Here is a 144,179-nt window from a genome sequence, read left to right as displayed (position 1 = left end):
TCACTTGCCTGCCTTATCGTGGTGACCAGCTGGATATGAAAGTGCCGTATCCTAAGAAACCCTCAGCCCTGGGCAACTGGAATGGCTGGTCACCCTATTGCCTGGAGACAATGAGGTGTGTAATTGACCTTTGTGCTCCAGTGATTCTAGGGTTCAGACTCAGAGCAGAAACTGGGCATGTGAGTGGGATTGGGGCAGCTCAGTATGAGCAAATAGACAGCGGCACTCAAGTATTGGGCATGTACAAGAGCACAAGGTTCTTCAAGCCAGTGAGTGGATCTTTGGGGACTACCAACCCCCCTGCATGAACCTGCTACCTGATGACTAGGGTCAAGTGATCAATGTCATGAATCCTGTCCATCATCCTTTAGTACAGTGGTTCTCAATCTTGGCTGCACATTAGAATCACCTGGGAATCTTTTTAAAATCCTGATTTCTGGGCCTCATCCTCCGGAAATTCTTTCTTTGTTACTAATGATGAGGCCCAGAAATCAGGATTTTAAAAAGATTCCCAGGTGATTCTAATGTGCAGCCAAGGTTGAGAACCACTGCTCTAGTAGATGGAACCATGTGGAGAGCGACTACAGTGTTTGGACAGGTTATGGTCGGAACTGTCCAAACACGGAATGGTCCCACATGGCTAAGTGATAGAAGCTGCGGGAGGTGCAGCAAGTAAACAAAGCTTGATCAGGTGCATGTAATTGAGTAGACTGGAAACCCAGGAGAAGGTTGTAACCATCTTGACCACGCCCTTACTTTGCCTCGTGGAATCTGGCTATGAAATAATAACTCGGCTTGCAGGCCATGGCACTGTCTCTCTTCATCAGAGAGGGCAGCGTCCGACCCAGCTTTCTTCTCTTATCTGTCTTTTCTTAATCCTTCACTGCCCCCTCTCAGGCTCACCGAACCAGGCTGTGCTGGCGCGGCACATATGTCTGAGTATGGGGAACAGGGGCCTGAGTTCAGGTTCACCCATGGCCTTGCCGGCGTGGCACACATGGTGCCCAACGTGGGGCCTGAGTTCGGGGGAACTAAAATTGCAAGGTGAAAGGAGGCTCCCTTGAGGCATGTGCAGAAAGTAAAAGTAAAGTGAAAGTAGGGTAGGGAGCGAGGTTTGGTAGTCGCTGGGTATAAAACATGGGAAATTCAGGATCTCAGGAAGGGGATCCCTAAAACAATGAAGCAATTTTACGTAAGGTTTTTTAGGAACTGTAAAGCAAAGGATGGAAGTCCTGGTCAGCGGGATGTTTAGAGCCAGGCCAGGGCATTTTGTTAAGGACTGTCTGTGGTTGCCGACCTCAATATGAGTTTTGACTGTTGGATGACCTGATAGCTCCCTGGAACTTCGGGTCTGTGTGGGACGCCAGACTCGGAGTTGGAGGTCTCCAGCTCTGCAGGACCGAGGGCTGCTCGCTTGCGGGAGAGGACTCCATGCAGCAGCGGCTGCAGAAGCTGAGGAAGGGACCAGACTTCCACTGGCGCCGATGGGGCTGACTGGGACTGGTGCCGGCTCAGTCCCAAAGCCAACCATCCAAGCAGCCTGATCCTCAGAATCCAGGGGCGACGACATCTCTGAGAGGAGCCAGAGCAAGGTCAGCAGCCTGAATGCCGGGGCCATCCCGAGAGGCTCGCCGGCCTGCGGCGGCTGTGCGGCCTCCTCATGGAGGGGACGGAGAAGCGGCACCGGCAGCTGGAGGAGGTGCCGGGGACCCAGAGAAGCTCCTTGTTCCTCGGTTCAAAAGACTGAGAGTTGCCAGGCGGAAGATCTACGCAAGGGACTGAGGTACCAACATGGGGTCAGCTGAAGAAGTTAGCAGCAGATGGTAGAAAAGCAAGGAGTGGAAGCTACTCCCTCAACCATGTTTCTGGCTATGCTAGCGTTGGTAAGCTGCCAGTGTTCTGTAAAGTCTTTGTGCAGCCAAATCGGAGGACTCTGAGTAGATATCTACCAGCAGCAAAAGAAACTTGAACATGTCTGTAGTTTGATTTCTCTATTGCTGTGTTGCATTGGCATTGTTTTGTTACTGTTTTGTTAAGAGCCAGAGTTTTGTTCTCTCTCGTTGGTTGTTTCGTCAATAGCTAGAGTTTTGTTCTTGATGTTTTGGTTATGCTGCATATTTGCCTACAGCTTTTGATGATGTAAATGAAAGTGTTTAAAAACAGAAAGAAGAAAAAAGAGGGAGTTGTGGATAGTGGCTACAGTGTTTGCACAGGTTATGGCCCGAACCTATGGTCCCACGTGGCTAAGTGATACAAGCTGTGGGAGGTGCAGAAAGTAAACAAAACTTGATCGGGTGCATGTAATTGAGTAGATTCGAAACCCAGGAGGCCATTGTAACCATCTTGACCACGCCCTTACTTTGCCTCATGGAATCTGGCTATAAAATAAAGACTCGGCAGGCTGTGGCACTGTCTCTCTCCATCAGAGGGGGCAGTGTCCCACCCAGGCCCAGCTTTCTTCTCTTGTCTGTCTTTTCTTAGTCCTTCACCGCCCCCTCTCAGGCTCACTGAACCATGCTAGGCCCCGTATCCTAATCACCCTATTTTGTTTTATCCCTTCTTTATCTGTGCCCCAAATATTCACACATACAAACTGAGCTGCCAAGTTATGAGTGAACATCACCGTCTATTTTCCACCTGGCACTACTGTGAATGAGGCATAAATCAAGTACAATAGCCACAGGAATTTTGAGAAAGAAGAGCAAAGCTGGAGGCATCATGCTTCCTGATGTCAAACTATATTACAAGCTATAGTAATCCAAACAGTACGGTATTGGCTTAAAAACAGACACATAGGTCAGTAGGACAGAATAGAGAGCTCAGAAATAAACCCATGCATATATGGTCAACTAATTTACAACAACGGAGCCAAGAATATACAATGGGGAAAGAACAGTTTTTCAATAAATGGAGCTGGGAAAACTGGACAGGCACATGCAAAAAACAAAAACTGGGCCACTATCTTACACATAAATTAAAATTAACTCAAAATAGATTAAATATTTGAACGTAAGACTTAAAACCATAAAACTCCTAAAAGAAAACATGGGCAGTAGGTAAGCTCCTTTATCATGAGTCTTAGCAATGATATTTTTGGATTTGATACTAAAAGCAAAGGCAACAAAAGCAAAAATAAGTAAATGGGACTACATAAGACTAAAACGTTTCTGCACAGCAAAAGTAACAAAAAAAGACAACCTACCAAATGGGAGAAAATATTTGTAAACCATTTATCTGACAAGGATTAATATCCAAAATATATAAACTCATACATCTCAATAGCAAAAAGCAGACAATGTGATTAAAAACGAAACCGATGGTGGTGGCCTTGACTAAGGTAGTAGCCATTGGGATGGACGGAAGGGGACAAGAGTCCAGCTGCATTTATGAGGTCGAAGCAGCAAGGACTTTGTGATTGACAGGGTGCTTAGGGAAGGAAGAGGGAGAGGGCATGTCACCCCAGCTCTGGTTTAGACTGTTGGGTGGATATCGGTATCACATTCTTTACAGGAGACACAAGGGGAAGAGGAAATATTGGGGGAAGCAGAAGGTTATTTTTGGTCATTGTCTAAGGGACATCTAAGGTGGCATTCAAAACCCACTCACTTACCACCAACTGATGCACTAACACTTGTGTGCTTTCGTTCTTCTACTCGTCCATCCAAAAAAGATTTAGCAAGGACCTGCTAGGGCCCTTTTGGAGTGTGCAGTCTGGTGGGGACCGAGCCATCGGAGCAGCCTGTATGGTGCACCGCGAAAGTGCAATCATAAGGGCAGTCAGGGCATTTGAGAAGCTCATGTAAGCCTGACAACATGGGTGCTCAGACCACAGACTGGGTGAGTGTGTGTGCATATGCACACGTACAGGTTTATGTCCTTGTGTGTGTATGTGTGTTCTGCAGGGCTCCTGAAAAATAAGCAGGGAGAGTACTATGTGTCACAGTAGAAAACCAAGGGAACAAACAGACTAAAAAGTGTAGACTAAAAGGCAAGCAACTTTTCAGCCATGAATATAGGGGCGGATAGCCCCTCGTATCCAATTTAAAATATTCCCATTAAGGAGTGTGTAATCCATTTCACAGACATCCCCTCCCCCTTCCCCACAGCGACTAAATGAAAAAAGGTTTGAGTTCACAGGGATGAGCTTCAGTTATCTAGAAAATCCACTTACAAACACCTCATCCCCCCCCCCCCCCCCGCAATGACAGAAATGAGGCAGAGCTGCAGTGAGTCAGTTATCGACCCTGTTGAAGGTGAATAAAAACTATCATTAAAATTACAACAGAATTTTGCCTTCTTTCACAGATAATCACAAACTCTACCCAATTTGGCTTTGGAATGGTCCTCACACACTTTTTTCTTTTCTGTCACAGATGCTCCTTCCTAATTACACTTGGCTTTGGCTGATTTTTCAAGTGGATATATCTTCTCGGGCAGCTAGTGAGGGCTTGAGGGGCACCCAGGAGTGTGAGGCCCGGTTTGTTCTGTTCCTGGGAGCTGGCCACTCCCCCGCTCCCCAGCCAGTGGATCTCCCTGCTGACCTCTTCAGACTGTGGGGCCCAGGCCCAGTGTGCTCTGGGCTCCCCACGAGGGGGAGCGGCTTCACTCCCTCTCCACAGACAAGCTTTTACATTTGTACCCGCAGTGGAAACACACCAGGCCATGAGATAAAGGGGTCCAATATGTTTTCTCATTTAGTAATTCTCAGAACAACCCATTTGTAGGGGGCGCTATTATTCTCCCCATTTTGCAGATCAGGAAACTGAGGCCCAGTGAGGTTAAATAGCGTATCCAAGGTTACACAGTTAGGGAGTGACTGGGTGTCTGGGCTCCTAACCCCTGCTTCCTACTGGGTGTGGTCTGGTGTGGATGGAGAGGGAACTTGGGATGTTGGCCGCCAGCCGGGCTCAAACAGCCACCTTGGATAATCCGCAGAGAGATGAGAAGGCACGGAGACTCATCGGCCAGGGGGTGGTTTATGTGTGAATGGTGGTCATAGGCCCAGGTTTTCCATGACTGGCCCAATTTCACGTAATTTTATTCTCTTCAGTTAAAGTAATTTATCTATTTAGAATACTTTCCACGTGATGAAATATATCTAACACACATTTTGTCATTTTAATCATTTCTAAGTGTACGGTGAATTCAGTGGCATTCATTACATTCACAGTGCTGTGCAACGATCACCACTATTTCCAAAACTTCTCCATCACCCCAGGCAGGAACTCTGGAGCCATAAGCCATCACTCCCCATCCCTTCCTCCCTTCTGGTGACCTCTGTCTGCTTCTTGTCTCTATGAGTTTGCCTATTCTGGAGATTGCTGTAAGCGGAGTCATACAGTATTCGTCTTTTGTGTCTGGGATCTTTCACTAGCATAACGTTTTTAAGGGGCATCATGTTGTAGCATATGTTAGCACTTTATTCCTTTTTGTTGCTGCACAGTAATCTATCGTGTAAATACGCCACATTTTGTTTCTCTGTTCATCTCTTGATGGACACGTGAGTTGTTTCTACCTTTTTGGCTATTGCGAATGCTGCTGCTATGAACTTAGTGTACCAAATAACTATTTATTAAAGGCACAACTATGTTTCTATGCCTTTATTGAGGTTCTTGATTAGGAACAACTTGGCTGAACATTGTTTCTTTTGTCACCACTTCTATTCGGTGCCTGGTGTCAGAGCTCCTCCATTAATTAGCCTGCGGCTTCTGTGGGTTGCAGTGGGGGCTGGAGTGAGTTCTTGTTTGTACTGTCCCTGCCCCCCCACACGCACACACAGCCGCACACAGCGTCCCACCCAGAGCTGGGCACAGGCAGCGCGTGAGCAGGGCTGACAAGGGTGGTCCTTCTCCAGGGGCCCAGGAGCCCCTCCCAGCTGCTGAGGATGTGCTCCCGCAGGCAGTGGTTCTCAGCCTGGCTGCTCATTAGCATCACCCTGGAGGTTATAAACTACACTCGGCCTGAGCGTCACCCCTGGAACTTCTGATTTAATTATTCTGGGGCCCTGGAGCCCATTACAGGCCCTTAAAACATTCAGTCAGTGAGAACTACTGTCCTTCTGATAACCTGTGTTCTCACGGGTCCTCTCAGGGGGATGAGCAGGAAGACGTTGGCTGTGGGGGGTGGGGGTGGGGTGAGAGAGATGGATGGTTCCTCCCATTCCACAAATGGGAATCCTGAGTCTCAGTGAAGAGGAGGAGGAGGGGGAGAGGTGGGGGGTGAAGAAGAGAGGGAGGAGGAGCCGCTGAAGAGAAGGTCAAGGGTTAGGAAAGAAGCTGGAATCCACGGACACTGAGCTGCCCCAGCCAGTACTAGAGCCTGACCAACCCTGCACCGCCCCCTCCCCTGCCCCCTTTAGCAACAGAAAGGCTTAACACAGTCCCCTGAGTCTGTTCCCCGTGGTCCCCATGGCCCCTGTGCCCCCTCCATCCCAAGGAGAAGTAGGGGAGCGGACAGGCCATGGGGTTGCTCCCAAGTTTACAAAGCGGCAGGCATGGAGGCAGAGATGGAATAGCAGCCCCCAGGAGCCATTCCAGCTGATAAACACAGTGACTTTCCAGGGGGTGAAGCCATTTGTCAACTGACTGGCCCGACACAGCACAGGCAAATTCTCAGGGGCGGAGCCCCTTCAGGCTTTCCAGACCCAGCCTGCAATTCTGAGGGAGAATCAGAGGGTGGGTCACAGCCAGTGCTCTGCAACCCTGGCAGCCCCACCTCCTCTCGCTGGGGCTCTGCCTTCACATCTGTAAAATGGGGAGGGGTCATTAGCTTGCCATAGGCCAGCGGTTCTCAACCTTCCTAACGCCACGACCCTTTCATACAGTTCCTCATGTGGTGGTGACCCCCAACCATAAAATTATTTTCGTTGCTACTTCATAACTGTAATTTTGCTGCTGTTATGCATCATCATGTAAATATCTGATAGGCAGGATGTATTTTCATTGTTACAAACTGAACATAATGAAAGCACAGTGATTAATCACAAAAACAATATGTAATTATATGTGTGTTTTCCGATGGTCTTAGGCGACCCCTGTGAAAGGGTCGTTCAACCCCCAAAGGGGTCGCGACCCACAGGTTGAGAACCGCTGTCATAGGCGATCCCTACAGTAGCTCGCAATAAAGAACTATGCTCTCCACGTGTCAGTGGTGTCCTCATTAAGAAACACCAGTAAGGCTCTGGACGGAAGGCTCAATTGGTTGGAGTGTTGCCCTTACACCAGAAAGTTGAGGGTTTGATTCCCAGGCAGGGCACATACCTAGGTTGTGGGTTTGATCCCCAGACGGGGCACATACTGGAGGCAACCAATTGATGTTTCTCTCCCACATCGAAGTTTCTCTCTCCTCCCCCTTCCTCTCGCTCTAAAATCAAAAAAACATATCCTTGGGTGAGGATTAAAAAAGGAAGAGAAAACACCAGTAGGTAAATGCTGGGGTCGCTCCCCATTCTGACTGAGATTCTATGCTCCGTTGCTAAATGTCCCCACTTGAGAAACAGGCCAGAGGGGACGGGGTAGGAGATGTGCTTGTCCTTTTGTGGAGAAGAAAAATCTGAGGTGGTTACCCAGGCTCTGAATTGAGCCATGGCTCAGCTCCTATCTTTCCACCACTTAGATGGCTGGAATTAAATATTAATAGACCAAGGTGCTGTAGATTAAAACCCAAATCTCCTGACACAGTCCCTAAGCCTAGAAGATGCTGACAGCACAGGATTATAATGATGTATCATTAGCTCCCAGTGATCTATTTATTACACTTGTTACTTCCTCTGTGTTATTTAATCACACTCTCTATATCTCCTTTTGAGCTCTGCGGGGAGGCAGGATTCACAGGGGCTGCGTGGAGTTCGGACGGCCCCTCCTTGGTTCACGGTGCCCTAGGAGGACAGGGATGGAGGGTTATACACCCACATGCAGGAGGAGCCCCCAACCCTGTGAGCTGTGTTCTCAGCTGGGTTATATTACTTAATTCTCTTACTGACCCTGTGCCATTTATTCAGACCTTGCTTGGTTCCAAAAAGGATTTGAGGCAAACCATCTGAGGCGATGACGATCCCATTTTTCAACTGAGAAAACTGAGTCTCAGAGACATGGGATACCTACATAGACTTTCTCAGCCTTGGCACGACAGGCATTGTGGCTAGAAAATTCTTGGTTGTGGGGCTGTCCTGTGCATTGTATAATTTTAGCAGCATGCCTGGCCTCTGCTTCCTCGATGCCAGCAGCGCCTTCCCCTCCACAATTGTTACAGCCCAAAATGTCTCCAGATATTGACAAATGTCTCCTTTGGGACAAAATTGCTGCTGATTGCAAAAGTCAGAGTTGAGAGCCAGAGACTGGTTTTCTTAGTCCTAGGCTTTACAGGTCATCTCATGTACCCACCCAGCCCATACACACATTTTACAAGTCAAGAAACTGGCTCAGAGAGGCTGAGTGACTTGCCTGTGGCCACACAGCCAATGCACTGAAAAGCCAGATTTGAAACTAGCTGGCCATGCCAACCTAAGGCTCTTTCCAGTCCCCACACCAGCTTTGGGAGATGAGTTAGGCTCATTTACTTGCTTGCCAAGCAATTACTGAACACCTACTATGTTCTAGATCAGCGGTTCTCAACCTGTGGGTCGCGACCCCTTTGGCGGTCGAACGACCCTTTCACAGGGGTCGCCTAAGACCATCCTGCATATCAGATATTTACATTATGATTCATAACAGTAGCAACATTACAGTTATGAAGTAGCAACGAAAATAATTTTATGGTTGGGTCACAACATGAGGAACTGTATTTAAAGAGCCAGAAGGTTGAGAACCACTGTTCTAGATGCTGAGAAGCCCACAGTTGGTTTGAGAAACACACACAAAAAGGGAAATGTTGACCCATCAGAACCTGGGATGACTGGAGGGGTGCTGGGAAAGCTGCTGCTGGGGCAGCTACAACTAGGAAGAGTGCCCCACTGTCAGGCCAGGGGTCAGGAGGCCCGGGGAGCTGGCAAGGTCTCAGGGTAACAGGGCTGGAGGAGGGAACAAAGCCAGTGGGTACATCAAAATGCCCGGAACAAAGCCAGTCGCTTCAGCTCATCACCTTCCTCAACCCCATCTTCACAGCCTTGACTGTAGCTCCAGGCAACCAAGTCCATTTTAACCAGACATTACACCATCAAACTATCAGGAGGGAGCGAGGAGGCTCAGCAACTCCGTTTCATCAGAGCCCTGCATCTCTCTGTGGCTGGATGCATCTGAGTCTGCCTGCCAACCCATCCTCAGCACTGCATTCCTCAGGGTCTGCAGAGATCCCTTATTAGAATGGACGTGTGTGTGTGTGTGTGTGTGTGTGTGTGTGTGTGTGTGTGTGTTGGGCGGGGGGGGGTGTAATCAGTCACATTATGAAGCATTATCAGCCATTAACACCCCAGTTATCTGTTAATATCCGAGCAGCAATGAGCAAACCTGGGAGCCAGATTAGGAAGTGGGTGCGTGCATGTTCGTTAAGCTGCTTTTGGAGAGAGGAGAGGGGGCCTGTTCTGGATGTAGAATGCCACAGTATTGTGTGGACAGATAATGGGAAAGAAAATTGGGGTTAGTTCCTTTGCAGTACCCCACTTGTTCAATTCAAGCCACGACTCCTAGGGTAGCTGCAAACATCCCCACTTGACCGAGGAAGAAACCAAGGTTAGGGGTGGCAGGTGACTGACCCACGACCCCACAGCCAGTGTGAGCTCTGGCCTGTTTCTCAGCCAGGGATATTTAACAGCAGAGCCTCAACTCACAGCATCAGAGCAGCCCTGGGACACTGGGCTCTCCTTGTACAAGAGGATAGCGGGGCCCAGAGAGGGACGGGTGGTCCCAGTCATCAGTGAGAGGCAGGAAGGGTGACTGCCGGACCCCAGTGAGGTCTCTGGCCATGCGGAGCAGAGACGTTGGTGTGCACCCCACAGGTACCCTCCCTTCTAGAGCCCAAGCTGGAACTCACTGCTACCCCTCCAGCCTCAACACCTCCGCCCCTGCTGCTCCCGTCTCTGGGATAAAAGTACCTCAGTGACCCCAGCACTCCTGTCTCACACACATCAGCTATGGGGCCAGTGAGGCCGAGGGCGAGGGACAGGCGTGGGACCCAGGGGCCGGCCAGTGTTAGTCTATCCTCAGCTGCTCAACGCTCTCCCCCAACAGGCTTTTAATGAGGCCCAGCTCCCGGCTGCCCAGCTCCCTCGGATCTGTCTGCATCACTGCCTTTGAAGCTTTCCAGCCCCAAAGACCATTTATCTCCACAATTTGCCTAGAAAGCCTCATAAATCATGTCTGTGCACAGAGGAATTACCTCTTTGGAGAGCCTTTCAAAGGCAGGCGGCAAAGACAACACAGACCTGCCAGGGGCCCACCTCATCGGCCCTGCACGCTGCCCAGCAGGGCCCGTCCCTCACTTTGCTATGCAAGGGAAATGGGTGGAGCTCTGCAGTATGGGGGTGAGACCCCCACGTGTGGGCTCTGAGGGAAGTGAACTCACAGTCCAAGTGGAAAAGGACATGGGAAGGTCGTGGGGCCCAAGCCCATTTCCTGTGAGGAGTGAACTCCTTTGACAGCCTTGTCCACCAGTTTCCCACCGTTCCACGCCCCTCTGACTTTCTTCAAACGGTGAGGTCTGGTCTGGTGGAAAGAGCCTCTCTCTGGCTCTGGCACCGGCCTTGGGCAAGGCAGCACCCTTCCAGGCCTCAGCGTCCCCTTGGCAAAGAGACTGGATTAGCTCAGATGAGTGGACGTAAGTTGTGACTCACTGCGTCCAAAGAGGTCCTATACCTTGGTTGGGGGTTGGGGCCATGTAGAGGGGCCCACAGAGCATTTTTATTGTTGTTAATTCTCACTGGAGGATATTTTTTCCATTGAGTTTTAGAGAAAGTGGAAGGGATTGGGGGGTGGGGAGAGAGAGAGAGAGAGAAACATCAATGCAAAGAGACACATCCATTGGTTGCCTTCCAATTGATGCAACCCAGGTACATGTCCTTGACTGGGAATTAGACCCTCAACCTTTCCCAACGCTGGAACCACTGAGCCATACCTGCCAGATCCCGCAGGGCATTTTAGAGCTCAAGCTTGGCTCACCTGCTGCCCTGCTCCTGACGCAGCCGGGCCCTCACCAGGTGGGAGGGAGGAGAGGGGGAGGAAGGCGTTGTGTTGAAGCTGCTCCTGTAGCTCATTTAGCAGGTCACCAGCACTGGGTGTGTGTGGGGGGGGAGGGGGGGAGGGGGGGGGGTAAAGCAAGTTGTGATTTGGGCCAGGGCAGCCTGAAGAGTCATGTATAGAGTCAGCTAGGGCAAGGGGGTGAGCCAGGGGCAGGGGGACCCGGACCCTCCGCCCAGAGGCCTGGTGGAAGGCTGTTCTCACATCAGGTGCACCAGCAGCACCTCCGCTGTCCCAGCGAAAGGGATTCACACCTGAGTCACGTGTGCTTTCGGGACAGGCACCACCTGGAGCTGACGGGTGCTCCCAGTGCTTTGGATCAGCGCGGTGGCATTTACTGAGAACTGCTTGGTTGTGAGGTGCAGACTGAGTGGGGCTGAGAAAGGGTGGAGGGGCCTGGTAGGTCCCAGGGGCAGAGAGTGATTAAAGTCAGGTACATGCGTGGCCTCTGGGGGTCACGTGAGACACTGTGAGATGTGCTTGCTGGAGGTGGAAGTGTGCTGGGAAATTGGGTGCGGTGGGGAAGGGGTTCATCTGCCCAGGAGGGCCTTGTGCAAGAAATGGGGTTTGATTTAGGCTCTAAAAAGAGGGATAGGATTCAGCAAGTAGGAACGCAAGGGGAAGGCAATCTGACTGGACCAGAAGCAAAGGCAAGGGAGGGCGAATTCCGGATGGAAAGCCACCAGGAAGGAAGGTGTACAGAGCCCTGGCGGGGTGCCTGGGAAGCGGCTGAGGGCTTTGATTCCCTGAAGGGAGGCGAGGCCACTGCTTCTCAAACTGCCCGAGGGGAAGGACCAGGTTTTTTGTTTTGCTTGTTTTCCAGTCCAACACGGACAGATACGTGGTCTTGACGGAGCATGACTCCTACGCAGGTCACACTGTGTGACACTCACCATGGGGCTCTGACAACACCCACGCTAGGCTGTGCCCTGGTCAGCAGCTGAGTCCACCAACCGTGGGCGTGTCTGTCAGCAATGTCCAAGCTCAGAGGCACAGACTCAGGGATGTGGAGAACAGCAAACCCAGAGGAGGAAGCAAAGTGTTGAATCTCAGGGCACATGTGTGAGCTCTGAATTTCTGCTCACAGCCAGCCACTGAATTATAGGCATAAAAAGAATTTTTACAACAAAACAACAGATTTAGGTTTGCCTCATTTTATACAGTCATTCTTCCAAGTTCTTGTACAATTAAATTGCTATTTGGAATAACCCTGTTTATCTGTATACTTTTGAGCTTCCAAAGTAGTGGTTCTCAACCTTCCAAATGCCGCGACCCTTTAATACAGTTCCTCATTGCAATCTGACTGGATCAGAAGCAAAGGCAAGGGAGGGCGATATACAGTTGTGGTGATCCCCAATTTCATTGTTACAAATTAAATATAATTAAAGCATAGTGATTGATCACAAAAACAATATGTAATTATATATGTGTTTTCCGATGGTCTTAGGCGACCCCTGTGAAAGGGTCGTTCGACCCCCAAAGGGATCGCGACCCACAGGTTGAGAACCGCTGTTCCAAAGCATCTCTATGCTTATAGGTCATTAAAACAAAGATTGGCATTCCCATTGCTCAGATGGATAGACTGAGGCCCAGAGAAGTGAAGTGGCTTGTCCAAGGCCATTGGTAGTAGGAGAGTTGAGACTCTAGGTATTGAGGCTCTGATCCCACCCACCATTCTCCATGGCACTGTTTCCCCGGTGGGGTCAGTTAACACAGGGCCCGCCTCTCAGCAGGACACTGTATCTCTGGTATTTGGGTCCCATGCTCAACTCTGTCTAGCTAGTTGTGTCATTTGTGAAACGGTCCATTTATCTCTGTACAAGGAGGGACTCAGAGCAACTCCTAGCTGGACCTGCCAGTCAGAGGACACTCTATCCATCACTGCTGGGCGAGGACCTCTGATTGCCCTACAGAGAGGAGGCCTGAGGGTGAGTGACAAATAGCTTTCCCATCTATTGAGAATTATTATCAAAGGACAAGGACCTCCTGGGATCTGCTAAGGTTGAAGCCAAGGAAAGACACTCGTGCTGCAGCAGTAGGAGTCTGATTAGCTGTCCATTTGTTCATTGGCTCCATAAAGCTTTATTGAATATCTACTATGTGTCAGGTACTGGAGATCAAGTGGGAAATAAAGGTAACAGCCCAACAGCATAAATAAACAATAAGCAAATATAGACCTTTATTCTGGCCTCTGCCCAAACGACTCCTCCTCAGGTCGCGTTGGGCCACCCTTTCTAAGTTCTTTTTCCCTTTCCACTGGCTTTACCTTTTCTTTCTAGAATTCATTCTCTCTGATATCATATAATCACTGTATTATATATATTATTTTCATCCTTTTCTTTATTGTCTGGGATTCCCACTAGAATGCCAACTCCACGAGAGCAGGAGATTTATTTTATTCACTGCTGTACCCTCAGTGCCTAGAACAGTGTCTGGCATATGTACAGTAGATGCTCAATAAATGTTTGCTGAACAAGTGAATAAATTAACAGTAAATATGTCAGTGTATGAAGGTTCAAATAAGTGCTTGATAGAAAACAATGAGAGGGGCTTCCTTTCAATTGGGAAATCAAGGAAGGCCTCTCTGAGGTGGTGACATTTATGCTGAGAGTTGAAGGATGAGAAGGAGGCAGCCATGGGAAGAGCAGGAAGTAAGCGCCTTCCAGGTGAAACAGGGGTGTGGGCAAACATCCTGAGGTAGGTACAGGCGGGCAGAGTCAAGGCACTGAAGAGGGCAGAGAGCTGGGACACTGTGAGAGCAACGAGAGAGGGAAAGGGCTCTATATGAGGTAGACAGGGCCAGATCACATGTGGCCGTGGCAGGGAGCTGGGCTTTTCTGTTAAGAGCAATGGAAAGCTCTTAAGTGTTTACTGGGACTCGATGAGAGCTATGAAGCAGGACTTCCCTGTGAGCAGGACTGACAACCCTGGACGAGGAGGTGCGCAGTCCCTCTCTGCAGCCCATCATCATCCTGTGGACCAGGACGTCCAGGCTTAGAAGGAGCTAGAGTGAGGGGAGAGCGTGAGCATGAGACAGAGCCCTTCCACTGCTCAGGTTGGCGCGTAGCACTGCCTGGTGCCAGTGCGATGCCCTTCCCCTCCTCCTGTGCCAGGCAGGAGACACTGGGGGAGGGGGCATGAGGGGAAGGAGACTCGGACAGGGCAGCTGAGTGCACACAGCACCCAGGAGATTCAGGGGAAGGTGCTGACAGTTGTACACAAGCTGAGATCTCATAGACTACCTGCCCCCCAGGAGAGGTGGGGGCTTGCCAAATATAGTTCCCTTGTGATTTACATCTCTGGATGCCAAGAAGCAACTCCTGAAGCTGTCACACCCCATCCATCCCTAAATGTGGGTGCTGATTTGCCAGCCCTTGGAGAGGTGAGAGGGCCGGTCACAGCAGTGGGGGCTCCCGCTGTGCAGCTGAGAGCCCTGTGAAGGAGACTTGGGGTGTGGGGAAGGCCAGGGCCCCTCTGGGATGGATCACCAGTCAGTTACCCAGCTGAGACCACCAGCAGCACATGAGCAAACGGGGCAGGTTAACGACCCTTCGGATTTCTGACGACCACAGGGGTGGCCTGCAGTGGGCAGAGCAGGCAGCCTCGTGAGGCAGGACACCACATTTTATGCTCTGGGGCAGCGGTCGCCAACCTTTCGGACCTCGCGGACCACCGGTTGGCGAATGCTGCTCTGGAGCCCCCCTTGAGCTCTTAGGGGCCTGGGACTTCAGAGGGAATCTAACGAGCTCCACTCAGCAGAAGCGGCCCAGGCCTCGGCTGGGGGACACTTGGCCTCCTCCGGAGCTATCCTTGTCCTCCACGCCGGAGTCACTCCTAAGGTCCTGAAGCCCACAGCGCGGAGGGGCTTCTCTAGCTCCTGAGACCCCCCTGATCCACTGAGGCTCAGATTAAATGCCTCCTCCTTAGAGCAGTTTTCAGGATGCTTCCTGCTTCCCACTTCATTCTAAATTCAGTGTGCCCTCCCCCCCAAAAAATTAATAAAATAAATAAATTCAGTGTGCCCACTACTTTTTTTTTTTTGCCTTGTATTGAGGTGGATGCTCGCTCACCAGTCAGGACCCCGAGCTTTGAAATCAATGGTACCTGCTTCGAATCCATCTCTGCCCCTTGCTACCTGTGTGACCTTGGCCACATAAATCACCCCCTGAGGTCTAGCTTCCTCATCTCGCCTATCAAAGGGGGCTCCTGGGTGCCTTAGAACGTTGTCTGCAGGATACCATACAAACGTATCTGATTCAGCGACTCTCAGGTAAGAGGGACTCAGTACTATTCAACAAACTTGAAGAAAATGTAGAGAGAAATCAATGAATAAACGAAGCCATCGATCTAGGCATCATGCCATGTGCAAGGGTGAAGTCATCAGGTAGCTGAATTATCAGCTGGATTAGTAAGAGGTCATTACCCTCATCACCCGGCTATAAGCTTCTCCAGGGAGGGACTTGGTGTGAGCTTTCCCACGGGCAGAGCCTGCGGTGGCCCCACGGGTGAGGGAGGGGGGACACAGGGCAACTGGGGCTTCATGCCCCTGGACCTCTGAGGGACACGGAAGGCACTGCCTGGAGGTTCCCCAGCCCACTCGCCTCTCCCTGGCCCGGTTGAGGGCACCTGCATTCGCTCTCCCTCTGTGTACTGTGCCCCTGGCAGAGTCGCAGGCCTTTGTTGCAGGCAGCCTTTGGGGTGCAGGGGGGAGGCCTGAGCGGTCTGGGGAATCAATAGCGTTTGCTATAGGGACCAAGTCTGTTTTGTTCCCCGCTGTATACACAAGGCCGAACATGCTGTCTTTTATGTATTGGATGCTCAATATTAATGTTTGTTGATTCAATGAATAATTCACCAATGAACTCTATATGAGAAATAAACAGAGAGGCTGGGAATAAAAAGATGCCATGGCTTCTGCCCTCAAGTCTTCAAGACCTGGGGTGGGGATGAAGGGGACACAGTGACACCTGAAAAAGACAAAGGGAAAGTCACACTGGCAGTGAAGGCACTAACGCCCAGGGAGGAAGACCCTGTGAACTTGAAGTACTCAGAAGAGGGGTGGCCCCTGGGGTTGGGAAGGCTTTAAGGAGGAGGTGGGACTTGCCTGAAGGAAGGCTGGATGGAGGCATAAGGGAGAAGAGTCAGGGAGGCTTGAGAGAGCAGCACAAGCTCAGGCCTGGAGGCGGGAATGGCATCACAGGTGTGTAGGAGAGTCTCTGGCTAGAGTGTCTCTAATCTCTCTCACCCGCTCAGGGTTAGAGTTGGGGGTGGGGGACAGAGATTTAGCCCCAGAATGCTCACAAGAGAAGGGAACTCAGGGCACGTCTAGGGAAAGTCAGGATTGGGAACAGCTTGGGGCAGTGTGTGCAGGTGGCTGTGTGTGGAAAAGGTCCCTGTGGGGCCACTGGAGTCCCCACACCCATCCTCAACCCCCATAAAGCTTCCTCTATGTCTATCTGCACAGCACACAACATGAACTTCTGCACACAGAGTCCTGCCTCACGGCAACGTGTACCAGCCCTGTTTGCTGGTCTAAGAGAAGAGAGAGGTATAAAGACGTGCCTAGACACTGAGGAAGAAGGGACAATCCCGCAGGCTGCAGTGACATCAGACCTCACGCCCCAGCACTCCAGAGCCCAGCAGGGGATACTGTCACTTCCAAGAATCAGCTTCCCTGGAACCTGAAGTACTGCCAAGGCGGCTGCTTCCCCTGATGTCTCTGTTTCTCTACCTGCCTCCATTTCCATCTTTGCTGCCTCTCTCTCCGCTCTCACCCCCTTTTCCTCTGTCCTACCTTTCTTTCTCATCTCCCTCCCTCAATGGCTGGGACCCAAGGGCATTGGGTGGGAGGTCTTGGTGAGGCTGCCTTCCAGGATGTGCTGAAGATGTGTGGGAGGGTGGTCCGGGGGCCCTCTGAACTGGATGGGTGAGCCAAAAGGGGTCCCGGTGGACCTCCCCAGGGTGTAGAGTTTTCCTTTCTTTTCCTTTTAAAGCATTTCATTTCCAAAGGAAGCCAGGCCCGAGTGACGGGAGCAGGATAAACTCAGGAGCACAATCAAAATCCCTTTGAACCTGGGCTGGGCGCTCTGTGGTCCTCTCCTGTTCAGGGTCCGGAGCTGGGGAACCCTTGAAGCCTAATTGGCAGCTATTTGAATACTGGGAGGGGCCGTGCAAAGGGGGCTGAGAGCAAGTTGTTTGGGATTGGGCGCGCACAGCTCTTTTCAACTCAATGTAAAAAGCAGATCTATTAAGGGTTTTCTTGCCTGCATCTTAGTGGGGAGACAGGCTGCTGTTGCTTAATGAGCTCATGGCTCAAGCTGTCGCCAGCTGGGGAGCTCACGGAGGATTTCAAAGTAAAGTTAACACTGTAGTTAGTTCTCGCTAGCTACCTGTCATCACTAAGGCTCAGGGGAGAAAGAATGATCTTAATAATATGAGCAAACAGGAGGCAGGCGCCTCAGCAGAGATCTGCCTGTGAGGGTGAAGGTGGGGTCCGGTCACTCCCAAAGCCCAGGAGAGCCCCAGACAAGTTTTTCCCTTATGGGTCAATGTGGACCAAGGAGAACTTAGAAGGCATCACTATGGGGTCCTGGCTGGAGCCTGAGCCAGACATTAAGGAATAGGAATTCAGAGCATGACAACGGAGGCCTGGGTTCAAACCCTGATTCTGTAGCGTGATCTTGGGCAAGTTACTAAGACTGTTGGTGCCTCAGTTTCCCCAACTGTAAAATGAAAATGATAGCACCTTCCTGGGAGGTTAGTTATCGTCATGAAATGCTATTGCACAGTGCTTAGCACTGCGCCAAGCACGTGCCAGATGGACAATGAATCGTAGCAGTTATGATTGTGAAGGGCCAGGGCCGAGTAAACTATTTGTAGGGCTCAGAGTTAAGAATCCCATAGGTGACTCACAGGGAATGAAGAGGATGACATGATCGCCAAGTATTAGAGCTGCCGACACCTTAGCGCTCAGCTAGCCCCGTCCTCCCCTTCTGTGGGTGAAGAATCAGAGGGAAAGTGGGTTCAAGGTCACATGGCGAACTAGGGGAGACGCTGAGCCTGGAGCAGGTCTCTGGGAGCCCAGGGCAACTTCGACAACAGCACCTGTGCGAAACTGCAGATGCAAGCTGGAAATGAATAGTGCAGCCCAGCTGGCGTGGCTCACTGGTTAAGCTTCGACCTATGGACAAGGGGTTCGATTCCTGGTTGGGGAATATGCCCAGGTTGTGTGCTCGGTCCCCAGTGTAGGGAGTGCAGGAGGCAGCCAATCAATGATTCTCATCATTGATGTTTCTATCTCTTTCTCCCTCTCCCTTCTTCTCTAAAACCAATAAAAAAAATTTTTTTTAAGTAAATGAGTAGTCCAAACACTCCCCTTCGCTTGCATTTTCCCTGCCATGTGAGAGTTGGTGATGGTGGTTTCCCTTATTTTCCATATTTTCCTCATGTCTCATGAAAACAAATTTTCTATCCATAGGAGTGACTGATGGAGGGTGGGGAGATGGTGGCTCAGCATAAGCCTTCAGGGCCTGAGAGTTGTCTGTTATCTGCCAAATATCCCAATAGTACCCGGAGAAAGAGAAGCCATGAGTGGCTGTAGTTTGTTGTAATGAGTGTCCAAACCAGTGCCCCACTTCTCCTGTCTTTCCCCACCTCACCTCTGCCTAACTTCCAGAATGATCTTTCTAAATCACCAAGCTGATGGGGTCATTGCCCTGCGTAGAGCCCTTCCATGGCTCCACAGTGATTCGAGGTTCAAGTCCAGATGCATGGGGACTGGCATTCAGAGCCCTCCACACTCAGGCCCACTCTTCCCACTGCCCAGTCCCTCCAGGCACCCTTCATGCCCAGGTTCCCAAAAGACCCTGCCTTCGAGTGCCCCTGCTCCATCACCCAGAGGGCTGCTCCACTCAATTCCATTCTCAGCTCCCATAAGGAAGTCCATTTAATTTACTTTATTATTCAGTTATCTTTACCATGACTCAAATTTCTCATGTGGGAAATAAGGGGTAAGCCAAGGAGCTCTTCCAAATATGATTTACCTGATATTTCCACCCGCACCAGAGGGTGACCTGACTGAGTTGAGATGGAGAGCTAAAAAGGCAGTTGAACAACCCAAAAGGCCTATAAAAGGGATATACTAATCCATATCCCACTCCACATCAAAACCTTGGATAAAATTAAAGAGAAGATAATGGCCATGAAGAGGCTTAGGACAGCCACTGAGATCTTCAGTCAAGTCCTCCCTCCAGGTCTTGATTTCCTCATCTGCTAAACGGGAAAGGAAGTCTCCAGGAACCCTTTTTGGCTCTAGCATAACTTTCTGGGTTGCAAGATCTTAACAATCATACAGATGAGCTGTGGGGGGGTGGGGGGGGGAGTGGGGAGGAGAGGGAGCAGGAGGGAGAGGGAAAGAGGAAATTAAATCAGGGAGAGGCACAAAGAGGGCTTCAAATATTTTTGTAACATCTTCTTTCTTTAAAAAGTATCTAAGGATCTAGATCGGGGAAGATGGCGGCGATATAGGCAGACGCGTCCCAGGTCGTGTCCCGGAGCAAATGGAGTCAGCAGCTGAAACTAGTAACACCCACACCGAATTGGCGAAATTGCTCAGCTGGTGAGACGGTTTGCAGCCGAGAAGAGCAGAACTCCCCAGGAAAGGTAAAAAAAAAACCCAGTGATTTGGGCAGGAAAGTTTGCCAGACCTCTGAACCCAGAGAGTCGGAGGGAGACCGCGCGGCAGCCGCGTCCCTTGGGACAGGCACAGCCCCTGACGGGGGAAAGGAGAACCGCGGGATTCCTGGCGCCGCCGGGGGGAATTGAGAGCTCAGTGCTGTGATCACAGAGGACTGAGCCTAAAGGGGGCAGCCTGAAGAGCTGACCAGACCATGCAGTGCCGGTAAGAGAAGAAGCTTACAGAAACCAAGCCTTCCCCGTTTCCGCGGCCGGCGTTTGTTTGTTTGTTTTCACTGAATCCTGTTCATGGGACATTTCGGATACAGACACTCACCTGTGCTGAAGAGAGGGAGAGTGTGCGGAGGAGTGGAATCTGGGGAGAGACTGAGGAGAGAGGGGGAGCCGGGAGAGGTGGCAGCGAATTGAGTGCTGAGACACCCCTGAGCACAGGACTGGGGCAGCCATTCTCTCCGGAGAGTGAGACTCCTCCCCCCAGCCCCCAGGCAAGGAGCACAGCCACACCCAGATTCCACCCTGTACAAGATCAAGGATTAAAATAACCTGATCAATCCCTGGGAGTTAACAGGGTCTGGCCTATAGAGGGATTTTCAATCCCAGCAACAACACAGCGCTGGTAACTAACTATTACGCAGCCAGCTCTGGGCAGTGAACTTCCACTGGACAGAAAGGCCCTATAGCCTCAGAGGCCAACCCCAAAACACTGCCACCCAGAGGCTGACCCACAAACTGACTCTTTGCTAAACACAAAATAAGGCAGTCTGGGAAACAAAAGCGGTCTGCTTTAAAATAAGGACTGTGGTTTACAACACAGAGGAACAGTGTATCGCAGGGAAACTCAACACTCTCCTGAATACCTGGCAGGTCTAAGGCGAGCCACACTGAAGAATAGAAGAACCAAGGGACCTTCACTACTGCAATTTTTTTTTTCCACCTTTTAACTAAGAAACCAATTTTTTTTCTTTTTTTTTTTTCTTTTTTTTTTCTTTTCTTTTTTTTTTTTTTTTTTCTTCTTTTTCCATCACCTGATTTTACCCTTTTAATCACTACCTTCTTATTTTTAACCAGTATTACTACTGCTACCATTTTACCATTTTTTAAAGTGCCATTTTATTTTCTCTTTATTTTATTTTGGGATTAGTGTTCTCCATTCTATTTTCATCGTTATATTATTGGTTGTTTCTAGTTTGCATTCATCTCCAGGGAGCTGTTGCTGGAATTTGTTGGGATTAATGGCTGTTCTATAGGAGTATTCTCCTCATATAAAAAGTCTCTTCCCCTCTTCCACTTCATTCTCTTTTTCGCTCTTTTTTTTTTTTTTTCTTTTCTTTTCTCGCTTTTATTTTCCCCCCTTCTTTTTCCAAATTTCATTTTTGCATTCCTTTTTTTTTTGGTCCCTACTTTTCTTTTCATTTCTCTTTTATCTTTTTCTCTTTCTTCTTCCTTGTTCCCTAATTCTCTTAATTGGGGTGATCACCTTTATTTGGGGTTATTAATATCGTGAATATATTTGTGTATAGTGCCTGGTACGTGGTGCCTTGTTGTGTTGTATTTTTGCCTTTAAATCAACGCAGCAGGTCCAAGCAACAGCAACCTCCTGAGCAACACATCCTCTGCCGAGGAACAGCAGCTGTACGTGAAACCTCGCCCCACCAGCCAGAAGAGCCACCACAGCTGTGAACAGAATCCACCAGAGGAGCTGCTGCCAACTGAAGAGCAGCTGCTACCGCAACCGCCCGAAGAGCAACCACAGATCAAGGAGTCACTGCCACCAAGGGAGCAACCACTGAACGACTCAACGTCTAGATATGTCAGTGAGATCAAACATGGGTAGACAAAGAAACCCCCAAAGGAAAGAGAAGGAGGACTCTCCAGAAAAGCAGCTAAGTAATACAGAGGCATGCAACATGACAGAAAAAGAATTCAGAATAAGGGTCCTAGAGTGCATAAACCGGATGGAGGAAAAAATCGACAACCTCTGCAAGAAGCAAGACGAAACAGATGAAAAAATCGATAACATATGGAAGAAGCTAGAAGAAACAGATGAAAAAATCAACAACTTAAGTAAGACCCAAGAAGAAATGAAGAGTGATATAGCTGCAATGAAAAACTCCATTGAAAGTATCAACAGTAGACTAGGAGAAGCGGAGGACCGAATTAGTGAATTAGAAGACAAGGAAGCAAAACACACCCAAAATGTACTGCAATTGGAGAAAAAAATTAAAAGACAGGAGGAGAGCCTAAGGGAGCTTTGGGACAACATGAAACGAAACAACATACGAATAATAGGAGTACCAGAACAACAAAAGGATGAACAAGGATTAGAAAACCTATTAGAAGAAATAATATCAGAAAACTTCCCTGAGGTGGGGAAGAAAAAAGTCACACATGCCCAGAGAGTCCCAAACAAGGTGAACCCGAAAAGACCCACACCAAGACACATCATAATTACCATGGCAAATGTTCAGGACAAAGAGAGAATCTTACAGGCTGCAAGAGAGAGACGGAAAGTTACATACAAGGGCTCTCCCATTAGATTGTCAAATGATTTCTCAACAGTAACACATCAGGCCAGAAAAGAATGGACTGAAATTTACAAAGTGATGCAAAGCAAAGGACTGAATCCAAGAATACTCTATCCAGCAAGGCTATCATTCAAACTTGAAGGGGAAATAAGAAGCTTCACAGACAAAAAAAGGCTAAGGGAGTTTATCACCACCAAGCCAGCAATGCAAGGAATGCTAAAGGGACTGGTATAAAAATAAGAAATAAAAAGCTCAGAAAGAAAACAGCCACACAAAAACAGAAATGGCTACAAACAAGTACCTTTCAATAATAACTTTAAACGTAAACGGACTAAATGCTCCAAACAAAAGACATCGAGTGGCTGAATGGATAAAAAAACATGACCCATACATCTGCTGTCTACAAGAAACCCACCTCATTAGAAGGGACTCACACAGACTGAAAGTGAAAGGATGGAAAAATATCTTTCAGGCAAATGGAAAGGAAAAGAAAGCTGGGGTAGCAATACTTATATCGGACAAAATAGACCTCAAAGTGAAGGCCATAACAAGAGATAAGGAAGGCCACTTCATAATACTAAAGGGATCAATACAACAAGAAGATATAACTCTGGTAAACATATATGCACCCAATGCAGGAGCACCCAAATTCATAAAAAAACTCCTGGAAGATATCAAAGGAGAGATCGACAACAATACAATCATAGTAGGGGACTTTAATACACCACTGACAGCACTGGATAAGCCCTCTAGACAAACAATCAGCAAAGATACAGCAATCCTAAATGACTCACTAGATCAGATGGACTTAATAGACATCTTCAGAACACTCCACCCCAAAGCCAGGGAATATACATTCTACTCAAATGCTCATAAGACATATTCAAAAATAGACCATATATTGGGTCACAAGCAAAGTATCCCCAAATTCAAGAAGATTGAAATCATAAAAAGCATCTTCACAGACCACGATGGCATAATATTAGAAATAAACTACAATAAAAACAACCAAAAATACTCAAACACCTGGAAGCTGAATAGCATGCTATTAAATATTGATTGGGTTACCAATGAGATCAAAGAAGAAATTAAAAACATCCTGGAAACTAATGACAATGAAAACACAACAATCCAAAACCTATGGGACACAATGAAAGCAGTCTTGAGAGGGAAGTTTATAGCTCTACAGGCCTATCTCAAAAAACAAGAAAACATGGTAGTAAATCATCTAACTCTACAACTCAAAGAATTAGAAAGAGAGCAACAAGAAAACCCCAGAGTGAGCAGAAGGAAGGAAATAATAAAGATTAGAGCAGAAATAAATGACATAGAGACCAAAAAAACAATACAGAAAATCAATGAAACCAAGAGCTGGTTCTTTGAAAGGATAAACAAGATTGACAAACCTCTAGCCAGACTCACCAAGAAGCAAAGAGAGAGGACCCAAATAAACAAAATCAGAAACGATAGAGGCGAAATAACAACAGACCCCACAGAAATACAAATGATCATTAAAAAATACTATGGACAGCTCTACTCCAACAAACTAGACAACCTGGAGGAAATGGACAAATTCCTAGAAAAATACAACATTCCAAAACTCAATCAGGAAGAATCTAAAAATCTCAACAGGCCAATAACTATGGAAGAAATTGAAGCAGTCATCAAAAAGCTTCCATCAAACAAAAGCCCAGGACCAGACGGCTTCACAGGGGAGTTTTACCAAACATTCAAGGAAGAACTAAAACCTATCCTCCTCAGACTACTAAAAAAAATTCAAGAGGAAGGAACACTTCCAAGCTCATTCTATGAAGCCAGCATCACCCTAATACCAAAACCAGGTAAAGACAACACAATGAAAGAGAACTACAGGCCAATATCCCTCATGAACATAGATGCCAAAATCCTCAACAAAATCTTAGCAAATCGGATCCAGCAGTACATCAGAAAGATCATACACCATGACCAAGTAGGATTTATCCCAGGGATGCAAGGATGGTACAATATCCGCAAATCAATAAACGTGATACATCACATAAACAAACTGAAAGAAAAAAACCACATGGTCATATCAATTGATGCAGAAAAAGCATTTGACAAAATTCAACACCCATTTTTGATAAAAACTCTCAGCAAGGTGGGAGTAGAAGGATCATACCTCAACATAATAAAAGCCATATATGACAGGCCCACAGCCAACATCATACTCAATGGGCAAAAACTAACACCATTTCCCCTAAGAACAGGAACAAGACAGGGATGCCCCCTCTCACCACTCCTGTTCAACATAGTACTGGAAGTGTTAGCCATTGCAATTCGGCAAGAAGAAGAAATAAAAGGCATCCAAATTGGAAAAGAGGAAGTAAAACTGTCCTTATTTGCAGACGACATGATATTATACATACAAAACCCCAGAGACTCCATCCAAAAGCTACTAGACTTAATACATGAATTTGGCAATGTAGCAGGATACAAAATTAACCCCAAGAAATCTGAGGCATTTCTATACACCAGTAGTGAACTTTCAGAAAGAGAGATTATAAAAGCAATCCCATTTACCATTGCACCAAAAAAATTAAGCTACCTAGGAATCAACTTAACTAAAGAGGTAAAAGACCTCTACTCAGAAAACTACAGGACGTTGAAAAAAGATATAGAGGAAGACATAAACAGATGGAAGAACATACCGTGTTCCTGGATTGGTAGAATCAACATCATTAAAATGTCCATACTACCCAAAGCAATCTATAAATTCAACGCACTTCCCATTAAAATACCAACGGCATACTTCACAGATCTAGAACGAACTCTCCAAAAATTCATCTGGAATAAAAAAAGACCCCGAATAGCTGCAGCAATCCTGAAAAAGAACAAAGTAGGTGGGATCTCAATACCAGATATCAAGTTGTATTACAAAGCCACTGTTCTCAAAACTGCCTGGTACTGGCACAAGAATAGGCATATAGATCAATGGAATAGAATAGAGAGCCCAGAAATCGGCCCGAACCAATATGCTCAATTAATATTTGACAAAGGAGGCAAGAACATACAATGGAGCCAAGATAGTCTCTTCAATAAATGGTGTTGGGAAAATTGGACAGATATATGCAAGAAAATGAAACTAGACCACCAACTTACACCATACACAAAGATAAACTCAAAATGGATAAAGGACTTAAATGTACGACAGGAAACCATAAAAATTCTAGAAGAATCCAAAGGCAACAAAATCTCAGACATATGCCGAAGCAATTTCTTCACTGACACAGCTCCTAGGGCACTTGAAACTAAAGAGAAAATAAACAAATGGGACTTCATCAAAATAAAAAGCTTCTGCACAGCAAAAGAAACCATCAACAAAACAACAAGAAAACCCACTGTGTGGGAAAACATATTTGCCAATGTCATATCTGATAAGGGCCTAATCTCCAAAATTTATAGGGAACTCATACAACTCAACAAAAGGAAGATAAACAATCCAATCAAAAAGTGGGCAAAGGACCTAAATAGACACCTTTCAAAAGAGGACATTCAGAAAGCCAAGAGACATATGAAAACATGCTCAAAGTCACTAATCATCCGAGAGATGCAAATCAAAACAACAATGAGGTATCATCTCACACCTGTCAGACTGGCTATCATCAACAAATCAACAAACGACAAGTGCTGGAGAGGATGTGGAGAAAAAGGAACACTTGTGCACTGCTGGTGGGAATGCAGACTGGTGCAGCCACTATGGAAGACAGTATGGAGTTTCCTTAAAAAACTACAAATGGAACTCCCGTTTGACCCTGTGATCCCACTTCTAGGATTATATCCCAAGAAACCAGAAACACCAATCAGAAAGGATATATGCACCCCTATGTTCATAGCAGCACAATTCACCATAGCTAAGATCTGGAAACAGCCTAAGTGCCCATCAGTAGATGAATGGATTAGAAAACTGTGGTACATCTACACGATGGAATACTATTCTGCTCTAAAAAGGAAGGAACTCTTACCATTTGCAACAGCATGGATGGAACTGGAGAGCATTATGCTAAGTGAAATAAGCCAATCAATGAAGGAAAAATACCACATGATCTCACTCATTCATGGATAATAGAGACCATTATAAACTTTTGAACAATAATAGATACAGAGGCAGAGCTGCCTCAAACAGATTGTCAAACTGCAGCGGGAAGGCCGGGGAGGGTTGGGGGGCAGGAGGTAGGGGGGTAAGAGATCAACTAAAGGACTTGTATGCATGCATATAAGCATAACCAATGGACATAAGACACTGGGGATAGGGGAGGCTAGGGGACTGTCTAGGGCGGGGTGATAAAATGGACACATATGTAATACCCTTTGTAATACTTTAAGCAATAAAATAAAAAAAAAAAAAAAAAAAAAAAAAAAAAAAAAAAAAAAATAAAAAGTATCTAAGGCAGATACAATGAATATTAAGATTTTTTTCGGTCTGGGTGGTATGTATTTTTGATATGATTTTCTATAGGTCACAAATATTTAATAACTTAAAAAAGAATTTGGCCATCCTCTTCTCTGCAGTAACCATCTCCCTGACTTGTCCACTGCATCATCTCCAAGTACAAACCATACATCAATGGAAAGGACTGAATAGGGAGCAGTAAGACTCCCTACTGAAGGAGGTATTCAAGCAGAGGTCAGATGGGCTCTAAATATTGGAAGTGGTTTGGAGAGAGGGTGGAGGTTGGATTCTGTGACCTCAGAGCACCCTGCTAATTCGCAGGTCTTGTAATACCAGGGTTATGGGGCCAGTGGCGCTGTCCTTGGTGCTGAATGAACTTCTGCACACACCATGGAAGAGCGAACAGCAGAATAAGAATTCCTTCCATTCCTGTCACTCTTAGATAAAAATTAATGTTTCAACTTCCAGGAGATTCTGGTGATCAAAATGACAGCAAGAAGCCCTTCTTATAGCGATTTCTGGTATTTGCTCTCCTAAAACTTCTTCTTCCACCCACACCTCCTGCTAGTATCTGCTTCCTTCCCAACCCTATTGTAAATAAGCACAGAACTGGGGCCCAGAAAGTCTGGGACTGAGTTCCAGCTCAGCCAATGACAGGCTGCATGACCCAGAGAAAATCTCTTCACTACAGTGAGCCTCTGATTCTTCACCTGTCTAGTGGAGATAATTGCACCAGGTGATAAAACGCTTGAACACATGCTTGCAAAAACACTTAAGTGCAATATGATCCTTAATTGGTAATACTATTAGGATTCCTGCTCCAGTAGGTATGAAGTGGAACTATCTTTCAGGGTGGGAAGCAAAGAAGGCAGTGAGTGTGGGAGGTTGAGTTGAGCTAAGAGAACTCTCCAGAAAGTTTTGAGAAAAACTGTCCAATTGGCTTCCCTGAGGGTAAATTAAAACCTTTTCAGATGGTGCCCGGCGACATTTGCAAACATCACAGAGTTTCAGATGAAGGTGGGCAGTGAAGCGTCTAAAAGGATGGTGTGGTGTCATTCGCACCCACTGAGCTGAGGGGCAGTCTTACTGGGTAGGGAAATGAGGCCCTCCTGGGACAGGATAAAGGCTGCAGGGCCGAGTGTCAGGACCCGAGTTCTTGTCCTGGCTCTGCCACTAACCTGTTCACATAGTGGAGAACAGCTGGGCTCAAGTCCAACTTGCTGACTAGCTGTGTGACCTTGGGAGAGTCACCTCACTTCTCTGACCCTCAGTTCTCTCTGATGGAAAATGGGTATATGCACTAAAGTCTGTCCACCAGGATAGGGTGGTTACAAGAGTAAAACGAAATCGCTAACCTATAGCACTGTGTGGTGGTTGGGATTTAACTTTCCTGAGCCGCGGTATTCATCTGCAGACTGGAGACAGTAGGCCCGACCTTGTAAGTGGACTAAGGATAGGAGGAGAGTCACACACCCTCATATCCATTTTGCTATCATTTCGAGGAAAGAAAGGAGGTGCAATGGGTCAGAGGAGAGAGACTGGGGTTTTCTAGTCTCTGCTCTACCACTATTTAAATGCATGACCTCAGCTTCCACATCTTTAAAATGGGATTTGGTCCCTTCCAGCTGAAATGTCCTACAAACCCATGCGCTGGGCTTCTCCCTGGGTTCCCTGAGCCCACAGAGATAAAGCCATGCTGGCCTGGAGCTCTCTCTGAGGGAGATGAGGAAGGGCCAACCCAACTACTTTCATTTCTATTTCATTGCTGATTGGAAGGGACAAGCATCACAGACCAGAGTGAAGAGACTTCCCTTCCCCTCTCTCCTCCATGTGTGGCTGAGCGCCCCAGTGGGAATGGCTTGTACATGACGGCCCTGGACACTCCGGATAGAGGCTCTGACTGTGACAGTCTCCGTGTTCTGCTGAGCTCGCCGCCTCTGGCCTGGCTCTCCCTGCTGCTGGCATCCTCGACAGGAAAATTAATTGCTGTTGTCATTCTGCTTTTTGTTCCAGTCTATATCCCAGGAATAAGATATCTGAATGCCATTAAGTAACCTGTATATAAAAGCCCTTTCTAAAGGCCAGAGCAGGAAGCATGGAGAGGTGGGCTCCAGGGAAGAGAGCCCACGGGAGGCCTGTGCATGTGGACACACAACAGGAGAGGGACCTTCCTGCCTTCCCCGGGAAGCAGAGGAAGGAAGTAGAGCCTGGCCATCCAGCCTCACAAGCAAACACAAGCCCCTCAGCCTTCCCACCCCAGGCGTGCCCCTCTCCACATTCCTCCTGCTACCTACTCCTACAGGCATACCTCAGAGACACATTGAGGGTTTGGTTCCAGACCACTGCAATAAAGCAAGTTACCTTTTTGCTGGTGGGGGGTCTTGCCTTCAGTTCATAAAATACCTGTGAGGTGCAGCAAAGTGGAGCGCAATAAAACGAGGTGTGCTTGTATCTACCATTTTCCCCTCTTGGCTCAGTGGCTTGTCCGTAAGGCTAATTCAGGTTCTGATTCAGTGGCTGCACACCATGACCTGCGAAGGCTTAGGGGTCCACACTCAGCACTGAGTGAGTTAATGGAGGAGGCTCATGGGTCTGCAGCACATGTGCGTCACCAGGCATTTCTGCCAGCCCTGGCTGCCTCCTCACACTGATGGCAGAGTTAACGCACATCATTATCAGCATGAGGCTCATGCAGCGTTTTACTTGGGACAACTTTAGGAAAATAAAGTCACACACATTGACACGCGATCACTGCACACAGGGCTTACAGTCTGGTCTAACTCCCTTCTTTTATAGGTGAGGATGCTCTTGCCCAGGGAGGGACCGCGACTTGCCCAGGGTAACAGAGTTACAGGAGCTATAAACCAGGTCCCTAGACTCCCAGTCCAGTGCTCTCTCTGCCACGTCATCCTGCCTTTCTCTAACCTAACAGCATCCCATGTTCTAGAGCCCATGCAATAGCAAAACCTGAAATCCTGTCCCATCCTGGCCTGCCAGGTGGGCTGGGCAGCTGCAGGAAGGACAGCAGTGTATCCTGACGTTCACAGAGCTGTTCGCTCACATTCTGGGAGAAAACTCCTGGTTCTTTGGAGTCTGTCTACTTATGGTCTTAATTACTTGCATGCACAAGATCTTGCAATCTGTGCCTGGGGACTCTTTGAATTGCAGATTAATATTCAACTAGCTGGAACGATCTTCCGAAGGAGGCTTGTGGTAATTAAGTTGGTTAGAGAACACTTCAAACTAACTTTTTTATGGAACACAAGTGCCGTAAATTACCAGTAGAGAGAAGACCAGTCCCTTAACGGGCCCCTGTGGGAGTCACAGGAGGCCATGCACCTTATTCTGAGAAGAGGCAGTGTCCCTGGGGACCCCTTCCGAGGGGTTTCGGGACTGCAGACAGCAGGGATGGGAAGAGGCAGAGAAGGAAGTGAAGATGTGCACTGGGCTGAGAGGCTACCGGGCAGGTTCCCATCTGCGACTCGGGATTACCTTCCCCAAGGCCCAGTGACTGTCCTGGAAGGAAGGTGTCAGAGGGAAAGAAAGCGGCAGAGTGTGGGCATTTCAAAAGCAGAGGCTGGTGCTGCTGAGCAGGATCTAGCAAGTGAAAGTGCTGGCTCACATTTGGTCTTTTAAATAAAAGGGAAGGGAAAGGAGCCTTGAAGAACTGTCTAAAGCTGCAGGTATTTTAGAAAATATTTTTTGATAGCAGGGCAAGCTATGTATTATAGACTAGATGCTCTTCCTGCTGTGTCAGGCATGACACACCAACATAACACCATAGAGTGTGACATTTGTCACAAGTGATTTGCCACTAGTGTAGTACAAAGCTGGTGAATAATTTGTTTTTCATGCTAAATAACTGAAGTGTCAAGATTGTGAAGTGCATGATAACTTCCCTCTGTATCATTTGCATTTCTAGATGTTTTCTCAAATGAGGGAGGCAGGGCCAGGTTCCACCACCAGAAGCGACTGAGATTGCCCAGAACCCACAGCCAACCTTTCTTGACCCCAGTCCATGTGAATAGCGCAGGTCACCACATCTGGGTGGAATAAAGACTGAGAACACCACGCAGGAAGACATGGTCAGTGGGCCACTCCCATAGGTGGGGAGCCACTGGGTGTCAGTGGGGGTGGGGCCAAAGGTGGAGGAGAGGAATTCCCCAGCGAGAGTCCCCCATGGTTCTCTAAGTGGCATGATGTGTGTGTGTGTGTGTGTGTGTGGGGGGGGGGGCTGGTAGGAGCAGCACAGGTGGCCATTGTCCCAAAGCTGGAACAGAAATGCCCAGTTGCGGCAGGGGTTGCCCTGCCTGTCCCTCCAGCAGCTCCAGCCTCTGCAGTTGGTTGAGGACAGACGTCTCAGGGACTGCTCTGCCAACATTTGGCCACCACAAGATCTCAGAGGACCCTGAGGGAAGAATGGTGAGGGGGGCGGGGCAAGGAGAGAGGTGGCACGGGGCATAAGGAGTAATAGAATGGTGACCAGGGAGGCAGAAGGCCTGGCTCCCTTCTTGGATATGCCATTGCCCAGCTGTGGGTTTTGGACCAAATTTCTTCAGACTTCAGGTCCTTGTCTGTCAAAATGATAATTGCAGAAAAAAAAAGCAAGATGTGGGAAGCTGTGTGTGGCAACCTGTTTATGTGAATATAGAGAAACTAGAGACAGAATAGTGTTGTGTTAAAAAACTCTCCGTTTCTTACAAGTTCCGCCTCCGAAAAGCCTCATGTGACCTTAGGCAAATCACCTGGATGAGTCCCTTAACTCCTCAGAGTCCCAGTTTCACCATCTGTAAAATGGGGATGATGGCATTACCTGCGTCATAGGACTGTGGTGAGGATTAGACAAAGCAATGCATGTAAAGCCCCTAGTGCAAGCTGTGAGAATGGATGTCCCAATGGTTTTAGCTATTACTATTAAACGACTCAAATGACCCACAATAGGGAACTGGTTAGGCAAATGATGGTATATCTATGGAATATTATGCAGCCATTCAAAATTATGATTATGTGGCAAATGAAAGAGTGATTATGCCATGCCATTGAGAGGAGAGAACATACTATCACATGCCATATGTATACATTATGATAAAATAAGGTATGCATGTGAACAAAGAATACAAAATAATGAGCAAAAATAAGGATTTTTTTCCTCCCCAAATTCTGTTTTTTATGTTAAAAAATAAGGGTAACGGGTGAGATTCTCCTGCGGGGCCTCCAGTTCTGGTGTCTGGAGGCCTAGGAGCTCTGGACTCCCACAAGCCAAAGGATCTGGGGGTCAGCTGGGATGCCGGAACCCAGATCTAGAGCCACACATGAAATGTTCTCAAGCACCTGCTCAATCAGTGTCAAAGTGGCCCAACTGACTCCTCTTTTGCTTAATTTACATCAATTGATTTCCTATTTTTAATTAATAATTCTAATTATGATGCAGCAAATTTACCCAATGGCCTCAACTGAATTAATCAGGGTCTATTGATTGGGGCTGAAGAGTTATCCCACAGTTTCTGATATCATTGATTTCCTGTTGGGAACAAATAAGGAAAGCACACGTACAGCAGATGTGGCTGTCATCTCTAAATGAGACCCAGAAACACCTGCCCTCCCCCATCCCCCGGTAGCCACAGCCGCCAGGCAGCAGGGCTTCCCTTAGGAGCCCTGGGGAGGCCTTCTTAGCCCTTGTTCGCTTCCCTGAGGAAGCAGGGAAGGTGACTGATAACAGGCCTGCAGAGGCACCAGGGACTCTGCAGATAGGATCAGCACAGTGTCTGCGGGCCAGCGGGTCTGGGCTCTGCTTAGAATTTGTTTAGAATTCTGCTGCTTTATCAATGGGTAGAGAGTAACTCCATCTCACTGTCCCTTTTGTAGTAAGTGCCTTGGAGAGCCTCCTCTCTTGCCCAGGCATTTTATAGTTGAAGAAACCAAAGTCTATGGAAGACCAGGGTCTTGCCCGAGAGGGCCCACTGAGTCATTGCACAGCTGGGGCTGGAACTCAAGTCTTTGGCTTCCATGTCCTTTCCCACCCACATGGAGCAGCAAGTGTGCCCAGCTGAGCTGGGCAGACTGGTGGGCAGGGACAGGTTTTGTCTTGTGCCTCTGATTTTTACCACGGGGAAAGGCTGGTACTCAGGGTGGGCTTGGTGATCTTGACCTCACCCTCCCACCCTGGCTCTGGGCTTGGCTCCCATTATTAACCTCCTGGACCTTGAGAATTCAGCCTCCAACCCCGACCCCAAGCCTCCCGCCTCCACAACTGCTCTTGATATCCACATGGTGACTGATGTTACATGTCTGCAATCCCACGTCCTTGGCGAAGCAGATGAAGCCCTTGCCCTAAGTGCTTGCTCTGTGCGGGCGCCTTACACACGTGATCTGATGTAATCTCCACAACTCGCTGAAGAACAGATGTATGAGGAAACCGATGCCGAGAGAAAGTAATCTGCCATATTCCCTCAGCAAGTGAGGGGCAAAGATTTGAACCTGGGACTTCCTTACTCCAAGGCCACCACAACGCCTTTGCAGGAGAGAAAAAGGAAAGGCATCAGGAAAGGCAGATAACAGTGGAGACTATAAAACGTCCTCTGTGGTTCTCAGAACAACACAGAGAAGGGGTCCAGAGAGAACACCCAGTCAATAAACAGAATAGTGACATTTGACTCTGGCAAAGGTAGGAAAGTGTGAAGAATGAACAAGAGTAGTTGGATTTGGGTACATGAAGGCTTAGGGCAGGTGAAGGGTTGAGGCTAGAGCAGGGGTCGGCAAACTGCAGCTCAGCAAACCGCGGCTCGCGAGCCACGTGTGGCTCTTTGGCCCCTGGAGTGTGGCTCTTCCACAAAATACCGACTTCTGCGCATGGGCCACGAAGTTTCAATAGCACTGTAGTGCGCTCCCGCACATGGTATTTTGTGGAAGAGCCACACTCAAGGGGCCAAAGAGCCGCATGTGGCTCGTGAGCCGCGGTTTGCCGACCACGGGGCTAGAGGAATTGGTTGGGGCTAGATCATGGAGGACTTATGAATTCCAAGAGAAGACTCTGGACTTCCTCTTTGGGGCCAGTGAGAGCAGCTGCAGGCTTTGAACAGAGGAGATTCATGGTCAAGGTGCTGGTCCAGGAATCCTCATCTGATTAGGATGGGTGAGTGGTGACAGACCAGATGAAGCAGGAACCGTTAGCAAGTTACCTCAACAGTCCAGGCACAAGCCAGGGAGACCTGGAACCAAGGCAGTGTTGGCAGGGATGGGGAAAACAGCAACACCAAGACTCAAGTAGGGTTGTAGCACCTGCAATCAATTGATTTTGGGGACCCCTGGACTGTACTTGGGTGACTGGCATGTCAAGATAATCTCATCGTACCTTGATTACATCTACAAAGATCCTATTTTTAAGTTAGGTCACATTTACAAGCTCCAAGTGGACATGAATTTTGGGGGACACTGTTCATTCCAGTACACGGAGGAATAACACCTCTGCCTCACTGGGTGGTTCCTTCCTAGGGCTAGATGAGATACCGCTATGTGAAACAACTCCCTATATGAGACAGCACTGTGTGAAACCACCACCCGTCTTCCTTTACCCTCCTTCCAGCCACAGAGTTGCTCCAGAATCCCTAGCTAGGATGCCTTAGAAAGACTATTTAGAAGAACAAATTTAAGAGGGAGAGTGATAGTCACCAAAAACTGCCTTGAGACTCCCCAGGCACCTCAGGAGCGAGAACTGGGGTTGCCCATTATTCATGAAGTATCTGGGGAGCACCCCCAACATGGAGATAGCAAGCTCTGTAAGAGGCAAGAGAAGGAAGGGTCTCTTCTTTTATCTTCATGAACTTCCTGTCAGCATTACAGCACATGCAGCAACTATAGCAAGTGGCAGGAATTAACTATGAGGACTAATAGCCCTCCCCAGAGAAAATCCCCACACGGAGATGTGTACCTCATAGTCACAATTCACTCTAGCAGCTTCCTGATACCAGCTATAACCTAGTCAGTGGGGTGCTCATAAATGCTTAACAACCAGGTCTGCAAAGAAAAAACAGAAAAACCCTGATTTGTAGCATTTGCCAATTTCCATGGTGTAAATACGCCTACTATGGCCAACTACAAGCTACCAATCATCCTATCTAATAAAAGAGAAAAATGGTAATTGGCGTACGACCGCTACCCTTCCCATTGGCTAATCAGGGCGATATGCAAATTAACTGTCAGCCAAGATGGAGGCTGGCAGCCAGGCAGCTTGAAACTAACATGAGGCTTGCTTGCTTCAGTGACGGAGGAAACCAACGTTCCCCGCCTGCCTTGCAGGCCTCTGAGCCTGCAGTTTGAAACATTTTAACAAATATAGAAGCTAAACAAAACCCCAGAAACCAGCTTTCAGCGAGCTGGGATCTCAGAGCTGGAGTCAGAGCTGGAGTTATACATTGTTTCGAACCGAAACAAACCAGATACCTACTTTCAGCAGCGGAGGCCTAAGAGCTGGACCCTCAGAGCTAAAGCTGGCCCAGAATTAAAAAAAAAAAGAAAAGAAAAAAAGGAGCAGTTGGGAGCTTCAGTCACCCGCCAGCCTGAAAACAGCCCTCAGCCCCTCACCCAGACTGGCCAGGCACCCCAGTGGGGACCCCCACCCTGAAGGGTGTGTGACCAGCTGCAAACAGCCCTCAGCCCCTCACCCAGGCTGGCCAGGCACCCCAGTGGGGACCCCCACCCTGATCCAGGACACCTTTCAGGGCAAACCAGTCAGCCCCACCCATGCACCAGGCCTCTACCCTATATAGTAAAAGGGTTATATGCCTCCCAGCACCAGGATCAGCGGAGCTGAGAGGCCTCCCGGCACCGGGATCAGCGTGACAGGGGGCAGCGCCCAAACCCCCTGATCACCCTGCAGCTCTGTGTGTGACAGGGGCCGGGGCCACAACCTCCCTATCTGCCCTGATCTGTTTGTGACAGGGGAAGGCGCCCCAACCTCCTGATCAGCCCTGCTCTGTGCCTGATACGGAGGAGCTCCCCAACCTCTGTCACCCTGCGGCTCTGTGTATGACAGGGTGCGGCGCCCCAACCCCCTGATCGGCCCTGCTCTGTGTGTGACAGGGTGTGGCGCCCCAACCCGCCGCCCCCCCCCCCCCCCACGGGCCCTGCTCTGTGTGTGACAGGGTAGAGCCATGACCTCCCCATCGGCCCTGCCCTGAGTGTGAGAGTGGCTGGCGCCCCAACCCCCTGATCGGCCCTGCTCTGTGGGTGATAGAGGGCGGCGCCACAACCCCCGCCCCCATGGGCCCTGCTCTGTGCTCTGTGTGTGATGGGGTAGAGCCATAACCTCCCCATCGGCCCTGCCCTGAGTGTGACAGTGGCAGCATCCCAACCCCCTGATCCGCCCTGCTCTGTGTGTGACAGGGGGCGGTGCCCCAACTCCCCTATCAGCCCTACTCTCTGAGTGACAGGGGGGAGTTCCTCAACCCCCTGATGGGCCCTGCTCTGTGCGTGACAGGGGGAAGCTCCCCAACCCCCTGATCAACCCTGCTCTGTGCGTGACAGGGGGGAGCTCCCTAACCCCCCTGATGGGCCCTGCTCTGTGCGTGACAGGGTAAGGAGCCCCAACCCCCCTGATGGGCCCTGCTCTGTGTGTGACAGGGGGCAGCGCCCCAGCCCCTGGATTGGCCCTGCTCTGTGCGTGACAGGGGGTGGTGCCGCAACCTCCCCATCGACCCTGCCTTGAGTGTGACAAGGCGGTGCCTCAACCCCCCAATCGGCCCTACCCTGAGTGTGACTGGGGGTGGCATCGCAACCTCCCGATCCGCCCTGCTCCGTGCATGACAGGGGGCGGCGCCCCAACACCCCAATCAGCCCTGCTCTGAGCCCGACCAGGGGCTGCACCTAGGGATTGGGCCTGCCCTCTGCCACCTGGGAGCAGGCCTAAGCCAGCAGGTCGTTATCTCCCGAGGGGTCCCAGACTGCGAGAGGGCACAGGCCAGGCTGAGGGACCCCCTCCTCCCCCCTGAGTGCACAAATTTTTGTGCACCGGGCCTCTAGTCATATATAATACAAGGATAATATGCAAATTGACCCTAACAGAGGAATAACTGTGAATGACCGGTTGCTATGACGCGCACTAACCACCAGGGGGCAGATGCTCAACACAGGAGCTGCCCCCTAGTGGTCAGTGCGCTCCCACAGGGGAGCTCTGCTCAGCCACAAGCTGGGCTGATGGCTGTGAATGCAGCGGCAGTGGCGGGAGCCTCCCCTGCCTCCTCCGTAGTGCTAAGGATGTCAGTTGGACATCCCCCAAGGGGTCCTGGACTGCGAGAGGGCATAAGCCGGGCTGAGGGACCCCCTGAGTACACAAATTTTTGTGCACTGGGCCTCTAGTATGAAATAACAGAACACAGAGTTGGGAGGAGATAGATGCACACAATCAGCTCCTGTGAGCTAGTGTGAGCCAGCTCCAAAACACCATTGCACACAGTTACCTGGGGACCAGGGAGCATGAGGAGGGGTCTAACACACACAATTCCCCTCCCCACCAGCCAGCACCCTTTTGGATTAGTCACCACTGCAGTGGTCATCAGCCAATAGATATGAATTTAGAAGTTGTAAAACTTATTGAGGAAGTTGTGCATCATTTGGGAAGCCGTGGTGCTGCAAAAGGTGCTCTGGGCTATATCTGAATCTCGACTCTGCCACTTACTAGCTGTGTAACTGGGGTAAGTCATATGACCTCTTGTTAAATGATGAACCATTCATTTATTCATTCATTTATTCATTCACCCAACAATTATCGAATCTTCACTGTGATAGGATAATGGGAAAATAAAGATGAAAAAGCTCACAATTTGGTGGAGAAGAGCCACAAAAACAATAATATCACGGGTTAGGAAGTGACTTCCTCAACCAAGGGATCTACTCCAGAAAATGGAGGGGAACACCCATAGAAAGCTCCCTACATAGTACTTGGAAGAGAGTAAGAGCTCAGGAAATGCGTGTCAAATTTAGGAAAGCAAATATTCAGTGGAAAATAGTCAAATCGATGGCTCTAGTAAGGCGCCATGTTGGAAGTCCTTGGGATTGCGAAGATGACCGCTGGCCATAGCCTGGGAGGCTGGTGAGAGGGTCCCCTGACCCTGCATCTCTGTTCAGCAAGTGGTCCTCTTCTTTCCCTGTGCTGCTGAGGGAGTCAGAAGGGCGGGCGGGCGGCTGGGCAGAAGATCACTGTCTCTGTGCCAGGAGACAGATCCTTTGGCATTTCTAGGCCTCCAATCATAGGTTGAGATGGAGCAAATTGCTCCTTGTTTAGAGAATTATCTTTTCCTTCTATTTAGCTAACCAACAACACTTTTTCTCAGCTTCAGTGATCATCAGCATATGGCCTCTCTTATTTCATCTTATCAATTCTCCCTGATCTCTGCCCCTCCCCCTAGTTTTTTTTCTTTCAATGATCAATTAAAATCAGTTGAGTTTTGCTATAGGTCTGAAAAATATTCTCGAGTACTTTTCTTGCAATACTCCTATGCTGCCACCAGAGAGCAGCAGGCTGTCTCATTGATATGGTTCAAATAATTTTATCTGAGATCAGAATTATAACTCTGAATTTTCCAATATAAACAAACAATTTGTCATTCTATTCTTTTTTTTTTAAAGAATCTCCTTCCTATTCATCTATTTTTTTTTTTAATGGAAGCAAGGAGTTAAACGCAGTTTAAACACAGTGACTCCTCTTAGCAACGCCCTTGACAACCTGCAACATTGACAAATTGTCTCTGATCCAAACTGTCTTTTTTTAAGCAAAGCTTCCAGCTACAAATCCAAGTTGACAGCCGAATATCACCTTCAAAACGACAAGTTAAATGAGTTATTATTTGTAAAAGGCTTAGAAGAGTGTCTAGTACATAGGAAGTGCTATACAAGTATTTGAGGTTTTATTTATTTTCAAATTTTTAATTCTTTTTTCCTTTACACAGGAATGTAAATTTGTTTTGGCACTGCAGGAATTAGCAATGTTAGCAATGAATGAGTCTTCATTACTCTGGCTTAATTATCGAGCTCCCTGTGAATGGGGAAAGGGATGCCTATGGAGACAGGAAGTTGTCCCAAAGGTGGCCTAGCTGGGGCCCAGGCTGATTTCTCTCCTCCTCTGACACCTCCCACAGGGGAAACTGTGGCTCCCTCTGGTTCACTCACGGTCACCTGACTCAGGACTGAGCCAAATCCCTTCTAATAACAGGGATGTTGGACAGGGGTTATTTATTTTTTCTTTTCCTATCTGAGTTAAGCCAAGAAGAGCTGCTGGAGAAGCAGAGCTGGTGTGAGCAAGATCAATTAAATTATCATAAGCAGCAGGGGGATGGAGGAGGGGAGGCCCCACAAGCCAGGCCTGTTATTACCGCACTGGAGCTGTCATCTGCCAACAGACAGCACACGTCAGGCCTGGCAGAGATGGTCAGATTGACGGGAGGCCTCAGTGCCACCTCGGGGAATTGTTGGCACCCACAGGTCCTTGGGATGCTGCTGCTAATGATGGTGACAATAGCCACCGCCATTAACTGAACTCCTCCTATGCGCCAAGGTTTCCCCCTTTAGCACCTGAATGAGTGTAACAGTACCCATTTTGCAGAAGGGGAAACCAACACTCAGAAATGCTAGGTGACCTCCTCACGGTCACACAGCTAGTAAACGGAAGAAGCTGGAACAGGGCCAGGTCTGTCTGGCCCCCACATTCCTTCTCAGAAAAAGATGTGTGTGTTTTTCATCCTCGCCACTCTGGGTCCTGGCCCGGCTGGCTGGAGCCTCCTTTCTCCCTTTCTCAGAGTGTCTCCCCCAGGAGGTGCTTGCTTGTTCCCTGGTTCCTGCGGGTCACCCTTTTCCTCAGGACCCACAGGCTCCTTGCTAGGGGGCAGTCTGGGGAGCTGCAGCCCAGGGGGCTTTTTGCCGCTGTCTTTGTCCCAGGCACAGGATGATTCCGGGCTGGATTCTTCATCTTCCAAGGACTGCCGGTCAGGCCCACGCAGAGATGTGTCCCAAAGAGAGCAGTGGTGGTGCAGGGGGCGGGGGGGGGGGGGGGGGGGCGGGGACCTGACTTGCCAACCAGTGTGCAGAGTGTAGTAAGCCCTGGAACCTGACCCAGGGGTGACCAGACGTAAAGCCCAGGAAGAAAGAGAGATGAGGCAGGCCCTTGGAGACAAGACTTGAGAGGGTTTCTGGGAAGGAAAGGAGCCTGACTTTCAAACTTCCCTGGAAAGGAGCCTATTGGGGCTGAAACAAGAAACAGCTGAGTCAGCGGAGGTGGGAGGAAGGGCACTGCAGGATGTGTGGGATGGGGGAGGGCTGGACAAGGCCAAGGATAAAGAAGAAGCAGCCCCACAAGCTGCACCCAAACACAGTGCCCAGCAGGACCTCCAGACCTGAGTAGGGTCCCAGGCCTCAGAGCTGGGTGGGCTGCCTGCAGGACAAGGCTAAGTGGATCATGGGGGCAATGGTCAGGGATGGACAGGGGGGAAAGCCAGGCTCTGCTCACATCTGTCCATCCTGGTGGCTGACTGTCTAGTCTCAGTCACATGAAGCCCCCAGCACAGCTCAGGGTCTGCCCCTCCATCTCCATCCAGTGACCAAGCAGGGCGTAGGCCCCCCGGAGGCACTGCCAAGTCAGGAGTGACTTCCACCCCACCTAACCTTGCCCCTGCAGGGCAGGGAACATCTTCTTGGCTCTTACCTCTGACCCTGTGAATCAGAGGGTGGCCTACAAGTGGCCCAGGGCTGAGGTGGCCTCAGAGGCACCCTATAGGCTGGGTGCAAAGCAATGGGTGAACCCCTGATGCCCACCCAAAGGTAGGGAGTAGAGACAGGGACCCCGGTTCTATCCGCTGAGTCAGCCAGCAGCTGGGACTGGGTGTGACAGCGAGAGAGAGGGTGTGTGAAACGAAGAGTATGAGAGTGAGTGCTTGTGTGTGCGGGAGTGTGTACAGGATGTACAGTGGTGAGTACGTGAAACGTACAGTTGTTTACTAATTACTGTATTACTTTCCGTACAAACAACTGTAAACCTACTCTTGCCCCATCCTGATTACGTCTGCAATACTGTGGGTGTGAATGTTTCAGAGTGTGAGAGTCCGTGTGTGGTTGTGAAATACTTCTGAAAGTGAGATTAGAGAAACGGAGACCTTTACAGGGTTGGGCAGACACACAGAGCCAAAGAGAGGCCGAGATCAAGAGAAATATTTTGGAGAGAGAGAGGCTCCAGGGGGAGGCTAAGAACTTCAATGAAAAGGAGTGAAGATCTGTGGAGAGAAGAGGAGCTGACAGAAAAGTAAGTTGAGGAGGAAGAGCATTAAAAAGATATCGATTCTGCCCTGGCTGGTTTGGCTCAGTGGATAGAGTGTCGGCCTGCGGACTGAAGGGTCCCAGGTTGGATTCTTCAGGGGCATGTGCCCAGGTTGCGGGCTCAATCCCCAGAGGGGGGGTGGGGGGGTGGGAGGGGCGTGCAGGAGGCAGCAGATCAATGATTCTCTCTCCTCATTGCGGTTTCTATCTCTCTCTCCCTCTCCCTTCCTCTCAGATCAATAAAAATATATTTAAAAAAAAAAAAAAAAAAGCTAGCGATTCCACCGAGAAGGCAGAGTCAGTGATGCCTGTGTGTCCCCCTAGATGGCATCCCCCTAAGATGGAGTTGGCAGGTCAGCCTAACCGTGAGACCCACCACCCCACCCCAGGCCCGGGGGGCTCTGGTGTTCCAAATGTTGGCCTTGCTCCCTTATAATGACCGAGGGAAGAGAGGAGGCTGAGGAAGGGGAGAAAGCACGTGTGCTCGGGCATGTGTGGATAGTTTGGTTACAGGGCCTGTGAGTGTGAACCGGGAGCATGTCCTGCAAAGGGGCCCTGACCATTGCCTCCCCCCTACCCTGCCCCCGTACCCACATTCCCTCCCCCTCAGTAGTCCCGGAGGCCACCTTCAGCCCCAGCATGCTCCTCTCTTGCCAAGCGCCAATCCTGACATGACATGCTTATTCTGCTGACCTAAGTCTAATTTACTTGGGGAAAAAAACCTTCCCTGGCACCCAAATCAAATCAAATCACTCAGGGAAGGACGGGGGTTGAAAGGAACCGGGGGAAATAAATGTATTCAGCAAGTGTATTTTTATTCCAATAAAGCTTGATTCAATAACCACCATGAATATTTCATTTGCAAGAGGCTGCCCCCTCCTTCTGCAGCCTGCACCGGTCTCAGGCCAATTTTAGCCTCCCTCCCCGGAGGCAGCACAGGCCCCTGCTCAGTGCCCGGGACGGCTCCCAGAGTGGAGGAGGAATGGCAGGCCCCCTCTGTCTCCCACCACCACCAGATCAGCTCCCCAGGGGGCCTGGCCTGGATTCAGGAATAGGGCAATGCCAGGAGCTCCGGATGGCGCGAATACTCACACTGACACTGACTTGCTGTGCGACCTCTGTCCCATTCTACCACTCTCTGAGCTTCAGTTCCCTACCGTAACAACAGTCTTATGAGGATCAACAACCACCAATAAAGACAGAATAGATGTAAATGAACAACTTTATATACATCAGTTATTATATTTCCTGGAGCTTGAGAGCCAAAGTACGAGTTATCCACAAAATTTTATCCCCGCAAAAGCCAACCTCCTTCTGGCTGGACCTATGCTTTGAAGCCAGGGGCTGATTCCAGCCCTGGTCGCAGAAGGAGGACATGTGACCAAACTCTGGCCAATCAGAACATCCCACCCCCCTGGTCAGAGTTCTGAGATGGGCCAACCACGCCAATGGGACTCAATTCTGGGACTTTTGTGGGAACAATTGGGTTAAAGGTGCTCTCTTTTCATTGGAGATGTTAGGCTGAGCGACTGCGGACCTGAAGCTGCTGCTGTCCACTTCAGTTACTTGGGAATTCCTTGAGAAGAGAAGACTTGAGAATGAAGCCAACACAAAGGAAAACGGCCAAGGTGGAGACACATTACTGACATCATCTGAGCCCCATGATGCAGCTGTGCCTGCAGCAACCACCACTTGCTGTTCTTTCCAGTTACAAGAGGCAACATATCCCCCTCTCTGCCTAAGCCAACGTAGGTTGGGTTTCTGTCACTTACAATAAAAAGTACTAGTTAATGCCTGGGATCTGAAGCATGTCTTTTCATTGCACTAATTAGAGCCTTCTTTCTCCCCAGGAAAATGTCTGGGGAAAGTGGGACATTAGATTGAAAGAAATGGTGGGGCTTCAGCTGGCTGGTCCCCTCCTCTCACCCCTGAGGCACCTTTCAGAATTCAGCATTTTGACCTCTGGGGTCTGTTCACGGACTCACAGGCTTCAGCACACGGGCCGGTCTCGAGTAGGAGGAGGCGTTGGAGGCAGCAACCCCACTTTGCAGAGGTGTGCCTGAGGCTTAGTGAACCTCAATAAGCAGGGACTGAGGCCTCCGTGCCTCCCAGACTCCTCTCTGCTTACAGAGCTCGACTCAGCGTCACCCCATTTAACCCTCCAGCCTCGGGTGTGGGCGCCTCTCAGGTCCTGCAGCCCAGATTGCAGCATCCAGAACGGATATGAACTTTGAGGACGTGGCCATTGCCTTCTCTGAGAAGGAGTGGGGGCTCCTGGATGAGGCTCAGAGACTTCTGTACTGCGAGGCGATGCTGCAAGTTTTTGCATTTGTATTACCTGTAGGTTGTTGGCATAAAACGGGTGCTGAGGAGGCCTGTTCCGATCAGAGTGTACTGTACAAGAAGTCACAGGCCAGGGTTTCTAAGGCAGCTCCAGCAACCCAGAGGACCCCTCTGTGTGAGCAGTGTTTCTCAGTGTTAAAAGATACTCTACACCGGCCTGAGTCCCAAGCAGCATGCTTTGAACAGAAAGACTTCTTCAGTGACGCCTGTGTGAGAAACTTCGGTTTCACTGCAAACCCTCAGCAGCAGCAGGGGGTGGCCAGTGGAGAGAAGCTCTAGTCTCGTTTTCGAGCAGGTGCAGATTCTACTTATCTTGGGTGCCTTCAACCAGTGGGGAGGTTGGGAAATCCTCCCCAGACATCTCAGGGCTTCTCCAGCACCAGGCCCTCTTCACACCGAGGAGCCCCATAGTGGCAGTGAGATGTCACAGGAATTTCTCAGTGGGAAAAGTCATCACCAAGCCAATGAAGCTGAAAAAGCTGCCAGCCACAACCAGGAAGTTGCTCAACGTCAGGGTGTCTGCGCTGGAGAAGTAAATTATGAGTGTTGCAGACGTGGGAAAGTTTTTAGACATATCTTTAACTTCAATCGACGTAGGAGACTTCATACTGGAGTAAAGCCATATCAGTGCAGTGATTGTGGGACGTCCTTCAGGAAAGCTCTAAGCTCAGGGACCACCAGAGAAGTCACACTGGAGAAAGGCCTCATGAGTGTAGTAAAGGTGGGAAATGTTTTAGCTGCAAACCCAGCCATGGTAGACATCTGAGAGTTCACACTGGAGAAAAGCCTTACATGTGCAAGGAATGTTTTGTCTTTCTCACTCAACAACACTGAAGGAGATGCAGACCCATCTACCTGAATATAAATCCCTTTTATTGGGACAGACACTGTGCTAGATTCCTCTTAAGTTTAAGGTACAAGTGAGGCTTTAAGGAGCTGCATTGCACTTGCCTGTGTGCGGAGGCCTTCTACCTGATTGATGTCACTGTGTTTGTGGCTGAAGTGACCCCCGTGCTCACCTGACCAGTGTGTATCAGTCACAACCCCTGCGTGCTCAGGGAAAATAAATTCTGTGTTCTCCCTTTGGCGTGAGGAAATTATGAATACTCCAAGCTCTTGGCAGGATCTTCATTCCTTCCTCTCTGGCTAGGAAATGTAGCTGACCCATGGTTCATCCACAGCACCCATCCTCAGCTAAGAGCTGCCTCTGTCAGGGACACTGTGGTCCTCACATTATGCTGTGATGAATTTGTTCAGGCTCTAATTCACCATCCTGCAAACTGCTTGCTGCACACTGCTCTGGTTTATGATGATTTTGTAAAGGTGTTTTTGCTTTTGTACCTTTAAAAAAAAAGGAATTCAAATGCTGCCCTTTCTGGTGTTGGTCAGTGGTTAGAGCACTGACCTGCAGACCAAAGAGTCCCAGGTTTGATTCCCTGTCAAGGGCACATACCTGGGTTGCAGGATCGATCCCTGGCCCTGGTTGGGGCATGTGCGGGAGGCAACCAATCAATGTGTCTCTCTCACATCAATGTTTCTCTTTCTCTTTCTCTCTCTCCACACACACTGTCTAAAAATCAGTGGGAAATATATCCTCAGGTGACGATTAATAACAACAAAAAGAATTCAAATGCAATCAGAGGCTATAGTGCTGGCTCCCCTGAGAAATTCCCAGCATCCCTTAGGGAATTGATGTAGGGTCCTGCAGGGGCAATTCTTGGGGTCAACCCACCCCTGCCTCCCCTGCAGCTCTTGCTCCTCAATGTTGTCATCAATCAGTCAATCAATCAATCAACAAAGGTGTAGTAACAGGCTGGGCTCTGAATCATGAAGCCTTGGGCAGGTCAGATGTCCATCTGAGCCTCAGTTCCCCTGTCAGTGAGATGAGGGGGTGGACATGATGAACTCAAACCCAGCTCTAACATCGCTCATAGTTACGTCTTTAATATGTTTAGACACTTGGGGTAATAAAAACAAAGAAAGGATTCTGTCCTTCACCTCACAACTTCTTTGAGAATTTAAATTTTAAAAAAATCAATAATGCTGTCCTCAAGGCGAAATCTGAAGTAGAGAAGAACTGGCCGAGTGGTCTACAGGCTCCTTCCTGCCCGGTGATCTCTGAGACGGAGAGAGGCTGAGTCTCAGGGAGACGCTCAGCAGCCAGCTCCCAAGGTCTCAAGCCTGGATGCTTTTTTTCTAGGAGATCCTGGGCATCAGAGGAGTTTCCCAGGTGCCCCGGCCATTCCGAGCTGGCGTAGCCAAGTGTGGAACCAAGCCCCAGGTGAGCGAGTGTGAAAACTCAGGATGAAGAGGACAGGGAGAGCATAGGCACTGGTGAGGGACTCCTTTCTGCAATCTGTTCACTATTGCTTCCATTTGCAAGAGTTTGCACATTTCAAAGTGGCTTCTGGCAAGAGAGAAAAATATCTCCCCAGAGTTAGAGGGTGCCTTCAGGCTGGAGTGGGGGGAGGGGGCCTGGGACAGGGCTGGCGCTGGGGAAGACAGGCGTGGGAGGGCTCTTCCATCAGCTGGGGATCGAGGGCAGGGACAAATGAGGAGGCCAGGCAGGTGGGTGGGTCTGGAGGGTCCCTCAAGGTTCAGGATCAGGGACAAGCAACAGGTCAGATATTAAGACCCCTGCAACCAGAACAGAGTGCTACCCAATTTGCAAAATCTCTTCCTCTTCTCATCTCAGAACCACTAGGTAGCCCCTGAGTCCCAAATCCATTAGAAACCATTCTAGTTACTCTCCTCTTCCCTACTCTCTGGAACTAACCAGTCACCAAATTCTGTTGATACTACTTCCCTCAAACTCCTTGGTGTCCCACTTTGCATGCCCACTCGCCTTTGTCCAGGACCCGTCATTTCACAACGGACTCATTGCCTCTGCCCTCCCGGCGGTTCCCTGGACGTGGCCTCCAGCCCACTTGGTTCACCTGTAAAGTGAGAGGCTTGGCCCAGGTGACTTCTAAGCTCCCACCTAGAGCTGATGGTCATGACCACTGGTGTAAGGCAACTGTGCTTTGACCACAGTGCTAGGTCTCAGACCCTTGTAATAATGAAAGTCACAGACTCTCCCTATCAAAATGCACACACATACATGTGCTTTTGCACATACAGGCATTCCTCGCTTTGTGTTGTGTTTTATACAAATTGAAGTCAAGACCCTCCACCAGCAAGAGGATTAGGACTTGTTTTATTGTGACACTCGCTACATTACAGTGGCCTGGAACGAAACCCGCAATATCTCCAAGATATGCCTGTAAGTTCAAGGAGCTCACGGTCTTACTGGGGCCCAAGTTCACCAGACTTCAGGTTAAGAATCTTTATTTGAGCCCGGCCGGTGTTGCTCAGTGGTTGAGCCATCGACCTATGAACCAGGAGGTCAGGGTTTGATTCCTGGTCAGGGCATATGGCCAGGTTGTGAGCTCAGCCCCCAGGAGAGGGCATGCAGAAGCCAGACAATTGATAATGCTCTCATTGATGTTTCCATCTCGCTCTCTTCCTCTCTAAAATCAATTAAAAAATATTTTTAAAAACCTCATCTCTGTTTGAATTCCTAGGGCCCCTGGGCTCAGAGGAAAGCCCAGATGGGGATCCTATTCTTTCCTTGTCCTCTGGACAGACTCCAGGAGCAACTGCTTCTTGCCCTGAATGCCAGGTTGCAGTAAACTGCCCAGCAGCTCAGAGCCTGGGGCTGGAGCCTGCCTGGGAGAAGCAGGGTTGTATCCACAAGAGCCACTAGACGTGGCCCTGCAGGGTGACGGAGTTTGCAGGAGGCCCAGCTGGGGCTGGAGAATGTAACCGTGGGCCTCGGTCACATGCAGACCCAGTTAAAAGGCGGATGAATGGGCGGCCAGGTGTGAGGAAGTCGGCCAAGGCGCTGTGCAGCGAACACAAGGCACTTGTTGGGTCTGCAGAGCACTTTCTGACTCCCTGCTAGCTGGCCTTTCTGAATGGAGATGCCTCCCAAACACGCTGCGGCCCCCGTTGCGAAAAGGCCCCTCTGTCTTTGCTCCCTGCAGAATGCACAGACATCCAAGTGGGGTCGGAGTGCAGGGAGCGTGTGCAGAAGAGGAAAAGCGGCTGAATCAATGGGCTGGATTACAGACTCTGCTGCTGTGGGCAGATAATAGCGAAGTGCCAGTTGCTCAGACCAAATGTCCGTACCTAGCACTGTAAGAAAGTGCCAATCACAGGGGATTAAAGCCAGCTGGGGCCACCCCTCCCCCCAAAGGCCTGAGGCTGGGCTATCAGCCAATAACAGGCTGGGGATGTGGGGATGGTGGGATGGGCTGATGGGTGGGTGAAGGCCCAGCCTGGAGGCCTTGGGGGCAGCATTACAGGCTGCCCTTGGCCAGCTGAGGATCCTGTGTAGGCCCAGGGTGGGGGCTGAATTATTCTGGAGGGCTACGAGCAGAGTTGGCAGCCAGACTCGGAATCCTGCTAATCCAGCATTGTCTGTATCCTGGAGCCCAAGTCAAACGCTGGGAGAATTCTTATAAGATCCACAAAGTCCCCCAAAGCCCCAGATTTCCATTAGAACCCAGGTGCTTAGGAGCCCAAGGTTGCCCAGAACAAATCCCCCAGGAGGGCAGCCGCATGGTCTCCAGAATTCTGAACCCGCACCTCTGGGGCTCCTCAGCCTGCCCACACACGAGACCTCACAGGACCCTCCCAGCAAGCCCCGCCGGCGGGACTGTTACCACTGGGGCCTCACAAGGGAGGACAGCAAGGCTTGGAAAGAAGTAGCTTTCCCAGCGTCACACAGCTGGTCAGGGGGCCTCCCTGAGCCCCCGTTTCCTTGTTTGTGAAACAGGTATGACAATAGCTGCCTCACAGAAATGGTCATGAGTGCTGGCACTTACTACGCTAAGCACTTAATGTGCATTATGTCGTGGATTTGTTTCAAGAATGCTGTAGGCTGGTGGGATCACCCCATTTGGCAGGTATGGAAACTTGCTCAGAGAGGTGAGTGACTTGCCCAAGGCCACACAGTGTGCAAGTGGCCAAGCCAGGATTTGAACCTGGCGGGTGTGGCTTGGGATCTTGTGGAAATCAAATGTGAAGGGGTTTTGTAAAGAGAGGAAGCAGCCAGGATCTCCGTTCCTCTCAGCTTAGCTAAGTGAGGCCAGAGAGGAACTAGGACTTGCAGGAGGTGAACCGGGTGCCTATCTGGGTGGAATGGGGCTATGAGGTATATGTGTGCTGGTGGAGGTGGCGATGGTGGTGGTGTGTGTGTGTGTGTTGCCGGAAGGTGGGGGGGTAGCGGGGGAGGGGTTGTGGCAGGTGCCTCTCTGTAATTCAGCCTCCCATCGCTCCTGCGCATGGCCTTCAGGGAAATCATCTACAAGAGGGGATTGTCTGCTCCTCCGAGATCAAAGCCTGGTTGGGAGTGAGCCCCCTCACTGATAATGAAGATGAATCCCAGCCAGGTCTGCCCAGAAAGAACGTTAACTAAATGAAGACGGCAGTTCAGTGACTGTGGAGTTTGTATCAGGGCCAAATTGAGCTCTCTCTTCCAGCATGTAGATGCAAAACTTGGCCTGGTGCCCAAGAAAGGGGGAACGAACACACACACACACACACACACACACACACACACACACACTCACATTCTTTCCTCAATCCCCAGCTGCTGGCAGCCACCCCAGGGAGGGGCTGGTCCCACACTGACTCTGGGTGGGGGCCTCCTCCTGGCTCACTCCAGCTAGGCTCATTGACACTCCTGCTGGGCCCCTCATTCAGCCTAGAGGCAGGGAGGGGAGGGAAGAGGAGGAGCTGAGATGAAGACAGCTCAAATGGGAGGGGCTAGGTGCAACAGGACCTAGCCCCTCTAGGTCTCCTGTCTTTAACCTGAGGACAAGGGTAGCATGGTAGTCAGCCTGGGTTCAAGTCCATGTTTTACAAGCTTAAGTGACCTTGAAGTAAAATCTAAAAATCTCCAAGTCTCAAATTCTTAACCTCTAAAGTGGAATGATAATGAACCTGACACCCGGGTCCATGCTGGGCAGGCTGTGTGGATAGTGAAGTGATGGGCATCCTTTTGCCTGGGGCCTCTAAGAGCTTTCCCCTGTCCCTGACCCAGCCTGGGCTTGCAGACCTAAGCTTGTGCAAACTTCTGATGGAAGCACCTTCTTTCCAGGCTCCGGATCAACCTCTCTACACCACACAACGATGGGAAATTCCTGGCCCATGGATTCCCAGAGATAACTAACACTGACCAACACTGTAGTACATTACACTGAATACTTAGGAGAAAACTTGTGGGGGTGGGGGGAGCACTAGAGGGGAGGTGGAGGAGGGGCGCAGGAGAGAGGCCCGACCAGAATTGGTTAAGGCGTCCAGAACTAATTTCCTCACCTTGGTTGCACATTCGAGTCACCTAGGGGAACTTATAAAAGTCAGTGTCAAGATTCAGCCCCCAGATCTTAACTCAGATCTCTAGCCTGGGGTGTGGTCAAGGGGATTTTTTCTTTTTTCTCTAAAGCTCCCCAAGTGATGCTAATGGGCGGCCAGCATGCAGAACCTCTGCCTAGAAACCAGGTTTTTGAGCTTTAATGTGTGTGACAATCACCTAGGGACCTCGTTGGAATGCAGATTCTGATCAGGAGGTCTGGGTAGAGCCTGAGATCCTGTATTTCTAAAAGCTCTGGGGATCCTGACGCTGCAGGTCCAGGGTCCACATTTAGAGTAGCACCGCCCTGACAAAGGCACAGGTCTTCTCCATCTCTGTTCTTTGCCAGCCCTAGCAGGCTTCCGCACAGTGTACGCTCTCAGTAACCACTTGTGGAACTTAACGCGCCCACAATTGAGACAGCAGTAGATTTGGAGCCTGGTGGCCTGTATTTGAATCCTAGTTTTACTCTTCTAGCTCTGTGGATAAGGGCAAAACTCTTATCAACCATGGCCCTCAGTATTTGCATCTGTAAAAGAGGTATGCTGTTAGTGCCCCACAAACCTATAGGATGAGTGAGAAAAGAAAATGACATCATGTATATGAAACATAAACTGATATCAGTATTCTTGTTTCTTCTTCTTTCACCTGCTACCGAAGGACACACATTCCACCCTCGTGACTTCTTAGTGCCTCTATTCTGGCTGATTATCTCTGGCAACCCTCACGCACCTGCACACCCCTACACGTCTGAAGTGAGTGTGCACTAGACCAGCGGTCGCCAACCAGTGGTCTGCTGACCACTGTGGTCTGTGAGGTCCGAAAGGTCGGTGACCTCTGCGCTAGACATGCTGGCTATGCAGAGGCTTCTGAGCCACCCTCTCCAGCTCCAAAGCCCTTGTCAGGCCAGAAACCTCACTCAGAACCAAGCCTGCTTCCAGATTTATGCACACACAAGACTCAGAGGACCTGGGTTCAAATCCAGACTCTGCCCCTTCCAGCCACGGCCGAGCCCGTATTTGGGCTCCCAGCAACCCTCATAAACCACCAGCCTCCAAACCACCCCCTTCTGAGGCAGCCTGGGCTGTGGTGCCCGCACACCAGTGTCTCTTCAAGCTGACCTCCTGCAGGCAGGCAGGAAGACAGGGCAGGGGGAACGCATGGCAACGCAAGGCCGCTCTCTCTTCTCCATCTCTCTGAATTGCAACCATTTGCTGAGACAATGAGTGCCACTCCTTCTCCCCCATTCACAGTGGCAGAACTCCAGCCTCTCCCCCTCCCGTCACATCTGCTCTCAGTGGGCCACAGCTTCAGCACTGCCTCAGCGCCATGGTTCAGACTGAGCAGGTCTTGGGTGGGACTGAGAACCCTTGTCCTCCATACTGTCCTTTCCCCATGCTGATGCCCATTAGGAAGCACTGGGTTTAGAATCAGAAACCCCGGGTTCTTCAAGTTCTGGCTCTGCACCTTAGCTGTGACCTAAAGCTCACTCAACAGCTGGGACTCAATGTTCTCATCTGCACACTGGGGTGATGAAACCAATCATCCTGGAGGAATATTCGGGTTCAAAAAAGACCAAGACTGAGGAAACATGGATGTACCACACAAGGGCAAGGTGCTCTGAGCGCTGTGGCGCTAGGACACACAGCAGCGTCCTCCTGGAGTCCCTGCCACAAAACTGCCCCAGGCCCAGCCATCCAGGGCCACCAAGGTCCTTCCAAGGGTCCCTGGCCTGACAAGTGCAGGCTCCCCCTGCTGGCTGCACCTCACCTTTGCAGCTCACTCTCTTCCCACCCTCCATCCCAGTTCCCAGTACACACTCTATGCTTTCCCATCCCCATGTCTTTGCTCAAGTTGTAACCTCTGCATGGGTTGCTCTTCCTCCCTTCTCAGATTCGAAGTTCAGTCTTTCCAGAGCCTTCTCAATAGCATCTTCTCCAGGAAGACATCTCTTACTGTGCCCAGTCTCTTCTTCCTGACAGCCATCCTATATAATAAAAGGCTAATATGCAAATTGACTGAATGGCAGAATGACTGGTCACTATGATGCACACTGGCCACCAGGGGGCAGACACTCAACACAGGGTCTGGCCCCTGGTGGTCAGTGCTCTCCCACAGGGGGAGTGCCACTCAGCCAGAAGCCGGGCTCACAGCTGATGAGCTCAGCGGTGGTGGTGGGAGCCTCTCCTGCCACTGCGGCAGGCAGACATCCCCCGAGAGGTCCTGGACTGCGAGAGGGCACAGGCTGGGCTGAGGGAACCCCCCTCCAGTGCACGAATGTCGTGCGCCAGGCCTCTAGTTTATGTATAAGCATATATGGACTATGAGCTTCCTGAGGACAGGGAGTTTGTCATATAGCCCCTGCAGCACCTAGCACAGGTGCTGGCACATAACAAATATCCAGTAAGAGTCTTTTGTAACACAGAAAATGTGTATCCTGGCTAGAGAGCCAATAAATGCAAATTAATGCAACATAAAGGTCCTATTTCATACTTCCCAAATTAGCAATTTAGGGGGGGAAATGATAACATGCACCACTGGCAATGTTATGTTGAAATTGGTACACATATCACTGGTAATGTTGAAAATTGGAATGATCATTTTGGAAAGCAATATGGTAATATATAATCAAGGGTTATAAAAATGCTCATTCACTTTGACCCAGTTATCCCACTCTTAATGCTGCATCCAAAGGAAATCATTCAAGAGAATAACAAGTGTTACATATACATGAAGATATTCATTGCAACATTATCTATAATAGCCCCAAACGGAAAACAACCTAAATGTTCAACAATAGGGGAACTGTTAAGTAAATTATGGTATATAAACTCAACAAACTATTCCTCAGCCATTTAAAATATTTATGAAAACTATGTAACATGGAAAATGCTTATGGTAAAATGTGAAATAAAAAAACACAGAATGTAAAATTATATACACATTATAACTATGTAATAAAAATGTAGGCATGCTGACAAGGATCAGAAGGGACTAGGCAAAATGAAATTAATTATTGTGTTAAGGTGGTAGGACTGGAGGTAACTTATTTTTATTTTTTAAAACATTTCCTATAAGATTGTTATAATGCCATTTTCACAATGCAAAAGTTATGTAGCCGAATAATAAATGTTTGTCAAAGAATGCAAGAAGAGGGAGATGAGAGTGAGCAGTGCTTTGTGGGGGGCAGCTCTGGATCCGGCTTCATCTCTATTCCAGAGTTTCTTGGGCTAGATTCCCTGTGGTCTGAATAAACAGTGGGATTCTGGATGGGGCTGAGCCTTAGAAAAGCCTGGCCATGTGAACACAGAATTACCCTGCTTTTTTGGATGCTCCTAAATGATTTGGGGTGCCTTTGGGGGAAGGTTAGGTTTTCTCAGAGTCTCCCAGAATCCCTTGCTGCCCTACATGTACCTCTGGGGGCTGGGCCAGGGAAGGGTTCAGAGGATGTTCAAGCTCAAGGGGCTGATGGCGCGTGTGGTCTTCTTGCCAGGGCATCGCCCACAGGAGGCAGACTGAGCCTGATGAAGAAGGAGAAGCCGTTCTCTCCACACTCACCTCTCCTTACCTCCGAGCTTTGAGAAGCCACATCCCAAGTGACTGAGACAGTTCCAGTTTCCCCTGCTGTCCTGGCATAATTATTAATAGCTCCTTTTAGTCTCCAAAGTGTCCCAGTTGAGACATGGTCACATTACCCAAACTGCATCAGGGCAGGAAAATAGGAGAAGTTGGGTGTGTCTTTCTCCTGGGAAGCTCAGACTCAGAGATGTCAAGATAGGTTTTAGGTGGGTCCCAGTTCCCTGTTTCATAACTTCCAAGTGTTGTCTCTGTCCTAGGCACCTCATGGGGGGGCCCCGAGCCTTCATTCTCCCCTCCTGGAGCATCCTCTGTCTGCATCTCTCCACCAACATTAACACCCTTCTGCTTCCAATGGCTGTGTCTCCTCTCCTGCCTTCCTCTCGGCTGAGCAGTCCCTATCCCTCCTCTGAACCCCTTCCTCCAACTAAGAGACTTTCCGTTTTAATCAGGTATTCTTTCCCGTATCACCAGTACCAGCGCATCCTCTGCTGAGCCAGTTGAGTTCCTTTCTCTACTCCTGAAGACATTTTTCATCTGCCCTTTCTCCAACCAGTGTTATCTCAGCGCTAAACGGGATCATAATTCTGCCCAATGTCATGGGAAGTCTCAGCAATCTATTGCTTCTGACAGTGACAAAGGCCTTCAGGCTCAGATACCTGCGCACACACTCACCGACAGATTTGGGCACTACTTCTCACACCCAAGCCACATGTCTGCGATATGCCTACTATGTACGTGCCATATGCAAAACTGCGGGCATTCACACTGCATGACCAGCAGACAACACCTTCCCACACAACACGTACCTGACATATACATCAAGAATTTAGCATATAATGCCCACTCTCCAGAGACTCATGCTATCAAACACACATGACACATGTTGAGTACCTGCCTCAGACCACACATCCACGACACACTCACACATTACACACACACACACACACACACACACACACACACACCTCAGCGAACGCTTTGGGGCTCCTGCAGTGCCAAGATCCTGCTCAGGCAAAAATGCTCAATTCTCGCCACAGAGGCCACGTCCCACACGACCCTGCACAAGAACTGAGCGCGGAGCGTTCATTACTGCTAATGAGCATTACGTGCCTAATTAATTCCCAGGCTGGGTTTGAGGGTCTGACCCCAGACCTGATTTCCATTCTGAGAGAAAGAAATGGAGAGCTGGAGGGCTGACGTGCCAGGTCAGTAGGACTTAGGGGCCACTTACATTCGCCCATCCTTTCCCCAAACCCAAACCTCTGGGTGATCAGCCTGACAGAACAGCAGACTTCGTCCAAGTGGAGGAAAGCTGGGTCTTTTTTCTGCCTGCCTTTCCGAAGCACCAAGACCAAACCCTCCAAGTTGGAATGTCCTGCGAGCATCACTTGGTGGGTTCCATGCTCTACCCGAGTAAAGGTCCCTCCACTTCTTCATGGAGAAGAGCCCCTTCTTGGCACCGATGCACACCTGATGCTCCCCAGGACATGTCCCCATCTGTGCACACGCTGTGCTGCCCTCCCTCAGATACAGCAGAGGACGGGAGGCCTGGGCGCAGGGTTAGCAATCACAAGACTCTCTTGACAACCTGCTTTCTGATCACCACACTCTCCTCCCCCTCAACCCAGCACCCCACCACCACCAGATCAGACCTGGTGTGAAGGATGAGAACTGTGCCCCGCCAAGAGAAGGGCTGTCACCACTTCAGCAGTTTACTGGGGGGTGGAGAGACCATCCACAAGCAAATCATGGAAAGACCGTAAGGAAAGACGGGCAGAGAAACTGGGCTTTGGCACAAAGCCAACCTGGATTCAAATCCACCTTGTGCCACCCATTAAGCATGTGACTTTGGGCAACTGCTTATCTTCTCTGGGCCTCAGTTTCCAGATGTGTAAAATGGGATAACATTATATTCCTCATGGGATTGTTGTTGTGCAGTTTAAATGAACTGATGTGCATAGAGTGTGTAATGGAGTGCCTGACATGGAGTAAGAGCTTATTAAGCAGTAGTACGGAGTTACTGTATAATCAGTATACTATTATTATTGCTATTATTACTATTATTGTTAATATTATGTCTGCTGCTGCTGCCGAACACCCTCCACGATGTAGCCTCCCCCTGTATATTGCACCTTTAGCTCCCAACACAACTGTTTCCCTCCATCCAACTGGGCTGGTCTCCCATGCTCACGCCCACTTCCAGCCTTTGCTCACAAGGCCCGCTGGCTGGGAGGCCCTTCCTCCCTTGTCCAGGCAAATTTTACTGCTCCCTCAAAGCCAAAGCTCTTGCCCAACTTCCACCATGAACCACCTCTCTCATCACTCACATTGAGGTCCTTCTGTGTGCATTTCTATGGTGTTTGTTATTATGAAATATTTTAAGTAAACAGAAAGTAATGAAACAAACACCCATATGCCCCCCGCTTAGCTTGCAAAAGAGAAGACAAATCGCACATGCAACTGAAAGCTCCCAGTTCCCTCCAGATTGCGAATGTGATGTTTTCTTCCCAGGGTGACCAGCCTTCCGAATATTTATCTCTGTCAGGAGTGTCTGCAGGTTTTACTACACCTACATCCCTATCAATACAGGTTTGTAGTTTTGCGTGTTTTTAAGCTGGACACACAGGCATGGAATCTGTAGCAGGCTCCCTTGTTCTCTGTGCCACAAGCCCACGTGGGGCACTCCGCCAGCCTTAGCAATATTGAGAAAGAAGAACAAAGTTTGAGGTATCACACTACCTGATACCAAACTATATTACGAGGCCATGTAAAACAGCATGGCACTGGCATAAAAGCAGACATGTAGATCAATGGAACAGAATAGAGAGCCCAGAAATAAACCCACCTCTATATGGGTCAATTAATAATTGACAACGGAGGCAAAAACATACAAGGGGGTAAAGATCGTCTCGCTAATGAATGGTGCTGGGGAAATTGGACAGATACGTGCAAAAGAGTGAAACTAGACTACTTTCTCACACCATTTACAAGAATAAATTCAAAATGGATTAAAGGCTTAAATGTTAGACTTGGAGCCATAAAAATCCTAGAAGAAAACATAGGCAGTAAAATATCTGGCATTTTTCTTAACAAGATTTTTCTGCTCTATTTCCTTAGGCAAGGGAAACAAAAGAAAAAATAAACAAATGGGACTACCTCAGACTAAAAAGTTGAAAGGAAACCATCAACAAAATGAAAAGACAAACTACTAAATGGGAGAACATTCTCACCAATGATACATCTGATATAAAGAACTCACACTACTCAATAACAAAAAAACAAACAACCCGATTAAAAAATGAGCAGAGGACCTGAATAGACACTTCTCCAAAGAGGGCATACAGATGGCCAATAGACATAGAAAAAGATGCTCAACATCACAGATCATTAGATTAATCCCCTTTTATCTGGCTTTCCCTTTCCTGAGCCCTCCCCCTACTCCCTCCTGGCAAAGCTCCCAAAGCAACTCCCTGTATGCAGGTTCTGCTTTTGGGGAACCCAAGCTAAGAGAGGATAGTCAGCTCTCTGTATCTGCAGGTTTCAGATTCAACCAACAATGGAATAAAAATAATTTGGCAGGGGGGAGCAAAATTTGAATTTGTCATGCACCAAGCACAATGATGAATCCACACAAATAAAGAAATGTGCAGGGATATCTATAATAATAAAAGCACAATATGCCTATTAGACCAGATGTGCTTCCAGGCGTCCTTCGGACGACCTTCTGGACGAAGCTGTGGTGGCGGGGGCCGAGGCAGTCGAGGCAGAGGCAGCCACGGGGGCTGAGCCCCTTGCACGAATTTCGTGCATCGGGCCCCTAGTGCAAATATAAGTTACATGCAACTATAATGCAGTTTTATACAAGGAACTTGAGCAGCCACAGATTTTGATATCTGCAGGGTCCTGGAACCAATCCCCCGTGGATAGTGAGGGACTGTATTGCTTTTGCTCTCAACATGCGTCTAGAGAACTGCCTGTGCAGCTCTAGTTCATTCATTTCCACAGCTGCACAGCATTCCACAGAATGAACAGGTCTGAATATATAGCCTCTCTCTGGTCGATGGACACTTCCGTGGCCTTCAGTGTGTCGCTGTGACCACCAGGGCTGCACTGTGCCTCACTGCCCATGTTTCCAGACAGCCCTCATGGTTTCTATCACACTCTCTGACCCCCGGTCACATTCTGCCTCGCACATCAATTCAACTCTTTGGAGTCTGCATCTCCCTACCCCAAAGGCAACCCCAAAAGGCTGAGCAAGGAAGGGAGGAAAGGAAACGAATTCACCCAATACACTCAGGGAGGAGCTGGTGAACTTCAATACAAGCTGGATCCAGCTTGGTACCCAGTTTGATGTTGCCATCTACTCTTAAAATGGTCACTTATTCATTCATACTAGAGGCCCGGTGCACAAAATTTGTGCACTCGGGGACGGGGGGCTGTCCCTCAGCTTGGCCTGCACCCTCTCGCAGTCTGGAAACCCTAGAGGGCTGTCCATCTGACGGCACGGGGAGCAGGCCTAAGCCATCAGTGGGACATCCTTAGCACTGCCGCGGAGACAGGAGAGGCTCCTGCCACTGCCGCTGCGCTCGCCAGCTGTGAGCCTGGCTTCTGGCTGAGGAGCACTCCCCCTGTGGGAGCACACTGACCACCAGGGGGCAGATCCTGAGTTGAGCGTCTGCCCCCTGGTAGTCAGTGTGCATCAGAGCAACCGGTTGGTCCACCATTTGGTCAACTTGCATATTAGCCCTTTATGCCTGTGGGATTGGGCTGAAACCGGCTCTCCGACATCTCCCGAGGGGTCTCGGATTGTGAGAGGGTGCGGGCCAGGCCAAGGGACCCTACTGGTGCATGATTGGGGCTGGGGAGGGAAGTGGGAGGTTGGACAGCTGTGGAGGGACCACAGGAGGGCTCCAGGGCATGTCCAGCCCATCTTGCTCAGTTCCGATCGGTCGGACCCCAGCAACAAGCTAACCTACCAGTTGGAGCGTCTATCCCCTGGTGGCCAATGCACATCATAGAGAGCGGTTGAGAGGCCTTAGCATATTGTTAGCATATTATGCTTTGATTGGTTGAATGGACAACTGGATGACTGAACACTTAGCATATTAGGCTTTTATTATATAGGATAGTCTTTCTGTGCCAGGCTCATTAAATAAGAGGCCTCCATCAACTTCCCCTCCACTTTTCTCTAATTTCTCCCTACATTTCATCCTTCTCACTTCCTCTTCTACCTCTTTCTTTCTTTCTGGCCTCGCCAGGGTTCCCCCCCCAGCCCTGGGACCATCCTGTAGTAATATAGAGGCAAAGGCTGCCTGAGCCCCTCCCTGGCCAGCACTACCAGCAATAACCTGAGCTATTTCTTAGAACAACACGCTGGTAATGATGTTCATGGCCTGTTAACCTGTGTGCAGATGGCCTGCCAGCAGCAATCCCAAGTTCCCGCCTGAGTGACTCTGCTGGGTGGGTGAGCAAGACTCAGTCCCAGTAGCATCCAGCTCTCCAATCAAAACCCACATGTTCTGTCTGGGAAGGCTTTCCTGACTCTCCCAGATACCAAATCCTGTAGCACTTAGCATTTATATCTAATACTCACACCGGCCCATGACTCAATAAGCACTTATGGAGCACCTACTATAACCAGGAAATGAATGAACTCAATACCTGACAAAAGGAGCCTGCCAGTTTTCATATCTGAGCTTGGCTGGCTTCAGGCAGGTGACTTAACCTCTCCGTGCCTCCGTTTCCTCAGGGACAATCCTTTCCTCAGAGCTGTTGTGAGGACAAAATGAGTTCTCCTGTGTGAGTGCCTGGATCAGGGCCTGACATAGAGTCAGTGCTCCCCCAGGGTTGGCCCTTGTAGCCTAGACTTCTCCCATGACCATGACGGGGTGGGGGAGGGCGGGGAAGAGGGAGGCTCCCACACTCGGGAAAGAGAACCTCCCGTAGAGCAGTGGCTACGCTCCCCGGCTCCCCGCTCCTCGCAGGCCTCTCCCGTCAGGCTGGGAGCCCCTGAAGTCAGGGAGGGGTGTGGGGCAGGTATCAGGAACATGGACAGGAGGCGCCCTCAACCTGACACCCCTTGGCCACACCAGACCTGGAAGTTTAAGCGATTAATAGGCTGCAACATTAAAAAAAAATTCTTTTATTATCAGCTAATGGCAGTACTTACCAAAGCAGTTTTATATGTAATAAAACTTTTTTATTATCTTAGTCTTGGCTGAGAGAGGCAGAAAAAGAGACAAGCCCAGAACCAGGGAGAGAAAGAAAGGAGTAATTAACGAGATTAATAATGAAAACTTCCCAAGAGAGTTGGGGGTGATAAATTGAGGCACGCACCTGGTTTCTCCTCAAAATTGGGGTGACGGGGAGAGGTGAGACTTCTGAGCCCACGTTGGGGGGAATGTTTAAACTCTGGTATGGAGAAAAGCGCAGGGCTCAGGGGAAGGCTGGGTTCTTTTCCTGGTTTTGCTCTTTGACCATGGGTATGTCACTTCCTGGCTCTGAGTCTCAGTTCTCTCCTCTGTAAAATGGGGAGATATTAAAGGGACCGATTACCCAAAGTCCCTCCTGTAGCTAAGGCAGGGCATCTTTGTGCTAAAATTCATTTGTTACTCTTTCCTCTTCTTTCACACTGGGGACAAGATTATAGTTTGTTTGACACTTTCATTTAACCAAGCTCTTTCACGCACATCCTAACACTGCTGTCTCCATTTTACAGAAGGGAAACTGAGGACCAGATGAGCTAGGTCACCACTGCTTCAATTACAACTCCTAAGAGTTCAAGGTCATACCTACTATGGAGTAGGTGCCAGGCTGCACCAAGGCTCTGCTCCGAGGTGCTGCCTCCAAACCTATGTCCTTCCCACCATATGAGGCAATTTCTCGGAGCAGATGATGGGGGATCGAGCCAAGTTCACTAATCCAATCACCCGGGTCTCACTGGCACCTGTGCTGAGCAGCTCCTGGATCCAAAACAGGAGGGAAAAAATAGAAACGGGAGTAGCAAGGAAGGCTTCGTTTAACCCTTCAGCACCTAGGGGGCTTCACAGCTCACATACGCCATCGGTCTAGGGCAGCGGTTCTCAACCTGTGGGTCCCGACCCCTTTGGCGGTCGAATGACCCTTTCACAGGGGTCGCCTAAGACCATCCTGCATATCAGATATTTACATGACGATTCATAACAGTAGCAACATTACAGTTATGAAGTAGCAACGAAAATAATTTTATGGTTGGGTCACACCATGAGGAACTGTATTTAAAGGGCCAGAAGGTTGAGAACCACTGGTCTAGGGCAGTGGTTCTCAACCTTCCTAATACTGCGACCCTTTAATACAGTTCCTCATGCTGTGGTGACCCTCAATCATAAAATTATTTTCGTTGCTACTTCATAACTGTAATGTTGCTACTGTTATGAATCGTAATGTATGTTCATTGTTAAAAATTGAACATAATTAAAGCATAGTGATTAATCACAAAAACAATATGTAATTATATATGGGTTTTCCGATGGTCTTAGGCGACCCCTGTGAAAGGGTTGTTCCACCCCCAAAGGGGTCGCGACCTACAGGTTGAGAACCGCTGGTCTAGGGCCTGGTTCTCAGAGTGTGGTCCCCAGGCAGCAGTGCAGCGTGGGTCTCCCCTTGGAGCTAATTGGAAATGCAAAGTCTCAGGTCCTGCCCCAGACCTACTGAATCAGAAATGAATGATAAATGGCTCAATTTTATACGAGGTAATGAGGTGGCTACCTTTATGATACAATGTTAGGAATGAATTTTAGGAATGGATCTCATTCATTACGCCACTGAAAAATATCTGCCTGGGGCAGATGTGAGGAGAGGTGGGAGAGGGAGAGGAGCTTTCCTTCCACAGCGAGGAGGCCAGCAGGAGAAATGCCCAGGAGAGAGACTGCGGTGACACACCAGCTCCGAGAGGTGGTGGAGGTGCTTTGCCCAGAGCAGGTGTGGATGGCCGCAGGGAAGGGAAGGGGGTGCAGCGAGTTCAGTAGATTTTGTGCCACCCAACTCCACCCGTGAGCCAGCTCTGCTGGCCAGGGAAAGAGGGACGAGGATGGACATGTGTTGTGGCTTCCTGATGTGCTAAGCACTAGATATTTCATTTAGTTCTCACAAATGAAAGGCAGGTGACAACATCCCCATTTTATGGATGGGGGAAAGCGCGCAGGGAGCTTGCATAGACTGCCCAAGTGGTGGCGTAGGGTTTATGTTTACACCCAGGTGTCAATGATTTCAAAAGCCCCGTCCTGCTCTCTCTGCTGGACTTCAGTGTCTAGGATGCCAGCTCTGCCCCAAAGCCTGGCACCTGCAGAGAGGGCACAGCTGAGCCATCTGGCTGAGGGTTCGGAGCTGCATCAGGTGAACACGAGGTGAGGCCCAGCTCTCCCCAATCTCTACGTCTTAGCAGATCCTCCCAAGTTTCAGTGAAGGTGTTGGAGCTGCTGGTCTTTTAACGTTCACTAAGGCTTAGCAGAGGATAATGCCAAATGTGCGATCCGAGGGCTTAGAGTTCAATCGGGGAGACAAATGTAACTCAACTGAAACAGTTCCTAGTGCCAGAGAGAAAGTGGTTAAGAACCAACATGAATGGCTTAGCAATTCAGGGAGGGGAGAGATGAGTGGGACCAGGAGCAGTTTGGGGGGTGTTGGCTGCAGAAAGTTTGGCACATCAGACTGGCTCTCCATCAGGCCTCCAACACAATTCCAGATGTTCCACTGATGTCTCCCCGACCTCTTTCCCAGACCATAATTATCTTTTAATGGCACACATTAATGCAAATTGGGTACATCGGGAAGCACGTTCCACAGCGAACATGCACTCAGTCCTCCAGCAGCGTCCCTCCAAGCACTGCAAGGTGAGGCAGGTGCTCTTCGGTGGTGGTGGAGGGGTCTAGGCTGAGGGCTGGTTATGCGGGAGTTTGAAGCTGGTAGATGGAGAGGGAAGTTGAGGGCATCCCAGAGCATCCTACTCATCTCTCGTTTGGAGCACTCACACCACTGCTGTTAACACTTCCATGCCTCAACGCTCTTCAGACTGAAGACCCAGAGAACAAGGCAACGGGAACAGCATGCAAGGGGGGCGGGGGGAGGGTGTGGGGGGAGGGTGAGCTGTGCACGGCTCAAGGTTCCTGGCCAAGAGGAAAAGGAGCTGAAATCCAGGCTGCCTTCAACTTGTCATTGAGGCTGTGTCTACACAGAGGAAGGGCCGCCTTTTTGCAGTTTCACGAAGGGTCCACGTAGGCTGGTGGTGTCCCTGCTTGATCCTGTGCTTATTTGTTCCTAACTGTATCCCTGTCGCCCAGCAAATACTGGACGCGTATCTGCACCTCCATGTATGTTTGTTGCATCAATAACAGCATGAAAATGAGCAAAAATCCAAGAATGACTTCATGGAAGGAAGAACAACTCTGAGATGGGCAGGTCTGTTACTCCATTTCATAAGTAAGAAGCCAGCTTTCAGAAAATGGGGGCAGGAACTGTGGCTTATAGTTATCTCGAGTATTTTCCTACTTTCCCAGTTCCCCCTCTCTAAGCTCAACAGCTCTAAGCACATAGCAGAGCCTTGGTAAATCAATCCACTGGGATAGAGATAAACCTAGTCTGCTAAGACACACCGTGAGCTGGGTGAGTGAACAAGCACATGCTATCGAGCAGAAGACGCCAGCTCCCTACCTCGGGCTCCCTACCGCGCAGGATGATAGCTTCTCTGGGCCTCAGTTTCCTTGTCTGTAAAGTGGGAATTCCCACAACCCCTACCTCATAGGGTTTCTGTGAGAGCAAATGAAATGTATGAGAAAGGATTTTGTAACTTCTGAAGTACTACAAATAATAGTTCCCATGGAGAGAGGGCAGCTTTGTGTCACATGGTAGACTAAGTGCTTGTGACTATGGTCTGTGGGCCAAGCATGGCCCACCACCTGCTTTGTAAATAAAGTTTTATTGAACCACTAGAGGCCTGATGCATGAAGATTTGTGCAAGAATAGCCTTCCTTCCCCTAGCTGCCAGCACCGGCTTCCCTCTGGCACCTGGGACCCTGGCCTTTGCTCTGGCCGCCTCCCGCCTTCACTCTGAGCCAGAGCTGGTTCCCGCCTTTGCTCCGGGCCAGAGCCGGTTCCCGCCCGCTCTGGCCAGCTCCGTGACCACCGCCCAGAGGCCGGCCCTCGGTGGCCAGCGGGGCTTGCGGAAGGCTTGGCTTCCTTCATCACTGGGGCAATGAAGGAAGCCAAGCCTCCTGCCCACTCTGGCTGGCTCTGTGGCTCTGGCTTGCGCCGCCATCTTTGTTGTGGAGTGATGGTTAATTTGCATATTACCCTTTTATTAATATAGATAGCCATGTCATTCATCTGTATACTGTCTGTGGCTGCTTTTGCTCTACAATGGCAGAGTTGAGTATTTGTGACCAAAACCTGTGTGGCTCACAAAACCTAAAATATGTAATATCTGGCCCTTTGTAGAAAAAGTTTGCCAACCCCTGTATTAACACATTTAAGCCTTCTAATGACCCTGAGTTGTTAAGTACTAATATTATCACCTCCTTTTTACAGATGAGAAAACTGAAACACAGAGCAGTTAATTAACTTGCCCAGGGTCACACAGCAGGGAAATGGCAGAGTTGGGATTCAAACCAGTGTGGGCAGGGGCCTTGTCTGAATACAAACATGCTCTACAATACAAAATCATCTTCCCTCTTGACCCTAAAGCAGGGGTCCATTTACAAAGTCCTGGACCCCAAGTATAAAAGGGGCTTAAGGCAACACCTTAAAGCCAAATAGAAGAATGTTCTTGCTCATAAATAACAGAGACAGAATGCACAGGGGAGCGCTGGTCGGGGCTGATGTGGAAAATGAGACCAAAAAAGGTTCAGATAAACTTTGGGGAACAGACTTTTTCCCAGGAATGCTCAGAGCACTGAGGGAATTTACCAGTTTCCTCAGGCTGCAGGAACAAATGACCACAAACTGGGTGGCTTAGAACAACAGAAATATGTTCTCTCAGAGTTCTGGAGGTCAGTCATCTGAAATCAAAGCCCTGGCAAGGCCACGCTCCCTCTGAAGCCTGAAAGGATCCTTCCTTACCTTTTCCTGGCTTCCAGAGGTTTGTGGCAGCCTTTGGAGTTCCTTGGTTAGTAGCTACAGTGCTTCAAGCTCTACCCTCATCGTCACATGGCGTCCTCCTGTCTCTGTCTCCACATGGCCATTTTCTTATGAGGACACTAGTCAAGCTGGATTAGGGGCCCAACCTCCTCCATCAGGACCGAATCCTAATTTAAGTAATTACACAGACAATGACTATTTCCAAGTAAGATCGTATTCTGAAGTACTGGGGGTTAGGACTTTGACATCTTTTTTTTGGAGGGGAATACGATTCAGCCCATAATAAGGAATGTCTCAAACTCTGAGGGGGCTGTCCCAACTCTTCTCTGAGTCAGGGAGCCAGCCAGAGACAGAGAAAGAGCGAACAGAGGCCTTCAGGCCACCAGGGTGGGGTGAATTCATGGCGATTTCCAATGCAAATGTCCTCTTCCAGAGCCTGTCTTGTCCCCACAGACTGAGAGCTGCTTGAGGCTGGGGCTGGGTCTTATTCCCTCTGTCTCCACCCAGTAAGTGTTCAATAGCAGCTGGCAACCCAAAGATTAAATTGTCCCTGGTGACTGTTGGAAAAGTGGCTAGGCTACAGGGCCACAGGGTGGACTGGCTCTGTGGCTCCTGTTGGGCTGAAATCAGATGCAAATAAACCAGGCACTGCCAGCCACTTGGGAGGCTGGGGCCACCTGGGGTAGGAGGGCCCGGCACTGGCCCCATCTGCTGTCCTGGCAGGGCTGCCGAGGGATGTCTGGGCAGAGGCATCCAGATGACACACAGCCCAGTGGCCCTGTGCCCACATGTTTGCACAGCTAATGGAATTATGCACATGGGATGTTGACACAAACAGAGCCATATTTGAGAAGGTCTTATCAGCCACCCCCAAAGTCTCAGATTATTGCAACAGGAAGGTTCTCACACATGCACAATCTAAGGAGCATTCCATCTAGAAGTGCTGGCTGCAGGGCTGGCCCTGTTGAGAAACAGAGCTCTGCAGGAGCTGACATGGAGGCAGTAAGATACACCAGGCACCTACTCATGGTCCCACACAGGACTCAGGCATTTATTCACTCAACAAACACATCCTGAGCAGTTTCTAATCAGCAGTTTCTAAACACTGGGGATTTAAGGACGAAAAAGACCCTAATATCAGCCCAAGAGAGGAAAAGATATGCAGAAATAGGTAACCGTATGCTGAAACAGTTACAGATAAACTAACATGATACTAGACACGGGGAAAGTAGGTGGGGATGGAAGATGACTGGCCAGCCATTGATACTTGTTGAAGCTGGGGGATGGTTACATGAGATTCATTATGCTATTCTTCTACTTTTGTTTATATATCAAATACTCCATAAGAAAAGTTTTAAGAAATAAAAATTTAAAAGAAAAGATGCAAGGGGCACTTGGTGCCGTGGGGGTAGGGTGGAGAAAGAGTGTGTTGAGTATTTCCTAGAAGAGGCAGTGACCTGGGTCTAATCTGAGAAAGGACAGGAGCCATCTACCCTTGGAGAACTTATACACAGCTCTGTTATAGCAGGATGATGCAGAAGAAAAGTTGTTCCCAGCATCACCCAGACACGAGTTCAAATCCCACTCCCAAGTAATATCTACCTTCAGAGTAATTGTTGGCATTAAAAGAAAGTAATAGACAAGACAGGGCCTTGCACTAAATCAGTCATCATTTCATCCATCTCTCTATACATTGATGCATCCACTTTTTATCTTTATCCACTTTCCATCCACCCACTCATCCATCCATTATCCATCCATCTTCATCCATTCATCATTCATCCATCTCCATCCAAATACCATTCATTCATCATCCATCCATCATCCATCTAGCCATCCATCTATCCACCATCCATCTACTCATCTGTTTGTCCGTCACCCATCCACCCATGCATCCATCCACCCACCCATCATCCATCCATCCATCCATCCATCCATCCATCCATCCATCCATCATAACACTGTATTCTCTCTGTGCTGTACTCTACACTCTGAACTCCTTCGAGGCAGAAAGGGATAGTGTACATCTTCATATCACTGATGCCACACACAGGGCCCGTGTCTCATCAAGTGCCCATGGAAAGTTCTGTTAGGTCTGCATTGGGGGGCACTTGTTTTTAGAAATTTAACTGGAGGATGAAGAGAATGGAGTGGTGGTGTATTAACCAGGAGACTTGTGTCCATATAATGGGGAGCTAGAGTAAGTTTTTAACAGCAGTTATGAAGCCCAAACAGTACAAGATGAGAAAGCATATGCATCAGGATAGTCTGAGCAACGATGCCATAACAAAGAACTTCCAAATCTAAGAGGACCAACACTACAAAGATTTATATTTTGCTCAAATTCTACTTTGGGTCCAGGGAGCTTTCCAGGGTGGTTGGCCTTCATGCAGTCAGCAATCCAGGAAGCTCCAATTGTGTGGCTCTAATTCTGTGGCTCCACCATCTCATTATGAGGCCTCCATGTCTACTGCAGGGGGCAGCACCCCACCCCCAATACCTTCTCCCTCTCCTGTCCATGCCTAGAGTCCTGGGGCTGCAGAACCCAATAGGGTTTTTGTATTAGGGTCTTGTGCCAAGGACTCCAGGCCTGGCAGGAGAGAGTGGAGGAACAGGGAGCCTGCTGCTGCCTGCTTGCCACTCAAGGCACTTTCCCAGGGGTCACCTTCCTATCCGATGCCCTGAACCTCCCTCTGCATAAGCTTCCTCTGATTCAGGGCCTCCTGGCTGGGCTTCTCTGCTTGACCATTTGTAGCAGGGACATTAATGCCCACCCAACATCCATGTGCTCCGCCATAGTTTCCAGAAGCCCGGAGGGGCCATGAGACGAGTCTTGAGCAGGGGGCGGTGAGGGAGGGTACCTGTGATTCCGGCGCATACTCTGGCTCTCTTGTTCTCTAACAACAGCAGTGCTTCATGTGGGCACAGTGCTTGACAGTTTGCAAAGCACTTTCCCCACCATGATCTCATTTGAGCCTTACCACGACCTGTGCTAGAAGGATGACCATATCCTCGTTTTCCAGTTATGGCAACTGAGGCTCAGACAGGTGAAGTGATCTGCTGCAGGTCACAGGCAGCTAAGTAGCAGGGAACTGTCTCTCCGCTGGCCCTTTTTGTCTTATGTTGGTTTTTGTCTTCCCTCCAGCTTGTCTATCCCCTCACCTCTAGACACACACCCGCCATCCCAAATAACCAAATATCCCAGACTGCACTTGGAAGCTCCTACCCTCACCGAGGGGACCCCACCCAGGCTCAGGAAGTCCCACTTCCAGAAGGTGGGCTTCAGCCTCATGCATGGGTCTCACGGTGGGCTTGGCGGTTCGGCTTTCTCGAGAGCTCCGCTGAGCGGATCTGGGAGGACAGCGGACTCTTCAGACGGGCATTGCTCAGCATCAGGCAGATGATCCGCAGCCGCTGTGAGCAGAGGGCCTCCGCCAAGGGCTAAGGCTAATCCCAGGGGCTTTAGTTTGAGTGTTGGGGTCATGGGGCTTCCTTGTTTGCTTGGCTCTTAAGGGATTTGTTCGCGTACACACACTATGCCCACTTCTAAAGAGAAAGCCTGGAGCAGGCAGCCCTTCACCCTCACCTCCCGCCCAGGCTGGCCTTGCCAACACACGCCTTAAGCATTTGCCCGCCTCCATATCTTTGCCTAGGCTGTTCCCTCTACCAGAAATACCTTTCCCTCGCCTCTGCCTGGTCAGCTCTGCCCAGAGCTCTCCTATATACACTCAGCCAGTTAACTTCATGCTCCATTCCCTACCGTCCATCACCTGTCGGGAATGGAAAAAACAAAACAAAACAAGGCAGGGAGGATGGTCTTCCCCAGGTCCCTCTGCAGGCCGTGTGATAGCATCAGTGACTAAATCAATACATGTGGATTTCAGGGCAGCACACGAAGCAGATTCCAAAATGCTGGGTCCAGAGGGTATTGTCTGACCTGACCCCTTCGGGAGCGGGACTGGGAGGCAAAGCCCTGTCCGCACGGGCAGGACTCAGGTAGGTCCTCTCCTGATGCTGCTGTTCAGAGCAGGCATCTGAACAGCTGCTGTGCCGTTGTCCCTAACACGGCCTAATGAAAAGTCCTTTACTTTTTCAATGGAAGAACTGGGTCTGAATCCCAGCTCTGCACTTTATTGGCTATATGACCTTGTGTCAGTTGCTCTACATCTCTGAACTTCTGTTACTTCCACCACTCCCTAGCCAGGCAAGTTATTCATCTTCTCTGAGCCCCGTAAAGCTGCCTTTGGCCAGTAAAGCTGTTTGAAAAGACGAGAACAAAGGATCTGACAGCAGGTGGGAAACCCAGAGAGTCTGGGAGAGTTTGGGCAGAGCAGGTCTCGCAAGATGCCTGAGTTCAAGGCATCCTCCTGACTCAGGCTCAGGCGGCTCCTTGGCCGACAAGCTCTCCAGTGGGGCAGCCATGGGGCCTGAAGTGGAAGGTGCCACGGGGCCCAGGGAGGGAGGATTAGAGCCTGAGGGAGAGTTAAGTGATCACACAGGAGGAGTGTTTGTTCTCCTGCGTGTCCATGGAGCAGCCTCAGAGGAGTGGGGATCAGGGGACCCCAGGGGGTGCCTTTCTCTGGGAAGTTCAAAGAAAAAGAGAGAGAGAGAGAGAGAGAGAGAGAGAGAGAGAGAGAGAGAGAGCCATCTGTGTGGATTCTGACAAGGCAGAGATGGCTTCTCGCTACGTCCAGGGCTCTGCTGGGCGTAGCAGCCGCGTGACAGGGGCCGTCGACTTCTGAGCCCTCCCCAACCCTTCACACCTGCCTCCCACTTCACTGTAACCATCACAGGGGATGCTCCATGGAAACACTCATGGACTGGACCCCTGACGCCCAGCACCTGGCCTATGCTGGCCGAGTGACTGTCTACCCTGGCCCCCGGTGGGCGGCAAGCAGGGAGGGGAAGGCCTGGCCATTCCAGGGTCCAGACGAGCAAGTGAGACCATTGGAGGCTAACTTGCCCTGTTCGTGATATTGTAGGTTCTATGCGGCACCGGCACTAACAGACAACATCCTGACTGCTGTCACTTAGGAAGCCTTGCGGGGGCTCTGGGCTGAGCACTCTACAGGCCGGACCCGCTTTGGGCCTCAAAACAGCCCCATGAAGAGTTACCCCATCATCCCCGTCGGTTACAGTTAGGGAAACGGAGGCACTGTGATGCCCCTCAGCCCAGCTCTCGCTCCTCACAGAAGAGACCATAAGGGGTGTTTCTTATAACAGGAAAGAAGGGCTACAGAAAAGAGCTGAGAGTTGAGTGGGTGGGGGCGTAATTTCAGGGGGAGGCAGCCAGTGTCTGACCTGCATGTCCCACCCTCCGCTGACTCGCCCTTGAAAAGCAGGGGCCTGAGCCAGAGTCACCCCTGCCTTTGGAATGGTCAGAGCTGACTCTAGACAAGAGGCCACCTCCTACGCTGGCCACAAATCACACCAGGATCCACTTATTTTGAGGAAGGTGGAAATTTATTCCCCATTATCTTCCTCGTCACAGAAGACGGTACTCTAGGTCCCAACTCTGGGTTTCAAATTGTGTTGTTCCTGGGGCCCTGGGGCCAGGAACGGGTCACGGCAGGGGAGAGGTGACAAAGGAAAAGGGATGGTGTGTTCATCGTTCTAATTTACGGACGGCAATTAGCCTCCTCAGACGGCTAACCTTTCAACCTTCTGTCTGCCTTCACTGGGGGAACTATTGACATTTAGAATCTGCAAGCCGAGTGCTGCAGTGAGGGAGGCAATGTTTTTTTAATGGGGACTCAGAGCCTGTGATGTGACCCCCCGAGTCCCCCATGTCATTTCCATACTTTACAGGGTGTAGGTCAAGCTGCATTGAACAGGTTTGGTGACTGGGAATTATTATGTATGAGGCTTCCAGATGTAGCTGGTTTTGCATCCTTATACCCTCTCCCTGCTCTGGTTCCTCCCAGGAAGGGTAGGGGGAGAGGATGGCTCAGGTCTGGGCTGGGCCCGGAGGCTCCACTCTCGCACAATCTAAGGAACTAAAAGATCAAGGTCCTTTTCCTGCCTGCCTTCTGCCACGAACCCACCCTCCACCCAGGGTGGACTGTGCCTTCCAGTGGTTACTGCATCCAGCTGATTGCCTTTGGACAGTGTGGTGGGCTTCCTCGAGCCCAGCCAGGGACCTCTCTGATTCTTTAGTCCGTCCATCCATCCATCCATCCATCCATTTATTCATTTAAGCAACTGACACTTATCAAGGGCTTTATGTGCTGGGGACTGGGTATACAGCAGAGACTAGCCCCAGCCCCTGTCCTTATGGCCCCTACGTTCTAGCAGATCAGACACAGGATATGCAAAGTAAATACGTACAACACATGGACTATGACATGTGCAGTGTGCGTGGGAGAGCAATAGAACAGGGAAGGAAGAGAGAGTGTCGGGTGGGAGATTTGTAATGTGGCCAGGAAGAGCCTTGTCAGGAAGATGGTTAAGCAACGACCTGAAGCAGTGAGGAGTGAGCCACATGGAGGCAGGGGGAGCAGCCAGTGCAAAGGCCCTGAGCTTCCCCAGAGAGACCTGCCACATGCAGGGGTCAGCAAGGCGGTCGGGGTGGCTGCAGATGAGCGAGCAAGAGGCGGGAGAGGGAGGCCACGCTTATGCAGGGTCTTAGCTGCCTCCCCCAGGGCGTTGGGCCTTCAGCGTACTCGGACTGCCACACGGAGCCAGAGAGGAATGGACCAGTGTTCACAAAGGCCCACTCTGGCAGCTGTGTGGAGAGCAGATTTTAGGGGTCAGAGAGACAGGACAGAGAGCAATTAGGAGCCTGAGGCAGTAATCCAGGTAAGAGGTCCCCATGGCTACCTGCAGAAAGTGAGTCCACAAACCTCCCCAGTCAGGGGCCCATTCTGACCACCAGGAAGTTCTCTAACATGTGTTGGGGTTCAGCTGGGATTTCGAGGCCACTTCAGAGGCTGGCGCTGACCTCCGGGGGCTTAGAGCCTGTTCTGCGGGGAGGAGATGCCTGTGTTAGACAATGACTTGCCTTACCCTGAAGCATGTGCCGAGAGCTCTCCCCCAGGGAATCACCGAGGGCCTCTCAGCACAGGGAGCGGGCTCAGGCGTCTCTCCCTGACAGACAGGAGTCCTGAAGGAAACAACTACAAGCCCTGTGCCTCCCAGCGTGTGACGACTCACAAAATCCCTACATCATCTCATGCACTTCTCACAAAATTATTTCATTATTGTGACTGTTCCCACTTTGCAGATGGAGAAACTGAGGCCTCAGTGGGAGGACAGAGAGTGAGGACCGAGAGGAGAGGCTGGGAGATGAGTCTGGGGCGTGAGGGGCCTTGCTGCCTTCCGTCCTCCATGCCAGACGAGCCCTATAGAGGCTGGGATGGGAAACAAGGAAAAGGGAAGTTCTTCTTCTGGCCCTAGACCCCTGGACTTCCGGGAGGTGACTCTGAGGCCTGCCCCATCTAAGACCTGCTAGGTCCCAGAGCCTGTTTCCCACAGAGGAAGCTGGCTCCACTGCATTCAGGAGAATAAGGTGAAGAAGACAAGGGCTGTTGGTTCTTAATCGGCCCTCTCTCAGCTCTCCATGCCTGGCCCAGCACACGGCAGAGTCTGGCCTGTCCCAGAGTTGCTGAGTGAAGGCGCTAAGGCCATGTAGGGGCTGGAGTCTCTGAGGCGTGGCTCTGTGGCTCTCCCAGCTGACCAGGGCTTAGGGTTCAGGGGGAGGGAGGAAGCCACAGAGAAGGGATTGTGGTGATCTCGGGCCACCTGTGGTCCACTCTGGCACCTGCCTGCTCAGTCACTCACCTGGACCCCGGGGAGAGGGAGGGTGCTGTGCGCTCTAGTGGAACTTCCTCGGGAGCTTGGGCCCACATTCATAATAGATTTATAAGAACTGTGTGGACATGTTTGCTTTTTTTTAGCCCTTCATAAGTGATGCTATTATGGTGGCCATAACTCTTATTTACTCCATCGGCAGGCTGCTGGCAACAGCACAAAAATAGATTTGGAGAATTTATCTTATACATGCATCATGAGGAGGCAACAAAAGCACACAGGTAAGATTTATGGGGGCGGGGGTGGGGGGCGGGCATCCATCATCCCCACTTTCGCATTAACGCTGCTCCTCAAAGAGGGCCATTATCCTTCTTAATCAGAGCAAAGTAATTGTTTAAACGTCCTCCCTGCAGCAGGCTCATCTCTCCTCATTGCCTTCCAGACGGGCAGTGCCGAGGCTTGGGGACGCGGTGTTTGCTCAGAGGACAGCGGAGTCCATGCTCTGACAGTGAGATGATGCACAGCCCAGCGTTCTCGTTATTTCCCCGAAGGGAAGGTGTGAGCCAGAGGCGGGGTGTCCCACAGAGGGGAGCTTGAGTGTTTGGGAAGAGGTGTGCTTTGTGCATTGAAAGACCACAGAGGTTCCCATCTCCAAACACGCCACCCTCGTTCCTGGTCCACCTCATTGGCTGTGCTGTGACTCCGATAAAATGCCATTCTCCCTCCTGTCACCCCAAGCCTACCCACTCCGTAAAGCCCAGCTCAACATGCCTCCTTCTTGACACTTTGCTTGGCTGCTAGCGGAGAGTGTACCCTGAGCTGATGAGGGTACTAAGTCCTGACTTCACATTAACCAGCGTCTCCTCACGGGGACTCGGTTTCCTCATCTTTATCTTTTTTTTAAAAAAAAAAATTTTTTTTTATTGATTTCAGAGAGGAAGGGAGAGGGAGAGAGAGATAGAAACATCAATGATGAGAATCATTGGTCAGCTGCCTCCTGTACACCCACTACTGGGGATCAAGCCCACAACCCGGGCATGTGCCCTTGACCAGAATTGAACCTGGGACCTTTCAGTCCAAAGGTCGACGCTCTATTCATTGAGCCAAACTGGGCGAGGGCGGTTTCCTCGTCTTTAAAATGGGAGGCCGCACCAGAGTGCTTCTAGGACGTTTCCAGCACTGAGGGCCACTGCATGCCCCGGTCCTCACCGGCCTCCCACCTTTGCACTGCTAACCACTTCAGGGGGCCCTCATCAATGGCTACGTATGGAATCCCTAGAGAACTTACACACACACACACACACACACACACACACACACACACACACACCCCAAACCCCCCACACCAAACGCTAAGCCCCACCGCTGACCAAATAAATTAGAATCTTGGGTAGGGTTGGGCATCCGTGTTTTTAACGCCTACTTGATTCTAATATCCAGCCAAAGCTGGGAGAGCCACTTGGGATTTGGATCCCAATTTGTAATTATTGTATCAAATGCTAAATGGATGGATAGATACATAGGTAGACAGGTGGGTGGGTGGCCGGTGGACAGGTGGGTGAGTAGATGGGTAGACAGATGGAGGGCGGGAAGGAGAGAGGGTGGATGAATGAATGGATGGGTGGGTGCATGTGCTGTTCCCACTGCCTGGAGTGCCCCTCCCCACTCCAGCCTCTTCACTTGACAAACTGCAAAGGAGTCCTTATAAGTCAGCTCCGGGCCATCTACATGAAGACTTCTCTACCGGCCTGGGCAATGGCGAGTGAGCGAACAAAGGAACCATGGGCTTCATTTCTTATGCTGTTCTTTAAAAATCGCAGCATAAGGAAATCCAAATAATTAGGGTTTCACTGTACTTTATAAAAGTCCTCATTTTAAACACACAGTCATGGAGGAGAACTACCTTAGGAAGCACAGCCAGGTTTATCGGTGTGGGTAGGGGGGAGATGGAGGGAGGGAGGAGGAAGGGAGGGAGGAAGGAAGGAAAGAAGGAAGAAAAGAGGATGAGATATAAAAGGAAAGAAGACAATAGTCCAAAAAGTGTGTCTACATCTTGAGATTAATGTCAGTGGCTAGTCTCTAGAAACAGGTGATAAAAGCAGGTGACATTACTGGTGCAGACATAGAGTCAGGGTGAGTGGTGGGTGCAGACATGGAGCCTGGATAACTACCCCTCTTGTACTGAACCACACAAGAAAGAGTACATGCCACCAACTCAGTCTTGGTAAAATACGCCCCCAATTCCACCGTGAGTGGCACACTGCGCTGGACAAGACTCACGCGCTGTGACACTGCTCCTCTGATGGGCTGCAGACCCCTGAACCTATAGATTATTTCATGAAACGCGGTGATACTCTCTGCCCATTGATTCAGTAAAACTGTCGAGCTCCACAGGCCAAGGATAAAGCCCAGATAAAGTTCATATTCCTTAGCTAATCTTTCAATTATGCTCACCCATTTTCAACTGTAAATGATGTAATGTTAATCAAACATTTAATTTGCAAGTGTTTTTCTTTGTAAATGTCATGTACAAGGAGCTGCTCAGACGTGATCCACAACATAATTGCACCAGGGGGCCTCATTGGGTGGCTTGTGCTTGCGCGGGCGCAGGAGCGTAGGGAGAACAGCGGCAGCCCCTTTGATTCCGACATTCTGTGAGTTTCTTTTCCCACCTCAGAATATGGAGCATTTGGAAAACAAACCGGTGCTACTTACAATGTTTGGTAACATTCCGGTCTCAACTCAATTTTCACAGTAAATATCTTGCCCCTGAAGCAAGCTCTGTTATTCAAGGGCCAACTAAATGTAAGGGACCGATTTGTTGTTCAATTGCTAGTTATTAAATCACCATGGTGGGAGGCCTCACATGGCCATACGCTTAGGTTTTAAGTACAGAGCAGCTTCACTAGGACTCAGGAGGCTCTTGGGGTGTGGGGGTGGGTCCCCCCTCTTTCCTAGAGGAGTCCCAAATTCCAGAGGCGGGGGGGGGGGTGGACTTTATGGCCACTAGAAGGCATTGCCAGCTGTAGGAGTGGGTGATTACATGACACAGGGTCAAAGGCTTCCGGAAAGCAGGGCGGCAGAGGCTCTGATAGGGTGATCCAGGCCCTTAGTACTTGAAATGTGGTCCTGGGCCAGCAGCATGGGCCTCACACATGAGCTTGTTAGAAATGCAGGCCTCAAATTCCACCCCCTTCCCAGCTACTGAATCCGAACCTGTGCTTTAACAAGCTCCCCAGTGGATTCATGCGCACATTACCATGCGAGAAGCACTGGTCTCGTTGCTGCCCCACTGAATCTCTTAATTGTTGGAAGTCTCTGACCATTTGAGCATTTTTGCTCTTCTGCGTCTGAGAAGAAGAGAGAGGAGCTGCAGACCCGGCAGGGTGGGCAATAGGAAAGGCAGCAGGACCTAACTTTCTGAGTCTCATTTTTCCCATCTGTAAAATGGGAGGTCAAAATACCAGTCCCTCACAGCAAAATACAGTTGCTGTGAGGGTTATAAACAATGTAGCCTTGGTGTCTAGCCCTGTGCCTGACACACAGGAAGTGCTCAGTAGATAGCAGTTCCCTGCCTACATGAATCCCACATACCTTAGTGCTCTGATCTTGAGCACGAGGCCTACCACTCTTAATTCAGGCGAAGAAGCCTTCATCTCCTGGGAAGAAAGAAAGCAAAAGCCAGAGTATCTAAGGGACCGATGTTATGAGGCTACAGGTACCAATGACACAGAAGGTAAGTTCCACAAGGAGATATCACTTACCAATAATGGCAGCAAATTAAAGAACCAGTCAGGACTTATGAGACTGGGGTTCCAGACCTGACTCAGACAGGAATTGAATGGGTGCCCTTGGGCCTCAGTTTCCCCACTTGTGCCATGGATCGAGAGGGTGGAATTCATCACCTCCAAGGACCCTTCTAAAACTCTATCAATCCCTGATTCTGCTCAGAGATGCAGGGAACAGCTCTTGCCAAGCTGCATACAGACTGTGCTCACTGGGAAAATTAATTCAGTCCTCAATGTTGCAGTCTATAAATTACTAGCCAATCTGTTTCAGAAATATTAAGGGAACATTTATAAATTGCATCTTCCATTCAATGTTGCAGAGTAAAGATCTTGGGGCCTTCAGATGTTTATCTCACTTAAAGCCCCAGCTAGAATCAATCTCCCCCAGCCTTCACAGGCGAGAACATCGTTTCGGGGTGGAGGGGTGGGGACCATATGTCAGACTGACTCTCCCTTCCCTCTCCCTCACTCCCTGATCTTGATAAGTCACTTCCCCAGATTCAAACTGGAGACTTTGAGTGCAGCGAAGTGAGGGCGGCGAGGTTGGTGGTGACAGGAGACTGGAACGGGCTCATCCTCCTGATCGGCTCTCACAGGGCAGAGGGTGGCCGCGCGGGCTCGGGGGCCCGGAGAACAGGCCGGGAAGTTAAGCTGTCTTCTGCAGTAATTGATTTTGACAGCATAACAAGTTAATTCGTCACTGTTTTGCAACTTATTTGAGAATTCATGGGCAAGCAGAGTCCCACAGGACAGCTTGTAATCACTTGTACACTCAAATTAGGTCTCCCAGTTAAACACTGTTGATATCAGGTAGAGCTGAGCTCCTACCGTGACTGCAAATGGGCTGCTTTCACCTTCTCTATTACGTCAAGGACATGCTCTGGAGAGAGGTGATGCAAGCAGATGAAGGCCAAGTTATAGGCACCATAATTACAGAGCGATCAGGCTAATTGGAAATACCTTTATGGGAGGCATGAAAGGCAGACCGAGTCCCCCACCCCTTAAATACACCATCTTGTCTTCTCCTCAGTTAGTATGATTATGTTTAGGCTCGCTGACGTGTCATCATGAAAAATGGAATCAAGTAGGCTAAAGAGACTTGTTCTAGGCCCGGCTCCTTGAGTAGAATTAATACCTGAACTAAACCCCCTTCCAGCTGGGTCTTCCCAATACTTTATTACAATAGTTTATCAGGAACAGTTATTTTAATACCACACCATAAAGACGATATCAGGTGGCAGCTTTATTTCCCAGGAGTTAAATATTAATTGCCACACAAAAGGAATATAAAAATGACACGGGGAACAAATATTCCAGCTTCCTGCAAAGTGAAAATTCTTTAATATGAGCCTCTCCACAATAGGGTGCACACTGAGGCTTAATTAAAATGCACAATTATCCTGCGACATTTTTTCTTCTTGGTGGCTTCGGTGAGATGGGTTCACAGATGGAAGCCGGGGCCACATCCCTGCAGGATGGGCTGGCAGCTCACGATAAAGCACCGCCTCTGAGCAATATAACAAGGCAGCCGCAATAAACAGATAATATCAGAATATAGGCCGTGCGGAAGGTAAATGCAACTTTACCTAAGAGCCTTAAAATGTTTTAACTACCATTTCAATCAAGCCGGGAAGTTTGAAATGTGGCACTAAACACACTTCTTGGAGAAGCTGTTTTCTTCCCACCCCCAGAACTAATAAATCCAGAAGGCCTACTTAGGCTAAGACAAGCAGGAGCTGAGGAAGCGGTTTTGGGAGCCATTGAAAAGATCCCTCCCTAGGGTTGAGTGGCAGCTCTGGGCTGGACTCAGGGGACCCCTGTAGCCCGAGGCAGGTTTGGGGCATGGTTTGCAAGCTGGGACACCCCACGTATGAACCTCTCCACACCTTGCGCGGTTCCGGAGGCCCAGAGGAAGGGATCAAAGTGCCTCTGGGTGGCCCGGCCATGTCCCCTCTCTGCAGAAGGGAGACTTCAAGAGGTCACTGTGTCCTGCGCCTTCCCTCCGAGTGGCCCCACTCCAATGCAAGTCCCACCCCCTCTGAGGAAAGAGAGAGAAACGGTGCTGCCTTTGATGACATGCAGTGCTGTTATCCAGCTGGTATGCGTCAGTCTGTCTGTTCCAGTGACTAAATTCTGAAATATTTTCATACGTGTTGGTAAAGAGTCATTTCCCACTGCCCCACGCATCCTGACCTCTTCCTGGGACCTCCCTCGCCCCTCCAGGACTCCTAACCACCCAGCAATGAAAGGGGTCATTCCAACCCTCAGCTTGGGGTCTGGGAGTGGGTAGGTCAGTATCCCTCGTCACACACACATTATTCCCAACATCACTCCTAGTTACCTTGGAGGAGCCTGCTCCAGACCTGGCCCCAGTTAGACACCTAACTCACAAGGAGGACCAGTGGGAGGGTGTAAATTGGTGGCACCGCCAGGGGCAACCCAGGCCAGTGGTGCAGTCCCCGCCCCATGCTCACCATGCGGAAGTCCTCCCCAGCTCTAACCCAAGTCTTTACTGCTCCCACTTTCTCTGGCTCGTCCTGACCGCCTCATTAGGGCCCCACTGCCTCTTCTCCAGCAGAGGACGACGGTGCCCTGCTCGGCAGGTCCTCTTTCTGCTAATTGGGTTTTAATGGTCCTGGCAGCGGGGCAGGGGCTCCTCGGCCTCCACGTTTGGGCCCCATCCAGGCTTAATGAGCAACACCTGCGGCCCCCATGGCCCACTTGCTCAGGCTCCGCAGAGCCCCTCACCTTCTCGCCCTGCCCAGTCCCGGAGACCCCTCAGGACCGGCACACCGCCTGCTCCAGGCTCTTAAAGTCAGAGAAGCACGGGTTGTGCAGCTCGGGAAGAGGCAGGGATTTGTCAGGAGAGGGCCAGCAGGCCGGCAGCCTTTGAGAAATGCTAGGGACACATCCCAGACCCCCAGGGACTCCCCGGCCTGCATTGTGTATAGAGCCGCTCTTTCTAGAAGCTGGCTCCTAAGCAGGAAGCTAATGTGCTGATTTATTTACCTAATTATAGTAAAACAAACAAGCTGGAAAGTAAGGCGGGTCTGTGCTCTTGTTCAAAATGCAACTACACCTCCCTGCCTGGGTGCTTGAGGACTAGGCCGCAGGGAGACCAGCAAGGAGCCCAGTGGGAACCTGGGAAGAGACGGGTGGAGGTATGGGCACTCGTTAAGGCCCCACCCACCACAGCCTCGCCCCTGACAGACTCATCTTGACACCCATGCGCATGCTGCTTGAAACTGCCCCCGGCTCCTGAATGACCCCAAGCGGTCCAGCCCCCACAGCTTTGCTTGGGCAGAACCCTCCACCCAGGCGGCCTTCTTTCTACAGCACCATGGACACTGGCTTCCTCCTCCACCCATTGCAAATGCCACTTCCTCTGTGGACTGTGTCCTCCAGGCAAACAACCCTCCGTCCTCTGGCCCCCAAGGCACTCTCCCACCCACCAGATTGGGTTCCTTGGTTATTTGGCATGCCTGTCCCTCCTCTAGAAAGTGAGCTTCCTGAGGAAAGACCATAGCTATTCACTGTAGTGTCCTTGGTGCCTAGCACATTGAGTGAGTGGTATTTTGAGAATGTGGACCAAGACCCAGGTGTTATGAGAGAGAGAGAGAGGCTGATAACAGGTTCACAGAGACAACAGTGCAGGGGACAGAGAGCCCCTGGGGCCCAGACCCTTTGGCAGGAGGCAGCTGGCTTGCATCTGGCTTGGACAAGCCCACCGGTTGATGCCCACGGCCTATGGCACTGGCTCCCAGTCCTCCTGGAGGAAGAGGGGGCTGGACAGGTGACTGAAGGAAGCAGGGAGACCCCAGCCAGGGCCAGAGTAAAAGAAGGGGAGCCCAGGAAGTAGGCAGGGAGCTAGATATAGAGAGACCTGGACCTCAGGTGGGACTAAAGGATGTGACTTAAAGGCATATTACTGAATAGTGGTGACTAAAGGCTGCCTTCCCACCCTTAACCCCTTAAGCCTGTGGGCAGGGTCAAGGGGTTTAGCCCTGACTGTGCTCAGAAGACCAGGGAAACCAGAGCTGGCACTCCTGCATGTTACGTTATGTTACGCTACGTTACGTTACGTTACGTTACGTTACGTTACGTTTTGTTATGCTATGCTATGTTATGTATAAAGCTCCATTTGCTCCACTAGCAAGACTTTTCTCCCTTGCTGGCTTGAAGAATAAGTAAGTTGCCTACGGAGGAGGCAAATGGCAAGGAACTGTGGGTGGCTTCTGGGAGTTGAGAGCAGCTCCCAAATGACAGGCAACAGGAAAATAGGGCCTCAGTTTTATGGCTGCAAAGAGAGGAATTCTGTAACAATGGGAGGGAGCTTGGAAGCACATCTTCCCCAGTTGAGCCCCTGATGAGACTGCAGCCCATTGACATCTTGGTTTCAGCCTTATGAGACATCAAGTAGAGGACCCAGCTAAATCATACCTGAACTCCTGATCCACAGAAACTATGAGATAATAAATTTGTGTTGATGTAAGCCACTAAATTTGTTATGCATTGATAGGAAACAAAATAAGGTGAGAGAGCAAGCTATGCAGGCATTTATGGGAAGACATTTCCAGGCAAAGGTACAGCCAGTGCAAAGGCCCTGGGGCAGGAAAGGAATCCCACAGAGGTCAGAATGGCAAGGGAACAACTGTAGAAGATGCGAATTTAAAAAATACAATCTACAAAACAACTATGATACATACATAAACATATGTATTCAGAGCAATTAAGATGCCCCTTGAACCATAGTTAGGGTGGTAAAAAGGTGTGCACTCACTGTCCCCAAGTTTCACTTTTATTCAAATGTTAACAAGTCATATAATTTCAAACCAATAGCTCTGTACCTAGATAAACTGATACTTTTATTTGGAAACACTCTGGGACATTCTCAAAGCTTTAAATATCGTTCCTAAGTAGCTTCTGAAGGTTCTGAGTGAAGAGGGCCCTGATCTGACTCGTGTTCTGGAGTCCACACTGGCTGCTGGGTGAAGAGCAGGTTGCAGGGTGGCGAGGGTGGGCTCAGGGGCCAGGGGGGAGGTGGCTGCACTAGTCTTGGTAAACAAAGAGAGACTTTGCTGCTGCTGGTTTCTGGTGTGGCCTGCAAAGGGTGGGGAAGTGACATAGCCTGGCCCTCATCCTAGACAACAGAAACTCTAGGCCACAGCTTCAGCCCCAAACCAGGCTGTAAGCCCTTAGGGTTGCATAAGCACCTCCTGTGTGCAAATTCTGTGCCAGGGGCCACAATTTCACATTTTAGCTTTTCTGCCTGGGTTAGGAGGACCCCTGGTTGGGCCTGGGGGAGAGACTGGGCTTTCCTTGGGAACCCTTCTTAATTCCCCCGAACTTGGAGTATTCCTCAGTCCTCAAGCTCTCTCCACACTTGAGAGTTCTCCATTAAATTTGCATCAGTCAGATTAAAGTTCACAGAAAAATAGCACATGATCTCACTCATATGGGGGACATAATGAGCAACATAATTTGATGAACAAGAATAGATCAGAGACAAATGGCAGGGGAGGGGAGAGGTTAGAGAGCAACCAAAGGACTTGTATGCATGCATATTAGCATAACCAATGGACACAGACACTGGGGCAGTGGGGGCTTGCCCGGGGTGGGAATGGCTGGGTGAGGGGTGTGAATCAGGGAAAAAGGAGGCATATGTAAAACTTTAGACAATAAATACATAAAAATAAATCAAGTTCACAGAAAAACCCAGCTGGTATTGCTCAGTGGTTGAGCGTCAACCTATGAACCGAAGGTCAGAGTTCGATTCCCGGTCAGGGCACATGCCTAGGTAGGGGGCATTCAGGAGACAGACGACAATGATTCTCTCTCATCATAGAATTTTCTCTCTCTCTCCCTCTCACTTACTCTCTGAAATCAATTTTAAAAAATTCACAGAAGAAAGGGATAAAAGGACTAAAACAAATATTTTGTAAGAACTCACTACTTGCCTGGTCCTGTGCTGGGGGCCCGGATTTCCTAAGGGAAGCATGTGATCTGTGTGACCGTCTTCATTTTTTTCCTGAGGACACAAGCTCAGAAAAGTCCAGCAACAGGCCCAAGACTACACAGAATCTCAAGCCTGCAGTTGAGATTTGAACCCCACGCGTCCGACTCCAGAAAGTCCATGCTCAGAACCCACCACCATGCCAGCCAACCAGCACTGTGGTGAAGTGCCGCTGCGAGAGAATAAAACTATAAAACAGGCCAAACCCCACCCAATAACTACTGCTGCCAAGCAACACTGAGCAAGCAACCACATCCCAGGACAATTAATGAATCAGGCAGGACCATGTCTTGAGAGGATACAGGTTTGTGAAATGACGTATGTTTCCCTAAGTGTCTCATAGGCAGGGTGTAGCTTCCTCCATCAGCCGGGAGCTCTGTGAGTCAGAGCCCCAAGCTCCCGCACAACCTGGGAGCTTCTGGCGGTACCAGGTCTTCTGAGGACCGCTCATCAGCCCTGCCTTCTAGGCCATCCGCAGTCTCTACTCACTGGGCCCTTGTGTCCATACAGAGCCCGCGGGTTTTAGAAACTGACGTGGGCAAGAAGAGAAGCAAAAACTGGGCCATGGGTGAGGCAGGACGGGGCAGATGTGCCCGCCATCAGAGCACACATCAACACCCCACCATGGTACCCAACATTTTTTGGCAATTACTGGAAACAGGATTTAAAATGAAACATTGCTGCAGTATACCAAAGAGCTAGGAAATCAATATAAACGATGAGTCTATTTGTTCTGTGGTGGTGGTGGGGGGGGGGGGGGGGGCGGGAGTTGAGTTTCTCACCAGGATTGAAAAGGAAAACGAAGAGGAAAGTGGCCAGTGCCCTCTCCTGGCAGCCTGGAAGCGCCCTCCCTGCTTTGGTCACCCTTGGCTGAGCATGGGGCCCACCACATTGGGGTCCACGGGTTTGGTTAATTCACTTCAAGGGTTTGCCTCAAGAGCCTCAGACTGGCTCCCCTAAGAGAGGCTGCCCCTGGGCAGGCCCGGGGGGTGGGTGGTGAGCCTCCCCTGAAGTTCGCTGCTCAGCAAACATTTCCAGGGCCGGGCCAGGAGGACACTGCCAAGTGCGGCTTAATGGCCTCCCACTGCTCTTTGCATTATTGATTGTAATACCTGCTTAGACGCTTGAAAATGAGATTTTTTTCCTTCTATTGATTTTCCTGTCTTTGTCATTTGGCCAACAGCAAGATTTCCCCTGACTTTTCACTGCTGAGGGTCCCTGAGGAGGGCACAGGGAGGTGGGGAGCATTTGGGGTTCCCCTCGTCTTCTTCTAAGGAACACCCACATGTCCTGCTGCAGAGGGGCTGGGACCAGGGGTCAGGAGCATACCTCAGGGTGGGGGTGAGCAGTTTGCCCTTGCATTTTACAAAGAGATACCCCAAGTTAACAGGACTCGGGGGTGAAAAGGCCATTTTGTCCATCTCCCATTCCAGACGGTTCTGAACAGGGAGCCACAAGGATAGCGACTTGAAGGGAAGGCACTAGACAGCTCTGTGGGGTCTGGCTCTGCCTAGGAACTTCCCAAGCCCTAGAAAGGAAGGGCTCAATAGAGCGAGCCTGCAAAGTAGGGTTTCTGGCTGCTCAGGAACAAGATCACGAGAGGCTTACAGAGGACGTGTCCCTGAGAACAGAAGCAGGGGAGGAGAAAGGACGCAGCAAGATTCCAGGGATGTGGGGCCAGAAGAAGTGGATCTTGGGGTCCCAGCATCAACACGGAGCCTGCGGCCCATCTCCCTAGTCACTGACGGTCCCTCCCTCCTCCAGGCCTCCTCACCCACCGAGGTGCTGGAATTCATCGGGTGATGTTTCTGCAGTTTTGTTGGAGGGCCAGAGGAATCGACAGGAATTTACATTTTTGATGTGACTATTTTAATGATAATTATAAACACACACGCACACACACCAGCATGTTGTGGGAACCGGCTGACCACATGGTAACTGAGCATCGAGCTGCCCTCTGTGGTCTCCAGCCTCTATCTGTCTGGGGTGGGCCCCACGCTGCTCCTCTCCTGGTCGGCTTCCAAGTGGAGACCTTTGGCCCCTATGCGTCCCTGTCCAAGACAAGCCAGCACTGTCCTCACACCAAGCTCCAATTACAGAAATGTCCCAGACCTCCAGGCTCCCATGAGGCGAGGCCCTGCCATCTCCTTGCCAGGCCCCCAATGGGGCTGGGATGCCTCCTCTGGATGCCACCACAGGGCTGAGCCCTGCCTCTGGAAGGCACTGCCCTGGGTCAGCCTATCAGGCCCTGCGCTGAAGCTCGGAGTTATCCCACTTCCCAGGAAAAGTCAAACCCCGCAAAAACAAGCCAGCGTGCGGCCATTTCCCTGAGGGGAGGAGAGGCCTGAGGTCAGATGATGCCCTGTGGCCCCAGCAATCAGGAGGCAGTGGAGGCCCCCCAGGAAGGACGGTGCCATCCACTTGCCACCCTGCCATTGACTCCATTTCTCATCTATGTATGAGGGTGGAGCCAGCCTGCCTGCTACCAGCTAGGTGGCCTCGGTACCTCTCCGGGGTTCAGTTTTCCTCATCGGTAAAATGGGTATAATATCCATCCCAAACTCATAGATTTGATGTGAGGACTAAATGAGTAATAGACAGAGTGCTTAGAATAATGTTAGCACACAGGAAGTGTGTAATGCATGGGAGCTATTACTTATACAGTGGGGAAGGCGGGCCAGGTGGATCCATAAAGCTACACCCAGGTCTAGTGTTTGATTAAATCTCAGCGACAGCGCTGTATGTTGCTGCTGCAGCTGCTATTACTCCTATGACCACCAGCAGCAATAGTGATGCTTAGCTCAGTAAAATACGTCATGTCCACTGTCACATGTCACCACATCAGGGCCTCAGAACAGCCCTGTGAGACAAACATTCATATCTCCACTTTACAGATGGAGAAACTGAGGCCCAGAGCAATGGCAGGGCTTGCTGGGGGCCTTGCAGCTGCCAGAATCCAGCTCTCCCCCACACTCTTTCCTGTCACCTCCACAGCATCTCACCAGTGGCAAGTGGGAGCATTTGCCTCTGGCCAACATGGCCAGTCACACCTGAGCCCGAGGGGCCCCTTTCCCACTTACAGAGGCTCCTGCTGCCACCATAGGAAGGGCCGTCCTATCAAACAGTCTTTTATGGCTCCCATAGCTGCATAACAAATGTCTTTCCAGCAGCAGTGGCTGGAAGCAGATTAATGTTTCCGTGGCCTTAACACTTCTCTGGCCCCCTTTGCCTGTCAGGTCATTACCGGCTGGTTTATAGTCATGAGGCCCTTTTCCAGTTCGCTAAACGGTTTGCATGAAAAGAGACCACAGGGCCCAAGCATTCCAGGCTGCCTGTCTTCAAGGTCTGTGCTGGCCGGGACCTGTCCTCCTTCCATTGTTCGGGGTCAGTGAAGGGTATGTATGGTTAGAAGCATGGACTCTAGAGTAAAAATGTCAGTGCTACCATTTATCACCGGTGTGGCCTCAGGCAAGAGGCTTTTACTTCATTGAGCCTCAGTTTCTTCATCTGTAAAATGGGAGTAGGTGTTTTTGAGGATCAAGAATGACCATTTATGTAAAGAACTCATTATATGGCTTGCACTCAGCCAATATGAACTCTTATTATCACTATCCTTATCTCTGTGGGCCCAGAGAGGGAAGGGACTCGGTCCTGCTCCCTGCCTGGCACACAATAGGCACCTGATAAATACATCCTTGATGAACAAATAAAGGGTGGAAGGGCCCTGGCAGATTTTTAGGTCGTAGGGTTTCTCTACAGTGGCACTATCACCATTTGTGGTTCAATAATTTTGTTGTGGTGGGGCTGTCCTGCATGTTGTAGGATGTTTAGTAGCATCCCTGGCTTCTACCTGCCAGATACCAGTAGCGCCCTCCCCAGCTGTGACAACCAAAACTGTCTCTAGATATTGTGAAGTGTCCCCTGAAGGGCAACCCATCCCTCCCCATTGAGAACCACTGATCTAGTGAAATTTAAAGCCCTTATTTGAAACACTAGAGGCCCGGTGCAAGAAATTTGTGCATGGGTAGGGTCCCTAGGCCTGGCCAGTGATCAGAGCCAATCTGTGGGGTGATCTGGCGACCCCTGCTGGCACCCTCCTTGGCTGAACTGGTGCTGCCCACTTGCCAGCCCCGCCCCTGCTGCTGCCAGTTGGGGCCTGAGGGCTGGGGGCAGCTCCTGCGTTGAGCGTCTGCCCCTGGTGGTCAGTGTGCATCATAGCGACTGGTCGTTCTGCCATTTGGGCGATTTGCATATTAGGCTTTTATTATATAAGATGAGGAAGTTGAGACCTAGAGAGGGAAAGTAACTTCCAGAAGTCACACAGAACGTTAGTGGTGGGCTTGTTGCCTCAGTCATCCTGTAATGGGGGTGATGGTCAGGAAGGGGACCAGGTAGCCAGTTGTAAAGCTCCCCTGCCCTGGTGACAATGCAGGGCACAACCATCTCTGTCTTCATACTGTCTCTCACTCATGAATTCACTCATCAAGCAAGGGCACCTACTATGAAGGACCACCAGGGACTCAGTTGGCTGAGAGTCACCTGGGAGTGGCAGGTGCTTGGCTAATTGAGTGCTGAGTCCTGTCCTCCCATGGCCCTTACCCTGTCTCAATATCAGCTTCTGCGTCTATAATTTGGGAATGATAATCACACCAACTTAAAGATCACAAGTGTACAGTGTCCCTCATCCAAGTCTAGTTGAATTCAGAAAGGAATTTGTCTAGTGAGTGGTTAATCCAAAACCTTCTGTTCCTGAGTCTAGATAGCAAGGCTTGGGGCAGGCAGGCCCTGTCAGTGCCGATAAGGGATTTGCCATGAGGATTACATGAGTAAACCAGTTGTCGCATGTCTAAGCACTTTACATGTAATATCTTATTCAACCCCCACAACAACCCCCCCACCCCAAGGTAGCAACCATTTTACAAGAGGAAATTGAGGCACAGAGAGGTCATATAACTTGTCCAAGTTCCCGCAGTGGGGCCAATGGTGAAGCCAGTGTGCGTCCGCAGCCTGGGCCCTTAGCCTCCACAGGGCCAGCACAGACCCAGCCCTGCTACTGCCGCCATTATCGTTGTTACAATATTACCCCTGGCGATGAACAGGTTTGGTGACCCTGTCTAAGGCACTTAATACTTTTCATGGGGTTAAGACACTGGGACAAAAATTCTGATGTTCTAACAGAGAAACAGGCAAAGGTTTTCTGTAAAGAACCAGACAGAAAATATTTTTTGCTTTGCAAGACAGTCTCTGTCATAACTACTCAGCTCTGCCACTGTGGTGAGAACGTAATCACAGGCATCCAGAAGCAAATGAGCATGGCTCTGTTCCAATAAAACAGTGGTTCTCAACCTTCCTAATGCTGCGACCCTTTAATACAGTTCCTCATGTTGTGGTGACCCCCAATTTCATTGTTACAAACTGAACATAATTAAAGCATAGTGATTAATCACAAAAACAATATGTAATTATATATGTTTTCCGATGGTCTTAGGCGACCCCCGTGAAAGGGTCGTTCCAACCACAAAGGGGTCGCGACCCACAGGTTGAGAACCGCTGCAATAAAACTTCATTTATAAAGGTGGTCTGTGGAACAGACATGGCCCAAGGGCCATTTGCTGACTCCTGCTTTAAGAGAAGTGCTAGAATCAGGAAGAGAGCCTAGGTCCCTGTCTCTCTTTCCCAGCCCAGGGGAAATGGCCCCAGTGGTCTGGGGAGGACATTCAGGAAAGACTAGAATACAGGTCACTGGGGCAGGGGACAGTTCAGTGGAGGGGCAGCCATAGGTGGCGAGTGCTTGGGAAGTCCAGCTTTGGCACAAGGTCCTGGAGCCTGGGAGTTGTGGGAGCTGTGACTGGCTTGGCGGCCCCTTCCATGAGAGCCGGAGGGGAGCTGCCGGAGAGCGGGGCTCAGGGACTAGAAAGGCACACCTGCCTGCGGGGGGTGTTACCTGCTGCGCAGTGACTCGTCGTGACCAAACCTCAGCTGCCCAGACCTGCCCTGGCTGGGACATGGATGTCTGATGTGACAATGACATTCACCTTGACAGGAAAGGAAGAAACCCAGCATTATGGGGTTCCCACGGAGCCAAAGTGGCGTTCGACAATCACTGGTTCAGAGGTTTGTAACCTGGTATTTGACCAGAGGCTGCCTCTGAGTGGGGGTGTCCCTCGCTAACCAGGGAACTCGGACTCAGGCAAGTATTACCTCACACACAGTCTTCCAAACCCACCTGCCTCTGCCTGGCCACGCCGCCTCAGTGCCCTCGTCCGAATGAGAATGCTTGGCAAGGCTGTCGGGAGGACTAGATGAGACCAATGTCTGCGCGTGCCACCCCAGCCAGCACCGACCACATTGTAGGTGCTTAATAACGTTCCATCCCTCTCCCTAGCTTTTTGTGCAGTCAAACTGCTGTAGAAACCAAAGGAAGATTTTAAAAACAAAGAAATATAGAATTGAAAGGAAATGATGCATCAGCTTGACCTCCCACAGCCCAAGCACTAGGAAAAGACGGCTGTCATTCATTTCAGCTATGGCCTCTCCGTGTAACTCAGAGGCCAGGTGTCTCACAACGCTTGTTCTGTTCTGTGCCAAGTACCGCATGGATGTAGAGCAGGGCGATGGAAACCTCACCAAGGTCCTCGCATCCTGCACACAGGCATCAGGCAGCACCGCAACCCTGGCATGCCATTGACTCGCTTGTCTCCCTTTCCCTCAGGAGAGGGTCTGCATTACTGCCTTGCCTCCCCGTGCCAGCCCGGACCGGCTCCGCGGAAGTTCTCACGGCGAGATTCAGTGCTGGCCTCGGAAGACGTCAGCCAGTCAGCCTTGAAGCTACATGGAAAGTCACCGCGTTTCTCGGTTGTCCTCTGACCCCTCTGGCTGTTACCAGTGTCAGAGACGTTGAGCGCTGAGACCACCTGCAGAGAAGTCTGTCCTGCTTATCTTCGCTCGCTAAGCAAATCGGACTGACTATGAAAGCGAGCGGCTCGTTTCAACAGCGGGCCCGCCTGCGTGGCTAGTGCTCTCTCCCAGAGAAGCCCTGGGCTGTAGGGCGGACCTGTCATTTCCCGTGATCGGGACCTCCCGGGCTCCTGGTTCCCAGTCAGGGCTGTGAGCCGGGGCCAAGAGACATGCAATGCAGAAACGAGGGGGACACCCTGGTAATTTTCTCTGGCAGCAGCAACAGCAAGGAAAACTCAATCCACATCACTCATCCTGCTCCCAATTATTAAAAGAAAGCTGATTCCAAATCCGAGTTCCTCCCTGCCCTGGCTCACTCGGTAATTAATAGGACACACGCGCCCACTCAGGACTTGACCTGAGGGAATAAATGAGCACTATCCGGGCCCAGCGCTGTTGACAGCGCCCACGTCCTGCCACGTGACTCCGTGGATTCTTCCCTCCAGGAGCCCTTCCCTGCTCATCCCGGCTGGAGGGGACCTGTGTCTTCCTTGAGCTTTCAGCACAAGGCTGTGGTCTCACCCTGTGCTCTGGCCTATCGCTCCTTCGGTAGTTGGTGATCACAGCCACTAGACTATTAGACTGAAGGCACCGTGGGCATGAACTTGCCTGTCCACCTATAAATCCTCAACAGAGCCTGGCTTAGCAATCGTCCTCCATGCATAAAGCAAATTCTGTTCTACTAAGTCAGTGTTCGGCAAACTCATTAGTCAACAGAGCCAAATATCAACAGTACAATGATTGAAATTTCTTTTGAGAGCCAAATTTTTTAAACTTAAACTATATAGGTAGGTACACTGTTATTAACTTAATTAGGGTACTCCTAAGGCTTAGGAAGAGCCACACTCAGGGGACCAAAGAGCCGCCTGTGGCTCGCGAGCCGCAGTTTGCCGACCACGGTTAACTAAGTCAAAAACAGACCAAGTACTAATAAGGTTTACCCACACACCAACCCTCTGGTCTTTCCTTTTTCTTATCATTCAGGTCTCGGCTCAAATGTCCCCTCCTCAGGTAGGCCTGTGCTGGCCACCCTGCCTCACTCAACACTCTGTTTTATTGTCTTCAAGCCAAAATCTGAAATTACCATGTTTATATCTGTGCTTGTTAGTTGTCACCCTCACTCGAAGGTAAACTCCATGAAGGCAGCATCCTGTCTTGCTCACTGCGTCTCCCCAGCACCTAGAACAGGCACACACAGTAGGCATCCCACACAAATGGATGAACTACGTGCAATGTACTCACAGATGAGTGGATGAATGAAGGGTGAATGGAGTCCGCTTTCCCTGAGCCTTCTCCCTGATGGCTTTGGGAAACCACAGGAAGGGGCTTACCTCTGAGCTCCTCCCTGGCAGCCTTTCCAAGCCACACGGAGTGAGGCAACTGTGTCCGGGGCCTTCCAGGCCAGTCAGTGCGCCCCAGTGGTAGGACTAGAACCTCACTCTCCTAACTGGCTGTCTCCGGCTCCGTCTCTCCCTTGCCCTATCAGCCCTTTGATTTAAGGTGGTAACATTCCCAGGGAACAGCAGAACCTTAATAAGAACTTGGTTAGGGCCGGTGGATGACACAAAGTCGGCACCAGCCTCAAGGTCAGGGGGAGTTATTTTAAACTATTCAGATTTACTAGAAGGGGAGCAAGTCAGGAGGATTTAGGGGCTTGCCTCGTGGGAAGACATGCAGACATGTCCCGGAGCAATCTAAGACGGACACCTCCTGTGCAGTCTACCCACACCTCTGCCCTGCCACCCAGAGATAGATAGCGAGGACTCCAGCGTGAGGGATTTATTGGGAGCTCATCAAATAAATGTGAGGTTTGGGATTCCAGCAAAACTCTGTCCCCTCTTCCCTGTTGGGGCCCTCATCCAAGGAGGGGCTGTGGAGCAGACTGTCCCTGAGAGGCCGTGCCTTCCTGCAGCCAGCAGGCTGTCTCTAATCTCCTACAGCCTCTGGGGACTCAGCCCTCCTAAGCCCCAGTGATGAGTTAGACCAGTGATGGCGAACCTTTTGAGCTCGGCGTGTCAGCATTTTGAAAAACCCTAACTTAACTCTGGTACCGTGTCACATATAGAAATTTTTTGATATCTGCAACCATAGTAAAACAAAGACTTATATTTTTGATATTTATTTTATATATTTAAATGCCATTTAACAAAGAAAAATCAACCAAAAAAATGAGTTCGCGTGTCACCTCTGACATGCGTGTCATAGGTTCGCCATCACTGAATTAGACCCCCTCTCCACTCCATTTGTCTATCTCCTGCTGGGCCCCACCATCAAGGGCACATTTCCCCAACTTAGCTGCAGTGCCCCAGTTCAGAGGCCTGAGCTGCCTTTCACTTCTTTCCCATGCAGACCTGGATCTTTCTGGAGCTCAAGGTTCCTCTCCTTTCAGAGTCTCTAACTAATCAATCCCTGTCCATCCTTCAAGGCCCGTTTCATTACTCACCTCCTGGGAGACACAGGCTCTGAACCTTGGGCCCTCGTTGTGGCATGCATGAGTACCTGCAGAGAAGAGCGTGCAGCCTGTGCCCTTGCTGAGATCCAAATGCTCGCCTGTAACATCCTCCCCACCTTCCTGCCTAGTCCATTCCTCACACCTGGCATTGTCAGGCCCACAGTAGGTGCTCAATAAACATTTGCTGAACCAAACTGAATGGCGTGGACACCTAAGTTTAGTACAAACTTAACACTGTTTTTCTTCTTCACATGAGCTTAGGTGCTGGTCAGGTGGAGAAAGAGCTGACAAAGGCCTTTTCTTTTGCATATAGAATAGTTCAAGCATAATGCAAAGTTTAGAGAAAATTAAAACGTAGTATATTCATCAAACAAATCTTAATACTCCCCACTTTTGATACAGATGTTTTTGTTTTAGAATAAAACACCACACTGCTGAAACTCCTTGTGTATCCCTCCCGATGACTTCCTCCTCCCTGCGAGTATCTAATCCTCAATTTAGTGTTTCTCATTTCCATGTCTGTTTTTATATTTTTTACTACATCCAGATGCACCCATAAATAACATTATTTTGCATGCTTTTAAACTTTATATACATGATATGGTATGGTATGTGTGTACCCCTCTGCAACTTGCCTTTTTCACTCAATATTATATCTTTGAGATTCACCCAGGCAGACAGGCACTATGCTAGTTCATTGTTTTAAACTGCTGTGGAGAGCCCGTTGTGTGCGCGCATTCCCGTTTACCCACTGCCTCCCGAGGACCTCCAGGCTCCTGGCAGCTTTTCACCGTCACAAACAATGACACGTGTTTGCGCACATTGAGGTCTTGGGAGCAGTTTCTCAAATTTTAGGTTGTAGCCCAGACGAGAATCATGAAGTCAACGTAAAGGGTCACAACGGTCACTTTTTAAAAATCCAACAGAAGAGACTTTAAAATATCAGTGTGTGAATATGTATGTGCTAGAACACAATATAAAACACATTTCTCAATCTCCAGTGTGGTAGGAAAAAAAGTCTACTTGAGACACATTTTATGGGGTTGGTATTATCTTCAGGTTTATTTAAAATTACCAAATGGCTCCCTAAAATGGTACTGCCAATTCAGACTCTTCCCAGTGGCATATGAGAGTGTCCATTTGCCTGCATCCTTATTAACACTTGGTATTACATCAGTTTTTTTCCAACTTTATGGGTGTGATTTGGCAGCATCTCTTAGTTTTAATTTGCATTTTCTTGATTACCAGTGAGGTGAGCATCTTTTCATATGCTTATTGCCCCGAGATATCCTTTTCCTATAAAGTGCGTGCTTATATTCTTTGCCAGTGTTTGAATTGGGTTGACCTTATTGATTTGTAAGATTTTAAAATATATATTGTGGATATTAATTCTTTGAGAATGATGTGTGTTGCAATTATCTTCTCCCAGTCTGTGTTTTCCCTTTTCACATTGCTTTGCTAGTTCCGACATCCTGGTTCACAATGAGGCAACGGGAATCATGTCAGAGGCTGACTCTGAGTCAGGAAGTAGAGCCCTGAATATAGCAGGCCCCTAGTAAATGTTTGGTGAGCATAATACCACTCACTGGGTAACTCTATCAGATTTGTCCAGCACAGAGCAAGGGCTCTTTGGAGATTTAATAAATTGAGTCACGGTTTTGCTGCACCGTAAGAAAAGTCTCAGCGTCCAAGCAGAGAAATCATGAGGAGGACATCGTCATTGCTAAAAGAGCACTGGCTTTACGGAAGGCTTACTGGCAGGGTGCCTATAAAGTACAGGTGCCTATAAAGTACAAGTTGCTTTAACTCAGAATTCAATTTATGCCCAGTGTCCCAGGAAACAAACTTGGGTCTCTAACAGGTGGCCCAGGCCTCTTGACATTCCTGTGAGCTCACAGTGATTCTTCATACTTTACGGACAGGCCAAGAACAAGTAAATGTCTTGTCCGGGTCATACTGAAGGCAGGGGCCAGGGCAGAACTGGATCCCACATCCCCTGATCTCCATCTGATAAAAAGTTGGAGCAGTGGGTGTTTTAAAGGCAACAGACCCCTAAACTCTTAAATATAGGTGAATAAGGAGAACCAGCTTAGGAAGAAACCTATTACCGGCTCAAGGCCAGGGATAAGTCCAAATATTTACATGTGTGTCCCTGGAATACATGGCAAAAGAAGAAGGACAAAAATCCTATCTGGCAGGACCTCTGAAGAGGACCAGGAATGAGAGCTTGCACAACTCAAAGGTCTGCTTGCCTGGGCTTGGAGCTCCCCGGGGGCAGGAGCAGGGTCTTACCCATCTCCACCTGCCCAGAACTTAGTGTACTGGCACGTGGAAGGGGCTCAAGAAATGTCTACTGAATGAACGGATGTCAAAATAGATGGATAAATGGGTGAACAAATGGATGTGTGCATAGATGGATAGATGATGGAGGAATAGATGAATGGACAGATGGATAAACTTATACATGGTTAGACAGATGGATGCATGGATGAAGAGATGGATATTTCACATCTGGAAGAAGCCATAGGGAAGGATTGGTCTCAACACAACCACTCTCATATGCAGCCAAATCTGGAAATCCTGTCTTGTTGCTACAGCAATTCATAAAAAATACCGAGTGGCATAACTGCAAGAAATAATTGCTTCTAATTGCGCTGACTTATTCTGGCCATATAGTAGACATATTTTTATAACTTTATTAATTATTCAATTTGAGGCCTATTACCCAGCCTGCCAGGATGGGCTTTCCTTATTAGAGGGTGACAGATTCCCCAGTTCTGGGGCTGCCTCTGCTGCTGCAACACTATTGGGCAGTTGCTGCCTGCCTTGGGGCCCTACCAGTGTCTGAGAACTGGAGATGGAGAGCACAGCTCCCCGAGAGGCAGGCTGGGAGTCAGAGGTCCCGGGACCAATAGATCCAGCTCCAGGTGCTCTGCATGGTCTGCCTCGTCTGATCTGGCCAGGGAGGCAGGAAGGTGTCAGGACACGTCCAACGCAGCCTCTGTGGGTCACCCTCTTTCCCTGATCCATTTTTCATCAACTCTTAATCACAGTGGTCTCCCCCATCCAATCTGCTTCCCACACGGTGCCCAGATGACCTGCCATATGTTATTTGAACACCTCCGGTCAGGGGCAGGGGAAGAGAGCAGGGGCCAGCTGGCCTGGAGGGACGAGGCAGGACTGGAGGTGTAAATCAGAGCCTAAAACCTCCCCTCTGCTCCTATATCTGGGCCCAGATCTGGTCACAGGTTACTTGGGAGAAGAAACAGGAGGTGGCCCTATGAGAAGCAATGCAGACATAGATGATGCAAAATGAGCCTTCGGGGCTCCCCAGGGCCCATGGAGTAAAGCCCCCGGCCCTCGGGCTATTGCTGTAAGAGCACCATCCCACCTGGCCTGGCCTATCAGCGCAGCCGCTCCCACGCCTCCTCAGCGGCACCCTCTGCTTCAGCCACACGAGCCTGCTCCCCACTTAGTACCTTTGCTCATATGAGTCAAGAATGCCCTCTCTTTCCACACCTGACCATCGAAGCTTCAAGCCTCATCCTTCTTTGAGCTCCAGCTCCACTGCCTTCTTAGCATCTTCCCCACTTTATGAGCTAGATGCAATCTCTGCCTTCCTCTGAAGGACCAACCTGACGCCTGGCCCACATTGCAATCCTTGCAAGCACGTGTCTGGGCAGCACTGATAGGTAAGGAGCTTTGGAAGATCAAGGGACATGGCTTCAAATTCTCCCAGGCATCCAGCCAACAGCCCCCACACTCTGCCCTAGTCCCAGCACCACCCCCACTTAAGCATCATCTGAAAGAACCAACACTTGATAAAGGGGGAGAACACATCCACTGGACCCCACTTAGCACTGTGTTGAATGCCTGCACAGGCTGGGCACCAGATGCCAGAGACAAGCAAGACCTCCTTCCATGGAGATGGTCTCAGGGGCTGGGGGCTGAGAAGGTAGCAAATATGCAATCAAATGATAATCCCCCAGGGAAGCGTGGACCAGCTGGCCATGTACACACAGTCGAGGTCTGTGGGAATCAGGAAGCATCACAGCAGAGGTGGCATCTGAGCTGGGCTTTGAAGGCAAAAGGGCAATGGGTCAGGGGATAGAGAAGGGTTGAGAGAGGGGAAGAGGAGTGGGGTGGGATGATGGGAAGTGAGGCTGAAAACTAGGCAGGTACCAGGCCCAGAGGGGTCTTGAAGGGCTGATCAAGGAGCTGGGGCACTTCCTGGCAGGTAAAGGGGGCCCGGGAAGTGACATGATCTAGTTTCCATCTTAACCACCTTCCTATCTCCCACTGATGGGAGGGGCTGGAGAGGGAAGGCAGAGAGCCCTATAAAGAAGCATTAACCAGAGTTGCAAGCGTGGTCTCCGGAGAGTGCAAATCCTGATTCTGCTTCTCCCTAGCTGTGTGCCCTTGGGCCAGGTACGTAACCTTTCTGAGCCTCAGTGTTTTCATCTGAAAGATGGGGAAATAATAACGAACAATAACGAATAATGAGTGGGATAGCATGCACGGTAAGTGCTGGCTATGAGTTAGGAGAGAAATCTAAGCTGACTTAGACAAAGCAAAGCCCAGACGTCCTGCCTTTCAGCCTCAAATGTCACCTCCTCCACAGCCCCGTGTGCCGGCTGACATGTGCCTCCGTGGAAAGAGCACACCCTCTGGAGCAGCGGAGTGAGTGACTCACTGTCCCTGGACCTCAGCCTCAACTGTGAAGTGGGCGGTAATCCCCACCTCACGGGCGGTGGGGCGGCAGGAAGACGAATAAGCTCTTCACGTGGCGCCTGGCCCACAGCAGGCCTGGGCTGACTGGGACTGAACTGAAAGTTCTTTAAGACGAGGCAGCTCTTGCAGAGCCCGACCTGCCATGAGCAGGTTCCTCCTGGCCCCAGAGGATGCCCCCCAACCCCACCCCGCTCCCTGCAGGGCTCCAGGCTGCCCTCCAGCTGGCGGGGCAGGTGGGAAGGGTTCGTGATTCCCTTCTCTAAGGAGCTGTGTTTCCCATGGAGACCCAGCCCACGTGCCCACTCTGGAAGTGGAGGCCATGTGCGTATGTGTGCGTGGGGGGCGGGGGGGAGGTGGGCCCAGTGTCCTTTTCATGCCCGCGAGGAGCCGGGAGAGGTGTCAGCACCAGCTGCCAGCCCCACACGATGACGCCAGCTTGGCTCCTGGCCCGGTGTTCTGCTTTTGTCAGATTCCGGGCGGGTTCTCTCACCCTCCTCCCTCTTCCCAGTGCTTGGGACTCCCTGTGTGTCATTTATTTATTAATTTTGCTCTCAGGGAGCAGATGGCCAGAGCGGAGCTGGCCAGAATGTACCTCCCCTCACTCCCCTGCAACAGTCCCTTGAACACACAGCTCATGCAGACTCAGGCTACCCAATGTCCGTCTTTCTCGGGTAAAAACAACAACAACAAAATAACACTGACTGTCAGGATCGGCTCCACAAGCTAGGGCTTTGCCCGACCCTGCTCAGATGGGACTGGCCCCAGTCTCTCTCCTGTCTGAGAGGCAGGGGGCAGAGGAGGGAGGAGTGAAACCTCTGGCGGCTGCCCCAGGCCCCCTCCTCCCCACGGCCTCCTTGGTTCCTTGGGCCTGGGAAGGGGGCTCTCAGAAGGTCTCCCCTCCTTCCTGGTGGGCAGCATCACAGGAGTATGACTCAGTCCGGAGGTAGAGACGGGTGGGGGACCAGCTGCCTTCAGTCCTGGGTACTGGGGTCTCCACGGGCTGCCCCAGCTCAGCCTCAGCCTCACCCCTACAATGGTCTGGGCCCTGTGCAGGCAGGGCACCCCATGTCTGCTCTCTCTCGTTTCTCATTTCTCCAGGAAGGAAGAACTTCTAGAAGAGAGGACACAAACCTCTTCGTGGCTTCCAGGGCACAGCCGAGGCCAGGGTGTCCCAGAAAGAGGGAGACGGGCTGGGAGAGGTGATGGCCGAGGGCGGAAGGAGGCAGGGAGGCCAGCAAATCCGTCCTCCTGCCATCGTTCCCCTGCGGGACTCGGGCCGGGCTGAGTTGAGGTCTCTTTCAGCCTCCATCACCTGCCCCTCACAAGTGACTTGGTTCTCACATTTCTTAGCCCCCTTCCTCTGTGTCCCGTGGAAAGAGTCAGACAGACCCAGCCCTGACACTCACCAGCTGTGGGACCCCAGGCACTCGCTAACCTCTCTGTGCCTCAATTTCTTTTCTTTCTTTTTCTCTCTTTTTTCTTTTTCTTTTTCTTTTTTTTTTTTTTTTTGCCTCAATTTCTTAATCTCAAATGAGATCATAGCACATATCTGGTTCCTTCCTTCCTCCATGCCCTGCCACCCCCCACCTCCCGCATGATGGCTTTCCTGAGCCACCCAGGTGCCCCTCCAGTAAAAGCCCCCGCCTCCTCTCTCCCTAGGCTCTTCCTCCTCCCTCTGCCCTGAACTGGTAGCTCTCGCTTCTGCTCTAGCTCCTGAGGACGGGGGGACTATACCCTCCTCAACCCTAACCTCCCCCTGTAGCCCTGGACCCCGGCAGTGTTGGCGTCTGAGAAGTACTCGATAAATGTGGATTAAATGGAACTCAAGGGACAGAGAACATCGAGCCAACCGGGCCTGTGGCCCGGCTATTGAATTCCTTTTTGTTCAAAATTAGAATTCTGGGGTGAAGAGCAATCCTCTGACGCACAGACCTTGAACAAGCATTTGTGCCGCATCCACAGCTCCCTTCTGTCCCCGTCACGGTGACTGCGCCCAGTGCGCGGTGCTGACACGGAGCCCACCAGCCCGGGGAGGCCCACGGGCACAGCAGATGCCGGCAGAAGGCGGCCCAGGCGGTTCTGCGAGGGCCGCGGGCTGGGCAGAGAGGAGCGGAGGACCAGCAAGTGTAATTGCTTTGTGGTGATTCATCTGAAGTCGCTTTAACCTTGACAACCGGCTCAGTGTAGTGAATAGAGAGCCCGAGAGAGCTGCAGCCTAGCCTCCAGGTTGGCAAGACGCCCCTCTGCACGCCCCCTCCCGGATGAAGCAACCCAGGGCTCACCAGGAGCCCCCACAGGGGGGCGGTGAGGTGTGAGTCATAAGGCTGCCCCCTCCATGGCTGTCCCCTTCCCACTCCTCTTCCAAGTCCAAGGACAAAGAGAGAGAATCACTGTAAGGCCGCACATGCTGACAGTGGGGTGGGTGGGGAGGGTGGCAGAATGCCCTCCCAGAGGTCAGCAGAAAGGTCATCAGGGCCTGGATAAGGTGACATGATACTGGATTTTGACTTCCTAGAAACAGAGCATCATGGGATTTTAGAGCTGGAATAGCCACACAAACTTTCCTCTCATTTTACAGGTGAAACAATTGAGAGTCAGGGACAGGGGGGCTTAGCTAGGGTCACCCAGACAGAGGTGTGAAGCGAAGCCGGCTCCCCTGCATGTTATGACACAGGAGTTCCAGCCCTTTGGAGGCAGCATGGAACTGTGGGACGAACACAAGTCCTGGGTTCTAATCCCAGCTCTGCCCCTTGTTAGCTGGGTGAATATCACAAGTTACTCCACTTCCCTGTGCTTGGATTCCTTTGCTTGTGAAAGGGCGATGACGCACATGGCCTCTCCAAGCACCTGCGCACGGTGGGAGCAGGAATCCCCATTCACCTTCCTTCTCAGACCCTGTGGCCCCCGCATGCTTCTTTCTGATCTCCTCCCTTCTCCTCTCCCCCTGCTCGCGCTGGGCTCCTCACCAGGAAGGGTCCCCAGAGCTTTGGCAGAGGCCCTTCCCAGCACATCTGCGTGGCTGGGCCCACTCGCGTCCCTGCTTGGCCCTGCCTGTCTCCTTTCTGACCCCCTCGGCTGCTCCAGGACAGAGGCAGGAACCCGGCCCACATGCTATACGTCTGCTCTGCCCCCACGTCCTGTGCTGCCAGACTGTGCCGTCTCCAGTTCATCGGGAAGACGTGTGTCCGAGCCCGAGATGGGACTCGTCCCTGATGTACTTTCCAAGCCAGGCAGATGGCAAGGCTGGTCCCTCTGGAAGTCCCCAGTCCCAGCGCCCCCAGCCTGACCTCCAGGCCTGCCCAGAGAAGGAACCAGGAGCATCTGAAACCTTTAGGTCAGTGATCGGCAAACTGCGGCTCGGCAAACCACGACTCGTGAGCCACATGTGGCTCTTTGGCCCCTTGAGTGCGGCTCTTCCACAAAATACCGACTTCTGCGCATGGGCCACTAAGTTTCAATCGCACTGTACGTGCACGCCCACATGTGGTATTTTGTGGAAGAGCCACACTCAAGGGGCCAAAGAGCCGCATGTGGCTTGCGAGCCGCAGTTTGCCGACCACGGCTTTAGGTCATCTGCACAAAAGTCTATAGAACAGCTTGGCCTGTTTGCTTTGCTATAATGAGACCCACCTGCCCCGAAGACAACTCTAGCCTTGAACTCCAAGGGCAGCTGGTAAGAGGCAAAGGCATGGGAGTCAGGAGACCCAGGATTAAGCTACAGCTCTGCCACCGCCTCCCTGGGTGACGGAGGGCAAGCAGTTTCCCTTCTCTGGCTCTCAGTTTGCCCACGTATAAAATGGAAGGACTAGACCAGGCAATTTCTGAAGTTCCTCCCAGATCTTGATTTCATGGTTTCAAGTTACATCATGAGACCCCAGTGGCCAGGACTTTAGATTTGGGATATTAGACCATACTTCCTAGCACTCCATTCAAGGAGAACGTGGAGCTAGGCTTTCATATACGTGAAGACGGCTCCAGGAAAACAGACCACCCAAGCCAGTGAAATGCAGGTCGTATGCGTCTCAGCTCTCAGCTCTCGTAGGCCAGCACTGAGCAATGTGGGAAAGTGCAGAGGCCATGGAACAGCCCAGATGAGGTAGCATGAGCCCCTATGCCAACCCTGAGCCCAGGAGCCCAGGCACAGACAGTGGGGGTACAAAAGACAGCCCAGCATGCTGGAGGGAAGGCAGAGTCCCCAGAAAATGCAGTGGGGAAAGGGCTTGAGCCCTGATTCCTCTCCAAACCATCCTTGCAAACAGTCGCCAGCTTTCAGAGATCTAATCCTGGTTATGGTCTTCCTGCCTTTCCCACTGCTTCTCGAGCTTCACCCCTAAAATAACCCTGCCTCCAGGCGTAGCCACAGAGGTCCACCAAAGGCTCACATTATCACATTTAAAAAAATAAATGCCAATTCTACACTCAGTTCTATAACATATATGTATGTTTTAACGTAAGAAACAATACTTACATTACTTGTCAGGTAACTAATGTGCCATTGCACGCTGAAAAATGTAAACTCTATACTTTCTTTTTTTTAAAACTCTATACTTTCAAAAATCATTAGCAGAAGTCTTTTCAACAAATGGTGCTGGGAAAACTTGATATCCATGTGTAAAAAGCTGAAGTTAGACCCCTACCTTATACCATGTGTAAATTTTAACTCAAAATGGATCAAATGCCATGTGCATGAGCTTAAACTATAAAACTCTTAGATAAAAACATAGGGGAAAGCTTTATGACATTGGATTTGGCAATAATTTCTTGGATATGACACCAAAAACACAGGCAAAAAAAAAATAGATAAACTGGAATTTATCAAAATTAAAAACTATTAAAAGAGTGAAAAGGCACCCCACAAAATATTTTCAATCATATATCTGATAAGGATTAAAATCGGGAACATATAAAGAACACGTTCAACTCAGCAGCAGCAACAACAAAACAACCCAATTTTTAAAAATGGGCAGATAACTTCAATAGACGTTTCTCCAAAAAAGATACACAAATGGCCAAGCAAGCACATGAAGAGATGCTCAACGTCACTAATCAACAGGGAAATGCAAATCAATACCACAGCGAGATCCTACTTCATACCCGTTAGGATGGCAATCATCAAAAACACAGGGAATAGCAAGTGCTGACAAAGATGTGGAGAAATCAGAACCCAGTGCATTGCTGGTGGGAATGTAAACTGGTGTGTACACTGTGGGGAATTTTATGACGATTCCTTGAAAAATAAACATAGAATTATTATATAACCCACCGATCCACTCTGGGTATATCTCCCAAAAAAAGCAGGGCCACAAAGAGATATTGGTACGCCCATGTTCATAGCAGCATGATTCACAAGAATCAAAAGGTAGAAGAAACCAAAGTGTCCATTGACAGATGACTGGATAAACAATATGTGGTCTACCAGTGGTTGGCAAACTGCGGCTTGGCAAACCGCGGCTCGTGAGCCACATGCGGCTCTTTGGCCCCTTTGGCCCCTTGAGTGTGGCTCTTCCACAAAATACCTGCTCTTCCACAAAATACCGACTTCTGTGCATGGGCCACGAAGTTTCAATCGCACTGTACGTGTACGCCCGCACGTGGTATTTTGTGGAAGAGCCACACTCAAGGGGCCAAAGAGCCGCATGTGGCTCGCGAGCCACGGTTTGCCGACCACGGGAGAGAATATCATTCAGCCTTATAAAACAAGGAGGTTCTGACACTGCTACAGCATAGACGAACCTTGAAGATATTATACTAAGTGAAATAAGCCAGTCACAAAGTGACACATATTTTATGATTCTTCTTATATGTGATACCTAAAGTAGTCAAAATCATAGACAAAAAAAAATAGAACGGTAGTTGCTTGTGGCTGGGGGGGAGAGGAAATGGGAAGTCAGTGTTTAATGGGTACAAAGTTTCAGTTGGGGAAGATGAAACAGTTTTAGAGATGGATGGTAATAATGGTTGCACAAAAGCGTAACTGTACTGAATACCACAGAACTGCACAATTAAAAATGGTTAAAATGATAAATTTTATGTTGTGTATATTTTACCACACAAAAAATTTCTAGCAAACACCTTAGGTCAAAAAGCATTAATCCCAGGCTAGTTTAGGAGCGTGGGCCTATTTCTGAGCTGTTAAATGTTTTATTTGAATCTGCAAGGATAGCCAACAGCCAAGTCAGCCAGGGGTCCCACACACCATTCAAGATAAGAACACATTTGACTTGGCAGAAGCTACTCCTGGTGGTGTCCCAACTTGGTTCCCGCTGCCTTCATTACTCAGCCGGCTCTGCGGTCTGCCTCCTGCCTGGCGGGAGGGAGGCGCAGTTTCCACAGACAGTAGACAGGGTGTAGCGAGCTTTTCTGTCCTGCAGCCTGTGTGTGCATGTGGATGAAACCAGTTTAGTGGAATCTAAGGACGTGAGAGATGGCAGAGAAATGGGGGGAAGGGGTCTCTGTCATGTCTAACCCAGCCTTTCAGGGGAGGCCTGAGACCAAAACCGAAACATCATTCCATAGCCCAGAACCCACACTTCAAAGCACCATGGGAGGGGAAGCTGAGAAGCAGCACCCAAGAAATACAATAATTAAATAATACACTGAAGGCTTAAATTTCCAAGTTGATTCTTTGGTAACATTTATAAAAGTTAACAGGGCATATTTAATTTAGGAATTGGCTCACGTCCTTCTCCTTACAGCTGAAACCTCATAAATGAAATATACTGGATCACTGCCCAGCGCGGAAATAAAAGTTATGAATAATGTTTCTATCTCAATCATTGTCACTGCTTTAATATTCCTAATTACTTTAAAAAGCTAGATATTCAATATAGGAAAACTTTTTTTCTTTTTATCTCCACTTGTGAGATTAGTGCAATTTAATAAGAGTCACTCTGTCGTCTTTATTCAGGGTAGACTGACATTTCATCCTTTTACTCTTCATTATTATATAGGATGGAGGTTTATGACCAAGCATGCAGCCACTGCATTTCCCCATATTGGTCCGTCTAACATCTCAGAATTACCCACAGTAGCTGATGTGTGTCCACCTACCAGGCAAATCAGCATCACCTCACCTCCTTTATGGAGCAGAAAAAAATTAGTTCAGGCCTTAAAGAAATTAAGCTACAGAGTTATACGTCTATAAGAGACTGAAAAGTTCCCCACCCCCCCCACGCCAGTGCTGGATTCGTCCCCTTCGCAACCATCAGAGTCATAAATCCCTTGGCAGCCACAAAGGGCAGGGCAGGGGCAGGCAGTAGATGATGGATCTTTATAACCCTCCCTGCCACTTCCAGGAATTTAACCTAAGAAGAAATTTGGACAAGTGGGCACAGATTTATGCACAAGAAGAATTACTGCAGTATTTTTACACAGGGCCACGGCCCCTGATCCACGTGTCCAAAAATCTCTAGAAAGTCCATAGGAAATTGTTTTTAAGGTCGACACCAAATTTCATTTAGAAACAAAATCTCCATGGAACTGATTTGTGGTTGTAGCCACTAGATGTGATCAGTTACATGTCACTTCAGAAGAATTATTATATTTCATCCCAGGGTATTGCCCCACTGAGGGAATGTGTCATATATGATATAATCACCATAAACTCTGAAAAAATATAAATTGTGAAACCAACAGGTCCCTAGGATCTTGGATAAAGGATGGTGGGCCTCAGATAGTGAAAAATCATGAAGAACCTAAATGCCCATCAATAAGAGACTGGTTAAATACTTGGGTAATGCACAGAATGAAAATCTATAAGGCCATTAAAAACTTGAAGGGGGAATTCATGTTTGTTGACAAGGAAATGAATACATGACATGAAGTTGAGTTAAAAAAAAAAAAAAAGTCACAGAATAGCACATACATTTGATCTAAATAATACACGTTGTATCAGATCTAGCTCTCAGTGCAAATGTGTTCAGAAATAACAGGGAGGGCAAGCACCCAACTGCCAGAAGAGGTTGGGCCTGGGTGTGCGGGTTTAACCTTTTTGTCTACACTTTTGGTGCCATTTGAATTTTCTTTTTAACATGAACAGGTATAATTTTAGAATCAGAAAACAACAAGAATGTGTGACTCGGTGGTCGAGCATTGACCTATGAACTAGGAGGTCACGGTTCAATTCCTGGTCAGGGCACATGACTGGGTTGGGGGCTCAATCCCCAGTGTGGGATGTGCAGGAGGCAGCCAACCAATGATTCTCTCTGATCATTGATGTTTCTATCTCTCTTTCCCTCTCCCTTCCTCTCTGAAATCAATAAAACTATATTTTAAAAAAAGAAAACAATAAGAATGATGCTTTTGATTCAACAAAAATGAAAGCTTCCCTGCAAGGGTGTCACCTGCATAGACATGTCTATGGACAGATCCCATTCAGAATTCTCCAGAGACACACACTGCACTATTGGAACACCACCCCCACGAACACAGGCCTCACAAAGACCCGAAGGCACTGCGGAGCACACGCAGGCCGGCAGGCGTCCACGGGCACAACAGCCAACAGCTTCAAGCTGCTGGGAGTAAACCCAGTCACAGTGTGCTCCGTGGCCGATTCCTCTATCGCCAGAACAATATCTCAGGGCCCCAACTTTCAAGCAGATCCTTCCTTCCCTGTGAGCACCTATGTCTTCTAATCCATTTCAACCTAAGGCTGTATTAATAGAGGCTGAGCATCTAGAAGGAAGGAGAGCATAACAATTGTTTAGGTTTAGGACCCACGTTTTTGCTTGACTAACAGCCCCAGTTTTACTATTTACTAGCTGTGTGTCGGTTGATGGTTGCTTAGCCTCTCTGTGCTTCAACTTTCTTATCCGTAAAAGAGGGCTAATAATAAACCCTACACCATAGATTTGTTGTGGAGACTAAATGAGAAGATAAAGTGCCTAGTGCAGAGTAAAATTCAATCACTAGTACTCATCTTTATTATTATTTTTTCATACAAGGCTGCACTTATATGGCCAGACCTAGGAATAATAGTTGAAAAGGAATAAAGGCCAGACCTAGAAGTAATGATAGTTTAAAACAGCGGTTGCCAACCTTTCGGACCTCGCAGACTGCCAGTAGTCCGCGGACCACTGGTTTAAAAGGAATAAAGGCCACAGACAGTGGAGAGAAACCAGATGGATAAGGCAGTTCAGGCCATGTCGTGTGAGAAACAAAGGAGCTTGGAGAATAAAGACTTGGGGGAGGGAAGTGATCACTATCTTACCATATTTGAAAGGCTGATCCATGGAAGGGGACTCTGGTTTCTTCTATGTGGCCTCAGTGGCTATTATCAAGTGCTCTGAGATGACCACCTTTCCATACACAGTGGCCTTGTCCACTGAGCTCCTTGGAAGAAATTCCAACATGGCAAGGAGGGTCATGGCTGCCCTGGCCTTCATCATGAGTGAGAACCAACTGGTAGAAGCTAGAGACAGATTTCCACTCAAGAGAAATGAAAACTTCCCAATAGTCAGAATGTGCTTCCATGGGAGGCAGTGAGCTCCTTGCTAAAGGGGGGGGATTCAAGAAGTTGGAAAGCTCATGGCAGGGCATCTAAACAGTCACTGCTCTGAAGGATTTTGAGAGTGAGACTCTGTGAATTCCCTTCATTCAATGCGGCTATCCCTCAAAACAGGGTTGGAATGCGTCCTTTAGGACTTCCTATGGACTTAGTAGTACATGCCTTTGAGTATACCCAGGGATGGTGGCTCTTCGACCCATGAGGCTGGATTTATTGAGAAAACAGCTGTGGCTGCTTAGCACCAAGTCTGATGACTGATTTGAGGTGAGAAAATTGGGGAGCCCTGTTTTGTAATATCAAGTAGCAAGGCTGTTTCCCTACGTGCTTGATAAACTCACTCCAGAGGCAAAGTTTACTCTAAACTGCCTGGTCCTGTTCATCAAGTGCTGCCTTCATTCTAGTTCCTTCCCCAGCCCAGAAACCCTGAGAGGCCCATGCCTGAAAAACCCTCCAGGGCCTGCTCCCTGCCCAGCACAGTCCAGCACATCATAAGCAACAAACACACTGGTACTGAATGGTGATTTATATGCACTCGGGGCCCCTGGGACTCAGGATGCATTTCAGCCTCCATCAGGCTGCCCTTGACATTATAATCCAGCAGCAGCAAGCAGATCTGTCCCAGCAGAGCTCACCTAATCCAACTTAGATAGTTCTTCATCAAAGATTCATTGTAAGAAAAATTACACAAAACAGAACAGGGACAAGGGGGTGGAAAGCTCTCAGGTATTTCAACCAGCATGTTTCCTGTCGTCCACAGAATGGCTGGTTGAGCACGCTCCGTTAACTCGCGTGTCCCTCAGGTTCACCCTTCATTGTCTGGATGAGTCCCTGGCCCTGTCTCAGTGCAGCACACCTCAAAGCGGTAAAACTGACGGGAGAAGGAGCCCCCCGCCCCCCCCCCCCCCCCCGCCCTCAGTCACCAACACATTGGAGAGTCTTTTGAACCCAAATGGACCTTGGACTCCCTGATCCAAGATAACCACCCAGGCTCAAAACAAAAGCACACCCAGCCTTGCTTTGGTCAGTATGCTCCCATGTACCAGGCAGACACGGAGGCTCCAGGAAAGGCCTTTAGAAAAAAAAGGACCATAATTAGATGTTTCCACCCCAGCAGAGAGTGAAAAGGGGCAAAAGCACCACATCGGGCCACCCAACATTCCCTCTCCATGTTTTCACCACCACTGTAGTCACCATGGGACAGTGGCTTCCAAAGATGGGTCAATGTGGGAACCAGTTTATTGCCTTCACTATCTGATAAGCATAGACAGAGAACTCCCCAAAACCCCCCAAAGGCTGGGTGCCTTTGAAGCCCTAGCAAAGCTCGGAGCTAGGTGCCACCTCTGTTTGTCCAGACAGTGGTAGCTGAAACTACTCCCCCATTTATTATTATGTAAATCCTTGCTGATGGGCTAGTCTGCTTGTTACTAGGGGGTCACCTGCCTAGGGCTATGCTATGGGTGCATCCCAGATCAATAAAAGCTTGGTGAGGCCTGAGCATGGAGGAAGTCCTTCGGGACTTGGCCGCCTGGTCCCCCAATATTGCAAAATTATCTCCTGTCTTTTTCTCTCATTTGCTGTGTGGCTCCTCTTTCAGATACCGAACCCTACTCCACGCAGAACGTGGAGGGAGTTTTACTCGACAGGTCAATAATGGGGCTAGACCCCTAATGGATTAGCTTAGCCATGTGCTCTACTCAAGTCACAATAAAAAGGAAAGTCACTCTACCCCACCTCAAACAGGAAGAAAATGGGCTTCAACACTATCAAGCCCTCTTTGAAAATCAAGTAAGACCATGTCTTAACCAATCATAGATTGCAAGATGCACCATTGGAAAGGGGGTCAGTTGTAAGTATTTAGGGGAAATCAGCCAGAGGGGAAGGATTTGCCTTTACCTGGGCTCTTGGCAAAGGACTCCCCTGAGCAGCTGTTAGGAAGACCCATCCTCTCATTGGCCAGCCCCACAGTGGAGACAATGTCCTGTGTGTCACTTGATTAGTCCCAAGGGCATCCGCCTCACTCCCTGCTCACCAGGAAGCCTTCCCCAGAGAGATGGGAAGCACAGGTACCTTCCCCTACAAGTGTCCTGTTCTCCTACCTTTGGGCAGAGGCATCCCAGTGCCCATCGGGCTCATGAGTCAGTCCCCTGAGCCTCCATGAGCACCCACAAAACGAAGCCTTTGGACCAGCAAAGCTAAGGACCAGGCCTTGACCACGGTGACTTCCTGGGTCTGCACCTCGAGGTGTTTTATCAAAAGTCAGGGTTGTACAGATGACACCACAATCCCCACACATACACACACAACACACAATGCTGCTCCAGAATTCCACAAACCGTTACCCCCTCGCCCCTGACACCCTCTCCTCCAAGTACCATCATGCACCAAACTGCAGGTAGGCCTTTCCCTTGATGCCCGCGCTAGCCCAGGCAGCTGCAGCCCAACACGAATAATTCAGCCTGTACTCAGCCCAGGCCCTCCTGAGCCAGAGCCAGAGCACCATCCAACCCTCAAAGACCCCAGACTCACCGCTGGAGCAGTCGGGTCCTCCCCAGCCAGGCTCACAGTGGCAGGTGTCAGGGGAAACACAGCGGCCGTGCACGCACTCCTCCGTACACAGGGCTACAGGGGCCGGGAGAGAGGGAGGAAGAACAGGAACAGACAATGAAAACCAACCATCTGGTCAAGGAGCATAAACCACTTTACAATGACTCCCCCAGGCCCATGGATGTGCCGAGCGCATCACTGGCTTTGGAGAAAAATCAAGCCACCCCAGACCTCAGCTATTTAATTAACTCCGAAATGCATCCCACAAGAGTGTGCTTCATCCCAGCCTTGTTTCCTGAGATGAAACCCAAGCCTGAAGAATGGCAGCCTTGGTGGCTTTTCAAGAATGTCTTCTCCGAGGTTTAACACTCGGCGACTCTCCATGAAGCCTAACCCCTCCATCCACACCCTTGCTCCTTCCCCATCTGCTCGGGAAATGACCTGTCACACCCATCATTTGCTTTCCCCAATTGCTTTCTGCCATGAAATCTATCAGGCTACCCAAAAAGAATGGGTTCCTCTCCTGCTTCCCCCATCTTTCGGCCCTCCTCCCCAAATGTCCCTATTTTTGAGGCTCTCAAATGTCAGCAAATCTGCAAAGTACACAAATGCTGAGGAAAAGGCAACTGCTAATTATAAGAAAGTAATTAAGAAAGACATCCACGATAATGATAATTGTAATTAGGAGGTGCCTGGCAATTTCTTATCTCGCAGTCAAAGGCTATAGCCTCCTGAGCTGGGAAGCAGCAGCGGCGAAGTTTCCATCAACTGCTCCAGCGCGGAGACGGCTTATTGGCAGTACTTTGAGGCCGGGGGAGATTACGGCTCTCTTCCTCTGACCTCCACATTTCCTCAAGGTCATTTGCTCCTGAGAGATCTGCCCCACCATCTAAGCCATCAGTGAAGGATTACAGAAGACCCCATGGCCACCCCCGCCAATTGTGTGAGCTTGGGAAGTCAGCAGCTACCACCAACCCTGCCCGTTTCTTAGGAGGGAGCGAGATGAAGCACATTCTTCAGACAAGCAGCTAGCGCCCTTCTCTCTGCCTAGCACTGGCCTGGGCAGCAGGTGGCCCCCGATCACAAAGGCTGTCCCTGAGCTACAAACACCCCTCTGCTTCCACATCCACTGCCTGGCTTGAGAACCCACTGAGAAGTTAGACAACAAAGCCCACTTCATGTTGGTGTGGTGTCCTCTGGCCCCTCCTAAACACAGATGCTGACCCTGACACTGTTGCCTTAGCTTTGGCCAGGCCGCCAGGCAAGGGAGACCCAGAAGAGCCACTTCAGATGCCCCCTGGTGAGTGGTCTGCAGTCAGCTTGTCCTCTGCGAGAGCCCTGGCACCCGAGTCCTCATGGGTACAAGTGGCTTTGGGCAGAGTTCCGGTTTGTGTTGAAGACTTCCACAGCCCCTCACTTAGAGCTCCGGGACCTACCAGCTCTTCTTAGAATAGCGGTTCTCAACCTGTGGGTCGCGACGCCTTTGGCGGTCGAACGACCCTTTCACAGGGGTCGCCTAAGACCATCCTGCTTACCAGATATTTACACTATGATTCATAACAGTAGCAACATTACAGTTATGAAGTAGCAATGAAAATAATTTTATGGTTGGGTCACAACATGAGGAACTGTATTTAAAGGGCCAGAAGGTTGAGAACCACTGGCTTAGAACTACATGAGCTGCTCACCCGGCTGCTAACAAGACCCCAGCTGATCATCCCTGCTGCCCTGGCTCCCCGGGCTCCCTCCAGACTTTCCAAACAAGCTCGAATGGGTCAATGTTCCCAATATATGCTGGACACCATGTGTCCCTCCCCACCCCCTGGCTGGGCCCAGCCAGCTCCTAGCTCTGGCCTCAGCTGCTCCCTCTTCCCTCCATCTCTCACTCCCGCCGGCTGAGGTCCCAGCATGCTCCACAGCTGGGCCCCTGCCTTCCAGCAGACCCTTCCCATCAGCCTGTCAGATTAGCTCATGACACCGCCCCGTTTTCTGACCAGAAAGCAGCTCTTTGATCCCTGGGGGTTCTGTCAGGTGTAGAGAGGGCAGTGAACCTACCAAGTGTCAGAGAAAAATCATGCCAACCCGTCACTGTAAACATGGAGAAACTGAGGCCTCCATGCCCTGGCCTCGTGGACATATGTGGCCTCTTGGCCAGGGAGGAAGGGGCTTGGGGACGAGGCTCCTGGGGACAGAAGCCTGTGAAGGCAGAGAGAGGTGAGAGGTGCCCAAGGCCATGGGGCCTTCACATGTCACCCCTATGTCACCCAAATGGGATGTCCTCCCCTGCCCAGAAGCCTCAGGGGCTGGGGGAGCCGGTCCAGAGGGAACAACATAGGGGTGCTGTGGTTGACCCCCAGGAGGGTGAGAGCGGGAGAGGACAGATGAGCATCTACAGGGTGGGCCTGAGAAACGGGCTCAGAGCTGCTCAATGGAGGGACTGGCGGGGGGGGTGGGGGGGGGTGGATCACCAGCACCCTACCAACCCTTGCCTTTCTCTGACCCTAAAAACCTGACCTCTGACCCACCTGCCCCCCCTCCACCTCCCCCAGCTGGAAGTGAAGGCCTTCAGCTGCAGAGCAGGCTCCACTCCACACTGCCTGTTCCCTCGGGCCCTCACCAGCTCAGCCCTGTGTCCAGCACTGAGGACAATCGCCCCACAAACCCTTGGCCTGACTCCATGTGGTCCCTCCGGACCTCATTACCTCTCTCCCCTCCTCCCCCTGGTATTATGCCTGGGCTATTTGTTTGTCGAAACTTCAATCCATTCATATTTCATAGGTGTTGTTTAGACAGTGCTGTTTGAGGCATGAAATATTGATAGTAAATGCCCAGGCTCAGATGGTCGGATTTGGCATTTGGGCCACTGTGTGTTTGTGTACCTGGCGGGGACAGACTCAGATGGGGGTGCTGCAGGGAGAGTCGTCTGAGGAGGGGTGGCTGGAGCTGAGACCCATGACCCTGGCGCTGGGTGGCTGACTCCCACGCCAGAACTCTGGGGTTACCCAGCAGGGGCAGCCCCTCTAGAGCGGGCAGGGACTTCTATAGCAACTGCTCCCAGAGCATTCTCTCTGACTCCAGCGCCCACCCCCACCAGCTGACCCCCTAAGTGGGGCTGAGCCTGCGACCCTGATCTCCCTCTTCTCAGCTCCTGTAACTCACAATGGGTGCACTTGGTTGATCCCTCTTTCCCTTACTCCACAGCCATCTGCTGCTCGTGACAGGCTGTGTGACTGAGGCCAGGCCCTCCCCTGGCCCCACTGAGAAATGTGAACTCCTGCTCTCTCAGCTTCCCCCAGTCTACTGTCCTGCCTTGGTCCTCCTCCCAGCATCCCAGGTGCCACAGGCATTTTTAGCGAGAAACAGCTTGGTATCATGGCTAAGAGCACAGTCTGCACCCAGAAAGCCAGTCTGGACCCAGCGATGCTACTTAGTACCTCTAGACCGCGGGCCAATTACTACCCTCTCTGCGTCAGTCCCCATCTGTTCAATGGGGGACAGTGACAGGACTGGCCTCAGGCTGTGTGTGAGGATGAAATGACTTGACAAAGGACCCGGGGGTATATACAGGAAGTGCTGTATGAGTCTTGCTGTTATTATCTGTAGGGTGTCCTCAGACCTGGGGGAGGGTCCTTGCGATGGCTGAGCCTCTTTTATCCTTCACATATAGGTCATCTCCCTCTCTCTCACCTTTCACTCAGGTCCTGGACACATGGGGTAGACTGTAGGTACCTACTGACAGACCACTGGATGGGGATGGTGTGAAGGGCAGTTCCAACTCTACCCCTGGTGGAGAGGCCAGGGTAATAGATGAGTTAAGCTACAGTTACAATTAAAGGACAATAAGCAAGTATTTCATCTTCCATGCCTCAGTTTTTTCATCTGTAAAATGGGGACAATAGTAGTCATACATCACACAACAATGTTTCAGTCAATAACAGATTACATATATGACAGGGGTCCCATAAGATTGCGTAGTGAAGGGTTTAGCAGAAGCTTTTGCCAACTCTAACAAGCCTCTTTAAAAGTTTGAAAACAGCCCTGGCCAGTGTGGCTCAGTTGGTTAAGCATCATCCCCGTGCAACTGAAAGCTGGCAGGTTCAATTCCTGGTCAGGGCACATGCCCAGGTTGTGGGTTTGATCCCCTGTCAGGAAGCAACCCATCAATGTTTTTCTCTCACATCGATGTTTCTCTCTCTAAAATCAATAAGAACATAATTTAAAAAATAAATAAAAGCTTGAAAACATGGTCCCTAGCATGAAAACCATGAAAAAGGTTTTCATTAAAGAGAGAAATGTTCATGATACATTATCTGCTTACAAGCAAATTTATTAGAAAGAAAGAAAGAAAGAAAGAAAGGAAGGAAGGAAGAAAGCTGAGCAAATCAGCATGGATATGTTTCTGAAAAGAGTGACACCTCCCCAAGAAGAGCCTGAGGCAGGTCCTGCAGGAGGTGCTCCAGAAGAAGGCACTGTTCTCACAGGGATGCCAGCTCCATGCACATCACTGCCCCTGAAGACCTTCCTGTGGGGAAGATGTGCAGGTGGGAGACAGCGATATTGATGATCCTGACCCTATGGAGGCCTAGCAGTGATGGTGAACCTATGACACTCATTTTTTTTGGTTGATTTTTCTTTGTTAAATGGCATTTAAATATATAAAATAAATATCAAAAATATAAGTCTTTGATTTACTATGATTGCAAATATCAAAAAATTACTATATGTGACACAGCACCAGAGTTAAGTTAGGGTTTTTCAAAATGCTGACACGCCGAGCTCAAAAGTTCACCATCACTGGTCTAGACTAATGCGTGCGTTTGCATCTTAGCCTTTAACAAAAAAAGTTTGAAAAGTGGAAACAAAAAATTTAAGTGAAAAAAATCTTATAAAGATATAAAGAAATAAAATATTTTGTGCAGCTTTACAATGTGTTTGTGCTTTAAGCTGTTATTATAAAACAATTGAGAAGCTAAAAAATTTTTAAAATTTATAAAGTAAAAAAGTTACAGTAAAAAAATGGGCAAAGGACCTAAATAGACACTTCTCCAAAGAAGACATACAGAAGGCCAAGAGACGTATGAAAAAATGCTCAAAGTCACTAATCATCAGAGAGATGCAAATTAAAACGACAATGATGTATCACCTCATACATGCCAGAATAGCTACCATCAATAAATCAACAAATGACAAGTGCTGACGAGGATGTGGAGAAAAGGGAACCCTAGTACACAGCTAATGGGAATGCAGACTGGTGCAGCCATTATGGAAAATAGTATGGAGTTTCCTCAAAAAATTAAGTATGGAACTGCCATTTGACCCAGTGATCCCACTTCTGGGAATATACCCTAATACACCTGAAATACCAATCAGAAAAAAAATATATACACCTCTATGTTTTAGCAGCACAATTTACAATAGCCAAGATCTGGAAACAGCCCAAGTGCCCATCAGTAGATGAGTGGATAAAAAAGCTGTGGTACATTTACACCATGGAATACTATGCAGCAGTAAGAAAGAAGGATCTCTTACCCTTTGAGACAGCATGGAGGGACCTGGAGAATATTAAGCTAAGCAAAATAAGCCAGTCAGAGAAAGACAAGTATCACATGATCTCATTCATATGTGGAATCTAATGAACAAAATAAACTGATGAACAGAATAGATCCAGAAACATAGAAGCATGGAACAGACTGAACCTCAGAAGGAAGGCCAGGGAGGATGGGTGGATGGGCGTGATTAACTGGGCAACTTATATGCATCTATGCATAGCCCATGGACACAGACAATAGTGTGGTGAAGGTCTGGGAGGGGCAGGTGCAGGGTAGAAGGGATCAATGGGGAAGGAAAAAAAGGGACATCTGCAATATTTTCAACAATGAAGATAAAAATGTTTAAAAATTACAGCAAGCTAAAAGCAATTTATTACTGAAGAGAAATATTTTTTTATAAATTTAGTGTAACCTATGTGTACATATGAAGTCCACAGTAATGTACAGTAATGTCCTAGCCTCCACAGTCACTCACCACTCACTCACGGCCTCACCCAGAGCAACTTCCAGTCAGTCCTGCAAGCTCCATTCATGACAAGTGCCCTGTATGGGTGTATCGTCTTTTATCTTTTGTGCTGTGTTTTTACTGTACTTTTTCTGTGTTTGGGTATCTCCAGATACATAAATCCCATTGCACTACAAGTGTCTACAGTATTCGGCGAAGTAACATGCTGCGCAGGCTTGCAGCCCGGGAGCCAGAGGCTGTTCCATTCAGCTGAGGTGTGCGGTGGGCTGTGCCATCTAGGTTTGTGTAAGTGCACAGCGATGACATCACCTAAAGACACATTTCTCAGAACGTATCCCTATTGTCAAGTGACGAATGACTGTACCTACTCCATGGGTTGTTGCAAAGATTTAATGAAACAGTACATGTGAAGTGCTTAGACCAGTGCCTGGCACACTAAGTGCTCAATAAGCGTAAGTGCTATTATTATTTCTCCCCCCCGCCCTCCCCAACATACACACACTCTCTCACTATGGGGTCTTGACTTGATGTCTAAGACAGCTAAGAGATGCTACCACTTATCTCAGCGTCCACTTATCTGCACTGCCATTCTCAGCATGTACTAAGTGCCAGGCCTTGGAGCTTTCACACATGCTGCCTCAACCCCTGTCAGAGGCCATCCCAGGTCACCTTGAGAGAGTTGCTGGGTCAGCACCTGTCTCTCCCTTGCAGATCTCCAGTCCCTAAGGGACAGAGCCACTTCCTACTTGGCCTTTTTAAGCCCTCATGCTTCCCGGTACCTAGGTGCTCATGACTTGTGGGCCACAGGGAGAGAGCCACCTGTGCCAGAAGAGACACCAAAATACATGTGAGGAGGGTGTGGCTGTCTCCCCGAGCTCAGCTTCGGAGCTCAGTCACAGAAAAGCCACCAAGCCTCTGCCCCTGCCCCTTTGCTCAGGCTGTTCCTGGCCTGTGGAACCAGGGGGCTGGGGGACCTGAGAGATGGTGGTGCGGGTGCAGCAGAACAGCTCAGCTGTGATGTGAAGAGACCTGGGCTTGCGTCTACCAGCATCAAGCTCAGTGCTATCGAGCAACTCCCCTTCCTCTCTGAGCCCTGCGACTCTAAATCAAGACTAAGCCAGATGAGGCCTGAAGTCCCACTGAGCTAAGAATCACCATGCACTGCCATCCCGCCCACCCCTCCAGGAAATGCCTGGATGGCCACCATGGCTCTAGTGCAGGGGTGGGCAAACTTTTTGACTCGAGGGCCACAATGGGTTCTTAAACTGGACCGGAGGGCTGGAACAAAAGCATGGATGGAGTGTTTGTGTGAACTAATATAAATTCAATGTAAACATCATTACATAAAAGGGTACGGTCTTTTCTTTTTTTAGTTTTATTCATTTCAAACGGGCCGGATCCGGCCCGCGGGCCGTAGTTTGCCCACGGCTGCTCTAGTCCCACCTCCTGTCCCCCAAACCCCATCCCCTTTCTATGGCCTAGTAAACCTCTCCTCTTGACACAGGGACTCCTGGCTTCTGTCCTGGATTAGAGGAGCCAGGAGAACGGAGTGCGGATTCAGGCTCTGTACCACCCAACATACAACTCTGGGTATTTCTCTCTCGACTGTAAAACAAGGACATTGGAACACGTCACCCTTAAGGCTCCTTCGACTGCTGACACCCACGATGCTCCTAGGGCTGCCCTGGCTCACCATGTCACCTTACGGCAGCTGGAAGCTTGAAATGCTTCCACTGGGCTCCCCAACCTGGGTCACCCACCGCCACCAAGAAGGTAGGACGGCTCAGCTGCCCTAGTTTGTACATTAATGAAAGTGAAATATTTTCCCACTAGAATCCCCTAATCCAATGAGGTCCCCTCTGACTGGCCAAACCCACAGAAGCCTCCTTCTCCTCTGAATCCCATGGTTCTCTCTGGGGGCTGCCCATGTGGGGGAACACGGCACACTTGGTCTCCTGCCACATCCCCCTTTAGCACGGGTTCATCTAGTCTCTCCAACTAGACAGTGAGCTCCTTGAGGGTAAAACCAGAATCGTTAGCATCCCCGATCTCCTCGTGAGCCATGACTCACAGACACTCCGTGTGGGTCTGATGGTGATCCCTCTGAGTACCTGTGCTCTGGCAAGCTCGGGGAGAAGGCTCAGGGTGCAGAGGGTGTGGACACACAACAGGTTGGGGCTTGGGGGATACTGTGTAGCCTGGAGAAGAAAGCGTTTGGGTGTGGGGCAGGTCACAGGCAGCTGACAGGCTGAAAGCAAAGTGGAAGCCACTCTGTCCCACACAGAACAGAGACCCACGGACGTACATGGCAAGGGGGCAGATTTCATTCTAACCCAAAGCAAGACTTTCTAACACCAGAATGGGTTCAGTAGTTCACTGAGATGCCATGGCCCCATTTCATTCTTGAGGCAGGTATTTTTACTACTCCCCTTATAGAGAGGACTCCAACCCACAGAAAGGACTGATTCTACAGGCAGGGAGCAACCCATCACTGGTAACACTCAAGCAGGGCACAGAGGACCTACAAATGCTGGAGGGCAGCGGCCGGCAGGCTAGCCGTGACTCCCAGGCCCAACCGCACTGGCTGCCTACTGCTATGTTTTGTTGGAGCACAGCCAGGCCCATTTATTTACATAATGTGCATGGCTGCTTTTCCACTGCAAGGATAGAGCTGAGTTGTTGCCACGGAGACTGCTGGTCAGCAAAGCCTGAAATATTTACTATCTGATGCTTTATGGAGCCTCCTGCGCTAGAGGTTTCCTGGTTTGATGAAAAAATCGGACTATGAGACATTTCAGATCCCTTCTCCCCTTCTATTCATGTATCATTTACTCATCACCCATTATGGTCAGAAGCTCAAAATGTGCGTAGGAAATGCCGATGAAGCCGGTCTCCTTTCTAAAGTGTCCACCTGAAGGGACAGGGGCCGTCAAGCCGGGGGCATAACCTTCAGTGGCCACAAATGCTCACCTGGCACTTTATTGCAGACCTCTCCTTCCCCCGGGGCTGGGGACAAGACATACGGATGATTTCGTCACCACTGTGTTACAACTGATGGTCTTGTTCGATAGACACTGGTAAAGACGTGCATGAAAAAGAGACCAAATGATACGTCCTTTCTCTTCGCTCAGCACTGAGATGCCATGGCCCGTTTCATTCTTGAGGCAGGTATTTTTACCACTCCCCTTACAGAGAGGACTCCAAACCACAGAAAGGACTGAATAACTGCAGATCTCATTGCGGCCAAGGGGCTGCGCTAGAACCGTGTTTCTCAACCTCCTTGTCACGATTGCCCTCCCCCCAAGCCCAACCAGGACCCATTTTAAACATTTTTTTCTTAATCACCCCCCCGCACCCCCATGAAATTCTGCTACCATCGATACACTATATATCTGTGTGTGTACTGTATGTATATCTGTGCTTTGTGTATAAACAAAGAACACATTTTTACCCCTTAAAAATGCATGTGCCAGATTTTCTCCATTTGCTCCCCCGGTCACTCCCTTCCCTTCTCCACCCCTGTCTGTGCCCTGACAGGGGCATCTCCATGGACGCACTAACCTGCTTCTTTGCCCTTTGGCTTTTGGATGGGTTTAGCCAATGGCAAATAGCAGCAGGAGGTGGGAGGCTGGCCCATGGGTTGGTGGTGGTGGTCCCCTCCCCTATAGCTCCAGGCCGGGGTGTGTGTGAGTGGGGGGCAGGCATGCAGTGGCTCTCCTTGGTTGCTAGCCCTAAATGCTGCACCATCAATTACTGGTGTCCCTTACCCCTCCCATGCCCTAATAAATGTTTTATTAAACTCTCCTCAGTGAACATGCCATCGGTTTCTTGCTGGGACCCTGATTCAGTGGCGAAGACGAGAACTGAACCCACATCTGTGTGATGCTGCAAGGCCTGCTCTTAACCACATGTCCCCCCACCACCCCGACCACAGGCTGAGATAAGTGAGTTCCAGCACCAGACCTGCCACCGACTTTCCACCTCTACTGGGTCTGTTTCTGTGTGTGAGATGAAGGGATTGCACGACCTAATCCAAATGTCCCTTCCAGCTCTGGGAGCCTAGGGCTCGGCTGTAGCATCTTTAAAATGGGGACAGTGGTCCTCTACCTCACTGGTTGCTAATCACTACCTCACTGATTCAAGCCAAGTTTGAGAAGAATCCGTCCCACAAATGCAGGCACAGAGCTCGGCATGGGACACATGTGCCCGAGGGACAGGTGCAGGGGCAGAGTGTCCGCCCTGGACAGGAGTGAGCCTGCATCAGCAGCCCAGGACCCAGTCTGAGCAGGCATTGAGCAAAGGGGCCAGTCAGACATGGGGTCTCCTCTGCAAACTGCTGAGAAAACACCAGTCCTTCTCTAAGGCCCTGGTTCATGGGAAGCTCTCAGTCCTTGATCCGATTAGCATTCCGCCCAAGATGACCCGCAAATCCCTGAGGTGCTCCTGGTAATATATTCTGCTTGGCGGTTTGCAAATGGTCTTACTAGTTAATGGAACTATAAAAATTGCACAAAAAGGTTAAGATAAATAAAGACAACTTCCATGCTCCTGGCCAACTAGCCTGATACCCCGTTAGGACAAAAGAAGGCTCGGGAGCCAGGGAGAGGAGCAGTGGCCTCCCAGAATTCCGCAGCATATGGCTCCTGGAGTTTTCCCCAGAGCTCCAAGGCACATTGATCAGCCCTCCATTAGCATTCTTGGCAGGTACCTCAGATCAGGCTGTCATTAGATTCTGCTTGGAAATAAAATGACCTACATCGGAGTGGACCTGCGTGCCAATTCCAAAGTGACACACTTAGCACCAGCAATCCTGCCATGCCCAAGGTCACACGGAACATGGGCGGGGGTACGTGGGTGTGTGTGAGTCTATGTCAGGGAGTCACCAAGGGAATTCTAAAACAATTCATAGGTGTGTATCATTTATTCCTCTGTAACTGCCAACCCTGAGTCCCCCCACAGCCAGGGAAAGCCAAGACGGTGGCCCTTCCTCTCAGCACATCCAGAGCTGGCTTTTAATTGCTGTGGTCATATCTGGCTCCAAGACATGAATAGTCAATTTTTTTAAAAGAAGCATTTCACCTGCTGGGCTGATAAGATGGAAGGACATTAAAAGCCAAGCACTGCTTTGGTCTCGGGCCTGTAGGCCTATAGGTTCCTCTTCTCCCTAATGGGGGTTCCTGGGGAGGCTCATAGAGGACTCTGGGACTGGGTAGTCAGGGGTCTGCCACCCCCACCTTACCTGCTGAGTTGGCTCACAGCCACTCATAATTCGTAATTCAGTGCTACCCTGGCTGAGTTTCATGCCTTGGCAGTCCAGCATTATCTAAAGCCTGGGTCCCTGTTCTGCCACTCATTAGCTGCTCATCCTTGAGCGAACTGTCTGTCCTCAGTTTCCTTGCCTACAAAATGGCTGTGGACTTAGAGAGCTATTGCAAAGAATAAGCGAGTTCATGCAAAGCACCTAGAACCAGGGGTGAGTGATAGTTGTTGCTGGCTGGTTGTTTTTTATGCTGTTATTAATATTCCTCTTCTCAGGGCCATGGCCCCAGATGCAGTCCACCCAAGACGACCCACACGGCTCATTTCCAGCTCAAAGGATGAGAGGATGGCCTGAGTTGGATCCATAGAGAATTCCTTATTCACTGGGAACACTGGAGGTGGGGCGCTGGGGGCAGGGAAGGAGACAACCCAGGTTCAGCGCAGTGGCGAGTCCTAGGTCACCCACATAGCCCTTTCCTCGTCTGTTTCTAAAAGGAGCACGAAAAACAGGAGGCCCCAGTCTGGCTGCCAGGCCCTTTCTCTCGCGGAGAAGCACCGGTTCTGCTTCTGCGGGGAAATGTGAACTTGGGGCAGGGTCCCTGCATCCCAGGTCCTTTCTGCTCCCATATACCCTCCGCTTGTTCATGCAGATTCCCACTCGCACATGCATTCACTCAAGCCTGCTGCGTGCTGGGCCCCTGGGCAGGGGTTACGAAGAGGAGCCCAAAAGGCAGAAGTGGCCAGGCCTGACCCTGCCCTTGGGACTCCCAGATGGTGAATACTCCTCCTGCCTGCTCTTAACCCCTTCCCCCCAAGGAGTCCCTCTGGCCCTTTAGAGCCTTGGGTGCCCCCTCAGAGAGTGGTACGCAGAGGGAGGAGGGCTTCGTGCTGATCGTGACAGGCCAGGATCATGGGAGATCAGAGAATGGACCTGGGAGCCTGGTTGTCTGGATTCGAGTTCTGGTTCTGCCACCTTCTAGATGTATGACCTCAGGGGAGGTGCTTTACTTCTCTGGCCTCAGTTTCCTCATCTTTAAAATTGGGACAGTGGTCCTCTACCTCATAAGTTGGTTGCTAAGTTAAATCAATACATGGGAACTGCTTAGAACAAAGCCTGGCACATGGAACCTAACCTTTTTTTTTTTTTTCTTCAAGGCCATCTATTCCATCTCCCTGCCTCGGAGCAGTCACTCGCTCAAAAAAACATTTATTAAGCACCTGCTATATGCCAGACACTGTACTAGGAATACCATAAAAGCCGAAGTACCAACTTTCACAATGTAATAGTGAGAAAGTGGGCCTGTGGGTGGGCGTCAGGTGGGTGGGAGGGCGGGTAAGTGAGCCAGTGGGCAAGGGCACTAAAATGTTCCTCATGCTAAAATCACAGCCAGCTCAGGGTATAGGATGGGCCCCAAGAGAAGGTAATTCTTTTGTATGTTGGCGGACAGGGGAAGGGGGTCCGAGAGGGGATGCTCAACTTGACATCCATTGACAGTACATTTACTGAGTACCTACCATGTGCCAGATACTGTATCAACCTTCCCCACTTTCACAGATCATGGAAATTCTACCTCAGGGTTTTCTGCAGGAAGAAAACTTCCTTTACCTTCTTTCTTCTCCACTTCTCCAGCTTCAGCCCTCCCTCCTGCCCTCTCTTCTTTGGTACATGGTATTCCTTCCAGTTCTGAATGGGTCCAACCCTGGGCCTTCATACAGCCTGAAACTTCATCCAAAACTCAGCTCTCCAGCTCTCTCACCTCTTACTTCTTCTTATACTTCACATTAACTTAGATGCTACTTCTTCCAGGAAGCCTTCCATGAGTGCACTGCTCCCAGGCTGGGTTGGGTCTCCTCCCTGCTCCCACAGCATCCAGTTTGTCCCAACTTCTCTGTGCCACTTGTCTGTCTCCGGTCAGCTCCCAAAGGAAAGAACAGACCTGTGTAGTTCATCCTTATGTTCCAGCGCAGCAGCTGGCACAATGCAGGTGTTCAATAGTATATGTGGAATGAATAAGTATCTGAATCTGCAAAGAATCTCCTTTCCCTTCACACAGAGCCCTGCCTGGCTCCAATGTGAGCCATACCAGTTTGGTTGGGGTTCAATATATAATTCAGCTAAGACACCAGGGCAATGCACAGACTTGAGTTCAAGTTCTAAATGCCCCCGTGGCGGGACAGTGAAATGCTCTTTTGAAAAATTCCAGCTTCTCTCCAGCTAATAAACAGAATTGTTCCAGCAAAACCCAACAAGAAGGATTTCAGTCTTGGGTTTTGGCCCCCCACCCCATTCCAGCCCCAGGGGCCCTCAACCATCAAAGCCGTTGTCAGATCACAGACTTCCCAGGGGACCTCTCTTGTATCTCTACCAGTCACCCAAAGATACTAGCCTGCCTTCTATGGCTCACCTCAACAAGGCTTAACTGTTAATCATTGTTTATCAATTAAAATTGCAACCTGTCAGACTGTCCCTATTGAGCTCCTGTGCAAAACAATCACACCCAACCACGGGCTGCTGCTAAAAGGCGGGTGCTGAGTCAATTCTCTTGATGGATGCTGCAGGGGGCAGATCTGCTGTGGACGCCCTTGGTACCCCCTCGGTTTTCCAAGCTTTGTAAAGGATTTTCCAGGCGGAGCTGTTCAAACCACCAATCCTGCATTCCTGCAAGGAGCAACAGCTTTTCAGCTTGTTAACGATGCTGGCGCACAGGGCCTGAGTCAGCAACCCCCAGCACACGACCCAAGAAAATCTTTTTCTGGGCCCTTTTTTTCCCCATTTGACAGATGCCAGACTTTCTCCAGAAAGACACATTCTAACTGACTGATTTTTCCTTTGGGAAATTGATCCTCACCACCTATGAGGAAAGCACAACACGAAGCTTGTTGAGCATTTTTGTAATGCTCTGATTTAAAAACCTGTCCCCTGGTTCTGCCTTGCGACTTGTCTTCCCTGAGGAAGGAGCTGGTCTTTTCTCATAGCCACACATGTCAGGTCCCAAAGGAGGGGGCCCAGGGAGGATGGGCACACGTATGAACAGGAGGCCACAGGCAGAGCATGTGATTAAGCTCATGGGCTTCAGTTTGGACCGACCTGGGTTTAAGTCCTGGTTCTTCCCCTTAGCTGGCTGTGTGTCCTTCAGTCAATGAAAATGACCTAACAACATAAAGCCACAGGTTCTCCATCTGTAAAAATGGGCCAATAGCCTAAATAAAGGGCTGTTATCCGGGGCTAAATAAGATAATGTCTGCAAAGGGGTTGATAGAGTGGGTTCTTAGCAAGGGCCCCACAAATCCCAACTCTTACCATCATGGCTGGTTTTGGAGGAGGCGGCCCACACACAACACGTGAACATGCGGAACTCAGGGACTTCAGCAGGCACTCAGGACCACAGCATCTCACAGAAGGGGCCAAGTACTTAGAGTCCCCACTGTCACTGCTTTAGCCAGTGCTTGGAGCCCCTCGCCTAAGGGGGGGTGGGCGCGGCGTTCCTGTACCAAACTTCTACGGAGATGCTTCTCCTAGCAGGAGCAGTCACTCTGTTCCAACCTCACTCAATTGCATCACATCCTCACGTGAGAAAGACTCTCTCCAGCCTCTGGGCCTTTGCACATGCCAGAGACCCTCTTCAGCCTCCTCTTTGCCTGGCTAATTCATCTCTCTTACATGTTGCTGATTTCAGGAAGCTGTCTCTAGCCACCCTCGATAGGTTAGGTGTCCCTGATACATGCTCCCGTAGCACCTACTCTTCCTTGTCAAAGCACAGGTTAGGTATTCCTGCTTTGCTTGCTTGACTGTCTTCAACACTGGACCAGGAGCCTCTGAAAGAGGAGGCAACCAATCCATGCCTCTCTCTCTCTCACCATCGGGTCCGGCACAGTGCTGGCACAGAACAAAGGCTTCATGAACATCTGTTGAACGTATGGATGCATCAATGAATCCCCTTTGATTTATGAACAGATCTGATTGCTAGGAAGCTTTTTGCTTCATTGGGCTGAAATCTGCCTCGTCGGAACTCGCCCATATTGGTGCTGAGTCCGTCCTTTCCTGCTCCCCACCCCCGATTCCACATGACAGGCCTTCGGAGGGCTTCTCTATTGGGACTGAAGCCGATGAGAAACCAAGTGACAGGAGCCCACAGCTTCGGAGGAGGGAGTAGCTGGCACCAGTGGTGTCCCACAGCGAAGTGTCCTTCCTTTCCTCAAAGTTAGTCTTTTGTCTTGGGCACTCCCGCGGGGCTGCTGCCTCCAGCCAGCACGACGAAGCCCACCCCAGGTCTGTGAGCGCTGCTGCTTCATGTCCCAGCGGGAACAGCCCGTGTCCCGCTGGGTTTAAATCTCATTGCTATCGAGCAGCTAAATCAGGAGCTACTTAGCACCACTGATTTAGGGCTTTAATAAAAATAATGCAAAGTGGAAGGGAAAGGCAGCTGTGAAGGTCACTGTCAACCTCCTCTACCCGCCCTGCCTTCCTGTTAGCATCTTGACTAGACTGGAGACACCTCAATTCCCTCGGCTCCACCATATGGGAGCTGGTGCTTTTATGAATTAGTGCTCATCACAACCACATCCCTTGGCAGCCTGGGCTGTATTTGTTTCTCGCCGAGTTGTGTTTAAGGATCTCCTGCCCTCTTTGAAAAGACCGTTTCTCCCCCTGGCCTGAGAGTCTATGACTCATTCGCCATGTGGACCACTCACAGCTCCTGCCTGAACAAGGTGGGAGGTGGCAGGACAGACAGACTCTCAGAGTCTCCACAGCCTGATGTACGCGCAGGGAATTTGCAGGCCTCCCCAGACTAGAGTTTAGAGGAGATTTCCATCCTCCTGACCCAAACCATTCCTTACCCAAGTTCAAGCCCAAAGTATTTCTTTACAGCGCCAGTCGGTTTGGCTAAGTGGATAGAGCATCAGCCCTCAGACTGAAGGGTCCTGGGTTCAATTCCAGTCAAGGGCATGTACCTTGGCTGCAGGCTCAATCCCCAGCACAGTCACGGTGCGTGCAGGAGGCAATCAATCCATGTGTCTCTCTGTCTGTCAGTCTGTCTCTCTCTCTCCCCTTTAAAAGCCAATGGAAGAATATCCTTGGGTGAGGATTAACAACAGTAACAACCCCAAAGTATGTCTTTATATATCAAATAGGCCTATCTGAACATGTAATGCCGTCGTAATGAGAGGGGAAGCTTATTTTTTAGTAACCTTTTCCATTTTAAAATCGCCATCACCTGCCCTGAATTTTCTAAGGGGCACAGCAAGATTCCAGCCCAGGGTTCTGCGGGCCCAGAGCGGCGCTCCTCCCCCTCTCCCAATTAGCAGGCCTAAGCCTGCAGGGCAGCCAGGTAGAGGAGCAATGTTGGCACATGGGTTGAGTGAGCAGGGAAGGCTACTTTAAAAAACACACACACACACACAGACACACACACGCAAATAAAAATGTTTTTATTGATTGTTTTAGAGAGAGAGTACTGGAAAGGGGGAGAGATTCAGAAACATTGATGAGAGAAAAACATTGATCAGCTGCCTCCTGCACACCCTCTACTGGGGATCAAGCCCACAACTTGGGCCTGTGCCTTGACTGGGAATCGAACCATGACCTCTTGGTGTGTGGGGACGACACTCAATTCACTGAGCCACATGGGCTAGGCAGGAAGGCTTCTTAGTGGAGGAGAAAACTGCAGTGGGGTGGTAGGAAGCACCTCACTTGGGCAGACTGAGGTCTGAGAAACACAGTCCCAAACAGCTCTCTCCTCTCACTCCAGTGGGCAGAGCAGGGTCACCTACCTCCTGCTTTTTCAAGGCAAAGAACATGCCATTGTCTGGCTCTGGTGTCATCCAGTCTTGTGCCTCCCACCCTGACTCACTCTGCAGGATGGCCCTGCCTCTCACCCCTCCCTGCTCCACGCATCCCACCCTGCCCTGGAGCAGCCCTACAGCTATGCACAGAAAGATGAGAATGGGCAGGCACTGTTCTCCCCTAAATATTGTACCCACAGGCCTGCCTCTGCGTGTTTAGGAAACGGCACCACCTCAGCACACTTGTACTTGAGAAAAGGACAAACGCTCACTCTGCAGGATGGCCATGTCCTGCGGCACCGACTATGAGAGCAGAAGCTGGAAAACAACCCAAATGGCCAACCGCAGGGGAGAGGGTCCATAGATTCTGACGTGGCCACACAGCGGAAAGCTATGCAGCCATAAAAGGAACCAGAACACTCTTCGTGTATGTTAACACACACAAAGCTAGAGCTAAAGTGAAAACGTAAAGGCAGAAAGGGTCTAGAACAGGCTACCATTTGAGTGAAAATTTAAAAGTGTAGGGAAGATATGGACATAGCCTAAGTATCCATCAGCAAATGAATGGATAAAGAAATGTGGCACATATAGATGGCCCTGGACTTACGACAGTTACATCCTGATAAAACGCATTTAGTACTCCTAACCTACTGACCATCATAGCTGAGCCTCGCCTCCCTTAAATGTGCTCAGAACTCAATATGCAAAATGCTGACAACACAGTCCACTCTGGTGACTGCAGGCCTCACTGGGAGCTACAGATCGCTGCCACTGCCGGGCATACTGAGAGTATCATATTGCATATTGCTAGCTTGGGAAAAGACCAAAATTCAAAGTACACTTTCTCACCATCATAACATTAAAAAACCATCATAAGTCTGGGACTGTCTGTATACATGGAATACTATTCAGCCATACAAAAGAAGAAAATCCTGCCATTAGCCACAATACTGATGAAATTTGAGAGCATAAGTGAAATAAGTCAGACAGAGAAAGACAAATACCATATAATTTCACTTGTATGTGGAATCTTAAAAAAAAACAAACCAAACTCACAGTAAAAGAGATCAGATGTGAGGGGATGGGGATTCAGGGAACTGGAGGAAGGCAGCCAAAGGTACAGACTTCCAGTTACTATATGAGATCAGTAAGTACTGGGATTTAATGTGCAGCATGGAGACTACAGTTAGCGTTGCTGTACGGTGTATTTGAAAGTTGCTAAGAGAGGAAATCCTAAATGTCCTCATCACAAGGAAAGAACATTCATTTTTCCCCTCTTTTTTTTTTGTTTCTGTATGAGATGAGGATGTTAACTTATTGTAGTAATCATTTTTCAATATATGTAAGTCAAGTCATTCTGCTGTACACCTTAAACTTATGTAGTGCTGTATACCAATTATATCTCAATAAAACTGGGGGGGAAAGCATAGGGAAAGAATGCATAAACATATTTCCTTACATATGCATAAAACGCCTCTGGAAAGGTATACAAAAATGTGGTAATACTGGTTTCTTCCAGGAAGGGGGAACTGAGAAAAGGCTTTTTTATTGCATCCCTTTGTAACTGCTGTATATTAAAGCAGAGGAAGGTGTTACCTGTGCAGAAAATAGATACCATTAAAACTGTACGCCCTGGAGGGTCGCTCCGTCGGTTAGAGCATCGTCCTAATATGCCAAGGTTATGGGTTTGATCCCCGGTCCAGGCACATACAAGAGTCAGCAATGAATGCATAAATAAGTAGAACAATAAGTCAGCCTGCCTCTCTCTCTCTCTCTCTCTCTCTCTCTCTCTCTCTCTCTCTCTCTCTTCTCTCTCTCTCTCTTCTCTCTCTCTCAATTTCTCCCTTCCTGTTTCTCTAAAATCAATCCATCAATCAAACAAAAATTAAGGCACACTCTGAAAAGGGCCTCTTGTTAACATTCAGAAGAATCCTCTGGGAGAGGAAACACATTAGTGTCAAATTTACTAGTCCCCAGTGAGAGTAATTATCAGCACAGCAGGACCCCGAGGGGACAGGATTCAGGACCGGTACTTTTTGAAGAACGTTTATTCATTCGTTTATTTGACTCAAGGGGCCAACCCTTGGCCACAGCCTGAAAGTCTGATGTTAGGCTGCTGAGTGAGGGCCTGAGGAGTCGCCTCCCCAGCAATAGCCTGGTCTGTCACCCCCAGCCCAGGCCAGCCTGGCGGTGGGGGCGGGGGGAAGGGGGTGAGAACAGGTTCCCCAGGGCCTCTGCAGCGCCTGGGAGAGGGGTGAGGCCAGCAGAGCACAGACTTCCCAGCAGCTGCAGGTCTCAGCCCAGCCCTGGGAGACCCTATAGCACACAATCACACAGATTCCCGGAGATGACGTTCTCTCCGCGTCACACTGAGAGGAGTATTGATTTTCTTTTTTCCAAATAAGACCCTTGTTCTCCCTCATTCCAACTCCTCAACCTAATCTTGGAAGATGCCCGCCTCCTTCTATCCCTTTCTCTCTCCTGCCTCCTCGTGTTTTCTTCTCCTCTCATTTACTCCCTCACTTGCCTTTCCTCCACTTTGTTTCTGCATTAACTCATTCACAGCCCTGCTCTGAGCATCTCACAGGCTCAGCAGGCACAGTTCCGGGCTCATCATCCAGACTGGTCACTCGGGCCCTTTGGCCGGGGAAGGGGGGGAAGGGATGGGGCAGTAGGAGGGAAGAGGGGGAAAGGGAGGGCAGAGGCAGCAGCATGTGCTGGACTCGCTCTGTCGTTTTAGGCCAGGGCCCCCAGGAGAGCCTGAAGGGATGCCGGGTTGGTCGGCATCAGCTCTCGAGAGGACACTGCATCCCAGCCACACAGCAGCGTTCCCACATGTGAGCACCTGCTTTGGGTCCCTGCACCCCTTCCTCTCTGCGCCCTCCACCCCATGCAGTAAACTCCCTCTTGGAATGTGGGAATATCCTTCCTCTCTCACTGCCCATCCACCTTCCCACCTTCCCTCCAAGGCTCAGCCCATGCCCCTGCTTTTGACTCATCCTGCCAGGAACCCTGGCTGGCGGGGAGGTGGCACACTTTACTCTGTCCTGGTTCTGGTGACACTTGGCTCCTCACTATCTCAAACTCCTTAAAAGGTAGACCTTTATTTGTGCCCAGGTCTCTCCCCCAACCCTGACTGGTCACCTAGCACAGTACTTACAAAGGGAAGAAATTTGGCAGGTGTTTCCGGAAACGAAGGAGGGAAAGGATGAGAGGAAAGAAGAAAAAGAGGGAGGGCGGGTGGAATTGAAGAAAGACAAAACCGATTTCTGCCTCTGAATTTTCCAAGCATGTTATAGTTACTATTCATTTGACACTTCATAATTTCTAAAGCACATTTATGTTTGTCATTTATTTGCTTTCCCAACATCCCCTAAAATAGAGGCAAAACAAGTCTGTCACTAACTCACTTTACAGATGGGAACAGTGAGGCTCAAAGACGTGAAGTTACTTGCCCAAGGTCACCCATACCTGAGCTGGCGAGAACTCAGATCTCCCGGCTCCAGCCCTGGCGACTGGCACAGCCTCGCTCAGTACCTGTAGCGTTCCCTTGGCCTGCCTCCTAGAGCAGCTGGCACGATTAATTATTCTCTCCTGATATGTGGGGGCTCATCTTGCAGGCTGGTCTCTCAGCTGCTGGAGGGCAGAGACCCTTGACCGATGGATGCTCCTTCCAGTGTTAGACACAGCCAGAGCCTGGCACTGCACAGCGGCCAGGGGACACTTGCTGGTCTTTTTGGCCATATGTAGGCCTTGCTGCAAGGCCCAGGCAGGGAGCTGTGCTGGGATGGGGGCTGGGAGCCCATAGTACTGCTGGCTCCCCCAGTGCCTGAGGACACACTCTTCCAGAAGCCAGAAAGCCGGAAAAGACTGAACACTTACTTTTCCCTGGGGGCAGAAAAGTATAGAAAGTGACAAGTAATTCAACCCTTTACTAGTAAACACAGATAACATTGCTCCTTCGGCCCCAATCCAGAGCACCTACAGAGGGTACAAAAGGCATGTACTCAACAAAATATTTTACCAAAACAAGAAATAAGATCAGGCCCAGAATGGTGGCGCGTGGGCTGCCATGGCAACCGAGAAGCCCTTGGAAGGCAGCAGTCAGGGCTGCAGCCTGCATGCTTCCAAGGCTCCCTACAGACCAGCATGCAAGCACCACCCCCAGTGCCCCGCTCCACCTTCCTATAGCTCAGACTGAGGCCTCCAGGAAGGCAAGCTCCCCATCCCAGAGTCAGGACATAGGGCTGTGTGACCTGGAGAGACACTTCTTGGTGCCCCAGTTTTCTCACCTGGAAAATGAGGATAGTGACTTCTTCCTTGCCACGGGGTACACGGACCAGTACTTTGCAGAAAATACAAGGGCCGTAGGACCACCTAGTGGTTAGATTGTGGGCCCTGGAGCTGGGGTTCTCGAGTTCCAAGTTCAACTCTACCACTTACCAGCTAGGCAACTGGTTACCAAGGCAGCTCCTTAACTGCTGGCTGCCTCGGTTCCTCACATGCCTCTGGGCTCTCTTGGTAAAGGGCCTTGGCCAAGGGACAGGGATGGGGCTGGGAGATAAGCTCAGTTACCAGAGCAACCTTCTATCTTCCGGCACTTCACAGCTTGCAAAGACCCTTTTTCCCATGAGCTCCCTTGCTTTTCTGTTCCCCCTTCACTTGGAGTTCACAGCCAGGATTACTTGTCAGGAGATGGATGAGAACCCCAAGCAGCTCAGAGGAGGCAGAGAACTTGGCCAACTTTGTACAAGTTAACAGCAGAGTCACAGCCAGAACTCAGTGCAGCAAAGCCTGCTGCAGCGGGGCACCGTGCTGGGCACAGGGGCACTAGACTACCCAGGAAGAGTCACATCCGGAGAGAGAGCCAGAGGCCCATGAGCCATCACCCCCCAGCACGAGTCCTGTTCCCACAAAGGAAAGAGGTGAGCCCCAGAGAGTGCACAGAGCATGCCTACCTGTGGGAACAATGATGCCTCCCCCGACCACCCCATCACCACCCGGCTCTGCTCCAGACTCTTGCCTGCACTGGCTCCAGCACAGCTGTGATGCCAAGGCCAGGGGTTCTATTCCCTGGGAGTCCCATCCCCACCTCTTCTCTTCCACCCCCTGCCACGTCCTCCCCAGCCCTCTACCCTCTCCCCTCTACCATCTTTAGTTTCTTAGATGCATAAAGTGAGGTCCCATCTCAGTCTTTGCCAGAGCAATTCCCCTGCCAGGAGCTCCCTCCCCATCCTCAGGACTCACGAGTCATCCTTCAGGTCTCAGCTCCAAATCCTTTCCCCTGATTTCCTCTCCTCCCATCGGAAGGAGGTCTCCCTAGCATTGCCTCTCATCACCCATGTTCTTCTCCTTCATGGCACCCATCAAAAGTGTCATTCTTGATCTAGTTGGGGGACGATTATTAAAAACATATCTCTCACTAAGTTATTAGCTTCATGGGACAGATACCCCATCTCTTTCGTTCACCCTGGAACATCCACCCCCTGGCACTCAATACATGTTGCTAGAATGAACAGTAAATGAACGCACTGTTTAGCCATTTGAGCAGGCACGCAGCAAATGTTTGTTAAATAAATGGCCCTCCTTCTGAAAAGGTGCAGTAATCACTGTCGTAAGGTGAGGACCCAAATAAACAACTTTTTCTGCCTCCCTATACCTCCGTGGAATTGGATGTAAATAACACCTTGAATTTGTGTGTAACAGTAAAAATCCAATTCATGCCTGATCCCACACATTAAACTGGTAAGGTAAATAGGCTGCTATCTTCAAGATTGTGCCTGGGAGCTCAGTGATTCCCCAGTTTCGCATAGAGGTTAACAGAAGTATGGAGAGAAAGCAGGGCTGTTACCTCTACCCTGATCAAACCAGACCTGCAGCCCTTCCTACAGCCAAGAGGAGAGTAGGGAAGGCTGGGAATGATGCCTTGCGGAGCTGTGAGCTCCCTGAGTGAAGGGCCATGTCTGTTTTATTAATTCCTGTCTCTCCATCACCTGGCCCAGAGCTTGGCACATAAGAGGTACTTGAAAATCAGTTGCTAAATCAACAAATGGCATTTTGCGTGGAAAAGAAAATAGGGGGAGGGAACAAGGAAAGGGGATACAGTTTCTTAAATGTCTAAAACATTGTTATGTGGAAAAGAGAGACCTGTTATGGGGCATCTTTGTTCCACTGAGAGCAGTCCAAACCCACCCGGGCTCCCTTATGAAGGAGTGAGTTCCCCGTCAACCAAGGTAATCAAACTGAGCGTGAACAACCATCTCTGTGGCGGTGACAGCAGTAGGGCCTGCATGTTCCACAGCGCCCTGCAGCTCCATTTACATATTCACAAACATCAGCCGTGTGTAAATGATGGCCAGAGGCCAAGGTACAGGTTAGTATTCTGAGGTGTGCCCAGGGTCAGGGGCCTGCAGGGTCCCACCTGCCCCGAGAATGTTTGATTCTCTGACCTGGATGTAGAGAAGGGTCAGGATCCACCCCAGGTCTTCAGATCCACAGTCCCCTCCCCCTGACAACCCTCCATGGACATGAGGCCAGCGGTTCTGGAACAGAGGGTCTCACACCTGGTTCCGAGCTTCAGCTACTGCATTGCATTTTGACCCTTGCTCTCCCAACAGGACTTTGCTGCGGATCATAAACTTGAACCTCCACCCCTAAGTGTGGGTTCCCCGATACCCACTTTCCCTTGGTGCATCTTCCCCACCTTGCGCCATCAGTGAGCAATCTCACTCATACATCCTAAGGTCTGGCTCGGGGTGCTGGAGCGGCTACCTCCCTGAGGGTCATCTCCCAGGTGTCCCCACCTCCCCGGCACGTAGGAGCCCTCATGTGGGGAGAACGAGGGTGCAACTGGAAGGAGGCTTCAGCTGGACCCAGAGACACAGGAGAAGAGGGAGGTGGCCATTTAAGGAACTGGGTGCCAGCTGCCTCTGAAGGTCATTTGATGTAATTGTCACCCACGGTCCTCCCCTCTCAGGGGGCAAGAGGAGAATGGCCTCTACCCAAGGAAAAGGGAAATTCATGAAGGAGAAGAAAGGGGGTGTGGGAGAGGACAAAGCCAGGCAGGAATGAAGTTCTCATTTCCAGCTTCGGCTTCATTGATCAGTGGCCTTTGCCACATGAGCACCAGCACCAAAGGCCCAATGGGCTTGGGTCTGCTTGCCCACTCCCAGGGCAAGACTCGCTGCCTCTGGGGCAGGGTTAACCTAAAGGCCGGGATCAGCCCCTCTGCTGCTGTAGGTAACTGGGCAAGGCCCCAGCCCCTTCTGGGAGAGACAATGTTGACTTCCCCAGAGTCCCTCCTGGCAGACTCTGAAATAGTCAAGAAACCCTTCTAACTGCCTGTTAGCCCCATGGAACCATTTAGACCCAAACCCTGCCTGGTGGGCCTTCAGGGAGGGGGCTGAAAGGCTGGGTCCCCCACAAGCCAGGGAATGAGGGGGCCACAGGCCATGCTCCCTCCCAGCTGGGCTGTCCCGGGGCAATCACCCTAAGGCCAACTCACTGAGATGACTGTTAGGTCTCATTGTAGAGACTCAGGTGGGATGTCCTCCTAACAAGAGGCACAGGGTGGTCAAGATGGGGGCAGAGCTGGCTCCAGATCAAGTTTTAAAGGCGAGAGGGCACTGCTATCTTCTGGCCACATCTCCCTCCCTTCTCCAGTACCACTTTCTCCATCCTGGGAGCGTGGAGACCAACACGTTACCTCCTCAGGTAGCAGCGTTACAGTTTCGCAGGAACCTTCTGCAGACCAGGAAATCACCCAGGAGAATCTCTCTCACATGAAAATTACTGGCTTGTCAGTGGGAGGGCTATTGAGAGGCCCTGAAACATAGCAATTTCTGTGACGCCATTTCTCTAAAAGCACTAGGGGCCCAGTGCATGAATTCGTGCACCTTGAAAGGAACTGTGGGCCATGGGGCTGTGGTGGGCACAGGGGCAGGTCTCGGGCCATCCTCCGCGCCCCCACCCGGCCCCTCCCACCATGGCCCCTGGTCCCCTGTCTGCCAGCAGCCCCACTCCTGCCACCACTGCTCCCACCGCTGAAAGTGCGGAGCAATTGGGGCCAGCACCAGCAGTGGTTGCAAGCAATGGCTGCTGCCCCAATCACCCCTCAGGAGCAGGGGGAGGTGGAGAAGCCCTCAGGGGCGATCAGGGCCGCAGCTGCCACTCGCACCCACTGACAGTGCCGAGCTATCGGGGCTGGTGCTGGGTGCTAGCAGTGGGTGCAAGCAGGGCTGGTGCTGGCAGCCAATGCAAGCGCCTGGCAGGAGCATGGCGTGCGGGAGCAAAGAATTTTCAGTAACCACCAGAGGCTCGCCCTGACGACAGCGATTGGCACCACACCTTGGTCTGGTGCCCCCTCTCACCTGCTCCACCATCCTGCCGTGGCCGATGCCCACCATGTTCTGTGCTCTACCACCTGCTGCCAACACCCGCCATGTTTCACGTGTGCCCCCTGGTGGTCAGCGTACATCATAGCAACCAGCTGTTTGTTTGGTTGATTGTTCCATCGTTTGGTCTATTTGCATATTAGGGTTTTATATAGATAGATACCCTCAGCTCACATCATGTGGGCCGACCCACCTCTGTCCAGGTCTACAGAGTCCCTAGGCAAGAGCCTTGGCTCTGGGTTCAGAGAGACCTAAGTTTAAGTCCTCTCTTCTGGTTCCTAGCTTGAGGACCTCTGGCCAGTTACTTGAGCTCTCTGTGCTTCTTCTGAGTCATCATCTGTGAAATGGGAATAACACGAGCCCTCCCCCCACCCCCCTGCCCAAGCACTGCCGGAAGGTGGCAGGGGAGCACCCACCATGATGCTGGCACACTGTGGGCCCTGCGTCATTCTCCTTCTGCCTGCCTGGGTCTGCAGCACGTGCAGAAGCAAAGAGCTTTCATTGGGAATAAGAATACACTGGAATCTATGCATCATTCCAACCGGCTGGAGAGCTGGGGGCAGGGGAGGGCCGCCCTGCGGGGAGGATTCAAGGATTCCAGCCAACCAGAAGTCCCTCATCACCTTTAATTCTCCCAGAGAGAGCCTGCCCGGGTTGAGTTATCTTCTGTGGGAAAGAAAAGCAGCTCTGGACATTTTAACCTAACACGGATCATAGAGCAGGGAAAATATAACAGCCCCAAACCACTAAGCACTCTTCAACTAGATTTGCCCAGCCCTGCCAAAGAGGCAAGCAGCGGCCACCGTTAAAGGAATGATGTGTCTATTTCAGGAGGAAGTAGGAAGCCCACCTGCCCGGGATGAGGTAGGATTCCAGGGGAGCTGATGGGGTATCGGCCCACGTGACCTCAGAGGCAGGTCCTGGCCAGACAGCCTGGCAAGGAGGTGGCTGCTGAGTCAGGGATCCTGGGATGAATGGCCGTGCAGTGGGCCAGAGCACAGAACACAGGGACAGTCCATCTCTCTCTGTCAACCACCCCTTGACGGCTAAGTTGGTGGGTTCCTGCAACACATGCATGAAAATTGCAAGTCTCATAATTCACCCAGATGGTGGAAGCTCCCGAATTGTTCCCTCTCCAGAGACAGCTGTTCCACCGCTGGGCCATATGGCTCCCCTCGCTCTGCACCCTGCCCTGGGAAATGAACCACGTTCACAGGCAGCTTCCCAGATCTTAGAACCGTCTCTTGTTCTTAGCAGGTAATTAAGACCTCCCTCAGGCGGCCGCGCTGCTCCCTGCGTGGTTTGTACACATGTCAGGGCCGTGTTTGAAAGCTCCTTCAAGGTAAATACAGGGGCCTTTGCCTTCTACTCCAGGGCAGTGTCTGCCATCACAGGTACAGCGAGACTGCCCACAAGTCAGCTCCCCATTTCTCCACCCAAGGCAGGGCAGGCCCTCACCCCACCCAGACATGCCCCAGAATTCTATGCTGGAAGTGACCTTTGACGGAGGCTCATGTCAGCACAGATGGAGACAGATAAATCTTCCACTTTTCACCATTTGAGTTGTAAAGCTATGAGCAAAGACCTTTAAGACTAGCTGTGATTTGGGAATGCGCTGACCTCCTCAGTGGGGAATAATGAGCACCAGAGGGCAGAGACGCTTCCTGTCACCGGCAGGCGGGTCCCCACCCCTCTTTGGAGGACCCCTCTCTACAGTTCTGAGTCACTGTTTCCCTCTGGGACACCCAGGGCCTTGATGGTGCAGCATACACGTTCTCAGCTCTCCAAGTGGAAATGCTGCCGTCTGTGCACCCTCCCGGAGCAAGCAGAGCTGTGACTGGTGCCTACCGTTTACAAAGCTGGCCTCCGGTATATTCGATGGCTCCACCCCATTCCCATGATACATATTCTGAGCCCATTAATATTTATTTGCCATTTCTTTCTGACATTTTCAAACATTTTTTTTGGAAGTTGCGGGGGGGGGGGGGTCTGTGTGCCCCTCCTCCCAACCCTTGTCTCCTTCCGTTCCTTTTGCCCTTGGCCTAGCAGGGAAGCCCTCTCTGTCTTATCCTGCCACAATGGATAACAAGAGCCGAAGCCTATTAAGCACTTAGTGTGTGCCAGGCACTGTTCTAGGCTTGTCACATGAATTTACTCACCTAATCCTTGCAAGCCTAAGTGGAAGGAACTCTTATGATCCCCATTACACAGATGAGAAAAGTGAGGTACAGAGAGGATAAATAGCAGGGTTCCCCAGGCCAGGCTTCATCCCAATAGGAAATGGGAACTAGAATAGAAACTGAGCAGGATAAGTGGAAAGAGAGGAATCATTCCCAGAAAGTCATCTTGAGGGTAAAATGAGAACATATGTGAAGGCCCGACACCCAACATGGGAGTCCCGCCCATAGCCCCTCTCTGTGGAGGTGGAGTCCTCCAAAGGAGGCCGTTATCTAGGATGTGTTCCGGATGGGCTGGACGTGGCTAAAGCTGCTCTACCCTCTGTGGTCACTGTCAGCTCCTCTTTCCTGTCCCCACTGGCAAGTAGTCAAGTCCCTAGAGCTGTGGTCGGCAAACCGCGGCTCACGAGCCACATGCGGCTCTTTGGCCCCTTGAGTGAGGCTCTTCCACAAAATACCACGTGCGGGCGCGCACGTACAGTGCGATTGAAACTTCGTAGCCCACGCGCAGAAGTTGGTATTTTGTGGAAGAGCCACACTGACGGGACCAAAGAGCCGCATGTGGCTCGTGAGCCGCGGTTTGCCGAGCCACAGTTTGCCGACCACTGCCCAAGAAGAGCCTGTGGACACATGCGCCAGCCCCTCTAGGGACACGGGCCAGGAAGAAGAGGTCCTGCCCTTGGGAGGCTTGGGAACCTCTCATCCACCACCTTAAGGCAAACCGAACAGAGCTTCCAGAGACCTCTGTGACTGCTTCAGGATTCTTTACCGATCGCATTGCCTCTACTTGGTTCTCCCTCCGATTAATTTCAGTAAGAACTGCAATCGCATGGTTTCGTTTCAAACTACACCAATGGTCTCATCTTAACTTTGTCCACTGGCTTCACAATGGGAAACACCTCCGCACCCCAGTCATTGAACTCCTTCTTCATGCAAGTTCAGAGCTTCTGACGCCGCAGAGGGGGAAGCTCAGGCCCGGTGCACCCAGTCGCACAGCAAGGTGACCGCGGGGCGTGAGGAGAACGCCTTCTCTGAAAGCCAAGTCAGGGCTCACATCTGGCCGCACCAGGAGGGTGACTCCCTGCTAGAGGAGTAAGCCAAGTCCTCGCACCCAGGCTCCAGTGGCCTCCCCGTCAGAGCCAGAAGCCAGCGTGGGGGAGGACTCTCGGACAACAAATGCTGCCTCATGCCTCTGGAACGTGGAGCCCCTCCAACCAAAACCGTCCCATCAGGCACCAGATGGCGTTGGGCTTTGGGGCTAAAGACCTCGGCTAGATCCAAACCCGGCAACCCACAGACAATGCAACTCCCACTCTGGATCTTGCCTCTGGTGTTTCCATGCAGAGAGGCAATTAAAAAGGAGGAGGTGTGCTCTGATTAGAAAAAGACCAGGGCAGCTGCTGTCACGAAGCCACAGAGTTTGTCCTGGGGCCCGCGCCTGCCCCATGGGTACAGGTAGGCGCCCAGAAGAGGGAAGGGAAAGGCAAGACGAGCAGGAAGAGGGAGGGCAGGTCCTGCTCAGTCCCTCTGCAAGGCCAGGCCCTGCCCTGCTTGCCTCCCCAGAATCAAATCGGCTGGAAGTGCTTTATGTACGTCCACTGTACGGAAACAAGATTAGGAGGGACAGGCGGAACAAAGCATCGGCCTCCCTAACAAAGGCCCCTCCACTTAGTAAATTAGGAGCTCTTTCCACCTGACACACTTTTAAAGGGAAATCTTCAATTACCATGTGCTGGCAGGTTGGGCAACAAAAGGTCTGCCCCGGTGACTTCATTCCCAAAGCCCTGAGCAGGCACTGAAATGGTTTTATGTAATAGAGATACTAATCTAGTCCATATAATTTTGAGAATCCTTTATGGAGGACTGAAGGACGTTTGAGCCCTCCAGCTGTTTAAAGAGATTTTTCTGCAGCTTCTGCGTTTACCTTGCCAATAGCTTAGCTGAGCAAACAGAGTCCTCTAAATCGCACTCACTGCTGATTTACTATCAGGCCTCTGCAGTTTGTTTGGTGGATAGAACCTTGTGGTTAAACAGGGGCCAAGGCCTTGCTCCCTCTGCCTGGCCACACCAAAGGGATGGGGGCTGCCTTTAGGTTGGGGCACCTCTGGCTCCCAGATGTGGGACTTTCCTTTTCCTTCCTATGAGGCTCGGCCCAGGGTAGAAGTGTCCGAGGGGCAGTTCTTTGGCCAGGGGCAGGAGGAGGCTCCTGGCTTTTGCCCTTGGTTCCAGGTCTGCCCCCATCAGGGGGATGAGAATGATGATGTAATCGGCTCCCCCTTCCCACCCCATCCTGAGCAAAGATGTGATTCTGGCTCCTTTGGTGACAATTTGGTACCACTCGCTACTTGAAAAGGAGAAGAAAGTGAAGTGGGAAAGGATGAGAGGGAAGGTGACTCAGGAGAAACGAGGGAGGCATAAACACAAACTCTAAGCCCACAGCCTGAAGACAGACACTTGGTACGCGGGTTATGGCAGCCCTTTCCATGGGCAGACATGCAACACACACATAACAGCAAGTATACACACAGAGAACACACATGTGCACACACACACGTAAGAGGTCCACTCTTCACACAGAGCAAAACCTCACAGTCATGAGTATACCTGTGTGTATGTAATAATAACCATAGCACTTACCATGTGCTTGGTTTACACTCACTTATTTAAATCTCCCAACAACCCCACAAGGATAGTATGATTGCTACCCCATTTTCCAGGTGGGTAAACTGAGGCACCGAGAAGCTAAGTAATTTGCCCACACTCACACAGGCAGTAGACAAGTGTCTGGCTCAAGGGTTTATGCTTTTGACATTTACATTGTCTGGCACAACATGCCACATGAGCACCCATCATGGGTTGGGAGCAGCATCCACACATGAAAACTCGCAATCACACACACACACACACACAGCCAGGTGCTCAAGCTGAGACACCCCTTCCTCAGAGGTCCAGACACATCTCCAGGTCAAATGAGGCCCAGGTGCTCCAGTTCAGGCCAAGACTTAGAGAAGGGTACTATTAAATGTTAAAATATTAAAATGCTTCTGTTCTGGTTGGTAAGTGGTTGCCACCCTGCCCCTCTCCCAGCACCTTACAAGATTAACCCCTAGCTCCACAAGAGGCCTCCAGGGTCCTATTCTGTTCTAACCTACTGGCAGGAGTGCCCTACTTTTAGTGTTAAATATTTTCATTTGTACCCCAGGTATAGACAAGGTGGGGACAGTGGGATGTGTACCTGCAACAAGGTGCGGGGGTCTGGCTCTCAGGCCCTCCATGACTCTTAGCCAATGCCTGGCCAGCATAGTATGGGGGTGTCCAGCTCCCCCAACTGCCCTTGATGGGCAGCTGATCAGAGCTCTTCAAAGATGAGGACATTGAAGTGGCCATTGGGAGGCAGGGGAGGCTCTGAGTCATCACTTTCACCCTCACTGAAGCCACTCAGCTTCCCTTCGTCAAAGAGCCAGCATTAGAGCAGACTTGGCAACCGGAGTGTCCATCATCTGCAAAACCCCATTAATAGCCACTTCTTGAAACCTCTCTGCTGCAAAGGCCAGGGGCCAGGAGGAAATAAGGAGCTCTGCAAACCAGGAGGCGTTGATGGGGCTCAGCTCGAACCAGAGGGCTGGCCTTCCGGGACCTGGAATAGTGGTCTCAGTCCCTGCAGAGCCCCAAAGCAGGGTCCCCAGACCCTTCCCTCCCGTGTGACCTGGGGTGCAGACACCAGAACTCTGGGAGGAACTCTGGGAACCCAAGGGACAGGGAGGAGTGGGGATGAGGGTCTTCTAAGAGGCAGGCCACCTTCCACTCTTGGGTCTCAGGGCCTGCTCAGAGACCACTCCACTGGGTATCCTTTGAGGCACCCAGGAAGAGCCAGCCCATTTCCTTCTACTCGACCAGGCCACACAGAGCATGTGTCCTGCTGGGCTCTGTGTTGGGCGCTAGTCAGTGTCCTGCAGCCTGGGCCCTCGGGGCCTCACTGCCTAGGGAGAGAGAGTAAGAAGCTGACCACTGGAAGGGTGACAGGGGGGAAAGGGCTGAGATCAGGACTGGGAGTGGGAGGGGCAGGTGTTGGCTGGGCTTCCCAGAAACAACGCAGCTTTTCCTGGAGTCTCCAAGAGCCATTAGGCAGAAATTGGGAAGAGCAGGATCAGGGGTCTAGGAAGCAGGGAGAGCCTGTAGGAAGGTGCAGGGTGAGAGAGAAAGGAGAATGTAGTTGCCTGGGTGGGAGGGGATTCACAGACTGTAGAGGGACCCTGGGGAAGCGAGATGTAGAAGGTCGAGTCTCAGCATGAAGAAGCCAGGGTACAGCATCTGAGTGAGCAGTAGTGGGGCACGTGGAGGGAAGTGTCAAAAAATATGGGAGGGGACAAGGCAGAACTGGAATGGAGTGGCGGTACCTCGGTATTTTTGAGCCACTATCTGTGCCTGGCACATTGGAAGCCACTGGAGACCAAATGATATGTTTTAAAAGGTGCTCCTGGCCTTAGGAGCTTACAGTTGACTTGTTCAGTCACTCATTCGTTCGTTCGTCCTTTATTGAACATCTACTATCTGCCAGACACTGTTCTAGGAGTAGGAATGTCAGCTAGGATAAACCAAAGTCCCTTGTTCCTATCAGACATATATTTCAGTTGAGGAATTTTAGAAAATAAAAAACCCCACATAGATTCTATATTTCTATGTCAGGCAGTGACAATACTAATTTAAAAAAAAACAAAAACCACACAGAATAAGGGGGTGAACAAAGACGTGAGGGAGGGGACTCTTTCGAGGAGACGGAGTGAAATAAGGGAGTGGGCCACATGGGTATCTGGGGGAAGAGCATTCAGGCAGAGGGACCAGCACATGGGGCTCCCTGTGTGCCGAGGCGGGAATGTGAGGCATATGCAGGAAGAGCCTGGAGGCCGGCATGGGAGAGGAAGGCTGGGAGGAGCTGGGTCACAGTTAGCTGGGCCAGGCCACGTGGGGCTGGCAGCACAGGGAGGGCATCAAAGCAACAGCACACGCCCAACAAGGACCAGAAATTAGCGGAGGCATTACACGGGTGCTGAGGGAATTCCGAAGACAGAAAGCCTTGGGGACGTTCCCACAAAGACATGGGGAGTCAGGATGGGCCGGGCCAGCTCCTTCGCAGGCTCTCCCTGGCCCAGGACGCCCAGCACGCCCAGCACGGGGACTTACATAAAGCCCGGCTGCTCCGACACTCATAATGGCTTCTCCTCGGAGGGCCCATCCGTCCGGAGAGCCGGGGTTTAATTACGGCGGCAGCTGGTAATTAAGGAGCAGCGCCTCGATTCTTCCACAGCTGCGTCAGCACCCAGGACCCTGCTGGCACCTCTGGGGCTGCGCTGCGGGAAAGGCCCGCCCTGGAACTGAGGGCTGGGCCAGCAAACGCAGCCAGCTAGACCTCAGACTCCCCTTCTCCCCGGGGCCAAGGTGCCTGAGCACGAGCGTCACGGCTCTCCCATCCTGCACACACCTCCTCACTTGTCCTCCAGCCTTTCTCAGTCCTCCATGCTGCTGCCCCCACGCCACGGGCGGAGCCCAGACACCACCGTGGGCATGTGACTGGCTGCTGAAACCCTTAGGGACCTCATGAGGCTGTCCAGGCTCCTGGGTGTGGTGCTGCGGGGCCAGCCCCAGCCCCGTCTCCCCCCCACTTTCTCCCCGTTCTTCCTGTGCTCCACGGGGCCCTGACGCTGCCTGCTCTTCCCCATCTCTCTATGCCCACGCTGTTCCCCCACAAAAATAATACCACCCGCCGTGGCTAACAGTTACCGCGCTCTTACTGCGTGCCAGGCCCTGTGCCAGACGCTTTCTCTGTGGAAACTCATGACAGCCCAAAGGTATAGGTGCTCAATACAGCCCTGTCTTATTTTAGGGATGAGAAAACCGAGGTAGTGGGAGGTGCGACACCGTGCCCAGGGCCACAGGGGAAGGAGGGGCCTTCACACTGGTGCTGTCTTAGCCACTGCTCCTCTCTTGTCCTCCTCACCATTCAGACTCCACTCAAAACTAACCTCCTTCAAGGAGACTTCTTTGGCCCTCCCTGCCCTGCAATTCCCCCGACAGAGTTAGTGGCTCCTCCTAAGAGACACCTCTCCGTATTTGGTTAAAGTCTCTTTCCTTCATTCATACTCCCACTCCCTCGATCAATGATTATTCAGCACTAGGGGCCAGGCCCTGTGCTTGGCCCCGGGAATAACATGGCTCCCCTGCTCCAGGAACTCACTTTCGGGAGGAATAGCTGGACAGGCGAGGAGCATCACAGCCAGTGGGACAGGCTGACAGCGGCCCAGAGGCTCTGGGTGCAGAGCACACAAACCACGGCCACGTGGATCCCATACACGTGGTGCTCTACAGTAGTGGTTCTCAACCTTGGCTGCACATTAGAATGACCTGGGAATCTTTTTAAAATCCTGATTTCCAGGCCTCATCCTCCGGAATTTCTGTTTCTTTGTTACTAATGTTGTGGCCCCACCCCATGACAAAGAAACAGAATTTCCGGAGGATGAGGCCCAGAAATCAGGATTTTAAAAAGATTCCCAGGTGATTCTAATGTGCAGCCAAGGTTGAGAACCACTGCTCTAGAGGAAACAGGAGAAATCTGAAAAAGGTGCTAACAGAAGGGGTGTCCAGAGAACCCACTGGGCCTTGGGGAACCTGGACCGTGATTCACTCATTATTTCTTGAAGCCTGAAAAGCACTGACCAGTGGACAAGAGCAAACCTTTGGTAGTTGTGTTTCTCATTGTAAATGAATTCATGGGCATCAGGGTTAAGCATCGGTATTTTATGAGTTCGATCAGTGTGAATCAGCTGCAGCCCAGCCACTCTGGACATCCTACATCACTGTTCTAAGCCCACAAGCTGGGGACCGCATCGTGGGGGCTGTGCTAACTTCAGTCACTCGGCGAGGACCTGCCAGGGAAGTTAGGCAGCCGTTCCTTCCCCACCACCACCCTGGGGACACCCTCTGCTTCTTTGCCTGCTTATGTAAAGTGTGCTTACCATACTGTGACTGCCTATTTTTCGAAAGTTAAAAAAGAACACACACACATTTTCCCCTCTAGCCCAGGTGCTTTGTATTCATGTCCATCCCAGGACTCAGCAGTGCTGGTCATCTAGTAAATGTTGATGAATGGATGGTCAGATAGAAGAATGGATGCTGTCCTAGGCAGCAAAGCTCAGCACCAGGTGCTGGTGACCCAAGGGACAGCATCAGCACTGTTTCTGGGGAGGGCAGCAGGCAGGATTCTCTGGGGAGCCCCCTAAACCAAACCCACAGCTCTGCGCGCGCACGCACGCACACACACACACACACAGCAATCCCCTAATTGGTACCTTGATCTGGGCACCTACAGGGACCCACCTTTGCAACATTTTGAAATCAAACCAGTTTGTCTTCACTTCCTTCCTCTCCCTACAAACCTCTCGTCTGCCCTCTTGTCTGACCCCGCTTCTCTCTTCTGGCCACAGGTCCCTCCTGCCGAGGGGGAAGTACAGGAGGGGACACTGCTCCGATCTCAGTGCCTGAGCTCTGTTTATCCACGTGGACAAGTCACTTAGCCTCACCTGCCTCTGTGTCCTCTGCTGTCCAAGGACAGTGATATAAACCACTTCCCTAGTCTGTGAGGAGCAGGCGGTATACGGTATGGGAACTGCTGGGTAAACCGCCGGACGCTACACTATTGTTTTATGATTGTTGGAAGTTAGTCCAAGAAAGCGCCGAATTCAATGTCACAGGATCCGGTTATAACGCCCCCCACTCCCCCACTCACTATAAAACAGGGGCCGTTCCAGTGACGTGGCATAAAGTACAAAAATGCCCCCAAAATATAATACAAATTGTTTTAAAAATACATATAGCTGAGCTCTAATGAGAGAAAGGTAAGTCCCTAAGTGGGTTCCTAGGAGTTACAGAGGTCAGATGCTGAAGGGAAGTGGCTCAGGCAACGTCAGACCTGGCTGGCCGCTGCTCCTGCCCCCACAGAGGGGAGGTTCTGGCCCTGGAAGCTGCCAGATCCATGCAGAGGACACTTAAAATTGCTGCCCACCAGCCGAGGGAAAAAGCAAGCGATTCTGGACGAGGAAAAAAGTCTCCCGCAAGAAACAAAGAACAAGGAATGGGGGTGGGGGGAGTGACTGCTCAATGGGTATGGGCCTTCTTTAGGGGTGATGAAAGTTTTAGAACTGGATAGAGGTCACAACTGCACAACATTGTGACTGCACTAAATGTCACAAAATCAATCGTACCCTTCACAATGGTTA

This window comes from Myotis nattereri, assembly GCF_964212035.1.
Source record: "Myotis nattereri genome assembly, chromosome: 1".
NCBI classification, from domain to species: Eukaryota; Metazoa; Chordata; class Mammalia; order Chiroptera; family Vespertilionidae; genus Myotis; species Myotis nattereri.
The sequence above is the reverse complement of the archived record's forward strand: the minus strand, read 5'-3'. Positions refer to the sequence as shown.